Source organism: Larus michahellis, chromosome 7, assembly GCF_964199755.1.
Source record: "Larus michahellis chromosome 7, bLarMic1.1, whole genome shotgun sequence".
Taxonomy (NCBI): domain Eukaryota; kingdom Metazoa; phylum Chordata; class Aves; order Charadriiformes; family Laridae; genus Larus; species Larus michahellis.
The window spans coordinates 36,778,527-36,920,015 of NC_133902.1; the positions used below are offsets into that span (position 1 = coordinate 36,778,527).

Here is a 141,489-nt window from a genome sequence, read left to right on the forward strand (position 1 = left end):
GAGGGGACAGCAAAGGGCTACCAAGATGATTAGGGGACTGGAACATCTCTCTTATGAAGAAAGGCTGAGGGACTTGGGTCTTTTTTAGTCTGGAAAAAAGATGACTGAGGGGGGATCTTATCAACACTTATAAATACTGAAAGGGTGGGTGTCAGGAGGATGGGGCCAGGCTCTTTTCAGTGGTGCCCAGTGACAGGACAACAGGTAACGGGCACAAACTTGAACAAAGGAAGTTCCACCTAAACATGAGGAGGAACTTCTTTCCTTTGAGGGTGGCAGAGCACTGGAACAGGCTGCCCAGGGAGGTGGTGGAGTCTCCATCTCTGGAGACATTCCAAACACTCCTGGATGCGTTCCTGCATCACCTGCTCTGGGTGACCCTGCTCTGGCAGGGGGTTGGACTGGATGATCTCTAGAGGTCCCTTCCAACCCCAACCATTCTGTGATTCTGTATAGGACTGTACTGACGGGCCAGGCAGGGGCAGCCCCAGGGGCAGGCTTGGTGGTGGCAGCGTCAGCACAGTTCCCAGCCCGGTGAGCGGGCGGTGTTGGCCCTTCCTTGCCAGCTCCCTGAAGATGGGCAGCAGCCTGGCTTGCTCCTGTGCCCCGGGGGAACCTGCCCTCCAGCCCCAGTGAGGGCTGCCACCCTCCCCAGGCCAGAGACACCTCCATGGGACCAGCACATGGAGCCTCGGTAGGGGCAGGATGGGGGGAAGTTTATAAAAAAAGATTAAAAAAGCAAAAAACCCATGTGAGTCAAAGCAACCAACATCAAGAGCAATGGCAGGATATGCGTGGCAGGGGAAAGGTTTGTTATCTGCAACTTGAAGGCAGCTCCTTCCCCAGGGAATAGTCCTACTTTGTCCAGTTCAGTCTTTCTCTCCTAGAGACAGAAGTTGCCGCTGGAGGCATGAGGGTAATCTGGCAGCACTTCTGCCTGGGAGTGCGGCTGGCAGGGGAGAGTCGGGCTCCCCCCCAGCACTGGGCGGTCTTCAGGGAGTCCGATGGGAGCGCTGGGCAAAACACAGCTGCTTTCGGGCTAGAAGAGAGAGAAAACAGAGCATTGAGGCATTTCGCAGTGCTTTACTAGTACTGATGGGTCTGGTGCCCAGAGGAGGCTGGCACGTCTGCTGCTGCTCTACCACTGCTGATGGTAGAGGGCTTTAGCAGTGACCCCATACACATCCCCACACCTTCCCCAAGGTCCTCTTCGCAAATGCTGACATGTCACTTCATTGACAAGAGGCTGAAAGTGCACAGAGGGCAAGTGCCTATAACCTCAGCTGGCACTAATTTTCACCTACTGACCTGCTAATTGACCTTTGCAGAACCTGACCTGGTTATGACAGCCCTGCAGCTCATTCATGAAACTGATCTGTAAATCGTGGGCACCTGGACTGCATCTGAAGCAAGCACCTGGGTCTTGCACCCTTGCTGCACTCCTCCTGGCAAGCCAAAGACCCCCCAGCCACATGAGGTGGCCACCAAGTTCTAGAAATATGTTGTTCTTCGCTGGTCCTACAAGGTCTCAAACCCATAGGCAAGACCAGAGTCAAGCTCTTCAACAGAGCTAGAAGGTACCTGGTGTATCGAGTTGGAGGAGATGGAGAATGGGAGGACCTGAGTGCACAGTATGGCCTTCAAGAAGAAGCAGAAGATGCTTTGACAACATCTGTTGGCCCCAAAAGTTAACAGAGACCCCTGTGAAAGAGCAGGGCAGCCTTCCAGTAGTAGATGTCCAGCAGCAAGGAACAAGCTACCTAGGGCACAGTACTCACTAGGGCAGAGCTAGGTAAGCAGGGAGGTAAGACAGACCACTCAGACATCTCACCCTGCCTGGTGGTGCCACAGGCTGGGGAAGCATCGCTGCAGAGACGGGCTCTGCCAGGACCTAGACCAGCTCTCCACACTATTACCCCCAGACCGGAAAGCTCACGGCCCTTACAGACATGGCATCTGCATCAGGGAGAGGGGAAACAGCCAGGCAGCCTTCACTCCCTATGCCCTCCCTAAGCAGCCCCGGTTTGGGCTGTTGGTCCCAATCCCAGGGGAGTCACTTGTGAGAACAGCCCTCAAGGGTGCTGTGACGTTACTCAGATCCAGTGCTGGAGACCTCGCCTTGCAATGCTGGATGGCTAGCAGCAGGTGGATGGGCTCTCGACAGGGGTTGTGCACAGGCCAGGGAATGCTTTCACACAAGGGGAAGACCCTGTGGAACAGAAGATCTTCATCTCACATGCTTTGTACTACCCATCAAAGCTTACCAGTGCATGGCTGGAATTACTCCCTGTACAGAAGTGTCAATTTAACAAACCACATGGAAATCAGTCTCAGGGACAACCACGTTCTAAAGGGAAGAACCCATACTCTGGTCTTTTGTTCTTCAATTCTTGGTGCAAAGAAAAGCCCTTAAAGTCTTCCTTTCTGGCCATGCACCAGCTAGAGCAAGTTGATTCCTGTGTACCGACCAGACAGTGTGTGCCTCCCTGTGCTGAGACCCCCCCAGGAAACACCAGCACAGAAAATACTGAGCATGAGAGGGGAGAAAGGCCCTTACCCTGTGCCTGCTCTCCTGGCTTAGTGTGGAGGCGAATGTCCCGTAGGAGTTCTCGGGAATCTCCAACGGATTGCCGATGCTCCCAAAAGGCCCCACAGCTGAGCTTGGAAAAGGGTACTGGGGCATGGAGGGAAGAGGGCTCAGCTGCTTATTGGGATTAAGCTGGTATGAGGAGGAGGGGAAAAAGCTGGAGCATGGAGCCATCTCTTCCTGGGCCGCCCTGCTGCCCGCAGTTTCCATGCTACGTAATCTGTTCAGGTTAAAGCGCACTGTTGCCATGCTGGGCCCTGGATCCAAGCAGCCCTGGTACTGGGAGATCAAATCTTGGCTGGTGACATAAAAACCAGGCTGAGCTGGGGACCCCAGGAGTGGGGAAACATAGTCCTGCCATGGGCTGGGGCTGCTGCTAGGAAGAAGGTGTGGAGTGGAGTCAGGGCTGTGGCTGCACAACCCATTCATTGGCAAGTGATGGTGTTTCGGCTGGCGAGGTGGTCGCACGCAGCCCTGGCACTGGGAGAAGGGCTGGTGAGCATCTTCTTGGGTGGGATGCATTGCCAGCAAGTCACCTTTCAGCTGCTGAGCCCTATGTGGCTCCTGTGGGCAAGGGACTCCTGGGGGTGACCCAGGAACCTTGTCGCACGGGGTGCCCCGTGCTGGCTGGAGGAAATGGAGCGGACCTTCCTCCCCATCTGGCCTCCACTGCAAGCCATCAGACGGCTCTTCCTCCTCGGTCGGCTCTGGCAGCAGTGGCAGCAGCTGCCCCAGTGCAGCGTGGAGGGGCTGTTCCCACAGCAGAGCAGGGGGCTGGCCTGGGGCAATGCTGGGCTGCACCACCTGCTGGGGCAGGTACTGCGAGACCTCATCCTTGACGTGGGCCTGGTACATAGGGGTGCCACCACATGTGCTTGGGGATGTGCCTGGCCGGAGACAGACCTGTTGTCCTCCGTCATGCTTGTTCACCAGAGTGGCGTGAATGTAGGAGAGAATATCATTGCTGGTGAGGCTGTCGTTCAGGGATGGGCTGCGGTCAGGGTCCATATTGACCATCACCATTTTCTCATCCAGCAGCAGGAGCTCCAGGTCTTCGGCGTTCAACCCCAGGCCCTCCAGCGCACTGAAGAGCTCGTTGTTGGAACAGCTCTCATCACTCTTAATTGAGAGTGAATCCAGGGTGGCCAAGAGAGGGTCCTCCTGCTGCAGATCCACCAGCTCCTCTTTGAGGCTGTCCCCACTTGAGGAAACAGAAGCAGTGCCCATATTCCAGGCATCTCCTCCTGCACCCAGCAAGGACACATCCTCTACGTGGTCCACGAAACTGCCGCTGAAGGAGCAGTTAGGTGCAGGAGCTGGATGGGAGACGTACACTGTCTTGTCCTGTTGCATCATGGCACCCAGCAGAGAACTCGGGTCAACACCATTCTTCTGGGAGCATCCTCTGTGGCTGTGGAAGGTCTTCTTGGACTTGCTGGCTTTCCCTTTGCTCTGGAAAGGGTCAGGGAAGCCTGGGAGAGAGTAAGCACTTTTGTATAAGAGCGCCTCTCCTGTAGCAAAGGTAAAGGGAAGATGCATGGACCGTTTCCGAAGGTGCTCTCCTCCTTCTTCATCTCTGCAGGGCAGGAAGAGGAGACTGCAGCTTGCAAGTGCACAAACACACTCCATAAAGTGCTTCTGCAGTGGATAATTGTGATTCCTGCAAGCCAAAGCCCCCTTACTACCACCAGCATGCATCTATCAATCAGAACCACACGTATATACATTTACATGTGCATTTACATACAAATACACACACATACATATTTTTCCATATACACGTATAAACCCACACATCTGTAGCATAACCAAGAGGGTACTTAAAATGCAAAGGGTAGCAGAGCTCTGACAGACAGAACTCACACCTTTGCCCCGCTCATCTATGCTGCAGCCACCCCTTACGATGGGGATATCTGGCTGCTGCTGTATGGCAGCCACATTTGAGGTCCTTGTTGTTCCTGCACCTGCATGTCCCTACAGCTGCTAGAGAGCAGCCACCAGTCTCCCCAGTGGAAGCCTAGAGCAGTGCCCAGGACACCGGGGCAGGTATGTGTGCTGCAGGGCACTGCTTGGCGTTCTCCCTTATTGGCAGGGTGGCCTTGCAGAGGGGGATGTGGCTGAACAGCATCACTGCACAGTATCCTATGGCTGCTCCTTCAAAAGGCACAAGAAGCAATGATGAATTGAACATGCTGCCCTGCTTGGGGTGTCCCTGAGCCCACACCAATGGAAAAAGCCAGCCTGTCCCTACCCCAGCCTGGGCTGACACAGATGGCACTTACACGAGGGGTCTCTGCGTGACAATGATGTACTCAGGCTTGCCGTTCTTGTAGACAAGCCGCGCGTTGGCCTGCACCCACTTCCAGCGGTTCTCCTTTGTTAGCAGGCGGAAGACCGTCAGGCCACTCTCACCCGTCTTCATCACTGCCGGGAGGAAGCACGCGTGCCGAGGGCTGTCAGCATGTCACTAGAGGCAGGGCTGCCTCCAGTGACGCTGCCATTTCCAGCTAGGATAAGCAGGTGGCATCACAGCAGTAGCATGGCTGGCACACGCAAGGGACACCATCCCAACTAAATACCCCTCACTACACACCACCCCAAGCTCCCTGCAGTGAGAAGTGCTTCACAGCAAGACATAAAGTAAAGCATCCTATGGGGAAAGAGCTGCCAGGCTTGACATGGCAGCCAATGGAGCTGCCTATAGCCCAGCCCACTCATCAGCCTCAGAGGTGGGCACGAGGGTCCACGGAGGGGACTCTTACTCCTGACGTGGTTCTCAGCACAGTACAGCATGTCGGCAGCGTGGACGAACTGGTAGCCGGTGCCACACACCCGCAGCTCCGCCTCGGTGTAGCCCAAAACAATCTTCCCCCTGTGGGAGACCGAGAATGCACCAAGCTCAGAGTCAGAGCCAAGATGGGACATCACCCGGGCAGGGTATGGTCCAGCATGCTGGAAGCCCACAGCATCACCCCTCAAATCAGCTCTGCTGCTTACTTGGCATCGCACGCCAAGGGGGTGAAGTCCAGCTTGTGCTTTGTCCTAAAGATCATGTTCTTGGTTCGGATCTGCAGGATGGATGGGGGCTGCAAGGGGGTGGAGATAGCGAAGAGAGCGAGCTGGGGTGGCAGTGCAGACCCGTCTTCAGACCTTTTGTTCTGCCCATGAAGGAATTTCAGCCTGCCTTGAAGGTTTAAAGCCTGGGAAGAGAAGAAAAGCTCAGCGTCACACAGAAAACTGGGTGCAGAGAGAAGAGAAGGAGGAAAGCTCTGTGGAAGGCAAGCCACCTCACTGCAGGTTGATGCAAATAATCCCTTGCAACTTGTCCCTTGCAATTCCAGTGCTACCTACTAAAACAAGACGGAGGATCAAAGTGATGCACTGCTGAGCTCCCTGCAGCCACAGCCCACTGCCTCCTCCCCCTGCAGCCACTCGCTGCCAGCCGGGGGCTCCGACACGTGGCAGCTGTAGGACCCAGCACATGCTGGGTTACATCAGGATGCATCAGGGCATCGCACAATGCACAGGCTGCTTTGCATCTTAACTGAGCTCTATCACAGCCCCAGCAGGGATGGTAGTGTTGCTGCTAAACAACAGACAACCAGGACTTCATATTGAGTTTCCAAACTGGAGCAGGATGAGAGAGAGATAAACAGCATTGTTACACCCGTAGGGTGACGGTAAGAACCCCATTAACTTGCAGCAGAGAGGAGGAGGGATGAATACCACCTACTTGGTCTTAAGAGGTGCCTTTAACACAAAAACCTGGCAAAAGCACTTTTGTTCAAGATTCGGCATCTCTGAAAAGAGAGGAAAAAAACCCACACGAAGAGGTTGTAGGTACAGACCAAACCTATGAAAAACAGCTGTCATGGTTTCAGCTGGGGTGGAGTTAACTTTCTTACTAACAGCTGGCATAGTGCTATGTTTTGGATTTAGGACAAGAATAATGTTGATAACACACTAATGTTTTTAATTGTTGCTAAGCAGTTAAGGCATTGTCTGCTCCTCACACCGCCCTGACAGCAAGTAGGCTGGGAGTGCACAAAAAGCTGGGAGGAGACACGGTCAGGACAGCTGACCCCAACTGACCAAAGGAAGGGATATTCCATACCATATGACGTCATGCTCAGCATATAAAGCTGGGAGAAGAAGGAGGAAGGTGGGATGACATTTGGACTTAGGGCGTTTGTCTTCCCAAGTAACCATTACACATAATGGACCTGTGCTTTCCTGGAGATGGCTGACACCTGCCTGCCCATGGGAAGTGGTGAATTAATTTCTTGTTTTGCTTCGCTTGCGTGTGCGGCTTTTGCTTTACTTTTTAATCTGTCTTTATCTCAACCCATGAGTCTTCCTTATCTTTCCTGACTCTTTTTCCCATCCCACTGGCAGAGGGGGAGAAGTGAGCGAGCAGCTGCGTGGTCCTAGTTGCCGGCTGGGGTTAAACCATGACAACAGCAGAAATACCTCCTTGTTGAGACAGGCAGGTGCTGCACATGGCAGAAAGGAGTGCTGGGTCCTTCAAGGCCAACTAATGTGCTCCAGCAGTGGCACGGACCCCTCGGGATGAGCCTGCATCCCTCCTGCTATGGAGGTTGCAGTGTGGGTCTGTACTCACCAGGAAGCCGGAAGAATTATCCAGGAGGCAGCGAAAGCGGCACACAAAACTCCTTTCCAGAAAGAAGGAGTTTTCTGGGGGCAGCTGATCTGGGTTGTAGGCGACAGCAGAAGAACTGAGACTCTTCCCCCCTGTAGGAGAGAGGGACTAGGAAAGAAGCAAGCAAGGATGCCTAGCAAGGGTTGGAGGTCCCAAGAAAGGGCTGGAGGTCCCCAGGATCGGGGACTGTGTCAGTTTGCAGAGCACATCAACAGAAACTCAGGGAAAGCCACAATGTTTGGATGAAGTTATAGCTTGAGCCACAAGGACACAAGCCCCATGCAAGCGATGGCAGGGAGCTGGGCTCCCCAGCATACATGGGGAGCTACACAGCTCGTGCCTACCAGGATGCCTGGCTCCCAGCCTGCGTTTACCTTCTGCAGAAGGCTCACCCTCAGGAACATGGGGTGGGCTGAGGGCCCAGTGAAGGTTGCGCCTGAATTCCTGTTGGTCCTCAGTGTGAATCAGCTCAAAGACGCTCTGGTGCATGACATCTGTCTAGAGGAAAAAAGCAATGCGTGAGCTCTGTGGCCTGCCCCCAAGGCACCAGTTTTCCCATCCCACCTGGAAACAGCCTGTCACAGCCCCAGTTGGCCACATCTCACCCAGTTTCCCTGGTGCTCAGCTAGGTCCCTGGCTGAATGAGGTCTGACACCTTCCATCAGAGCTGATGCTGGTGGGAACAGACAGCACATCTGGCTCTAAGGACCCCTTGCTCATGTTGGGCCAGACCTCTCCCCCTCCCCATCCTAAAAAGCCACTAACATCAGCAATACAGCTCCCCTCTGACAAGCTCGTCCCCATAACATGACATCCTTCAAAATCCTAGTGCTGACTTATAGGGTTTTTGGAACAAAACAGCAGCCAAGCTACCCCAGCCCTACACTGTTACCGAGAGAACAGGGCACATGGTCTGGGACTTGCTCCCTCTGCCCAGGTGGACAGTCCTTATCTACCCCGGATGCTGGGGAAAGCCAGCTGTGCAGGAGAAACACCGAACCACAGTAACTAAAACCCTCTAGGTAAGACCCACCTCCCTGTAAATCTGACCTAGTGCCTTCCAGGTTACTTGGGTGCTCAGATAACAACAAAGCATTGGAGCCGTATGGGATTTGCTAGGGGTCACCTAGAGGAGTGGGTGCCCAAAGGCACACGGGGCAGAGAACCGCAGACATCTCACCATGGCATTACACAATGGGGGAACAAACCTCGTAACCTGTCAACATAGCTGATGGAAAGCATCTGTGGGCTAGTGATGTTGCTTTAACACCTCCCCATAACCACGTCTGGCAACATGGGGTCCAAATTCACAAGACCAAGGAAAAGCCCCATGCAGTCCCTGTGAGACCCTGTGATCCCTTGCAGAGATTCCTCCTCGCAGGGAACTTGCGGCTATTCTCCACCACCAAGGAAAAATCCACTCTGCAAACCCACCACAGTGAGTCAGCGGTGTCCCACCAACCTGATGAAATCCCAGATAGTCCTGAATTGTATGTGAGGAGTAAAATATCAGTCCTTCCGACGTCACCACCAGCACGAAGCCGTTGAGTGCCTAGGGGAGAGACGAGATCGGCAGGTGCCTGCCACATTCACATCACACTTTTCTAGCTGGATGGCGAGTTTCATTGTGTTCTGACACTGGTCACCCGAGTCCTGGCTGGTCCCAGCTAGCACGCAGCTGAGCCGCTGCCCCACCAAGAGAAAGGTGTGGGAGAGGAGACAAAGCATGGGGAAACCTGGAAGGAAAAGAAGCTCTTCCCAGTGGCGCCTCTCTGTTGCAACACTGGGTTTGGCCCTGGCTCTTACCAAATCCACCAATACCCTGTTCAAGCAACAACTTGGCTTCATACCCTTCCTTCAGGATGGGAACAGCACCAGAGACCTCCATTCTGGCAATTGCCTCTATGCACGTACCTTGCCACGGTGTCAGAGCACGCGCAGCTAAAACAGGTTTCTCGCAGACCTCAGGAGTCTGCTCTACCTAGCAGAGGTCAAGGTCTGCAACTCATTCTCAGATTATCCTCCACTCTGCTTCGCTTGGGCAAATGAAGTCTGGAGGGATAAAAACAGGGATCAACGTCTCAAGAAGACGACTCATCAAGAAAACAGACGGTACCTTATGCTGGGTTTCTCTGAGGTAGCACAGCTCTTTCGTACAGCTGCCCAAGTGTACCCTAATCCAAACTGATGGAAAACTTCACTTCCATCCTGAAAGCAGTTGCTCAGACTCAGATTTGGACATTTATACTATTTGCTATGCAAAGAGCAACTAAAAATCTCAGAACAGCTTGTGGAAGGAAACTGGACACCACCCGTAAGTGGTCCATTCTGGTATTCTGGCGGAAACAAGCCTTTCTGACAACCTTGGATCGAAACTGCGTTTCACATCAGCTGCATGTAATGTTGACCTGTGTTTATCCAGGTGGCTCTGCTCATGTAGTTCCCACCCTCTCCGCAGCCCAGGAGGGTCCTGAAAGCTGTGTGTGACCTGGGACAATGTGGGGCTGGAAAAACTGGGGGACATTCAGTGCAGAGCAAATTCACCACAGATCACTGTGTGATGCCAGTGTTGGCTGAGCATTCCCTGCTGTTTCTTGGCCCACGTGCATGGGGATACTCCTGCGGGTTTGGGAGAAATGTAGCCAGCTCCCAGCCTCGTTCATGTCCCACATGTCCTCCCCAGGTGCCAGAGGAGAGGCCTGGAGAAGGACTGTGGTGTGCCGGTGGGGGCTGCACACAGGCAAGGACCAAGGGACCAGCCTGGAGGTTGTGTCTTCACTGCTCGCTCCGTTGTGTCACCATCAAGGTGGCAAACCCAGTGCTGCAAAGTGCCTTACCCAATGAAAATGGGAAAGGTGAAAGCTAAAGCATAAGAGTTTGGGTTTTGAAACTATGGCAAAAAAGTCTAATTTCTGAAAATCCATTTTCTTCCAAAGCAGGAGGGAGGACAGGCTGAGCCTGGGCCCTGGATTTGGTGGAAAACGGCAGAATCACTGATTGACTTCAGAGTACCTTTTCCTTTTGGCAAATAAATGATTAACCCCCAACACACAACTGGCAACAACCTGCTGCAAGAAACTCATCCAACCTGCACAGTGCTGTCCTTCCAAAGCACCATATGAGCGAAAGGACTGAGCATCAGTGTTTGCGGCGTAAAGGGGTGTCCGCAGCCACCCGTGCCAGGGATGTACACGTTAGGCACGAGACACTCCCAGCCACACTCCTCTTCTTCTGGAGCTCTCTCTCTGCATGGTGTACGGATTAACACAAGGCAAACACTCCATCCTGGAGCACATGCTCATTTGTGCACACCTTCCACCCAAACAGCCTGAACGCCGTGCTCTGTTTTGACAAAACAAACACTCAAGCTGCTTCGCCCATGCACGCTCCAAGTACTAAGCCCTCCCCGCAGAAAATAGCAAGTGCAGCCATCAATCTGAAGTTTCCAATGTATTTTTAATGCTACACAACTTACATATTTTACAGTTCACTGGCTCTTCCATTCTCTTCTCAGGCCCCAGGACTGCGAAGTCAACATCCAAGGGAGCATTGTTTTGCCAGGCAGGAATGGGCTCAGTTGATCAGAGCCTCCATCTTCCTCAAAGGGGCCTACTTCTTCCAGCTTAACAAATTTAGGAGGTGGTTGGTGTTTTCTCTGACCCAGCAGCCCAAGGGCCAGCAGGACAGGACGTGCGAGAAAGGACCAGGGTGCTGGCTGACAGTGTCCTTTGCACCTAGAGATCCACGAAGACTGGAAGACGCAGAGGAGCTTCCCTGCCAGTTTGTGAGTGCAGCTGCTGTCCCAGGAGCCCTGACTTTTAATCCCGGCTCTCTGGCACCAGACAGGAGTGGATGCATGTGAAAGCATTGCTAATACAGGCACTGGCAGCATCCAGGGGAGCCCCGCAAAGCCCCCCTAAGTGCCACAGAGCCCTGTGCTTTGAAGACCATGTCACCACCTTGCCAGGGCTGGGAGCAGGCCCCTGGGAGTCTCCCCCTGACCCCGAGTGGCAGGTAGGCATCACTGCATGAATCAGTTTCCCCAGCTCTAAATAGATCCCTATAGACTTCCAGTCTTCAAGCCCATGGTGCTCCCTTAAGAGCAAAGGCCATGAAAACCCAAGAAAACAACCAGTTTAGCTCTCCAGAAGCCGAACAGCTTTCAGAGCCATAACAGCACCCTTTGGCCGCCCCTCCCTTAAGGGCAACAGGTCCCTATGGGGACACTCCTGACAGCTTGAAGCAGGAGCCCTCCAGAAGGCAGGGGTCCTCCTGCAGCGTGGACCCCAGAAGCCCTGTGTCTGTCCAAGGCCAAAACCATCCTGTACCACTAACCTGGCTGCAGGCAGGGAAGCCACAGTAGCCAGGACTGACCTGCTTCTCCCACTTCATCATGTATAGACATCAGGATTAATTAGGGTCTAGCATGTAGTCTCAGCCAAGTCCAGCTATTGTTGCTGCCAACTCCTGTTTCATTGTCCAGGTCAGTGTTTCTCCCCCCTCTCCTTCCCTTTATTCTGGGCACAAATGCTCTCTCTATTTACTGGGGTTGATCTCAGTGTGTGGGAATCTGCCACAGAGGTTAATTAGTGCTGCCAAGTGCACTTTAACCCTTTGAGCAGCTTCAGAGGCATCGCTTCGCTGTGGCAGCGGCAAGGGACATCCTGTAGCACTCTGTCCTTCCCCAGCTGCACTGACCAGCAGGCTGATTTAATACCCTGTAGCCAGTGACGTGTACCTGCATCGCTGGGCACCTGGGCAGAGGTGGTCCACCCTGGTCTCAGCCTTCCTAAGGCTTGGCGCCTTTAGAGGGCTTTTCATGCTTAACCCCTGTTTAAGATACCTCCCTCTGCTGAGATTGCTGCTGGAGAGAGCCTTGGTAGAAAAGGACAGGCCAAAAAAGTAAAGCTGGAAAATCAGAAGAGGGGAAGGGAAGAATCAGGGTGGACCAAGAGACGAGACAAAGGAAGTTTGGACATCAAAGGTGACAGACCAGGTGGAAGCAGTTTTTTAAACACGTAGGAGCATTTCTTTGTGGCACGCAGGCAGGTTGTGAGCCCCTGCTGTGTCCAGGATCATACAGACGGGCCCCTGGAAGAGCCAAACATAAAGCCACATTGTTTAACACCCAGCGTGGTACCTCTACAAGGATGACATCAAATTGATGAGCAGGACATCAATTCCCGGCAAGCCCTGCTGAGCACGGTTTTGTTACATCTGCAGCAGAAAACCCTCAGTTTTTTGGTTATTAACCACCTTGGCTTTAGCATTTCTCTCCCTAGACACCGAGATGCGACAATAATTATACTTACTGCTAAGAGCTTAGCGAGCCTTTGGCAAGGAGCTGGGGGTGACCAGCATGCTTGCCCCACTCTGGATGACAGCCAGGCAGGGGACAGTGCTGCAGCTCATGCTTTCGGTGCCAGGTGGGGAAGGAAGAGGAGACCCATGTCCTCATAGGACCTTGTGCTGACGGAGCCTGACCTCTTCCTATTCACCATGCGTGGTTTGGAGACAGGAGGTCATCTCCCAGCATCTCTGAACAAACCATGAAAGCAGAAGCCTCAGCCCAGCCATGCTGCAGCATCACCAGTGTTGCCTCCAGCATCAAAGGAGCCAACTATATGCCTCTCGCAGAGTTCCCAGGATACATCCATGTACCGTGTGCATATGGGCTGAGCATATGGCCCATCAGCACCTATCGATGTACTTGGTGTCAAACATCACTGCCTGAAAAACAGGGAAGACTTCCATGACATTTTCTCCTCTGTTTTCACCAGTGTTTGGACAACATCCCTGAGTTGGGACCAGTGTGCCCATGTTGAAAACCACACTCAAAATGTCTTGCTCTGCTTGGCTCCCGTGTCAGACCTATGGCGCTTTTTACACATGAGGGCAGAGAAGCAGAAGAGCTGAATCTCTGTAGTCAGAAGTTTGGCACTGCTTCCAGTGAGATGGAGGGGGTTCTGACACCCAAACGATTTACAGGTGGCAATTTTCTCCAGGAAGGATGGGAAAAGGAAAGGAGAAGCGACACAATTTCTGCCTCAGAGACCTGAAGAGGTCTTGAACCTCTGCTCAGTCAGAAGCACTACGAGCTACACTACGTGAAATCACTGCTTCACCAAAACAGCCTGCAATCAATAACATAACAGCCTGCAATCAGTAACGCGACCGCCTGCTCTGTGGGTAAAATTCAAAGGAGCTGCAAAGGGTACAGGAGGAAAAATCCCTTGAAGGCATCTGCCAGGGATAGGTGGCCAGCAAGGAGCACTAACCTGTAGGAGCAGCTCACCCTCTGGTATAGCTGCCGAGCCGGGAGCTGGTCCATTGCTGCAGTCTCCATCCTTCTCCGCCTCTTTGGCACCATGATTCTTTAGAGCAACTGCATGAAGCAAAGGGAAAGGACTTCAGTGCTGCAGTAACACGGGCAAGTCACCACCATGAATGTCCAAAATACGGACCTGGCTGCAAAGCTGGACAATGCACTGCCAGGGGAAGCTGTGATGTACCCTTTGCTTCACCCCTCAAAAGAGTTGATTTTAACAGGACATTTTTCATTCACTCAATACCCTCAACTACTTTCTTTTTTTTCCTTCTCCTTTTCTTCCCCTCCCAGACCTTTAACAACTAATATCCTCTACTTCCTTTTCCCCCTGACCTTTAACAACCTACAAATAAAGAGCAGTTAAAGCCAGGGATCAGACAGGCACCAGCAGAATAACTATGAGGTCCTGCGTTTTTCAGCAAGTACCTGCAACCAGTAGCACAAAAGGACACGTTTAGTGATTCTCACCAGCTGTCAATCTCTCTTATCATTTAGCAACAGCAACGATGCAGGTCCCCATTTGTGTCCCGATGTGGACACAGGGTCACAATGCCTCACACTACTTCTTGCAAACAGCCAGCGCCAGCCCTCGGTGCCACACCACGCGCTCCCCACTGGCTCCTGGGGCATGGCAGCAGCTCTCTTCTTGCCAGGGGGGTCACTGCACCCAGTGTTTCTTTGCAATGCTGAACAGGTCGGCTCGTGCGTGCTCCGACTTTGAGAAGGTCAGACAACCAACAGCAGCAAAAGTCTTCCCTATGCGAAAGGCATTGCAGCAAACCCCACGCTCTTCTAGGATAAGGAACATGCCATTTTGAAGGATACAATCTGGATAGTCCAGTCGATGATGTCTCATTAGAGTTCAGCAACATAGCGGGTTTGTTCAATCAAATTAAGCTCACAGTGGGAGAAAAACAACATGGAAAAACGCACACATGGATACAGATGCAGACACCCGAGATTGCAGGCAACCTAACAGTGATCAATACACAATAAACACGGATGAGGAAACCTGCCACTCAGTTTAACTAAAAGATTTGCCTGTAAATTTTGTTCTCTCCCTGAGAGAACAAATCCCAGTGATATTTTAGGGTGGATAATACATAAAGAGTAAGATGACAACAGGCCTGTGCATGGCAGGCCTGTCCAGGAGACAGGGGAGAATATAGCAAAGCCGTGAAGCTTCTTGCAAGCGAGGACAGAAGGCGGCATTTGGCTGTCATTAGACCAGCTGCTCCCTCCAGTACTCGCGAGGAAAGGTGTGATGCACCAGCAGCAGCTACCACTGCAGCCTGCCCTTGTTCCTGCTCAGAGAGAGCAAAAGCTCTTTTGGAATTGCTTTTCCCGGCTCCTGGGCTACATGTGTCAAGGAGCTGCCATGCTTAGATGTGATGGAAGCATCAAGTGGACCCTGGAAGTAATTTAACACCCCATATAGCTATCAGCGGGAGCGAAGCCACAAGCCGAAACAGAGCAGCAAGTCAGAAGGCACAAGGTACTAGGCACCAGCACATAAAAAAAAGCCAGGCTCTGTAACATTTGGCTCCCCTTGTGCTTTGCCAAAGCAGCTGCTGAAACTCGGCTCCTCCATCCATGTGGAGCAGATCCTTAAGGACCTCAGTGCCTGCGTGCAGAAGCTCATGGGTGAGCAGTTTCCCAGCTGCTGTGAAAGGTGGATGCTCCAGGTGCATCTCTGAGCCTTCCAGGACCATGAGGTCTGAAGCCGAACCCAGCAGTGCCTGTATTCACAGGGCAGCCACGAGCAGAGGGGCTTGTTTGGGCTCCAAAGTGGAGTCCCCCCATCTGTCAGCATCTCTCTGCAAGCACGTAGCAAAAGCATGCTGTCCCCTGCAGACCTGCTCTCTTCCACTGGCAGGGCTCACCTTCCATCCCAAAGTCCTCTGAATTCTCCATGGGCATTTGCCAAGCATCGGCTCATAGGCAGGTGGGAGCAAGGAAGGATGCTGTGGTCTGCAGAACCTTACTGGGATGCACATGAGGCTCTGGGGACAAAATACACTTCCACCAGACACAGGACCATCCCAAAGATCGACTCCGCTCCATAACAAAATGCAAAGCTTGTCCTGGTTCTAATATGGCTTTTAACGAAAAGAAAAAAAACTGATACAGCAGCAAAACCCCTACTTCTGGGAGGTCTGGGAAATTCCCCTCAGGCTCAGCCTGCACGGATTATTTCAGGAGCTATTTGAGCACCGCAGGGCTGACAGCCCAGGATTAAGTTTATGGCGCGTGTTTGTACAACAGTGGGTCAGTCACGAGCGTGCTGGGGTGGACACGCACATGCTGCCATGTCCCAGCTCCTCCCTGAAGGCCACCCCGCTGTGAGCGCTGCTGCCCAGGACTGCCTGGGGTCCCCCGCCTGGGTCAGAGCCCAAGGAGGCTGCACAAAGTCCCGGGCACAGGCAGGGCATCGGGTAGAGCAGCATGCAAGCACAGCAGCCCCATCGCCCAGGCAAGGTCCTGTGGTGTGGATGGAGCAGGTTCCTGGCAGCGCCCTTCCAGCAACTTGCTTTTCTGGGAGCAAAACGTAGGAGCTATGAATTATTAAAGGTCTTCAGTCCTCCTCTGCTAGCTTCCAGACTGCTGCACTGGAGGTGCAAGATAAAAATAAACCTGCACGATAGAAGAGCAGCTAAAGGGTGCTGCCCTCTACTCAGAGGTCTGATGTAATGGTTTGATATTTCCCCGTAAAAGGAAAAATTGATCACAACTGCTGCCTAAAAATAGACTTTGCTGTCAGCATGTGGACTGCTCATAAGCTGTGGGGCCAGAGAAAAACAAGTTAAAATCAGAGTATGGCCCACTGTCCTCCACACAGATGCCTGCCACCAAACCCAGCCTGCTCCTGCAAACAGGATCGACCCACCGGGGCTGAGGGGCTGCTCTCATGTAAACCAGAATCCCCGTGGGGGTTTTCCTGTGACCTTCACCAAACAGCATGTTTTCCATCCAAGCCATCTAAGGAACCCCGAAGATGACCTGCTCTTGTCTGCAGACATCTCAGGCTGGCCTCCTGCCTGGTGTCCCCCAGCTTTGTCTCTCCATAAATAGTCCTGTGCAGCCCCTCGGGTCAGCAATTCAGCAGAACTGTCACAGCGCATCAGCCCGACAGAGCGGAGATGAGCCGGAGAGCCGCTGCAGCGTCCTCCCTGCCGCGCGGCATCCTCCCCTCCTGCCCGGCTACCCGGGGGAAGGGACAGGCAGGAACTGAGCAAGCTCAGCACTGGGGAAAAAGGTGGCCTTCTCAACACAGCAGCTGCCTTCATGTTGGGCAGGGAGACAAGGTGCAGTCTTCACCCTCACAGTGTGACCGGTGACAGGCATTTACAAGGGGGGAAGTTAAAAAAAATACCACAAAAACAACCAAAGAGAGAAGTGGTTTTTCCTGGGCTCCCTCACTCTGGCCACCAGCATCACCTTTGCTGCTGGCAGCTGTGGAAGGAGGAAGGTGAGGAGAGAGAGAAGCTGGTCACCTGAAAGCAGCAAGGCTTGCACATTTTTCCTGTTTTTTCTTCAAAGAAAAAAACCCAAAACTTCTGCCAGGACCTGCAGGTTATTTTGCCACAAAAACCCTTTTAGTGAAGACAAAGAAAATCTCTATCCCCGCCTGGCCCCATCTCTGAGGAAGGAGATGTTTCTTTGACACCATGCTGCTTGCACCTGCCTCCCCACAGGAGGAGGATGGTTTCTGCCCTATGGAGGTCCTCACACACAGGTGCCCATGTTGCTCACCAGGTCTTTGCTGCCTGGCCCTGTGCTCTCACCCCCCGGGAGCAGGAGGGCTGGGGGGGGACAATGGGGGTGGGTTTCCTCCCTCCATCTCCAGGACAGCACTTCCCTCAGGACCCAGCCTGGGAAGCTATTTCACGTGACGCTGAAGGGACACCTTGCCGACTACCAGGTTTGCCAGTGAACTCCTGAACCTGCCAGGGCTTTGTAGCCCCGAGAAATCTCTGCACCAACAAGCGGGTATTAACATTTTTGAGAGGATATCTCCCAGCCTCCTTCCCTCCACACAGAAAAACCTCTAAGTGGGAGCAGGATTTCCCTTCAGCTGCAGACTGCAAAGGAGGAAAATGAGACGACTTGGTCCCAAACCTGCTCCAGGCATTGATGCAGGACAAGCATCAGAAGGAAACCCAACCACTTCGTGGTTCTTCAAGAGCAGCAAGGGGTCATGTCTCCCCACTACTGCATTTAAAGGAGACAAGAAAACACCAAACCCAGCTGCAAGTGATGGCAGGAACCTCTATCTGCATGGCAGAGTAGGTCTCGGGGGGGGAGAGAGAAGAGGGGTTTTGGTAATGGTGCTCCCTGCACGCATTTTGCCGTAGGGCTCAATGCCCCCGTGCGTATCAGTCACTCTCCAGGGGAAGATGAGATTGGTTGATTTACTTATTAATGAAATTGCCTTCTATCTACCTCTTTCTTCCTGTCATTTGCGGCAATTCCCTGAAAAGCAGGTCTTCCACTCACACAGCAGTAAAAACCTTACTGTGAGAGGTCTCCAGATCTTCCTTTTCCACCCACCTCTCTTGCTCCGAGACACTCATGAGCAGAGGGACCTGCAGCTCTGCTACTTGGTACACACACCCTCACATTAAATAACTCCTCAAAATTGTTTTCCTGCACTTTATTACAAAGAAGAAAAAAAAATTGGAGATTTAGGAAAACACTCTTCAAGTTGCTTTTGAATAAACTGAGGTTGTTTCATTTTCAATCTAAACTTCTAATCAAGAAGAGTCATTTAAACAGAAAAGCGGTTTTCCCCCCAAGTAAGAATGGTATTTTCCTTTTAAAAATAAGTAAATAAAGGGTTTCCCCCACCATAAGAAGAGTTTTGCTGATGAGCTCACACAGGTGGCAGGTAGGAGGCAGGTGATGCTGGCCAAAACCCACTAGCAGTGTGGCGGTAGGGGACTTCCCTTCCCCACCGCAGTGGCCTCAGGTTGCCCATATCAAACATCACCCACCTCTGGTGATAAGAATTCCAGTGAGAATTCTGCAGCTCTCCAGTGAAACCAGCATAAGAGCTTTTACTTCCACTGGTGGGAGCCCCACAGGTGACACAGCCACAGCTCAGCAGGAGCACGCAGTGCAGAGAACAGCAGCGGGATGCTAAGGGAGAAAAATTTGGCCCAAATGCCCTCCCGATTGCCACGCTCAAACTAGTGGAAAGCTAAATCGCTGTTGTGAAGGCAGGCGAAGGACTGCCATCTCCCCCCGCCTTCTCCAAATGCACCTCTGTTGTCAGCAAGCCAAATCCGATCGTTGCTCTGACATTTAATCCACATGTTTTACAGCAAGCTTACACATCAACTATTTTGAGAAGCAAAGAACAGGAACATGCACTTAGTAAAGTATATCCCATTCTAGGATATTTTTTTTTTAATTGTCCAGCATGAACTGATCTCTTCCTAGCCAATGCAAAATTATTCCACTGCCTCACACAAGTAAGACTTAGCGAATTTCGCCAGCAGCTCCTCTGATACAGAGTATTTGAAATGCATCAGAAGGAAAGCGCATCATGGAAATGGTGAGAGAAGCAGGCAGAGATTTGCTGAAACCAGGCAGCAGAGCCATCTCCTCCCTGACCTGCCAAACCATCAGTTCATCTCTCACCACTGAGCTGTACAGAGCCCATTTTCTAGCAACTGGCAAGTAAATACTTCCCGAATTTCCCTTTGCTTATTCATAATGGATGCTATGGTTTTACTTACCATTTCATAAAACCTGCCACAGCTGCCTGTCGACACAAATTTCGTTAAATGGATGAATTATTTATCCCTTGCCTAAATGGTACGGATACAGCACCTTCCGTGAGCACGTATGGTGAATAATGGATGCCCTGTTAAAAGATCTAATTGCACTTCTAAAAGCAAGGACGCTTCGACTACGCGTAGCTTTCTCTTGTGTCACCAAAGGCACTTAGGTCTCAAATGGAGAAGCACGTGCAGAGGTTTAAACGAGGACAAAGAGGACAAGGACCGGCCAGGCTTTCCCTTTTTCTTGCAGCATCGACAGCAGTTTGAACCCTCCCGCTCCCTCCAGGAGCTTTAGGTGTGCGTCATCCCAGCTCAAAACCTTAACCTGGAGTTTCTTGCCAGCTCTGCTCCCATCTTTTCATTTGAAGGAGCCTTGAGACACCCCGTCTGCTCATAGGCAGCAGAGCAGGCAGCCGCCCAGAGCCCCGTGTAAACCACGGGGACCTCCAACAGTTTCCTACAAGCTACTCCCATGAGACCCAGGGAGAAATACTTGGCGATGAAAGCATGCAACAGGAAAACTGCCTACCTAAGGGAAGTCACAAGACTTTCCCAGCTTAAATTGCTCCTCCAAGGCCAGCTCATTACCTAGGCAATTAAGAACGCAGGGTGATCACAGGACTAGGCTTTATTTCCTTAAACCATCTCTTAGGCTTTACTGCTACAGCTATTTGCAGTACGTGGCCCAACAGCCCATAAGGAGGGAGAGTAGATGAAGTGAATAAATACGCAACATCAGTCATCTCAAAACAACCACACATCAATAAATGCACGTCCCAATCTCACACCTTCACCCCTAAGCAGAGGTTTTTGGGGCACAGTTATATGGTCTATAACAACTCTATAATTTAAAGTACTTTTCCAGTCTTACCCGACTGCAAGGGAGCAGCTTAGGCACTTTTGGAGCCATCAAAGCTCTAGCAGTAATTGTCTGGGTTCATACCAGAGTTAAAGGGTTAGCCTCAGCCCCGAGGCTGCACATCGATCCTGCAGATGCCACCTGAGATTTTAAGAGGACTCCAGGAAAACTCCCAAACCCTCAACACCCGCAGGAGAATTATTTTTTAAAAAAACACGTGGGAGAGGCAAACTGCTTGGGACACAGCAGGTCAGTCATTGGGCCCAACAATTGCCCTGCATTCCCAGAAGTGCCGCCTCCTCCCAGCTCCAGTTTGAGGAACAGCTGGAAAAGCTGTGCTGCCTCATAGCCCTCTGAAACAGCACAAGCCCATGAAAGCCAACCGAGAACAGTTCAGGTGACCACTGAGTCCTGGTAAAGTCCCTGTGTGCAGGCACCTGGGAACAGAGCCACCCGTGCACAGGCCCGTGACAGGCACAGGACCCCCTGGGGACACCAAGCTGACCCCCAAGGGCAGCTTGGATGACTTTCCCACCATGCTGCAGGAGCAAGCTGCAAGAGATACTTCTCTGAACTGAGCTCTTGACTATTTTGAGGTCTGCCAATTGACTTCCTGTCAGGCCTTAAAGTGGACCAAGCAACACAGATGTTACCCAACAGCTACGTGACAAGGCGCCTTTGAGGCATCTTCCTTTTTGCTAACAAATCACCATGCAGGCCAAGAGCCAGCAACAAACCTACCCCTGGAGCATCTTCCCTTCTTCTCTCCCTGCTTCCAGAGGGCGAGGGAGGCAGAAGAAACAGAGACCCTCCCACAAGCCAGCAGCATTTGACAGGCCCTAGCGTCAAGGGGAGGGATGAGGAGGGATTAGAGGGGAGCAGCCAGCCAGGCACTGCTGGGTTAAGCTGCCGTTGCTCATTTGGTACGACGTGCCATGCAGACCCCAGCACGGTGGCACTGGCCGCCCAACAGCAGGAGAGGGAGAGGTGGATGGCAGCAGCAAGGCTTCTTGGTGTCTTGGCTTTGCTACACTGCTCTGAGGACAGTAATCAGCATGGAGGGGAGAGGGAAGGGGGCTTCTGGGCTCTCGGGAGATGCAGACCACTGTGCCTGGCTTCTCAGCTCCAGCAGCAGCAGCCTTGCAGCATGCTCCCACCCCTACTGAGCCATGTGTGCTGAAAAAGCCTCCTGCAGAGCAGGGAGGAAGGCTAAGATGGTGAATGAGAATTAAAAATATTTGTCTCACCAAGGGGGAATAAAGAAATAAGACATTTGGAGAGACTGTTGTAGAAGAAAAGAGACCTGTAGAAGAAAGGAGAAGGTAGAAGCCCTTAAGTCAACTCACATGGATGTTTGGATAGAACCCTTGATTTGGAAGCCAACTTCAGCTCCTTTCGGTCCTCCTGGTCCAGGCTAACGGTGTTTTACCCAGCAGGATGGGATGTGGGGCGGGCAGGGCTGAGCTCCTCACTGGAGTCCACCTCCCTGGTGGGACATCTCTCCCAACATCTTAGGTCCTCCCGTGGCCCTGCTCCCCCATGTAAGTTCATCTTTGTCATGGTAACCAGCATTCCTGCAGACAGAAAGCATTTGTATACGCTTTGAGCTGCAAAGCCAGGCAACAGGGTAAAAGAGAGGCACCTGGGCATCTCGCAGAGGACAGCAGTGCTGCACCATCACAAGAGAAGCCTCTTCCACCCCACCACAGATCAAACCTGGCACACTGGGGTGTGCTTGCCAGTGGTGCTGCTGGCTGCCCACCATCCTCGTTGGCCCTGCACCGTGCCACAGGAAAATCTGCTGTCATGGAGAGGACACTCTGCAATCCCAAGGCACTTTGCTGCCTTGTGTCCTGAGGGCCAAATGGTCCTTCAGTTGATAGAAATCAGAGAGAACCTCCTGTCTGATATCAGGACACCTGGCCACCCAACTTGCAGCCCAATGCTTGTCTAAACAGTGTTGTATCACATTGCTGTACTAGGCAAAAAGCAGTGCCACCTCCTTCCAGGAGGAGACCACAGCCAAGAGCTGTCACGGCTATGAACGCTCCTTCTCCAGAGATGCCAAACACACAGGGCAAACTCCTGGCAGTGAACTGCTTCCCAGCTTTGTTAAACTGGAAATATTTGCCAGACTGCAAAAAAGGAAGAGAATTAGTAGACAGACAGACACACAGATGCTCTTGTCCTTTGGAAGAAGACAATCTGGCATCGGGGGCTTCACAGCAGAGACACCCAACCCCATATTTGGCACATGCTGTGAAGGAAATGTTTGTTTAGATTAATAACCCTGCTTAACAAAGGCGATGTTTGATGGTCTCTAAACCACTCCAAAGATTAAAGAACAAAACACTGAATGACCTTAAATCCTCTGATTTCTATCACCTAACTGCAGGCCTAAAATCATGCTCCCAAACAAGCAGAAAGGGAGCAGGGACAGTCTCAATTTAGGCCATATAAAATATAAAAACACTCATGCATGAAGGAAAAACATGTCTTTTTAGAAACCAAAGACCTGCTGGCAATACCTCCCTAAACCAACGTTCAAAACCCCACTGTTCACATAAAAGCACATGCAGATGCTTCTTGCATGCGGTATCTCTGCCACCTCCCACAGCTAAACAGCAGGTTTGCTTCCACCGCACAGTTCGGTCCATCCACCCTGACCTGTGCAGACGGACCACCGCAATGTAAACACAGGGACGTGTTTAACGAGAGCTGTGAAGCTTGCTCTGCATTTTGAAGAATTTATGATGGGGCTAGAAGATGACTGGGAGCTCAAAACAGAATGAAAGAAGCTCCCACAGATTTTACCAATGACGAAGATCTAGAACCCACGTGGGTTATGCCTGTACAAATTTCCCCATACACAAGCTATGCATAAAGCAAGATGCTGAAACAAAATTAAAAAACAATTAATTTTCAAATAGCCAGGAGGAGGAGACATACAATGAATTATTTAAGAGGGGGCTGCAGAAACAGCAGCTGGCATAAACCTGCTGGGTGAGCTGATGTCGGTGATCATGCTTACCACCTGAGACCTGCTCCAGGAGGATGCGCTGCAAAGATGTTTCTCCTCATAAGGCATGGCAGCATGCTCTAGTTTCCACCCTTGCTTTTCCTTGGTCCTCTTTCAGGGACAGCTCAAGCAGGGACACACTCGAGTTGGGGACAGGCCAGGTCCTACTTTTTCCCCAGTCAATACCAGGGTTTGCACTGCCTGTTTCCGAGCTGCCTTCTGACAGCTCTGGGACGGGCTGGATGCTCTCAATAAACACAAAAAGACCCCAGACCATTTGTGTTTTCTGATCCAATGTCATACAGGACCTGTCAGCCTCCTCGGGATCCCGTCTCACATATCCAAGGATGCTGAGTGGGAGTCGGAGCACACAAGCTCCCCCAGCTCAGCAGCCAGCAGGCAGGCAGACCCCAGCTGCCCGTCCTAACCCTGTTCCCTGACAGATCGAGGGAAAAACAACCCCTAAACGTGCAGACAAATGAAAATAAAAAATAAAAAAAAATAATGCAAGGGAGTAATAAGCAAATTATTCTGAACAGCAGTCTTCCAAAGTTGAACTTAACCCTCAGCTCCAGCACAACTCATCAGAGAGCAACATCACTCTGGCACTTGCACTTAAAGTCACTTAAAATAATTTGATTTCGTAGATGGGCTTGCCCAGAGCTCCTTGTAAAGATATTTTTTTTTTTTTCAGCTGCAGAAGAGACTCAAGGAGGTCTGCAATCACTATTTGCATCTAAAAGGATGAGGCTTTCCTCGTTCCGTCCCACACCTGAGTTACCGTGACCTGCCTTAAACCAGACAGATGTGGGTACCATCCCGTAGCTTCAGACACACTGATGTGCTCAGTGGCTGGGAAGTTGGCCCCATGAAATGGAACCAGATGGAATAACAGGAAGAAAAAAAAAAAAAAAAAGAATCTCAGAACGGGATTTCCTAGTTCCTCACAATGCAAAACCAAAGCAACCCACCATGCCGGGGATGGAGGAACATCAAACCCCAGGACGCACGGCCCTAGCAGGATGCTCGCAGGGCAGGGGGCCCATCCCCCCAAGTCACCTTGTGCTCACTGTTCCCCAGCCAAGCTTGTGGCATCCTGGCACGGCCACCCTGGAAAGGACAACAAGCCCCAGAGCAACGCCTGGTGTGACGCTTCTCAACAAGACCAGCCATTTCAAAGCCACCATTTTAAGGAATTGCTACCACCCCTCTGTTTTATAAATTCTTGCAGCAGCGAAATTTAAACTATTAATGTTTCAGGGGAGGAGAGAGGCCTGCACTGCGCCACAGACTTCTGCCCCGTGCAAGAACAAGCGTGCTTCAGAGATGCCAGCACCACAATGGTCCTCCTCTGCCTCAGAGCATCGTCACAGACGATGAGTTCCGGGCAACATCTTCAGCGTTGCAAAGGCTGATGCAGCAGAACTCCATCCTGGGGCAAAAACAGTGTGGAAAACACAACGAGTACAGTCAAAAAAATTGTCCTGACTCCGCAAGGCAAATAACTCCTCTCTAAGGCCATTCATTTTTCATTTCACCACTTGCCAATCCTACAAGCAGCGTTTAAAAGAGAATGAAAAAAGGAAAAAAAAAAAAAAAAAGGCATTCAATATATTCAATGATTTGGAATTGAAGAGAGATTGTCGTGTTTCTGAAGTCATATGCAGCATTCTCAAGTCACTGCTGTTTCACCAGGAAAATCCAGGGCTGCCTAAATACCCTCCTGTGGGCTCCTATTAGTTACGAGGATTATAGCCCAGTGGAATGCAGACATGCCTTTAACACGGTCTATTTTAAAAGGCTCCCAAATAAATTGTAACCGCATCACAGGCAATTATTATTCATCGTCAGCAGCCCGAGTATTTCTCCAGTCTATTATAACAGGGAAAAAAAAAAAAAGTCACTTGCACCCTGAAACTTTCCGACGGGGCTGCACAATACACCGCTCCCCTTGCAGCTGTGCCTTGCCAAAGCCTCAGCCCGGGATCACGCAGAAACCCTCCAGCCTAAACATCAATTTTCTACTTCAGCGGAACCCACAAACAAGATCAGCTTCATCTCTCCACATCCCTCGAACTCCGAACAAGCGGGAGCTCTGCTTTCGCCCAGGTACCGTGCACCTGAAGCCTTACGGCTTGAGATTGCAAAGCATGAAAATGCGGTGTTAAAAAGGGGGGGGGGGGAGCACTTTTAGGGGGGAAAAGGGGAAAAAAGAGAGGGATGCTCGGGCCGGCGGTGCCCCTTACCGCTGCAGAAGCTCTTGGCGCGGAGGTAGCCGGCGCTGAGGCGCAGGACCGAGAGCTTGTCCAGCCCGGCCACCACCTCCTCGGGGAAGGGCAGCAGCCCGGCCAGCCGCTCCAGCTCCCGGTTCAGCCGCTCCCGGTGCCGCTTGGAAGGATTGGAGCTGCCGCCTTCGGCCGGCCCCGGCCTCACCCTGCCGGGCAGAGCCGCGTTACCGGACGCCTCGTGTCACGTCCCCGCTCCCTCCCCGGGACACCTCCCCTCTCCCCCCCGACGCCTCCACTCACGCCCGGGGCACCGGCTTCCTCCGCCTGCGACCCGCGTACATGGCCGGGCCGGTGGGCAGCGCTCAGCGCATCCCCCGCCAGCCGCCGCCGCGCAACCCGCAGCCTCCCCGCGGGCAGAGGGAGATGGAACGGGGACGACCCCGCCCCGGGAGAGGAGGGGCCGGGGATCGGAGGGGGAGAGATGATGGGGAGGGGCGGGAGCGGGGGGCTGAGGGGTGTAGGGGGATTTGAGGTGTGAAATGGGATTGGGAGGTGAGAGGGAGATGTGGGGATGATGGCTGGTGGACTGGGGTGGGGGAGGATGATGGGGGAACGAGAGGCTGAGAGAGCCGGGGTTGTTCAGCCTGGAGAAGAGAAGGCTCCAGGGAGACCTTATAGCCCCCTTCCAGTACCTACAGGGGAGATGGGGAGGGACACTTTATCAGGAGTGTAATGATAGGACGAGGGGTAATGGTTTCAAACTAAAAGAGGGGAGATTTAGATTGGAGATTAGGAAGAAATTCTTTACTGTGAGGGTGGTGAGGCACTGGAACAGGTTGCCCAGAGAAGCTGTGGATGCCCCATCCCTGGAGGTGTTCAAGACCCAGCTGGATGGGGCTTTGAGCAGCCTGGTCTGATGGGAGGTGTCCCTGCCCATGGCAGGGGCTTGGAACTAGATGATCTTTAAGGTCCCTTCCAACCCAAAGCATTCTGTGATTCTATGAACGGGGGTGATGGTGTGTGGATGGGGAGGAGCAGGGATGGAGGGGGCTGATGGGGGGAAGTGGAGGTAATGACAGCTGGATGGGAGTGAAAGGGAGATGGGGGTTATGGGGACAATGATAGGTGGATGGGAGGGAGGTGGGGTTGTGGGGGCAATGACAGGGGGTGGGGTGAGCAGGGATGTAGGGGGATTGGGAGGTGAGGGGGGGTCATGAGAGATAGATGGGGGGTGAGGGGAGGAAATGGGGCAGTGAGCCCCACCACCCAAATGGCTGAGGGGTGTGAGCACTTGTGTCACCACAGTCATGTTGTCACGCCAGGATGACTGTGAGCGTGACCATGTGCATGTCAATGTGCGTGCCACTGTGAGGGGGTGTGTGTGTGAGGCCATGCATGGCAGTGACACCCAGGAAGCTGCGTGTGTACATCAGCATCAAACGCAACTGTGCCTGTGAGCCCCACCACTGCAGAGGGTGGTTGGGGGTGAAATATGGGGACAATGTCACACCTTGCTGCTGTGCGTGTCCATAGTGGTTGGGGACAGTGAGAAAAAGTGTCACTCACCCACCCTGGGTTAGGCACACACAGCTGCATGCTCACCTGGAGGCAAAGGGTGTGTACATGCACCAGCCATCATCCCCCCAGCCCTGTCCTTCATAAAACGCTCCACCAAGTCACATACGGGGACAGGGCCAGGCACCAGGCAAGGTCAGAGCACAAACACACAGGGCAGCAACCTGTGTTTTCATTGCCTGTAACATCAGGGGGTGTCCATATGGCTACATTCCTCCCCAACATCGCCCTGCACAAGGCAAAGCACAGCCCTTCACCATCTGTGGTCCCAGCCCTGTGTCTCCCTGGGCGCAGGAGAAGGAGGGGGGAGCTGGGACTGTCTGACTCCTTCAGCCAAAGCCCAGAGAAATCACACCTGGGGCTAAGCTGAAAACAGGCTTTTTCAAATACTTGCTCAGTCAAGAGGGAAATGGAGACACCATGTCAGGTCAAAACAAACCATCACCACTATACAAAGCAAATCGCCTTTTAATACATAACCAAAGGCAGGGGGTGAGTTTCAGGACATCTTTCTCTCCTCAGCATCATCCATCTGCCAACAGCAATACAAAGAAATCACAAAGCGTAAAATGAGACACTACCAGGAAAATAGACGCTACATGCACATACACAAGGTATAAAGAGAAAAGACACAAGTAACACAGCACCAGGGGTCTGTCTCGGCCCCAACCAGCAGAGCCTGGTGGGGTACCCCCTCCCCAAGGTAGGGCTGCAAGCCCTCGGGACCCCCTGGCTTGGGCCATGCACTGCTTTACATCATCTTACAGGTGCCAGGACAGCAAAGGCTGGTGAGCAGAATCCATCCTGCTGCTTTTTTGGGTCCGCTGATTTGTAAGGCTCCCCATCGCAGCCAGTGAGCTCTTCGCCCCATCCTAGATGCTCCTCCAGGCCACTTCAGAGGGGTCCAGCCTGTTTCCAGCATCGCTCTGCTCCCAGACTGCAGCCAGGAGCTCAAGCCTTCCTGAGCCCCATCCTGCCCTGTCAGCAGCCCCAGGAGCCCGGGTACAGCAAGGCAAAGCAGGACACAAAGAGACCCAAGGAGATGAGGCCACTCCACACCAGGACACGTTGCAGGCCTGCTGCTGCGCTAGCCCTGCACTAATTACCCAATTTTACTTACTTGGCTTAACACTGGTGTGAGAGGCAGATGTGATGCTCAGGGAGACAGGTGCAAGGGGAGAATGATGTGGAGGTCCCCAACCACTCTGACCAAGCTGGCTTGCCACATCTGGTCTTGAATCAAACCCTTTCTCCCCCCACATTGCTTTTTCTATCAGTTTTCCCTGATGGATCTGGGAGAATTTGCACTGTAGCGGGGAAAAAAAAAAATTCACACCGTAGTTTAAGAAATACAAAAGAAAGTGAATTCAAAGTGGTTTTGCTGGTCTCCAGGAGTTTAAAGAGCACAAAGTTGATCTGAAGGCAGACAGCAGTCCCTGCATCGCTTCCCTTTATTTCTCACTGCTTGGGCAAAACCACGCTGTACTGAGCAACTGCAGGAGTAAACCCCATTGTTCCTCCATCCGATGGCACTGGCGAGCACAGGACAGCAAGGCAAGGACAAGCCCATGAAAAAGCCAAGGGGAGCTTGGCTGGACCTTCCCCACACTGCTGTAAGGGAAGGTTACAGCCTGGTACCCGCCTCTCCCAAACTCCCTGGAAAAGCTGCTGAGGAGCCCAAAATCCCAAGCTGCCTCTGCTCTCACCAACTCCACCTCCCATGGAGACCCTTCAAATGCTGCTGAGCTTCTCAAAGTGCTTGGTAACACCACCTTTTTCAAAGGAACTGGGGCTTGGGAGGAGGAAAGGAGATGGAGAGCACAGGAGAGAGGGAGCAAGGAGCAGAGCAAAGGGGCTCAGGCAGGCTAAGATGATACAGGGGACCAAACAGCAACATGACAAGGGTGGTCCACACACAGGTGATGAGGAGACCATGCAGCATCAAGAAACTGCAATTCAGTGCTGTGGTGCCTGTAAGTCCAGCAGGTGTGTCTGCAAGAGGGTGCCAGGAAAGCATGGACTGGTGAGCAGGGGGTCTTTCAGGGAGATGCAGCCCTGCCAGCAGGGAGGTTTGTCAGACTTCTCATGGGAAAACAAAAAACACTTCATCCTAGGCCGCCTGAAGCTCTGCTAGGGCACCTCATCTCAGGCACTGGAAGACAAAATCCTGAGTGAGCAGGAAGCATGGGGCACCACTCACAGGTGTGCACAGCCAGCAGAGCTTGTAATTGCTGGTGGCTTTTCAAGGTGTGGCTCCTAGTTCACAGTGAGGCTTCAAAACAGGCTGCCCCCAACCGATGCTGTGCTGGCACCTTCTCAGCATCCTCCCTTGCTCCATCCGTGGCAGCCGGTATAGCCCTCAGGTCCTGCAGCCCTCGCACCTCACCTTGAGCTGGACCTCACAGGCACAGAGCGGCTGTCTGCCTACAAAGGATGCCGATGGGAAGCCAGGACCCTGCTCAGAGGAGGGGGGCACTCCTGCAGCCACCTTCGCAGGGAGAGCTGATGAGCATCTTGAACCCGAGCCCTGTGAGGAACATGAAGCTCCAGGGTGACTCTCATCAGGGCAAGGTGAAGCACCCAGCTGCTGGGGAAGGGATGTTTTAGAGGCATCCCTCAGAAAGGCACTCTCATGTCCAAAGACGTTATGTCTGTGCTGGGACTCAGGCAGCAACACATGGTCCATCTGGTGGGCGCTGGGACTTGTGCCGGACCCCAACAAGAGCCCGCTGTGTTGTGCCAGACCTGCCCCACCGAATCTCCGAGGAGCTGCCCCAGATCGCAGGAGCCATGGCTGGTGCTGCATGAACCACTTGTCCTGCTCCCCTTCCCAAGAAAAGCTGGGCTCTGGGGGGAGTATTGGGGACTGTTTGGGGCAGCCACCATCCCCTGGCAGCTGGCTGACTCCTAAAGGTGCTGAGGCTCGCGCAGGGAGAGCAACCTCCTCACTGTGGAAGTCCCCAGCCCCAGAGAACAAGGACTCATGGAAGCTCTGTGCAGGACAAGGGGCAGGTTGGGATGGCAGGAGCCATAGCCCAGGCCCCAGGGGACACTCAGGGCTGCCACTCAGCAGAGTTTGTGACTCCAGGTGCGTTCCTGTTGCTTCCAGCTGTTTTGGAGCTGTGGCCATCCAAGTCTCTGACAGGCAACATCCAGGAGAAGCACTGTGACCCAAAGCATTGGCTGGGTTTGCCTGGACTGGGACATTGTGCCACCGAGTCACTAGCGCGTTGGAGTGCAATGGAGGTGGGCAGCTTGAGCTCACCAGCTCACACTCGGGCTGGCTCTGATCATCCAGAATAGTGTTATCTACAGGAGCAGAGGTGGTAACTTCTCTTTGAAGCACTTGTCCCAGGTTTGACAGCTGAAGTGCTGCAGAGTGCTTGCTGCTCAAGCCTGGGAAATCCAGAACAGTTCCCCCGACCAGCCCAGCTGAGTTAGCCGGGACCTGCTGTTTTGGTGGAGCAGAGTTGACCTCAGATGTAACAGAGACTCGAGAGACCGCAGCATCTTGGCCTTGTGCACCAGGTGCCTGGGGCTGTGGAAGGGCTTGAAACACCGAATTAGTTGCCCAGCAGTGTTGGAAGTGAGCCACAGCACTGTTTTCCTCATTACGGGGTGATGCACTGCAGCGTGGGAAGTCCATGCTCTTCCCAGCATCCTCCCTGAGGAGCATCTGCTCCGCATAGGAGGTCATCTCAGTGCCTGGCCTCTCACCAACCTCCTGAGCTGATGGCTCTTGCTCTGCACCCAGGCTGAGCAGAGCCTCCTCCCACTGCTGCAGCTCTGCATTGTCCATGTTGAGGCTCTGGAGGTTCTGGCAGATGTTTCCATCCACCTCACTCTTCTCAAAGAGGGTATTGATAACAACCAGAAGGGAGTTGCTGTCCTCCTTGGCATCACCAACTTCCTCACGATGGCTCAGTCCATCAGGCTCAGTGATGAGATCTGGCAAGGAGAACTGAGGCGTGTTATCAGCGTGGGAGATGTATATGGATGCATCCTGCTTCATCATGGCCCCAAGAAGAGAGTTGGGGTCTACTGAGCACTGGTTGGAGTGGGAGTTTGCTTGTGTCTGCAACTCCTCCTTAGCCTGGAAGGAATCCAGGAACTCAGGAAGGTCATTCCCGTATAAGACTGCTTCCCCTGTGGCAAAGCTAAAAGGCAGCTGCAGGTTTCTCTTCCGCAGATGTTCCTCCCCTTCTTCATTCCTTCAGGGTGGAGGGAAAAAGAGATGGAAACAGCACGAGCACCTTCTCTGGGCCAGACAAAACCACCCTCCCAATAGTGAGACAGGAGCTCACAGCCCTGCCCTGGCTTTTCTGAGGAAAGAGGTGCTGGATTGGGCTGGCTGTGATGCTGCTGGTGGAGGACCGGGGCTCTGGGGAGCCCATGGGGAGGTCTGCATGGCTCAGGGAAGGGCAGCATGTCCAGAGCTCACCCCAGGCAGCATTAAGTGTGTCTGCAACCACCTTCTCAGAGCTGTTTTGCTCATCCCCCCTGCTACAGGAGGGCAGGTGCTGCCAAGTGCCAGCCATGCAACCCAACCACCCTTTCCCCCGCATGCCCCAAGCAACCCCAGGGCCACGTGTGCCGAGAGCAGGCAAATGCAACCGGAGACCCAGCGATACTCACGACAGGGCTCGCTGCTGGGCAATGATGCAGTCGGGCTTGCCCCCTTTGTACACCAGCCGCGCGTTGGCCTGCACCCACACCCAGCCGCCCTTCTTGGTCAGCAGCCGGAAAACCGTTAGCCCGCTCTCCCCCGTCTTCATCACTGGGGCAGGGAGAGAAGAGAGATGGCATCGACATGGTCACTCTGCCGGGAGCAGATAAATAGCACGGGCAAGATGCCATGATGTGGCGCATCCCCTTGTGCTCATGCTACAGGGGCAGAAGAGGCAGAACGCAGCCAGCACACAATGCCACATGCCATGCTGTCCCCCTGCCCACTCCCCAAGCGGGTATCACCCAGGAGGGAAGAGCCTTTATCACAGCTGCTCCAGACCCGGACATTTGGCCCAAACAGCAACAGTACTGGCATGGCCAGAGCTGTACTGGTGAGCTGCAAGGGCCCCCACGAACGCACACACCCTGATCGCCCCTCCCCCCCCGAACTCACTTTTCACATGGTTCTCCGCACAGTACATCATGTCAGCCGCGTGCACAAACTGGTACCCGGACCCCCTCCGGCACAGCTCTGTTTCTGTGTACCCCAGGACAACCTTCCCCCTGGAAACAGTGCAGAAACCCAGTGACACCAGGGATGGATACCCAGTTGCAGCCTACCAGCCAGACGTGACCCCCTGCCCAGCGCCCAGGCGGTTAGCCAGTCTCCCACTTTGGGTGGCGCAACTCTCCATCCTGGGTCAAGCTGCATTCCCTTTTCCACAAAACCCCATGCAGGGTTTCTGGGCTAAAACATGGGAGCCAAGAAGTGCTGGTGCCCAGTTCAATCTGCTCCCCATGTTACTGGAGGGCTGCAGAAATGCTCAGCAGTGGATGGACAAAAGCATCAGACAACATGCCACAGGAGTTGGGTCAGAAGTGCCCTGCTCCCATGGGCTCTGGCTTTCTGTCCAGCACCTGCAGCCATGGATTTTGCCACAGGGAAGGCAGGAGATGCCCTACCGCGAATCACAGGCCATGGGAGTGAAATCTAGCTTGTGCTTTGTCTGGAAGATCAGCGTCTTGGTCCGAAGCTCCAGGATGGAGAGCGGCTGGAGGGGAGTTGCGATGGCAAAGAGAGCCAGCAGGGACCTGTCTGATGCCTTCTTCTGCTGCCCATAAAGGAATTTCAAGCGCCCGCGGAAATTCAAGGCCTTAGAGGGGATTAGAAAATGTGCATGTGAAGCAAATAGGGTGATGGGAACCAGCTGTGCTCCCACCCCTACGGGACACAAGTGGCCCCAAGGGAACACACTGGGAGCAAAGGGGTGTCCTGGTGCAAGGGTGCATTACCAGAAATCCTGAGGAGTTATCCAGCAAGCAGCGGAAGCGGCAGGTGAAGCTCCTCTCCATGCAGGAGGGTTTCTTGGGGCAGAGGTGCTGGGGGCTGGATGTGATGCTGCATCCAGCCAGCTGTGGCTGGCCAGCAGGAAGGGCTGGGAAACCAAAGGGAAAATGAAGCTTTCCAAGCTGCACACCTCGAGCTCATGGCCTTGCAGACCTGCTCCTGCTGGAGACTTTGCTGCTCAAGTCAACCTGTGGTCTTCACAAGATGGGTAAGACCTTGCCATGGGTAATTATCAGTTCATGATAGTTTCTGGTCCCCTTGCCTCCCGGACAAGAGCAAGACAACAAGCCGCCCCCACTGAAATAAATAGGATTTCAAACACTGAAAAGTAAGAAGGTTTGGGGGAAGTGTCCCTATCCCTCCAGCACAGAGAAAGACAGCATGTCACTGCTGTTGGCTGCTTCTGGTGACAGGTAGCCATGCCATCCCCTGGGATGGTTGTGAGTCCCAGGGGGGAGGCTATGGGATGCTCCTCAGCACAGGGCTGTGCATGGTGGTTATGTATACCACCAGGAGGGTTGCCCAGCACTGGGTGGCCATGCAGAGGTGGCTGGCTGCTCCCCAGGGATCACCACCGGGGACTACCCTGGCACTCACCATGGGCAGCATGCTGGGTGCTGGCAGCTGCTCCGTGCAGCTGGCGGCGGAAGGCGTCTCTGTCATCCATGTGGATCAGCTCGTACACGCTCTGGTAGATGAGATCCGACTGGAATGACACAAGGGGAGAAGAGCGTCACCCCCTGCCCAGCCTGGCAGAGGCATCTGGAGGAAGACATGGCAGAAGGCTGTCATTTGTGGGTACTAAAAGCACAGCGATTGAGTGTAAACAACAGGAAAAAACCATCTGGCTTTGTGTGACACGTGGAGAGCAAGGACCAGGAACTGGCTGCTTTTAGGAAGGACGGCTCAGTAAGGAGGGAAAGGGAGCAGAGAGTGGGTCTGCCTAGGGAGCAGCTCAGAGGTTTCCAGAAGCAATAGAAATGGCAGTGTCCAAGTAACCCTGGCTGCTCAGGACTGTCAACACCACCTGTTTCCCCAGTGTCATCTGGTGATAGCTAAGCAGCTTTCCCCCCTGTTCCCTACACCCGCAAGGCTGAGATTCTCCTGGTGTGAAATGGCCCTTCCAAGGAAGTTCCACACTGGCTCTGGCTCCTGATCCTTAACCGCAATTCATGGGAAATCCTGAAACTCCAGCACCCTCCCGTGCTATGGGAGGCCCTGCTCTTTGGGAAGCCTTGGTCCCCATTTGTGGGGTGAACACTGCATCATTTGCCTGACACGTCTTAACTTCAGTATCTCCTTTTGACCAAATTCAGACGAAACACCAGAAAAGCTGTGGGCTGTCAGAGGGGAATTCATTTGTGGGGTACAAATTGCTGGTCTGCAACAGCACGCAAGATCTCTCTCTTGTGTGGCCACCCCTAGCCCTCAGCAAATAAGCAGTTTTGTTTCTTCCACAGGATCAATGTAAAAAAGAATTTCAGGTTGATCAAAACATTTTGAGCAAACCAAACTAATTTTTTTTCCCCCCAGACTTATGCAGGGGGATTTGCTGTTTTAAAAAAAGGGGCTTGTAGGTTTTTCTTAAATGCAAGTCCATGGGAATCTGTATCCCAGTGCAAACCATCTTCCTTCAGTGAGCCACCAGGAAAACCAGACATGCTGATGCTGGTCTGTGAGGTTGGCCACACAGCAGATGTCCTCACATCACCTGTCTCACAACACAGTCCTCTTCTTCTATGGCCACGTCTTAGACCAACCTTTCCCACCCTGGTCCTGCATGCTGTGGTGGTCAGCATGAACCTGCCAGGCCCATGGGCAGCTCAGGCCACCAGCTGCCATGTCCCTGCCCTCGTAAACACACCAGAACCTCCTGCTTAACCAGACATACGGGTACTTTGAGAAGACCACTCCCTGCCTCTGACAACTGTTTTGACTTGGGGCATCAGCCCATGAGGATCCTTCTACAGCATGCTGGGAAAGGGTGCAAAGAGAAGACAAAGAAGAAAACACAGTTTCCGCAGGCACACCAGGAACCCATACAAAGAAATGGGTTTAGCAGCCTCACAACCCTCCTGTTGACTCAGTCCTTCAGCCAAAGGAGCTGGACATCAGAGGAACTGGAGGTAACAGGGTGTATGTAGGAAGAGATCTGCTCTTCCTTGGCATCCCATGTAACCCACAGGACTTCAGGGCACTGACACTGCTCGCCAGCAAGATAAGCTCAGCCCTCTGTAAGTGAGAGCCTATGCGCCCAGCAGCACGATACGAGAAAAATCTCACATCCCTCTTACACACACAGACAAGAGGATACAGAGCCTGCCATTGCTCAGCTTTCATCTCTCCTTACTAAAGCCACAAGCATGCTTGTTGGCTTTCACAGCCTGCAAAGGACATGACTCATTTGAAAACACACATCAACAATGACCCAAGGGAGCTGAGAGCAGAGAAAAGAAAGCCCTGGTATGGCCACGAGCACCTCCTTCCCGGGCCTGGACTGCAACCACCTGCTTACAGCCAGAAACAAGTGATACCCACCTGATGAAAGCCCAGGTAGTCCTGCACAGTAGGGGAGATGTAGAAGATGTAGCCATCTCCAGTCACAGTGATGATAAATCCGTTGAGTGCCTGAAAGCACAAGTTGAACCCAGAGTTACTCTGCCTAGCTCAAATCCAGCTACTGAAAGACAAACTTCTCCAGGTGTTTCTTCAGCATTCAGGGATGGGAAGGGACCTTCTTTGTCAACAAAGATCCCACAAAAAAGGAAAGCACCTTGTGACCACATGAGGCTTTTAACCTTGGTTAGTTGGGGAGGGGTCCCTCACTGTTACCATGAACAATGATCAAAGGCGGACTGACAATGTTTTCTAGAACCACTGTAGAAGTCTTCTCACAGCAGGGCACCTCCTGCATCAGAAGGAACCAACAAAGGAGAGGTTTCGGGAGGACGTGCTATGCTCTTCTAGGGCTTTTCTTCTGGCAGACCTGATTTCCTCTAACAAACCTGCCTACAACTTCAACAACAAGCAGCAAGAGGCAGCGCAGAGGGAAGAAGCGCCTTGAGCCACGCAGGAGAGCCTGGTGACTCCAGGAGGAGCATAGCTTTGGTTCAAGTATAATGACGCCTTCAGAGATGGTAACCAAACTGCAGTCAGTCACTGACCTGACATATTTATCCACTCTTTCCTTTTAAGGATGACCTCCAAATACACTTTGGGCCCTGTTCTTCACCCTGAGTTCTACAGTTAGGGGGTTATACAAGCTTATTTCTGCATTTCTGTATGTCTTCTCACCAGAATTTCTCCAATCATCCCCCCAAACTTGCTTTTTAATCCTTAGCACCTGAGGACTACCGGGATATGTCTGTCCCTCAGATCCCTGCTCTCAGCTCCAAAGGTATGTGAACACTCACCACGAAGTAAGACCAAACTCAGCCACTGCTATCATTCAAAGATGGGAGTGGAGCTAAAAACAACACCCACCTTAAAAGCAAAAGAGGTGGAAAAACCTGGAAAGTCAGATCCCAGATTTGTGAAGGCCCTGACATCACATCTGTGACACCTGATGTGATACCCGATGTGACAGCCCTTGGTCCTTATAAGCGTGCAGGACTCTTCGACACATCTTCGAGGAGGTGACAGCATCCTCTTCTCATCCGTCTCCCATTACCCAGGACCACAACCTCTTCCCATCTGATTTTGTTCTTGTTCCTGACAAACATTTCAAGAGTCCCCGTTGCTCTTGAGACATTTGTCAGGAACAAACTCCATTCCCCCTCAAATACATCCTGGCATTGAATTGCCACTATAAGACACCATACTGGGAAAATTACTCTTCTCTTGCTGATGTTCTAGTTGACAAGATAAAAAAGAAAAAGAAGAAAACCACCAGATCTCGATACCATCATCTTTGTGCTCATACAATCTTCCAACTTCTTGCTTTGCACTCTGCAATTAGATACGTATGGTTTGCAGCTAAATCCATACCAAACTGTTAGCTCCTTGCCTGAAAAGACCAAACCCATGCCAAATTAGAGAAACTATTCAAAAAAACAGATCGTAGGTAGGGTGGCAGGAGGGGAGCTCATGCACCAAATGAATACCCAGAAAAAGAGGCAAGGTGAAGATCCATGAAAGCACTGCACTAGATAGTAATTCCTGCCTCCTGCTCTTGTCTGTAATAGTTTTAATTTATTAGTGAATGAAAGGAGAGAAATTAGGAAAAGAAAACCCTAAGTGGAAGTTGGGGTTTAACCAAGGTGTGGGCAGAAGTCTCAGCGGGTCTCATAAGCATCAGGATGGGACCTGCCACAAATACAGTCTCTGCCCTCGCTGCCCAGCTGGGCCACGCTGAGCTGCCCTTGCAGGGAAACACGGAGACATGCCGTTTGCGTGACACCAGGCTGGAGAGAAGGGTCCGGCTGCTCCTTTAGCTCCACTCACCCTCTTCCCCCATGGAAAGAGGGGGCAGGAGCAGCCGGCTGACAGAGCTCATGCACTTCCCCATTTACAGCAACACTGAGGCTTGCGTGGACTGCCTTTTTTTAGTAACTTGGGTTATTTGAAAGGCCTCTGGAATGAGCATGTTGCCTGATACTGTACAGATCCAGCTTGCAGCAGAACCGGTCCCTTTCCTTTGTGGGCTACAGGCCCCCAAGGGACCCTGAGTCAGAGTTTTCTGCAAATTACAGTATCTGACTAAAATGCTCTTTGAGGGGGGGGAAAAAACATCAGGCAGCTCAGCTGGGGGATTTCTGTCACATTAACACCTCCTAAGATCTCCAGATGCCTTCAATCACCCATGGTTGCCAATGCTCTGGTGGCTCAACAAATTGCCATCATATGGTCCAGCTCAAACCCCCAGAGAGCACTTGGGAGCAGCTCCATCATGGAACTGGGGCAACCACTGGCTCCCCTCCTGGCTATCACATTATTCCAGCTGTTCCTGCGTGACTATCACACTTGCAGCCAGCTGAGACTGCTCCTGGGAGTGAAGGCCACATGGGACACTCCATGTGGTCCAGGCTTCATTGCCAGAAGTCACACTGGGCTCCCAGGAGTCACAGCCTCAGAAAAATCCACTGCAGGAGGGGGCTCTTGCCAGGGGCTCTGCTCGCACCCGCCTGCCTGTCCATAACAGCTGGCATTGCATGTAAGGCTGTGCAGGAGCAGGGTTGAAAGCAGAGTCAGACTTTAAGGAGAGCCAAGCATCCGTCTGCTAGTGTTTGGAGACCTGGAAGAAGGGAGAAGAGGATTCAAGGCCCAGAAAGCAGAGACACACACAATGTCAGGAACACAGCCATGGAAAGGTAAAAGGTCTCACACAGACTTGCCCTGCCACCCCAAGGAGCAGCGCGTTTTAAGTTGATGTGCCCAGATGTTTACTCAGCAACCAGCCTTTCCATCGGCCCTTTCTATCCCATTTCCTCCCAGCTTACATTTTTAAATTGCAGCCAAACAAACAGCATTCCAGCCAGCTGATTCACCAGCTCCTTCTTCTCTGAAGTTCATTGAGAGCTGTATCATTAGGTACACACTGGTCTTCCTACAAAGCAAATCTCCCACCACCCACTGATTTGGTCCACCACTGTCTTCCAAGACCCATCTTCCCTTCTTTCCTCCCCCGCAACAGCCTACAAACGGAACCCGGACTTTTTGCATCCCAGGCACGTTCCTAGGGAGCTCACTCAATGCCCCAGGTAGGGCAAACAGTTCCTGGCGGGTGTTTTATCCTGCAGCTATCACCATTCTCCTCTTAGCATTTGCTACAACACAAGGAATCCACCACCTCAGAGACTAATTGGGGATTGTTCTCTACATCACTGTACAATGCCCCTGCACCTCTTGGTTAGGATGGATGAGCTTGTGCACATTGGGTCCATGAGCTGCAGCGGGTCTCAAGGAAAAATGCCAGCTTTGGGCTCAGTGACAGCTAAGACCTGCAAGCTACGGGCACAAACATCACCTGACGCCTTTGCGAGGACACAACCACACCCCTGAGCCCTGCTCTGTTCAACGGTGGCAGATCATGGTACAGCCCCTACAGAGCCGCTGTGGTGTAACCAAAGGGGTGGTAAACAAGGGAGGAACAGTGAGGACAGGGACCCATCCCAGCCAGGCAGCGTCACCGGTCCCTGTCCCAAAGTGCAGTGTCTGCAAAGCAGCTCCTGGCAAGGCAGGGCCTCCTCTTGCTCCACAGATGGGACCACATGCCCCATATCTACTATGTGGATCAGCAGACAGGGACAAGCTGCCTGGGGGATGGTGGGAGCCAAGGGAAGACCCCGAACGATTGAGGTACGGCACGATACCTGGAGCAGCAATTCCCCCTCGGGAAACAGCTTGTCAACCTGCAGGTCCATCTGTCCACTCCCACACAGCGCTCTGGGCTGATCCAGCATGCAGTCGCCAACATCTGTAGCTGCAGCTGTGACTGAGAGGGGAAGAAATCAGCATGGAAGGGGCAAGCCAGGAGCCTCTCCCTCCTCCTCCCCACCCCAGTGCTGCTCGTGCACGGCCGCACTGTGCTACCCAATGCACGTGGACCCAGCTCAGAGGAAGATGGTACTAGTGGGAGCTGGAGCAGAGACCCTTTACAGAGCCACCTCCAACTTCTCAACACTTCCTCCGAGAGATAATACCCCCTGCTTGGTCCCATTTCTGGGAAACCTCACTTCCATCAAGGTCTGAGGCAGTGATGCAAGGGATAGAGGGGAGGTGATCATTTCTGGACCACCCAACACAGTGAGAAGTCTTCAGGTTAGGGCCTGGTAGAGCTGGAGTTGGCTTCAAGCGACCCCAGTGCCACAGTATCTGTTTTCCTGTCCTTCAGGGCTGACGAAAGACAGTCGCAAACCTTCCCAAACCACCAAAGCACCCATAATTTTTCTCTCTTCTGCCTTTGGCTGCTCAGAAGCAGATCAGAGAGTTGGTGGCCACAGCACTCCCAGTGAGCAGCTCCAGGCTCCCAGCACTCACTGCAATGACCTCCCCGGGCTGACTAACACGCTGCCTCACACTTCCTTACTAGATGCCTTCAAGACAACACCCGTGGGCACAGCCAACACGAAACCTCCTGCCCTGGTCACAGGATCTCGAGAATCATGGGACACAGAAAGCCGGTTGTTCAGGAACAGGAACGAGGACAGCAGGTCCTGAGGACATCCCCAGTGCAGTACTTCATCTCCTGGGGAATTATCCTTGGAAAAACTCAGTCCAAACAGCTTCCAACAAAAGGGCAATTTTCAAGGCAGGTTTTTTGCCAACTGGATCCAAAGGGAAAAACTCTTCCTAATTTGAGGGAAAGATAGGAAGTAAGGAAAAATCCCAAACCACCCCAGGTCTGACCACACATTTCATTTTCTCCATTGTAGAAACTCTCACCTCACCGTTGAAAGGTTTTAAAGGTCTGGTTCCCCCCCTTCCCCCCCGGTAGCACTGAGTTCAAAGCCAAAATAATTCCAAACCTAAAAAAAGTTTCACCGGGAACCTGCTGATATGAGACATTTTGTTTTTCATCAAGCCATCAATATGCAAAAGCATTTTCACTGACAGATCTGCATATTTGTATTAAAAACCAGTCTGAGGACAAAACATTGCTCACATCTATTTACCCATGGAGCCTGCGTAACAACAAGCACCCACCCACGCAGGCTTTCAGTAACCAGGCACATGGTTAGCGATAGAGAGCTGAAGGTCTTGCATAAGGTGACACAGAGAAGCCACACAGGTTTAAATAAAAGTGGAGAGGATGCTCTGAGCCTATTAAGCACAATTAGCCTCCATCTCTATTGCTGGTAGAACTGGGCTACTTCAGCCTCCCCCAAACCTTGAGTGCTTCTGGGAGATGCTCAGGCAGCAGTTGCATCTTCCGCCCTTTCCATCCTGCACCCTGACTTGCTGGAGGAAAGCCCAGCTTGTGAGCAACTCCCATGGGACATGTCTTCTCCTCCGTGACAGCTCCCCTGGGGGTCAGCTTAGCCCATGCCACAAATCCGCATTGCTCCCCGCCCCCCACGTAAGCTCACATTCCCATTTCTGCAGGGGACCATCCTCTGCATAGGTATTTCCCAAATCAGCAAGAGGTGGATCAGCTGGGCCAGGGGACACAACACCTCTGGGAAAGGTTGAGGTTCAAGGCCAGAAGAGCCATCCCTGTGCTCAGTTTGCTCACCAGTCAAGGAAATGCATGTCCCCAGGAGTTTCAAAAGGCAGGTTTGAGGCAGTCACCATACAAAAAGTCTCCTCGCACGATTGCCAAGTGATCCCCAAGGAAAAACAACCAAAGCCCATCTGGGCCATGGGTATGGCTTCAATTTGCACATGATGGAGCAGAATAGTTTCAAAATGAAACATCAATTCTCTTCTCAAACTTGAATTCTTTTGAAGGGCTGGCTTCTCTCTAAAGCGTTGAAATGAGGCAAGCTGGCAGGGGAATTCAAAGAGAAACAGAGTTCTTCCAAAATAAAGCTCCAAAAGGGCAGAGAGCATTTTGAGAGGATGCATAACCCAAGAGCACATGGTCTCCAGCTCTCTCCCAGCGTCCACCAGCAGCATCTGCAGGGAGAACTGCAAAGACATGAAACACCTATTTGCTCACTTTGTGCTTTCCAGAAAAATTATTCCTTTCAACTCTCCACCTAGCAAGAGGCTTTTAATCTCCCATCAGAGATGCTGCTTTCCCTACTCTCAAACACAGAGCGGTCCGTTTCTGCACAGCTTACCAGAAAATCCCGCAGAACCTATCTCCCATAGGACGCACTATGATGACCTGGCTTGGTGAGAAGGCCCGGAGCACAGAGAGAGGCCAGGAAACCCAAAAAGATGCTTTGCCACCAAGCATCACTGCACTAGGGTTGCAAGGTCCTAACTGCCGAGCATGGGATTGTAACTGGTGCTTCTAAATATTGATGGTGTAGAGCAGCTGGTGTTCACATCCAGCCCAGTCCTTACCATCCATAGCCAGAGGCCAAGGAGATGCTGAGGCAAGCGTGTGAGGCAAGACGCACGGTGCTCTCTCACCAAAATAATCCAGCAATGTGTGACATGAGTTCCCTTTACTTTCATCATCACTTCAACACCTGCAGCTAAGTCTTGTTCTTGCAGATGGCTTCTCTGCTTCAAGAGACAGCCACCCTGCTGGGGATGGCCAGCACTGGAGTGAGTGAGCATCCAGCAGACAGACTGGGCTGAGGTTGCTCTCAGAGGCTACTGCCATTCCTCAGTGGTCTAGATGATCTGGAGACTTCCTGTACCCATTTTTCAGGTGGTGACCCTCTTCATGTTCAAACATGTCATGACTGTGTGTCCTCCTCAAACAACAAGTGAGAAACAAAGAGTGCCTGTGGCTCTCCCCCTCCAAACAGGTCTCTGAACTCATCCTCACTCAAATTGCCAAGAACCCCAGGGACTGGGAGCAATCCCAAGAGACGCCTGAGCACATCCAGATAGAGGACTCCAGTCCATATACCCACCAGGGGTACAGAGGCTATTCCCAGTCACTTCTTGACTTGGAAAGGAAAAAAATAAATATCCTTTTAATCAAAGGGCAGAAAAAAACCCACCCCATCTGCAACACAGGTAATCTCATGGGAGGGAGGGATCTCCCCTGAAACATCCTCCATTTACTTGAGACAAGTTATTAGTCTCCGGGGAATTTCACCAGCACATAAACACACGTTCACCAGAAACAACTTGCAGAATGATCACCCCATGACAGGCAACGCTGGCTCTGTCTCCCAATGACTTGGGGTGGTGGCTTGGAGCCTTGCTCCCCTCCCACTGGCTCCCTGACCCAGCTGGGTGAAGGTGATGCAGAGAACATCTCCAGGATGTGCTGCAACTCTGGAGTGGAGCTTGCGGCAAGGTCAAGCTGGAGCCGGCACTACCAGGAGCCGGGAGGACTCACAGCCAGGGTTCTCTACCCCAGGAGAGCAGGCTACCTGATAGAGAGATGCCATCCCCTGAAACCCACTGAGAGCCCTGGGTCCCTCAGCCTGCTGAAATCATGTCTCCAAGGGGCTGATGGCTAAGATGCACTGAAAATAACTGATGGCAGGAAGAACAGAAGAGCCCTGTCTCCTATAAGGCAGGAAAAAGCAGGTGACAAGCCATATTAAAAGCTAATTCACCCCCTGTTTAAGATATTCATTGTAATGGACCCTTACACATTGAGACTCACTTCCACATGAAGCAGCTGAGACCACGAAGTTAGTAGGATTAAAAGAAATAGGTCCAATGTGTATACAAGCTGCAATACATCCACAGTAAAAGAAATAACTTTAGATACAAGGATGATACACATTTGCTGTTTGTGACTAGTTTTTTCAGACTCTTGCTATGCATCTTTGAGAATTAACAGGAATTAATGCACGATTGAAAAGACCACGACAAAAGTGGTTTCTGGACAAATTCCAGTCATTTGCTGAAGCAATTTGGTGGCCGTTTGTATTTTCAAAGTGCTGGGGTAAACTTTACACACCAATAGGCTCTAAGACAGGAGGGAAAAATCCATCTCTGTCCTGAACCCCTACACCAGCCAGAGCACTGGAGAAGGCTTTCCGCTGCTGGTGTGATCCCCACAGACTGGAAAGCTTTCATTCAAAAGGAAGCCAGGGCAGACGTCAGCCAGGATCAGTAACATTTTCAGCATTAATGAATCAGGATGTGTCCTGTTCATCCCCAAGAGCATCCCTGAGGGTTAGCTTTCTTGCCTCTGCAGGGAGGTTTTTAGGCCCTGCAACGTGGAGGAAAGACCTCAAGCACAAGAAAGGGTTGCAAAGCAATCTAATCTCTTCACTCTTTGTTCATCACATTCACAAAGGAAAACACAGCAAAGTAGCCATGGAGGCTAACACGTCCCTTGCCTCTGGCATAGTTTTGTCACTGAAAAAAAAATGTTACTGGTAAAAAAAAAAAAACCTGGAGTCAGTTCTGCTCTCATGGACAGAGTTACACTAGTGGGAGATGACAGAACTCACCCATGGCAAGCATTTCTCTTTGAACAGACTCCAGAGATGCCTGGCATCCGGGAACTAGGAACTCCCAGCTCTTCCAGCAACACCAAGCCATGCACACCGTTTTCCTCTTGGACCCAATCCCAAACTCCATCAAATTAGCACCAACCTTTGCCTCAGCCGTTTAAGAAAGGCACCGTGCCAGGCAGAGCAGGCTCATATACCATCCAAGTAAAACAGGCAAATGCCAAAACCACAGATTATAAACCTATTAGAAAAAGTCACCCAGCATTTTTCCAAGGAGCACAGAAATGCCCTGGGGAGTGCTGGCAGCCCTGAAGCCCATGCCAACCCCTCCAACCTGCCGCTGCTGCAAATGCTCCCGCGCAGTCCTGCAGGATCTTGCCTGAGGAGGGATTTAAGCTTGACTCCCTCCACTGCATCAGTTACTTCAGGTCCAGACACCTGCAGCTCTGGCCCACAGTAACAGCAAACAACAAGATGATGGATAAAAAAAAAAAGCTAATTTAATGCTGACTGCAGCGAGATTAGCCAGGGAAACCTGCTGTCAGCTGCCCCGCAGCAGAGCACTGCAGAGTCGCACAGCAGCAGAGGTGGGAAGGGAACTGGTGAGATCTCCCAGTCCAGCTCCCTGCTCGAGCAGGGTCAGCCAGAGCAGGTCTCTCAGGACCGTGAGCAGTCCCTGGCACAGATGGCAGATGGAGATCTTGGATCTAACCTTCCTAACTGCACTAGTGCAGGGACAGCAAATGTCTGAGACTGCTGGTGGGAAGCACAGACCTAGGAGGATTCATCCTACACTCCTCCATGGGCAGGTGAATGCAGACCCATCAGGACTCCAGTTGCTGGTGGCGGCAGGACCGTGCCACTGATGACATCCTTGTAGGATCCATCTCTGCACTGGGACCTACCAATGCTCAAAAGCTTGCATGCGAACAGGTTTAGGCCCTGCTGTGGAGCTAAGAGGCTGTCATCATGGCTGAAAGGTGGCTGCCAGGACCACTTGGACCTGTGCTCTTGATGAGCTCTTGCTCAGCACAGACCAAGCAGAAGATGCCACCATGGCTGTCTGGAGAGCCCTAGGTGCCCAGGGGAAAGGCTGCATCATACAAGACCTTCCCCAGGTTCATGCTAAATACGTTGCAACCATATGGTTGCAATATGGGCGCAGTATAAAAACACGTCCACATATATAAGTGTCAGCTGCAACACTGATGACTCCTCACAGCCTGTGACCTGCCACCTCTAGAGCACCTGCATGAAGAACAGCCCCTGAAGCTGGTCCCACCTGGGCAGCTCCTACCTGCAGCCATAACCACTTCTCTCCACCAAGCGAAAATACCCAATAACCTTGTAGGCATACCTCTAGGTCTCCAGCTGTGCTCGCAAAGTACCAAGCAATGCCTGCAAAGAAGACTGGCTTGCCATGTGCCAGCTGGGTCACAGCCCCTGCAGAACACTCTCCTGGTGAGGTGGAGGTTTGGCAGGAGATGAAACAGAACAAGGACACGTGTGGACCACACATTCTCAAAAAAAAAAAACCACACTTGGAAAATGGCATCTCCTGCCTCAGGCTGACACTGGGCTGGGTGTGGGCCAGTGAGTTACAGGGAGGTACCCCACTATTTGCCATTTGTTATGAGCTGGTAGTCATCTCAAGCTTTGCCAACCTCCAAAACCCTCTTGTACATGAGGGGCTTTTCCACTGGTTGTCTCTATTGCAAACCTCACCACCTGGGTGACCTTCATCTAGGAAGTGGGCATGGCAGCATGTGCCCTAAGCACGTGCTGTCCACCTTGCAGAGCATTTTAAGCCCCATTTTCTTGCTCCGCTCATCCTTGACAGAGCCACATCCGTAACCCCCAGCATCTGCTTCTTTTGTTACACAAACCCTAGGAAATGAACCCCAGCACAGATCTCCAGCTAGCTGGAGGTTTTCCAAGCCACTCAGCACTAAACAAATCCATCCAAGCTTTCATGAGATCTCACACCATACAGAGCCTAGAGCATCATGGCTGCCAGCAGCACTGTGAACATAGAGGCAAGCTTTTCTCCTTAGGCACTCAGTCTCAAAGAGACAGGGATCAGCAAAGTCACCCCAGATTTACCTGTGAGACCATCAGACATAAGCCCCTGTAGCAACCTCTGCAAATCGGTTCGCAGACCAAAGCTCAGTGCTGGTCTGGCAGTGGGGTTCAGCCATTGTTTTATATAAGTGACAAAACCTTTAAGTGCCTTTAAAGCAGGTTTTGACAGCACCAGTCGTCGTTGCCATCTACCAGTACTCAAAGGCTGGATCTGATGATCAAAGCTTGGAAGAGACCAAGCCCTGAAACTCCACTTTGCCATGTTTTATCCATATAAGTCTTAGGCAAGATTTAAACTTTCCTGATGCTGAAAACCAACTCTGACCCAGGGAACATAGAGGTGCTTCATCTAGTTCAGGAGAAGAGTGAACACATGGCTGCTCAACTACTGCAGGTCCCTATCTGAGGTATGGCCAACCACACAGGGCAAGCTGTTCCCCCAGTGGTGCATCAGCCACAAGCTGGTGACAAGTTCATGCTGCAAAGCAAAAGGGAAATCTGGACTTCTGGGTCTATTCCTCCTCCTGACTATGGGGAAGAGTCAGACCCAGGGGACATAGCCACCACTGTCCTGCTGGCACACTGCATGCATCACCCGAGGGCCACCATGGCTTGAGATACACACCTTCCATACGCCAAGCCTGAGACAGTGCTGCCTTCAGCTTCATCAGCAGTGGTTTCTGATACCGCCATGCTACTCCTAGGAGAGTGGTGCAACAAATCCTGCTGGCTTTCCTACTGTAGAACAGTTTGGCTAAAAAATGCTGAGATTTTAGCAACTGATCTCAAAATCCAGTTCCACCCGACCCCAGGGGAAGGAGCGGTTCAGGAGCTGACAAGCACAGCCAATCCACATGATTTCCCTGAACACCCAATGCCAAACTTGCATGCCAAATTTCCATTTATTTTTTTAATTTGCACAGGGAATACTGATACCAGGCAGAAGAGAGCCGTTTATCACCCACAGCACTTGCACCAGGGGACAGACAAGTTACAGCAGATGCGTGTATGCCCCAAACGAGCCCATGCAGGCATGGAGCTTCAAGAGCTTTCCTCCCAATGCCTGAAGCTTGTCATTTCCAGTAAACTGCAAGTTTTTTCTGGTTTCTCATTAAAAGTAAAGCAGATTTAAATATGATCCAGTGAGTCACTACCCTGCAACAACCCCGCAAAATGAGAGCCATGCTCGGTCTGAGAGGCAAACCGATGGAAACACCAGGAATTGGTCATTTTTTCCACGAAGAGTAGTCAACCCCCAAAATAGCACGTGATCAGAAAAGCTGTACAGCTTGTCAGAAAACACTGACCATCCTTGCTGAGCTTTCAGTCCATCCACAGAAGCTGATACCATTTCTGTCCTGCTTAGAGGAGGTCTTACAAAACATTTCTGAACCAGATCCTTCTCCACCAGTTGCTGCTTCTTCGTGGCATCTGTGTGGCAGATTTATATTGACCTGGGCCAGCATCACAAACGTCGCATGCATTTTTGTGAGCCTGATGGTTACTGCAGCCCTGTCTGCTGGTGTAAGAGGTGAGGGCTCCAGGAAAACCTGAAATTCCTGGGATATTATCAGCAAAACCTCCATGCTGGACGTACACAGGTCTCTGAAGCTGTCCAGGGAAGGCCATGTGCTGGTTTTCTTGCTCCAGGTGGCCAGGCAGCAGATCAGAATAGGATAACATGGCAGCTCCAACCAAGGGCTGCAGTTGGACAAGCTCACCCTACCTGCAAACCTAGTATGGCCAAACCAAACTTCTGGACACCAGCGCAAAGCCTGGCCAGCTCACATGACAGTGAAGTTTCCCCAATGCCTCGAGCAGGTGTTGAATGGTCTTCAGGACAGTGTAGTCCTCTCTATCTGGAGAGGAAGGTATGTGGACCCTTCCACAACCCCCAAGAAACCAGCTGAAGACCTGTCACCTCTACTGGTCTTCCTGAGATAGTTTCCAAACCAGCAAAAGTTGTATCAGGGGCAGCAGGAGGAAATACCAGTGATGCAGACACATCAGGGAGGACCAGAGGATTGTTCAGAAGAAGCATTGTCCATCTCACCTCCTACCAGTCTCTCCCCAGCCATTTGAAATAACAATAACAATAATAATAGCCAAGAAATCCACCGCCAGCAACAAAAAGCCAAACCCAGTTTGGTTTGTCTCTACTCCCAGAAGCACCACCGGGCATCAGGCTGTATGGGAGGCAAAGCAGGGAGGGAGAGCTAGCAGAAGGACACCAAATGGTGGGCAGCAGTTAATTCCTCCTGTGTTTTGCAACAATCAGTCTACCTCCTGCCCCGAAGACTTGAATATCTGCTCCAAAGACACAAAGCCAAGATGAGGCAGAGCCTTGTATACGCTTTTTGGCACACGACACATTTCTTGCAAGAACTGTCTCTAGCAGTACATGGGACGTTTACTTTTAACCTGTGACATGGGCCAGGCCAACATATGCCCAGGGTCACCCACCAGCATCCTCCTCCCTGCTGGACTGGTTATAACCACACAGACTCTATTAATGCTTTGCCTAGGAGAAAGGGCAAGTGCCCAGAACTCAATGGAAATGCTTGAAAAGAGGAACTCTATCAATATGGCACCGATTAAAGCTGCCTGGAGATGAGGCAATGGGCTTGGGCTGCCGACAGAGAGATGTCGAGGCAGCAGAGGACAGGGACGCTTGCCAGGCAATGCCACACACTCATGCTGCAGGAGAGGAGCCTGCATGAAGCAGAAAGCAGACGAGGAAGGTCATCCTCCCCCTCTGCTCAGCCCTGGTGAGGCCGTATCTGGAGTTCTGGGTCCAGTTCTAGGCTCCCCAGTTCAAGAGGGGAACTTGGGTTCAAGACAGGGAACTGCTGGAGAGGGGACAGCAAAGGGCTACCAAGATGATTAGGGGACTGGAACATCTCTCTTATGAAGAAAGGCTGAGGGATTTGGGTCTTTTCAGTCTGGAAAAAAGACAGCTGAGGGGGGGATCTTATCAACACTTATAAATACTTAAAGGGTGGGTGTCAGGAGGATGGGGCCAGGCTCTTTTCAGTGGTGCCCAGCGACAGGACAAGAGGTAACAGGCACAAACCTGAACATAGGAAGTTCCACCTAAACATGAGAAGGAACTTCTTTACTCTGAGGGTGGCAGAGCCCTGGCACAGGCTGCCCAGGGAGGTGGTGTGTCCATCTCCGGAGACATTCCAAACCCGCCTGGATGCGTTCCTGCATCACCTGCTCTGGGTGACCCTGCTCTGGCAGGGGGGTTGGACCAGATGATCTCCAGAGGTCCCTTCCAACCCCTGCCATTCTGTGTGATTCTGTGCCAGCAAAACTGAACCAGAAAGCACAGCACAAGGGCTTTCATCATCTCCCCCTGCAATGCCTGACATGATATACCATGAACAGGCTGCCATGACTTGCAGATGACAGGGGTCTTCATCAGGCAGGGCTTGAACTGAGGTAAACTTTGATGAATCGGTGGGATGATCTGAAGTCAAACAAGATGAACTTCAGGGCAGACACAGGCACAGCGAGGGGGGGCTGGAAATCAAAGGCGCAGCGGCTAAATGGGAGTAATTGGCCTGGTAGAACAGGTCTCCAAGAAGTGGACGAGGCTGCCACTGAACATGAATCCATGCAATGATGATTGCTTTTCTGAAGCAGCTCTCGTGCTGGGAAGCACATGGTGAGCACATCCAGCAGGAACTGCTCCTGCTCAGAGGCAGAAGTCCCAGCTGGAGAGCTTGGCACAGGGGTCACCTCCTGGGGACTGGCATCCCCAGCTGGAGAGCGCCCCAGGAGAGCCCCCAAGGGACAGGTTACAAACCTGGCATGGGGCAAAAGCTAAGGGAGCCAAGTTTATTTTGTCTGGAGGGGGGGGAAGATGTGATAGGAGCCTTTAAGTATAGAAAGATGCTTATGGCTTGCTGTTCTGCACATGCTCTACCTTCTCTATCATCCATTCCATCAAGCCCAAGGCACTGTAGATGAAACGCAGGCTTGTCTGGATGTCCTGACCCTGCTCCATGCCATGCCAGGCACACACACCAGTCCGTGCCTCCCCCAGCTGCCGGAGTCACCCCAGCCCTCCAGCACTGCTCCGTGGCATTTCAGCAACTGCTTTTAGAAGTGGGTTATGAAAGCAATCCTTGGCAGCCTTTCAGGCTTTATTTGCACTGTAGCCAGCAGTTCATGTGCTGCCGGCAGGCAGGGGAGCACAGTGACTCACAGGCATGGTGATTAACCCCCCAGCCAGGCTCTGCACCCATATTTTCCCTCTTAACTGCTGCATCAACCCACATACATGCTGGGCGCTGCAGAGTCCAACCCCACCGGCAAGCAGGGGCTGATCACTGCCTTTTCTTGAATGTCAGTGGAGAAAGCGATGTGGGTTAATGCTATGCTAGCACCGGCTTGGATGGAAGGACCTGTTGCATCCTCAGATCATCGCATCTTGCTGTCGTGGCATTATGCTGCTTACCCAGCTACCCACCCTGCATCTCACGGATAGGCAGGGAGAGAATCCTGTTTCCCAGGTTTGCCGCCCAAAAAGCAGACAATGGAGGAAGAGGCACTCAGCAAGCCTTGCTCTTAGTCCAACCTTGCCTTTAGGAGCCCAACAGCATACAAAGTGCATCCAATGCTATGCATGCAGCAATCACCCCCTCTCCCGTGCAAAGGCAGCCAGCACAAGACATTTCCCCTCCACAACAAGGCGCCCCTTCGCACCCCCATCATGTCCTTTGGGGTCCTGCTCCCAGGAAGGACCTCCTGGGTCACAGCCCTTCTGACCCAGCCACAGTCAGCTAGTACAAGCACAGGCTCAGCAAACCCTTCAGCAGCACTTAGAAAGATGTGCCAGAGGTGCTTGGGGAACAGCTAACACCACAAGAGAGGTCAGGCCAGCACCTGGGGTCAAGCAGTTGGCATCTCCTGGGCAAGGACGAGGGACTCTCACAGTCACAGCCACACTTGGTGGCCTGCCAGCCACCCTCAAATCCTTTGCAGAGGTAGCACAGTGATGTGATGCTCCAGCACTGCCCCGTGGATGGGAGTCAGAGGAACAGGAGGGAGCTGCTCTGTTTCCCACCCAAGAAACCAGCTCTGCTGGAGAGATCCCACCATTGCAGCACCATGTGTGAACTATAGCTTCAGGAGTAAGAGCTGAACTGTCCACAACTCCTGGGCTTGGGGAGAGGTTCCTCAGTGGGGTATGGTGTGAGCACATCAGTACAAAATTTCTGAGGGCAGCCAGCAGGTCTGTGCACCCAGTGTAGCTCAGCTGGCCTCCTCTTTGCAGTATTTTTCATGCTCATAAAGGCTCATGGATGATGTGTGGTGTGTACAAGGGATCCTTACTGCCCAAAGTCAAGGTCTGCAGAAAAACCCTGGAACCCCCAGCACGAGTATTTTCACCAGCAGTAACTATCTCAGATATACTGACTGCTGGAAAGCCAGAGGGCAATCGCTGCTGTGACCTGTGAGCAGGAGGAAGGGAGCTACATGCACATCAGGGAGAAATACATCAGAGAGACCCTGTTGCCAAGAGCAGAAGCGAAATAGCAGCAACGTCCAGCCACAGTTGCTCTCCTGCTATGGTTACTGCCCTGTACCGGGGTATCCACAGTGGCAGGGCTGTGGAGGGGCAAACGCAAGGAGATTGGCTTTCCAGGCGCATCAGCTCAACCCTCCATCCCACAAATACAAAGCGGGGTCTCTGGGTATGAGGCATCACCCTCAGTCTCCTGGGAACACTCATTAGAGAAGTATAATAGACCCACCACAGCTGAGCCCAGCAAGGCCAGGGTGGCAAGCACAGCAGTAAACCACCAATGTATGAGACACCCCTCCATAAACACACCCCCTTCCCCCTCCCCCAAGGAAGAAAGGGGAGAAAAATAAGCTAACAAGATGCCAAACCAAACAAGGGCCTCGGGAACAGCCTTGTTTCGCTTGCCAACCTCAACAAGCAGAGCAGCCCCGTGCAACATTTCCTACCCCACCTGCCCAGTAGACACAGCAGCCCACAGGTCGCAGGGATTTTTGATTTAATTTAATTATAAACTGCAGTTCAGTTACATGAGGGAAATGTTGCTGTTCAGCAAGGCACACTGTTTTATCTATTGGCCCCTTCACCACAGACTGGTGGGAACGGGACACCAGAGGGTTTTGGGACATAAAGGAGGGGTAGTACAGTTGCTAATGAGAAGTAGATGGTGAAACTTTGCAGGAGGTTTCAGCTGCTAGGCAGGCACCCAAGCTGCTCCCCCTCAACCCAAGGTGCTGTTTCTCTGCCAGAGAACCCCCACAAAAGCAACGGGGCCAGGCTCCTCTACTCCCAACACTCCCACAACCTCTCCTGAATCACTTGCCTGCCTGCTGTCCACCTCTGTGACCCAAGTTTCCAAAACCCAGCCGGGTGGTTTCACTTTCCTAAGGGTATTGCTTTTCTGAGACACCAACCACCCATAACTGACTGAGGAGTATTAGATTTGGGTGTGCAGCATCCCCCTTCCAGAGAGGACATGGATTAAAAATTGGTGTCATTGCAGGAAGAGGCCTGAGAAGTAGATATCCCTTGAAAACAGCATCTCTCAGCAGCTATTGCCAACTCCGCCACATTTCTGGAGATATGGCTCTTTCTTGCCCAGTTTTCCAGTACCTCAGCTAAAGATCTGAGGCTTTAACAAGGGTCTAATATCACAACTCATCACCATCGTGTCTTCAGGACACAGAACTCTCTATCCCAAGGCAAACGTGGCTCCGGGGGTGGGAAGTGAGCTGTGCAGTGGGAATTGACCCCAGGAACTTTTTCACCCCTCACAATACCAACACCAACACTCACCCGCCAAGTAGCTCTTCAGCTTCATGTATCCAACAGCCAATCGGAGAACAGAGAGTTTATCAAGCCTGATGCGTACATCTTCAGGGAAAGGTAGCAAGCCAGTCAGCTTGTTCAGCTCCTGGTTGAGTCTGTCTCTATGCCGCTTGGAGGGGTTGGACTTCACACCCTCAGGGGGTGGCGGTTTGGGGCTGGAAGAGGCAAAAGAGAGTTTAATCAAACTGTCCTGTCCATCAGGCTCTTTCCAAACCCAGTGTTGACTTTAGTGCAGCCACAACAGCAGTAAAACATCAGGTGGCCAAGGTAAGCCCATGCGGCAGCAAGAGCAAGCTCCAGCAAGCCCACATGGAGGAGACATGGTTATCCCAGCTGGCCTCCTTACGCAGACTCAGGCCTGATGTTCTCCAGCTGAAGTGTGGGGCCCCTTAATGTGCAGCCTGGCTGAGAGAGCTCAGCTGGATACTACAGCCTTGCTCTCATCCTTGCTTCCACCACCAAACGCTGGCAGGGAAAGGGACAGCGAGGGCAGAGACCTACAAGCCATCAGAACATCTCTTGGAGGTCTGGTTACTTTTCCACCCACACTCTGCTTTGCATACCCTTCCCCTCTTCTTCCTCATCCCATACCCTTCCTACGCAGCAGGTCTCTTCCTGGGCATGCTCCACGTGAGGTCCTCACCCATGGCAAGCACTACCTTGAGTTGCTCAGAGGATTCAGATAGCTGTTCTACTTGCTCAGGACCTTGGCAATGAGCACGCTAACTAACAGCAAGAATGGAAAGTGGGAAGGTCCAAAACCATTTGTTTATTTGAATTTATTTCAGTTAGCTTCTGAGTTTCCTCTGACTGCTCAGAGCCTGAATCCATTGCTTTGCTTAGTAATATTACAAAAAGAAACACACATGAAAGCCAATGACAGCACTTGGACAAAGAGACACTACATAGGTTGGTTTAGGAAACAGCACTTAGAAAACAGTAGATTTTAAAAATTTGTTTTCTTCTGATTTCTGATCCTTTCCGACAGGCATTTCCAACAAAAAACAATATCTGACACCAAACTTGGGCTCTGAGACCAACTCTCAGTCTGCAGGAGGAGTAGGGGCCACAAGAGCAGCTCTGGTCTGTCTTAAGCTCACATGGGGACCTGTCTCCATCAGCTGCAGTTACCACACAAGCTGCAACTTAAGTCACAGCCACAGCAGTAAGAGGTTAGTTAATGACTTCAAGTCTTGGATGTCACCTTGTCTCCTTTGATTTCTAATGCCAGTTTGAATTCTGCCTTGAAAAAAACCCCTCCAGGCCCCCACTCTGTATTTTAGATTGCATCCCCCAACATGTGACCCATACTGTTTTGATGTAATTTGTCTAACCATAAACTCCCTCTCTGCAGGCATCCTTGCTTCATAAAGCCCCTTCGGGTAACAGGATCTGCCAGTATTTAGCAGCAATTTAAGCTCTCCCCTCTATTACCACTCTCAAATCTCATCTGGCAGGACTGCTCACGTGTGTGACAAGGGAGGAAATGAGCATTAAACGAAATGCAGTGAGACACTTGTTGACTTGTCATTGCAGAGAGCTACCAAAGGGGCTTCCCAGCACAGATGGAAAATTGGAGCATTTCTCTGTAAAAGTTCATAGAATCATGAAGTTCAATCAAGAAGTTCAATCATGCTGTTTTGTAACATAAACATGAGGAGGGATATACCCTGCTTCTCAGAGAGGTCGGGTACAACTCATCACCAAACTTATCCATACAGGCGGGGCAAGGCACACTGGCACTGATGCTTTTATGTACTCCATTAGCCAGCGGCTTAAACACTTTTGAAATCACAGTCACTCATCAGGAAGGAAAAAAATTACTCTGTGTCTGATTAAAAAAAAAAAAAGATAGGTGAAGAAAATTATCCTGAGTTTCCTCAGATACCCTTTTAAGAAAAAGTCTTCTGCCCACTCACTACACAAATCTAGCCCACAAACAGCCAGAAAGAGGAGAAAAAGAGACTGGAGATGAGCAAGAAGCGCTGCTCTATATGGGAGCAGGTAAAACACAGAGGTGTAAAAGGGTCTCTTGGATAGTCTGGCCAAGCACTGACGATGCTCTGGCTGAGACACGTGGAGTGACACAGCCAGCAGCAAAGCACCAGAAGGCTAAAGGAGCACACTCCAGCATCTCTGTCCCTGTATGTCCCCAGCTGCAGCACACAGGGTGCTTCATGGCCACCCTTGAGAGGAGGGACGAGGAAGAGTAAATTGGCTCTGGTGATGCCAGGCAGCTCTTCTGGCAGCCCATTTCCATGGGCAAATGCTGCACCCTATGCCCACGAGCTCCCAGGGCCAGAGGCTCCAGCTGTAGGGATACCACAGGGAAATAGCTTCCCAGTGCTCACCACTGACAAATCTGTTCACTCTCTACCAGGCAGTTATGAATCTCCCAGGAGAGGAGCCAGGAAAACTGCCAGCCCCCATCACACACACACTTACCAAAGGAAAGGCACTGGCTTCAGCACAACCACATCATTGGCCACAGAGAATCTGCAGAGGCCAGAACTGCAGGTAACACTTCCCCCCCCCCCCCCCCCGAAACAGTGAGGCTTGGTCTAGATGTTTAAAAGCTGTTTAAATTCCCTGCCCTGAGGGCTGTTTCCCTCCATGCTGCAGGGCAAAAGCTCTGGCATCTCTGCCAGCCCCAGGCACCAAGAGAGGCTGTCCCAGGGAGCGCTGCCACCTGAACATAAACCCTGGCATTCAACGAAGCAGCTCAAGACCCACGCGACAGGCAAGGAAAAGGCAATTTACAGAGGCCTGAGCCCCCATGCTGACTGCAGGAGCCCTAAGCATAGCAGTCGTAAGAAACAGATACAGTGCAAGGCTCAGCGCAGCCGTGCCACAAAGTTCACAAAGAAGCCACTGAGAAAAGCTGCTGATCCTGGTGTGGACGAGACAGAGCAGAGCAGCAGGGAGAGCTCTGCTCCGAGCGGGGCAAAGGCTGTGCTGCTGCTGCAGTGGCGTTTTTCCCCAGCTGCCCTTTGAACAAGGATCCCAGCAGGAAGTTCACCACTTTTGCAAGCTGGCAAGTACTAAGGGTTATTACCTATTAACAACAGCTGAGGCTGCCTGGGCTGACATACTGTCTCCTAATTTTTATTTTTTTTATTTTTTTTAATAAGTAAAAAGCCCTGAGCAAACTGCAGAGGGACTAGAGAACTCCTAACCCTATCCTGCTCTCCCCACCTATCTGGCTGCGCATCCCACAGCTCCCAACCGGACCCTGCTGCAAGACCTGCCCAGTCACAGAAGAAAATAATCTCTCCTGATTCCCTGCAGTACCAGGGATCAAAGTCTCCTCTGCTACAAAAAACCCACCTTCTCCCACACCCTGAGCCACACAAATCCAGCTGAAACCTTCAGTCTGGCCACACCACCCCCACCATGGGGCTGGAATTACCACTCAAGGGTGAGCAGGAGAAAGGTTTGAGGCAGGGCAACTATGCTTGGCATCTTCGCACTTCTTTAAGACTCCCTAATGAACACCCAAGACAGGCTCTGGCTCACCTTCTCACTATAGATCCACAACGTTGGTGCTCCCTTCTTCATCCCAGGCTTGGGCTCAGCTTAGCATCTCACCATACGTTTATAACATTGAAGTTCCCTCCTCCATCCCAGGTTTAGTCTCAGCTCATCTGTCTCCCCTGAGTGACTCCCAAAAATATATATATACCTTTATTTCCTATACACCTGGTAACCTGAGGTCAACAGGCTGATGTGACTTCAGAGCAGGTATGGGGGGAGGCATGGGGGTCCCAAAGTCAGGAAACTCCAGCGACACATTGTGGAAGCATTATGAAACAGCTATTGAGCATCATGTTAATTAATTATTGAGGAATAGGAGATCTTTCAGTAAATAATAATTGCTGTACATTTGATTTGTGCAGGGACTGAAGCATAGGCCAGCCCGCAACTCAAACAAGAGGACAGCTGAGCATCTCAAACTCCCCAACCAGCTTCCTCACAGGAACACTGGGGATGCAGGACAATCATAAGTGGGATTTTTATTTTTCCTCCAGCATGCCAGAGCCTACGAAGCATTAGCTCCAATTAACCCTAATTAAAACAGAGCCGCCCGAGCATACATCTCCCTACCTCTTTTGCTTCTTCAATGCCCTCATCAGAGCAGCTTAATGCGGCTTCCCATAACCAGTTTGGCTCTCACAGACTGGTTTTCTGCCCCCCCCGCCCCGACCCACACACCTGCCTCAGCTTCCTCCACCTCCCCACCGGCTGCAAAGCTGCCGCCCCCGGCTGTTACCGGAGGAAACACCCTCCCCGGAGCACGCCCGACACCCACCCCCTTCCCCCGCTGCACCCACCTCTTCGGCACCGGCTTCTTCCTCTTCCTCCCGGCGTACATCCCGCCGGCAGCGCCGAGCACCGGGCGGGCGCGGAGCCGGCGGCGGGCGCTGGGGCAGCGGGCGGGCGCGCCCGGGGGCGGGGTTTAAGGAGGACGGCGGCGGGGCGGCCCCCGGCCCCTTCCCCGCCCCCCCGGGCACCTCGGACCGGCCCCCGGCGACGCACCGGCCGGGGAATGGTGGAGCCGAGCCCCCGGTCCCAGGGTCAGCGTGTGCGCAGGGGACAGCCGGCACCGTGCCCGGAGGGTCACCGTCCCCGTGGGCAGGGACCACCGTGCCCAGAGGGTCACCGCCCCCAGGGAGCCACCAAATCCTAGGAAACACCGTGCCCACGGGCCACCCTGCCCAGAGAGCTGCTGTGCCCCTGGGCCACCGTGCCCAAAGGGACGCTGTGCCCGGGGAGGCCACTGTGCCCCAAATGCCACTGTGCTCACAGCTCACTATGCTTATGGGCCACGGTGCTCGTTAGCCACCATGTGCAGGGGGGCACCAAGTCCTGGGATCCACCATGTCTACGGGGCACCAAGTCCTGGGATCCACCATGTCTACAGGCCACCTCTTTTTTCTGCCAAAGATGACCATTTCCAGTGCAGTTTCCATGCTCCCCTCCTGCTGCACTGCCTGCAGGATAACGTTCACCCACTGGCTCATGTTGGTGGTCTCCATACATCATGTCCCTTCTGCAGCACACCTGCCAGCCCCAGCACCTCCCAGAGCACCCAGGCCCATGTAGCCCCGGAGATGTAGTCCTACCTGACACCTGCAGCCAGAGAGGCCAGGCGGAACTGGAGGCACCTGAACTACTCTGTTTCAACATTGAGATGTTTTGCCATGCAGTCACCATGAAAAACGAAAAACTGAGCAGGAAGACGTAACAAACTCCTTCGTTGTCCCGCTGCATGGAACAAAGCTCCCCTTTTTTCCTGCGTAGGTAGCCCTGTGTGCCATGACTATGGGGCTTTGCAAGATAAGCCTCCCCACCTCCCAGAGTCTGATCTCCATGCTGGTCCCCATCCAGGAACAGCCAGCCTCTTGCATTTCCTTGTTTTTGCTCTTACACTCAAGAGCCACCTTTAGCTCTGTCTGTGAAAACAGGGGCGGCAGAGGCAGGCAACCACGAGCACAATGGACAGACTGTTAAAACAGGCACAGAGACATCACAGCTAACCATGTTTTGTTTTTTACCACAAATTGTTTGTCTTAAAAGTCAAGCCTGTTTATGTCCCAGTGGGAGGAAACCATGGTAAACCATGGGTTTTTTGATGGCTGTGTTGGTGGTATAGGCAGCTACATGCCACGGCACAGAGTGGCGGTACAGTGAGAGGCGAGAGCCCCAGGAAGACTAAAGACGAGGAAAGCAAATTTAATATTTCACCTGAGGACCTTCCTGGCCTCCAACTACTTTCAGACCAGGAGGATTCCTCAGCCAGACATGGTTCCTACATAGTTATGCTCTTCGAGGCTTCCCTTGAATCCCTGTAAATGTTTAGCACCGTTTAGCTACGAGTTGCACAGCCCAACCATCACTGCACAAAGCCCCACCTCCTCCGATCTGGTTTTGAAGCCTGGCTTCCACCACTAGTGTGGTCATTTGGATCTTTGATTGTCCTTGTTTGCCCTTCTCTTCCATCTTTTTGATCCTTGCTGAGTTGACATTTTCAGGGATAAGACGTCACTCCTGAGGGGTAAGGCTCAGCTCAGAGCCCCATGTTTTATGTGTCTGCGTGGGACTGCATATTCCCACCTACATCACTTTTACAATTACCTACACTGAACATGACCTGCTGTTTAATTGCTCTGTCCTGTAGGACCCCTTTGACCCCTTCCTGCCATCCCCCTCTGGGTGAGTAACCGTCACCAAACACAGACACCTCACCGTTCATACCCCATTTAGGACGTCGACGTCAAACAGCTGTTTCCAGCACCAATCCGGCAGAGCTTGACCTCCTGGGAACAGCTCTGTCGTTCCCACGCAGGTACAGAGGAGCATGGAGTGATGGTCCTCCAGAGTCAGCCCATCCCCTTCCCTGGTCACCCCTTCAGCATCCTGACAGCCCTACAGCCTTCGCTGCCGAGTATTTCCTCCCCTCTCCCTGGAGAGACTTGCCCGACACGCCAGCATGTTGCAGACAAGAGCTGTTAAGGATAGAAAGCCAGACCCAGACACGTATGTGTTGGGGTTTTTTTCAAATTTGCAAATTCCAGGGATAAGTTCTTGAAATGAAACTTGATTGGTTCTTGCCAAGGGGCAAAGCAGAAGCAGCTAATGGTATCCAAAATGTCCCAGGTCAGCAGAGCTGATGTCAGTTTGATGGGGAGTCTCTTAATACATGTGTTTATGACCCTGCTAGACCATACCTAGAGACCCAGTATTTAGCTTTTTAATAAGGCAGGCAAAGATCCAGCTCAGCCCTGGAAATTGCACTCCAGCGTCTCTATCAAGTGGAGAAGGGAAGCTGTGTGAGGAAGGTGTCCCAGCACCGTGGGATCCCCAGCTCTCGGGGGTCTCAGTGGCAGGCAGGGCCGTAGGAAGGCAGTTTCCAGAGCCCGTGGACACCCCAGGTTTGCAAAGTGCGCACACGGTCTCTTGTTCGGCCAAAGCCCTCCAGCCCCTCTTTGCTCCCAGTGCTGTCCTGGACCTCTCCTCCCCAGCTTCTACAAACCCCAGAGTCTTTGCAAGGCAGCTCTCCATTGCTGTCCTACACCTACTGATGGCTTTCCTCTGGGAAAAAAACACCTGATTTACCTCTTTCCGCCCACTGGGGGTGGACTTTGTGTCAGAGATGGAGCAAGACCTAGAGCAGTTTTAAGGAAACCGGCTTCGTAAGGCATCTCCTGCAAGGCAGAATCAGGCGTGGGGCACTACACGTGTTTCAAGCCTAAAAATGAGGTACCCTCTAGGGGTGTCTGCTGAATGCTGCAGGGAGGGGGCTGTAAATGTCCTACCTGAGCTCCAGGCCCCAAAATCAGGTGCCTGGAGCTGTACTGGACGAGAGGCAACAGCTATACCTGTTTTCTCCCTGCTCACCTGCCTTGGGTTGCATCATACATGGGCTCACAGAGGTCTTGGTGGGAAGGGACCTCTGTGGGTTTTCAGTCCAGCCTCCCACGTGGCGCAGGAAAGGCACGAGGCACGAGCGTCTGCGGGTTTATTCCAGTTTGCCTGTATTCATCTCTCCTGTAAACACGTGGCTGGGAATAAGTGATGTGTGAAGGGCGATAAAAGTGCCTAAACGTAATCAGGGTAGCAGAGGGACAAACCTCCACTCAGCAAAAATTGGTAGCCCTGCCTTGTCTTTGACGATACTCATCATCTCCAGCAGACAGCTGGAGGTCAAAAGTCTGTTATTGGCCTTCAGCAAGGCACTGATTTTTAACCTTCTCTGCAAGACATGGCAGAAAGGACTTCTCTTGACCAGTTCAGAAGGCATGGAGATGCTCAAGCTGAAAAGGACAAAAATAACTTGTCTCTAATATCGAAACAGGCCCGGTGTGTCACTGAGCATTTGCTGTGCTCAAGACTCAGTGCTCAGCATTCACTTCCATCCCAGCTCCCTGCCAAAGAGCAACGAGAGCTGGGGGCAGGATGCGCCACGGGTGCCCTCCCGAAAGGTGCGCCTAGGGGAGGAGATGGTGTCAGCATGGGCAGCCTCCGGTAACGGCCCCGGGCAAGATGATCTAAGGAGTATGGTTCAGCCTGGGGGAGCCTAGGAGCAGCAGGAGATGGAGGCCAAACAAGAGACAAGGCTGCACTGTAGATCCAAGGTCCATCTGGGAGACATGACTGGGCAAAAGGCTACCTGCAGCGTAGGTCCAAGGTCCACCTATGCACAGGGAGGTTAGAAAGGGACAGAGATAGGTAAAGGTACAGCCCAAGACCTAACCTTGGTGCTTGGGGCTGACAATAAATGGAGCCTACAGAGCCACAAGCAGAAAGTGAGGTTGGCCAGGGCCACTAAGACCTGCTGGTGTTTGCAGAGCCCTGGTAGATGGTCCACCAATATCCCTCATGGAGAGAGGTGTCCCTTAAGAAGTGCTGTGGGTGCCGGGGGTCACCATGGGGTCAGGGTGACACAGAGCCAGGGCAGGAACATGGCATGGGGGCTTGGACCTGGGACAGAGATGAGGAGTCACAAAGATGCCCCAGAGGCTGGATGGGGAGGGGGTGGGAGTCAATGCTGAGGAGCCCCAGGGCTGGAGGTAGTTATGGAGCACAGGGTCACAGGCAGGCAAGGCTTGGGGGAGTGAAGGGGAGCAAGATCCAGGGGCCCCACAGGGGCAAGGCCCTGCAGCATCTGAGGGCCAGGGCTCATGGTGGAGGCAACGAAATGATGAGCTGGGAGCCAAGGAGGACCCTGGCACATGCCCCACAGCCTCCGCTAGATGAGGTTCAGGACAGGGTTGAAGCACGGCCATCTCCCCGGCAGCACTAACGAGGAGCTGCCCTGCTCACCCACAGGTGATACAAGTGCCCAAGGAGAAAACAGACTGGTGTCTTATCTGACAGTTGAAACCAGGAAATAAATAGACGAAGAAATCTGATTATTGGAGACTGGTCACAGGTTAGGGAGCAGCGCCAAGCCCTGCCACGTCAGCAGAGCATTGCAGGGACTAACCCTGCAGGTGACAGCAATGGTTTTCTGCCCACCCAGCTCTTCAAGCTGTCCTGGAATGGCAGTGGACATGCTCTGCAAGGCAGCACAAGCCAGGACTAAGCCTCCACTTGCTCGCTTTTCTGCGGGAGTTTCTTTTCCAGCAAACCAAAGAAACCCCAGCCCAGGGCATGTGGTCCTAAGTACATAGGAGACACCTGGTATGGGGCACAGGTGTCTCCTCATGTCTCCTTGATCCTTCTTCTTCCTCCCCATTTATTTCAACAAGGCATTTCCAAGATCTCAAAGCTTGGTCAAGAGCTGAGCATTAGAAAGCCACAGTCTCTGATTCATTCAGAGGTTTCTCTGCTGTTTTCCACTCCTTCACCAACACTGGAGGTCAGGCTGGCTGGGCAGATGGATCTTTTCAGACACAAAGCTCTCAATGCTTCCTGAAGCAGACCGGTTTCTCCGGCGGTCCTGTTGGCAAACATGGAGCTCAAAAACAAAAAAGGAGAGGAAGCAAAACTGCCCACATGGTTTCCAGCAAGCATGCGTTGCAGCGGTACGGAGGCAGGAGCAGCGTCTACAGAGATGCTTTGAATGTGATACCTTGAGATGTCAGCAGCCATTCCGAGACTCTCCAGCGAGCCTTGGGCAAGATGGGGACTTGTTGGACCTCATAATACGGCTCCGTGGGACAAGCCATGGTGGCAGGCAGGCAGAAAACAACTTTTCTTGAGCATTACCCAGCCCCATCTTGTGGCAAGGACCAGCAAAACCTCCAAGAGCAGCAGCAAGGTTTGCCACCGCCACGTCTGCCTGCTGTGTGGGCATGAGAGTGGTTTCCTGGACGTGCCTTCTCCTGCCCTTTGTGCCTGGTTAAGGCATGCCCTCTCCTCCAGCATCCCCCATCCCAGCCGCAGGCAGGAGTGGCAGGGTTGGCCCGAGCTCTTGGCAGCTCCAGCACGTGCACGTGTCCTCAGCTGCTGTCATCTGAGCCCTGAGCCTGAGTGGGCTGCGGGGTTTGTGCGAACAGGCTGGGCACGTCTTGACTGCAGAAGCACACGTTGCTGGGTTATCACGCATATACTCTCTTTGCCACCTCATTGCGGTCTCCGTTCCTGGTCCACCTTTCATTTCTGGAGGCCACCAAGGTAGCTTACCACCTTCGCTACTGAAGGAGGCTGAGGGAGCTCTGCCACAAGCAGAGAACAACGGTGAGAAGCACCAGGGCATCCTTCTCTCTGCACAGAGCAATGGGGTCCTCTCTCCATGGTGGTTCCCCACCCCAGGCTGGGAGCCGCTGGCATCACACAAGGGATGACAAATGGTGGACCTTCACCATCCTTTTCTTTGAGAACAGCGAGAATCCATACAAGAATGGGATCACTCAAAGGTGCCAGCGTGGAAGGTGTTACACTGTCCCCAGCTAGCAATAGCTGGCAAACTCAACCCAAATCGAAGGCCCCAAGCACAGGGTGGGAAGTGGTTTAGATGGGGAACTGCAAACTGTCCCAGATCACCGGCTCCCATAGAGCTGGAGAAGGAGGTAGATATTGATTTCTACCTCTTTGGCTTTGTATATCTGGCATGGTGTGGAGAGCCAGACACAGGGGCCTTCCTTCTAACAGTCAGGCACCCACCAGTCTGGAATGGGGAGTGGTAGTCCTGCCTGCCCCGGTAAGAGAGGGGACAGGAATTGGGGTTGCCTTTGATGTCCCCGGCCAGCAGTGAGGAGGCAGGGGCAGCACACGAGCTGCATCCTTCACATCCAATTACACGGTGGCTGATGGAAAGTGACATGAGGGACACAACACGGCTGGTGTCCGCTCGCATCCTATTGCAGCCGAAGAACCAGGAAGCAGTTAATTTGCAGTGAGCCGCGGCTTGCTTTCCTAAAGCCCAAGCCCTGAACTTCCCACTCTTCCTGACTCACGGAACCAGTGAGAAGCTTTGGCATGAGACCTCCCATCCCTTTCAGCCGAGGGGTCACCGAGGACATCTGTGCAGCAGTGTCATTGTCCCACCACCAGTTCTCCTCCCAGCGCCTTGGGACTTGCCTGGGGAACAGTATTTCCCAATGTCCCGGTTTGAGCGACACAGGAGTAACTTCTCTTCTAACGCTGGGGAAAACTGCACTGTTGGAAGACTCTGGTATCTGAATTTGTGAAAATATTCACTTCATAGCCAGCTACACTCTGTGGGATTCAAGGACTCGTTTTCAAGCCTTGCCAGGTGTGGGGATGAGGAGGAGCGAGACCTGGGCACTTGACCCATGCTGGCCAACAGGGTTATTTCCTACCATGAATGTCACATTCAATATAAATCAGAAAGTTTGCTGCATAATTTGCTCTCTCCCCTGATGGCGATGATCCTGAGCACTCCTTGCCCTGGTGCCGCAGCCCTGAGCCCTTCCCTTCCTCCCGAAGCCTCAGCGCTCAGTGTCCCACATTTGCTGTCCCCTGCTGGGACTGCGCGGCTTCCTGCTGATAGAATTGGCTGACTCTAATCCTTGTATATTTTATATTAGTGTCGGGATCAATACTGGTTCGTCAGTATTATCGTTAATTATTTAGTCTTATCCTGTTAAATCTATTTATATTTCAGCCCTCATGTTTCCTTGTTTTTCCGCGATTCCCCTTCCCGGCTGGGGAGGGGTCACCGGGTGAGGGAACACCTGTCTGAAGGGCAGTAAGTTGCTGCGGGTTCTCCCAAACCATTAACGCCCTCGGAAGTGCCTTTCTCGGGCAGGGACGCCACGGTTTGGGGACACAGCGCGACAGCGGCCCCTGCCACCTCCCTGCGCGCGCTACCTGTGTGTGTCCGTCCCCCCCCGTCAGGGGGCGTGGCCTGAGCGACGGGGGCGTGGCCTGAGCGCGAGAGGCGTGGCCTACGCGACGGGGGTGTGGCCTGAGAGAAGGGGCGTGGCCTGCGCGACGGGGGCGTGACCACTCATTCCCTCATAGCCCCCCCGCAGGCTTCTTCTGTGACGTCATCACTCAGCGCCCGGCCGCTTCCGTCGCGGTGGGGCCGGCGGCGTCTCCTGGGCTCCGCCATGTCCTTGTGGCTGAGCAAGTTCGGCCCGACCGCGGCCGCCGCCGCTCGGGGCCGCTTGGGGAGCGCCGTCCTGCCGGCGGTGAGCGGGGCCGGGGAAGGGGGAGGTTCCCCGCGCCTCAGCTGTGGTTCTCTCGGCGGCGGCGGCCGCCCCTCGGCGCGGCCGGTCGGGCTCACCTTGGGGTGCCCGGGCCGCTGCGGCCTCCCCGCGGAGCTGGCGGGGGCTGTGCCGGTAGCGCCCTCTCTCTGGGCGTTAGGGGCCCCTGAGCCGGCCTCTGCTCGCCGTCTGTGCTCGGGGGGGCCTTGTCTCCGGGGAGCCTTGGGGAGGCCCCAGCGGCGGGGGGAGGGTGGGCTGGGCTCCTCCCGAGAAAGGGACATTCCCAATGGATGAAGGCAGGGGCTTTGGAGAGGAGGCGAGCTTTAAGGTAGGGGCTCAAGTAAACAGCTGAGGCCAGAGCGAGGTGACCCAGTGACCTTCAGCTTGTGAATGTGATCTTTGGCAGTGCGAGCAGAAGAATATTAAATAAAATCTGACATTTTGCTCAAAAAAACTTTAAATCTCACTATATTGCTCAAAATAAGGATTATTTAGGTTTTACCAAGGGCTCTGTGCGGCTTTGCTGAGCAGGGTTCAATAAGGTACTGCCTTCAGCTTCACAGGCCAGGTGAGTATTTCTTTCAGCCTTTGTCCAGAAAGGAGGCTGTAACTGTCCTGAGAGACAGGGAGAGAGTTTAATGTTAACATCCACTGAACAAACAAAAAACACAAGTAAAAGCCTGCTGTGAAATCTCCCTTGGGAACGCAGGGCATGTCATATGTCTGTGGCCTTCAGTAAGTCAGGGAAGTTTCAGTCATTGTTGTAGATTTAGAGCAAAGAGTTTGGGCAGAGCAGCCCTGCTTCAGGCTTTAGCCACACTGAAAATTGGTTTCATGGTTTCTGTCTTCTCAGCCTTGCATTTCATAAACAGTTTCTCAGCCCAAATACTGCTTCAGTTGCTAAGCTGAAATGGCAGTGCTAACTTTACTGTATGAAAATTCCTTGTATTAGATGTGCAAGTGCGTACCGTCTGGCATGTGCAGAAGATCTGAAAAAGCTGTACTTTAAGGATGCCTAGTTCGGCTAAGAACTGAAATAGGCTAATTTTGTTGTGTTTTCTTTCAGGCAAGAATTCATATCAGCCCTGAGCAGAACTTGCAGTATGGCTGGCTTGCTTATATGTTGGGAGACAGAGCTACAAAAAAGTTTACTGAATACAGCAAAATCTTTACGGTGGAGGGAAATTTATCTTCTGGGAAGGGGAAGCTTGCAAAACAAATAGCAGAAAAACTAGGTACATCTTTATTTTATCTATTTCTCTGATAGTTAATAGAATTTAATGGTGTAATTGTGGGTCTTGTGTAAAGAAAGATAGTTCACCAAACCAGCAATTCTTGACTGGCAAATTATTAGTTAGGCAATACTGCTGTTACATGGAAGGCTTATAGATAAGGGGAGAATAAAATGTTGGTGAGGTCTGAGATGAGGATAGGATGCTCGTCAGATCTGTAGGATGAAATTTCAGTTCTAATGAAGTCAGTTTGCTTACTGAGCTCCTAGCTCTGGTGGAGTCACTGAGCACCTTCAGAGTTAAGATTTTCCGCATGGGTGTGTGCAGAGCATCACGGTGATCAGAGGATTGGTGGCAAAATGATTCTGCTTGGAATGATAGCTCAGCTCTCGCTGGGGTGGTGAAAGGTGGCAGTATTTCAAATTAGGGTTTGTCTGCCCTTTGTGACGTGATTGACCAAAGGACTCTGTGCTGTTGTCAAGAGCTATTTAAAGTATAGCTATATATTTAAATTAGATTAATAGATGTTTACTGTAAATGAACAAGACATTATTTTCTTTGGTACTCTGTGTTGGTTTTCTTTTTTGTCAGGAATGAAATATTTCCCAGAAGCAGACATCCACTACCTAGACAGAATCACGGGAGATGGAACCCTGCTGCATGAGAAATTTAATGGTTTCTGTCACCTAGAGAGGTTTTACAATGATCCGAAATGCCCCGATGGACACTCTTACCGACTGCAAGCTTGGCTATTCGGTAACCGTGTTTTGCAGTATGCTGATGCGTTGGAGCATCTGCTGACCACAGGTTAGATTTCACAGTAAACTTCACTTATAAATTTAACTTCTGAATACGAGTTGCGAGTAGGCTGTTTTTAAATGCTTGCTGGTATCTGTGTTTTAAAATGAAAGGTTCTTAAATTGTTAAGCTCTTTTATTTTTTTCCCTCTTAATGAGTGCAGGTTAAAAGCTCATTTAGAAAAGTACCTTGCACGTTTTCTGTTAAAACAGTATCTTAAATAATTTCTAGCAAAGGAAATACATACCAGGTATCAATTTCATTACTTTTAATTTGGCAATCTTTGATGATTACTTTCAAAAAGACACTTTAAACTTACCAAGATAGCTGTGAGTTGTACAGCCTCTTAAAAAATCTCCATAGACTTAGTTCCTGATGGTGTTTTTAGTTCAATCTTTTTGATTTCATTAAATACTATTTTGTGGCGGTGTTATTATTATTTGAGTGTCTTCTGGTGAAAAAAGATTTCCTATACCAACACTGATTTACCTGTTGCTTGTACTTTCATCTTTTTTAGAAAATACTTAAGAGATGTGAATGCCAGAAAGTTTGACGCATGTTTAAATGTACTCCTTAAATATACTAATACTTAACCACTGTAGTGATAGGCACAGTAGGAGAATATATGGGTGAGACAGGCATGTTCAGTATGCGTATCCAGTACGTTTGTCCAAGCCAAAACCTTGCTCTTTTGTTTTATTTAAAAATTCTAGGAAAGCATTCAGAAAATTGACTGTAAGAGCAGTATTGTCTTTCATTTTAAATGTTGCTGCCAACAGTCTCTTTAAGCCTTGCTGACTGGAGCCTACTTTCAATTGCAGGACAAGGTGTGGTGATGGAGCGCTCTCCTTACAGCGACTTTGTGTTTCTGGATGCGATGTTTAAACAAGGCTACATTCAGAAACGATGTAAGTTACTTGCATGCAAAAGGAAGTTATTTTGCCATAATCTGTCAGAAGTGTAGCAGTCTTTGGGTACTTAAAGGGGGCCTACAGAAAAAGTGGAGAGGGACTCTTTATCAGGGAGTGTAGACGAGGGGTAACGGTTTTAAACTGAAAGAGGAGAGATTTAGATTGGATATTAGGAAGAAATTCTTTACTGTGAGGGTGGTGAGGCACTGGAACAGGTTGCCCAGAGAAGCTGTGGATGCCCCATCCCTGGAGGTGTTCAAGGCCAGGCTGGATGGAGCTTTGGGCAGCCTGGTCTGGTGGGAGGTGTCCCTGCCCATGGCAGGGGGTTGGAACTGGATGATCTTTAAGGTTCTTTCCAACTCTAACCATTGTATGATTCTGTGATTTGAAACATGGATGATAGGACAAATCTGCAACCTCAGCAGATTTGCAGGTGATGCAAAAGTGGGCAGGTAATGGTTGGGCACACCATATGTCTTTGGACCCCTGGAGAAATGGCTGGATGGTAACCTCATGAAGCTTGACAGAAGGGAATGCGAAGTCCTGCACCTCAGAAGGAACACCTGCAGGCACTGGTATATGCTGCAAGCCAACTGGCTAGAAAGTTTTGCAGGGGAGGACCAAGTTGAATGTGAGACAGCAACGTGCCCTTGTGGCAAAGGATGCCATGAACATCCCAGGTCTTGCATGAAGAGGAGTGTTGTCAGCAGGTCAAGGGAGGTGATACTAAATCTGGAGTGTTGTGCCCAGTTCTGGGCTACCGGTTGAAGAAAGACAGGGACTTACTGAAGCGAGCCTGGCAAAGGGCCATGAAGGTCACTAAGAAGCTAGAGCATCCTGTGTATGAGGAGAGGCTGAGAGCGCTGGGATTTTTTTGGCCTGGAGAAGAGAAGACTCAGGGATGCGTATAAATACTTGATGGTATTTATGTGTATAAATACTTAATGGGGAGTAGTATTGGATGGAACCAGTCTATTCTCATTGGCACCTAGTGAGAGGACAAGAGGCAAAGGGCCTCTTCTGATTCTGTGGTTTGGGGTTGTGGGCGCTGAGCTCCTGAGCAGCGCAGTGTTACTGTGCCGGTGCCTTGTGGGCAGACGCATGGAGTCTCCATCCCTTGGCTAGGAATGGAGCGGTTATGTGACATCCATAGGAGACCAGCCACAGCCGAAACATGTGCATTTACAGCTGAACAAAAGTTTAAAAGTCTGTAGAAAACAACTGTAAAGCCCAGTCATCAGCTGACACATTAGTAAGCTGCTATGGAAATTCTTGTTTCTGCCTGTTCTTGGCAAATCTGGTATTTTGGCTACTCCTGAGGTGAAGACAATTGTTTCCCTGACTGCCTTGTGTTTCTGCCATTTTGTTTGATTTGGCTTAAATTTAGGAGGTGTATGTTTCTCTTTTTAACACCTGCTGTAAGTTGCAACTTCTTGCTGAATGAGTTTGAGAGCTGGTTGTGATGAACTGTCTTACTGTTTCTGAGTTGGTGAGGCAAACAGAGCCCAGCAACCCACCATTTATATTTAATATAAAATTCCAACAACAAGCAATGGATTGTACTGAAATCCTTAAAAAGCAAACATTTTGATTTTTGAGAGGTACTGCTGCTTATTGTGGTGCCAAGCACAGTGGGCTTAAAATTTTTTCATGAACTGTTTGAATTTGAAAGCCTGGCACTATGTTTCTAGCTAAGCTGATGAGCCGTATTGAGGAAAGCTTGCACTTGAGCTATGTTTGATGGAGCCGGTGCAACTTAAATTTGAATAGATGCTTCCCCTGAACCTCTGTGGCTTCCTAATCACCAACTACTCCCCCAAAAATGCTTTAGACTATTGATGTGGTAGAAGAATCCAGTTGCGCAGACATGACCAACTCCTCTCAGATACACTTTTTTCTGTATGGGAAGGTGAGGTCCTCCAGTCCTGTCCTCCAAAGTGGAGTCTGGTGGTTGTGTTTTTGGAGAGAAGGTCTGCTGTTGCTCATGTAGAGCACGGAGCTATTGAGTAACAGTAATGCAGAATAGTCCTCCAATACAGGTGAAGAGAGAAACCGCTGGGTTGGTGACCTCTTGAAATATTTGCTTTACCTCAGCGGGATTTTGCATATGCATCGGAGGACAAGGCAAATGCCTTCCTGGTCCTTCGGCTTCCCCCCGTGGTGGGAAATAGAGTACTTCTTGCAGAATCTTCTTGAAGCATGGAACTTTTTTCCCTTGCTATGCTGTCAGCTTTGTGGTAGGACAGGGCTGTTTATTTTGCGTGCGAAACTGTGTCAGAAGGCAGCCCCAGCTAGTGGTCACCTCAAGTGACCCAAGTGCTGCAGTACCTCCCTGATATTTTGAGAGGCTGTCTCTAAACAATGGTTTCTCTAAACTTAAGTCAGAAATAAATCCCCACTTTGATCTGATTCATATATCTCAGTGCATGTACCTTTTTAGTTTAATTGTGTTTTACTTTCTGTTTCTGGAAGATTGTTAATTCTAAAAACTTCCTGAATCCTATTTGAGGAAAAACCTTACCTAAAGTTGCTGCATCAGCCAGGAAGAGGAGACTACAAATACAAATGAGGGGAATGTGATTGATTTGCAAATAGAATATGTTTACCAAATGCAGGAAAAAACACTTGAAGAAATGATTGCAGATTCATTACCTGATAAATTTATGACTTTAATGCTGTTCTTATTGTACTTGTCCTCATTTGCAACACGTGTATGTGTTCAGCTGGGCTGCCTTTAGCTTTCTGGTGTGCTTGGTTTTGGTTTTTTATACAGGTCTCGATCACTATAAGGAGATCAAAGAAGTCAGCATTTGTGAATTCCTGCAACCTCACTTGGTCATTTATATAGATGTACCCGTCCCAGAGGTGCAGAAGAGGATTCAGGAGAAAGGCAAGGTAACTTTATCTCTTGCCACCGTTACTGCCTGTTAATATCTGCTTCAGTTGTGCCCTTACGTGTGAGTCCTGTGGGGTTTCCTGCAGAATTCTGCTTCTGAAAAGCTGCTTGTCCTCTTAGGTGTAAGAACTGTGTGTTGCTGATGACTCTATGGGTATTCTGGTACGCTTGCTCTAAAAAAAGCAAAAATCAACTTTTTTTGATTGCATCAAAATGCTGTCGTTTCTGTAATGAGAAGCTCTGTAAAAATCATCTGTCCTTAAAAAAGAGCCTTTGTAGCTGTTGTTTCAGGAGTCATGTCTGGGCAATATGCTTCTTGTGGCATTCTTTAAGATTCTGTGCTGCGCAAGTGCCAAAAACCCCAACTGGCCGTCCCCTTCTCCTGCTTCCCCAGTTGACTGCTGTTTCGGATCTGTGTTGATGTTAATGTGTGGGTTGCTTGTGATCAGCAAGTTCAGTAACTTTCTGAAATTAAGAAAATTGCTGCTTGATGCTTTTGTGTTAACACGGCAAAACCACCAATTTTAAACTTAAAACCAATTTTATGTAGATATTCCATGATATATAAAAGCCAGACTAATCTAATATAAAGTTGATAAGAAATACAGTTGCATCTTATCACTAGTGCAACTGCAATCTGGTCTGAGCTCATGGTAGGTGATTCTTACCTATTGTTGATCTCTGACAGTTTTGGAACATTCTCGCTTTTGCTCTCAAAACCCTTTGAGGGTGGCATAGTTTCTCTCCAAGATGTCTTTTTCTAAGTCAAGGTACTGTTAAAAAGAAAAGAAACTTAACTTAATTATGCAGTATTGTCTTCAAATTACCTCTCATTATATTAGTGTAGTGGATTACTGGGTTATTGAAATATTCTTGTACCAGAAAAGCTATAGGCTACTTCTGTATATTGACTAATCTAAGGTTTTTGGTTTGGATTTTTTCTTCCCCCTTCTGTGATATTTGGACATGTGCTTGTAACTGTTCTCAGACGTGTTACAAGGATTAAATGATGTTTACCCTCTTCAAAGGCTAAGGGAAATAATTGTAGTTAAGTATTTAACTATGGAAACCCTGATAGATGCAAAGAAAAATTTCATTTATTATTACTAAAAAATTCTCAAATCTCTGAAATGCTTGGTGATGGCTGCTCTTCTCAAAGCATATATGTTAGTGTGCTAGGGTGAGCTAGTAGCGTTTCGTTTTACAGTTTCCTGCTCTTTTAAGAGGGAGTCTGATGATTACCGAAGAGAAGGGACTTGAGTTGTAAATGGAAGGCTGCCCTTGCTGCTTCGTGATCTGCCTGGCCAGAGTTGCTTAGTCTGCGGTTGAACGACTCTCCTCTTCTGCCCTCCGGCAGTTTAGGCCATGACTGAATGTGTGTCTGTGCTTTAATGAAATAGATACTTCTGTATAGGAAAATCATGGCTTTTTTGGTTTAGCAACTTCAGTGACAGACGCTTCTTAATGTAACTTGAGAACCTGTGAGTTCTTTGCCCTTGTGAGCAAAGAGGTAGTGTCATTTTTGAGACGTTCTGGCAGAAATTGCTGGTGCAGCTGTAGCTTCCTTGGGGCAGTGGCACTGCTGAGCACTACTGCTTGTTTGGAGATTGTACTTTTGGGAATTCTGCCTTCGTGGTGGGTGGAGTGTTTCATTAGTATTCAGTGCGCTGTTGTTGCAGGGCACTGGAAAAAGAAAAACCCTCCAATAGGCCCAGCAAGCAGACATGCAGATCCTTCTAACATAATGGGCATCTTGGATGAACGTTTCAAGCAGGAAACGTAATTAATTTTAGGATTGAACTGAAGGAACACATGGTAGATTAGAGAAATTCCTGACACTTTGCAAATGTGTCATTAAAGGACACTGTGTAGAAGATAAACTGTTTAACAGCAGGTATGATATCCATGAAACTTCAAAGAAAGATTTTGGAGTGGCTGGTTGACCATGCACTTGTCTGAAACTATGGAAATGGATGCACGTTGGCCCTCTCATTGAAAAGGCGGACTCGGACAATCTTCTGTTTTCTGGATGATTATATATAACTTCCTTGAATGTGCAAGTAGCTAGGACTGATCAGTCCTTGGAATGCTAATCTTTTTGAGGCTGTTGATGGATGGTTCTCTTAGTTTATGCAAACTCAGGGGAAATTAGGTGTTCCTGTAACAAACTGAAATAAATTGGAAGAAAGCTTTTTCACTTTCATATTCTTCTGTTTAACCTCCCTTTCCCTTTCTAGATTCCCTGACATATCAGAAGAATCTTACTCATGGCTAATCATTAAAACCGTGGACATAATAGTACAGGGCAAAGCAGTGATTAATGTAAACTGACTTGTTCCTTAGAGTACTCTAGATATTTAATGCCATCTAAGAAATTCTGAACATCCTAAATATCTCAATTCTTGAAACTTTCATTAATATTTATGTGGTTCACTTGGATGTTTGACTGCTAATACAAGAGTGAGCTCTTGGCAGATGGTATATCAGCACCTTCTGATTAGTCTGGAATCTGTGCCGGTGGGGAAAAGAAAGAAAACTAATTTCACAACATTGTTTTCTGTTTGGTTTTAGCCATATGAGAAAAAGGTGTCTCCTGCGTATCTCCAGAACATTGAGGATGCTTACAAGAAAACCTTCTTACCAGAGATCAGGTTAGCAAACCAAAATGTTTTGTCTCTTAAGTCTTTGAGTAAAAATGTGTGCAAAACCTAAAATCTCTGCCAATATAAGCAAATAAAATCATGTCATGTGAGAAATCCTCCTTGTGCTATGTGGTACAATGTTATGCCCTAATGATGGGGCATTGTGTCCATGGCATAACAACTGTATACTTATGGGTAGTTACCTCTGGCGTTTGAGAAGCCTGATGCCAGTGTTAGAATATTGGAAGATTAAAAATGAAGTCTTTTTAGGTGTGAACTTTACAAAGTAATGTTTTTTTGACTCCTTAACAGATTCAGAGTGGGTGGAGTGTTGTGCAGTTGTAAATTCATTGGATTTCATTCATTGACCTACCTAATACGTTGCAAAGCTAATGAGCCCTGATCTGCAGTGTGTTTTTTTTCATCCTGCTCTCTTGGGGCATTGCAACTTTGCTGTCGTGGAGTCAGATACAGGGAAGCATAAAGTTTTTCATATTTAAAAGAGCACTTCAGGAGCAAATCCAGGAATACAGTTTTTCTCTGCAAAAAACGAGTTCTGTCTCCCATTCTGACGGTGTTCTGTATGTGGTTGGTGTTGACACCTTTGCTTCTCTTTCTGTTAGCTTGCAACAGTGGTTGGAGTGCTTTCTTGGACTCATGTCCAAAATGCCACAGCTATAGCTTGGTGTTTGTGTCACCTGAGGAGAGTGTGATGCAATATAAGCTTTTCTCAGGCCTTTTTGGAGAGTTTAGAATTTTTCTCTCCTAAAAACTCCTTTCATTTATCATAGCTTTGGCTAGTTTCTTGGTGTTGGTATGGAGGGAGAGGAGAAAGGCTTTCAGTTAAGGGACCGTTCCCTTTTTCTAGTTCTTTTTCTCCACCTCATGAGGCATATATCTGATAGCCTTCCATGTTTGAAAAGGATTTGATGGGCTTGTTGGTGCTGGTAAATAAAGACCGCACTGTTGCCTGCTCTGGAGACTGAAGGTGTTCTCTGGGATCCTTTCTTTCTCTAGCTGGGATGCAAGAATGTGTGCACTGTAAACTTGAGATGAGACTACTATAGTTTGCCAGCTATCCCAACTTTTATAAAAGAGCTCTATCAAAAATGAAATTGTCCTAAAAATCTAAAAGTATGTGAATGTAAGCAATCCTGGTCCCTCATAAACAAATAGCTTTCTGTAAGGGGAAGCTCTCAAAGGTCACAGAGCCAGGCCTACTTTACATCAAAACAATCTGTAATTGTGCGAGGTTTGGTGTGTGCATGAAGCTGATTGAGTTTCATTTAAGTCAAAGTAGATCTTCAGGTATATTGTAGCCTGCTTGTTTCCCCTTGTTTCCTTGCTCCATCTCCCAGGGTAAATCTGGGCACTGTCAGCAATTGAACTGGATAACTTCACGTTAGGCTTGTCTTTCATACAGCGCAGAAGTTGTTGGTGTGATGTGTGGTCAGCTGCCTCCCAGTGTGTCCCTCACAGGTTAGTGGTTAGCACATGAGTCTCTGAAGGAAATGGGGGCTGAGGGTGGGAAGCCTTGGGACTGTCATCCCCCTGGGGGCAAAACTGTTTTGAATTTACTGGTGAGGAGAAAAATACTGCTGCTTCTTTGGATCAAATCGAGCTTCAGAAATACACCGTGGTGTTTAGTGAGGCTAAATCCTAGACCTGGTCCTGCTGTGATTTCAACTCTTTCCCCCTTGTCTGTGCATGGTCAGTAGGCTTGTTAAGCAAGCGCCCTCTGGTCGGTATCCTCATCAGCGGATGGGCTTGCGGTGGCTTGTCAGATCAATCTTCGTGCTTGGCTCTGAAGAAGGATGTCTCTGTCCCCGTGATGTGGGGGAGGCTGTGAATATGTGAAAGTTCAGCTTTGCACCTCTCTGGACCTCACTGATGGCTTGCATGTTGGATAAATGTACAGAAGCTTCAACCGTCTTTAACTGTTTGTTTGCTGGCTCGCAGAGTGATGCCGTGAGCTATACTCAAGCCTGGCTGTTAGTCTCCAGGCAGACTAGGAAGTGTTTGATTCCCTAACTCTTGAGGATGAGCAAAATCTGGTTCAAACAGGCTAAAAAGAGTTATTATAGGCTGTTGAACAAAATCCTACGTACTTTCCATGTTCAAGCTTCTGTTTGCTTGTTCCCTTTTCTTGAAATGGAGCAGGAAAATACTCTGTGTTGTTACTTAGCAAAATTCCTGTTACCTTGTTCCATTCAGTTGGAGCAACTTGATGCTGCCTGAGGTGGTGTTTTATAGTGAATGTTCGGCTATCTTAAAATTGGTGTTTCCTTTCTAGTCTGACGTAGTTATGAGTGACTTTTAATGTTTCTTTTGATATTGATTTGTGGGCCTGGTGCTGTGGCAGGTATTATCTCATAATTTTGAACAGCTTTTGTTTTTTGCTTGATTTTTCTTTTTGTGGAAAGTCTTCTTGGTTATTCTTTCATATCCGGTGCTGCTTCCACTGAACAGCTCTTTTCTCTTAATAAGAGCCCTAATAATCTGTAGAGTATCAAGTGATTTATCTACATTGTTAATGCAGTTGCTAGCATAAGACTCTGGTGAAGTCTGACCTCTCCCTTTGTTTACTGACAGTTGATATTGGAGCTGTGAGGAGGTGTGCGTGTTGAAGATGTGAGTAGATGTGTTAAGCTCTCACAGTAGCTCCTTTGAAAGGAGGCTGTTTACTTTCTTTCTGTGACTGAATCGCGTTAGGCTTTCTGCTTTGCTCTCAAGTTGAGAACAAACTCTTTAAGTAGTTCTGCTACTAGGAGCACCAGTTGAGTGACTGCAAGAGCTTGAGGATTTGTAGGAAAAAAGGCATTTTACAAATGAACTTTTTTACCAGAGCTGTTTTGACTGACCAGTGTTAATGCAGATGAGGAACTAGTCTGGACTGCTGCGGTTATAAGTTATTTTGATAATGTGAATACTTAAAGCAACTTAGATGGCCAACCTTAATCCCGATTAAACTTGAAAGTGGTTGTGCTAAGCCAAAACTCTGCAAATTCTTCTTCATGCTTTTCAGCTTTGTTGCATGGTGTTTGATATACCATACATAGTGAGCATCCATTCTGTTTTCTCCTAAGGTTTTGTTAGCTAAGTGAAAGGTCTTCCAGGGCAGCTGGGACAGATTTGGCAACAACTGGTAATGAGGGTGACTGTGCGTATGTAGTAGTGAAACACGTTCATATAGGAACTCCTATCATGGCTCCGCTCTGCAGGTAACTTTTCTACGAAGGCTGCTGTATGAATAAGGGAATCTTGTAACCAGCGAGGTATTACCTGTTTGAAATGTTTTTATACTTACAGACCCCGCTGCCTGTGTTGTATTGGCTCAGCTAGCTCAGTCTTAGTAAATGATGAATGAATGTATTCTTCTCTTAAAAACTACCCGCAGGTATTAATATATTTGTAGAAAGGAAGGTCTGCTGAAGTTCTGGGTTAGACTGGTTAAAAATTTCACTAGGCTTCAAATAGATTGGGAAACTGTAATTGAGGCAAATATTCCCGTTAGTGAAATGGAAACAAATTTCATAGGTGGGATTTTTTTTTTGAACTGAAACTATATAGATATCACAGGGCATTTGCCCCTTTTAAAAACAATTTTCCACTAGGAAAGGAGCAACTTGCAGGTCTGATAGGAATTCTATTGCAAGAACTCTGTAAGCATTCTAAAAAATTGTAATGATTCTCATTCTGTGTTTGTGCCATTTAACTTCACTTGTGCTTTATTTTGAAGCAGGGTGGCGAGGATGAGTAGAGCAGTTTTATCTGGGGAGTTCAATTTTTTTCTTCTTTGCAGTGAGACCAGTGAAGTTCTGCAGTACACAGCAACTGAGGCAGAGGATGTGGAGAAGGTAAGAGTTTGCTGCATATATTGACTTTTTTTTAAACTTCCAAGACGAAAATGTAAAGAGAACATGTCCTTAGTTAACTACTTAATGCATTTAGTATCTGTTGCTATGGCAAAGATCTGGGCTGGGTCTGTACTAGAGTATTTTGATGAGTGAAGTCACTTTGTCAGGAGAGTGGAAATCTCAGCCACCCCATCCCTTTTGCCAAGATACCTGCCTGGCTGAGCAAGCAAAGCCCCCCTTTAGGCCACATGATTATCACTAATAACTTTTTTTAGTCTTTTGTCCAGTGTAATTTATGCCAGGTGTTTCCATATTTAGTTTGTTTTTCCAAGCAAATCCTGGGTGAGCGGTGGAAGCAATATATCCTGAGTCCTTGCTGGACTGTGCAGTGTTTGGCTGTTAATTCAGTGTCTCTGTTTGAAGTGGCTGGTGGGATGGGCAAGGTTCTGCATAGGTCAGTTTGGGAACTAATGATGTTAACTAAGAGGTGAGTCACCCCCAGCACTCAGCTGAGACTTTGCCTACCAGTGTAAGGTCTGGCTTTTGCCGTTGTGCAGCTTCCTATGATCCAGGCTGGTGCACAGGTTCCTATGTGATAAAATACCTGTTTTCTAAAAGCTAGTCATTATTTGATGAGAGCAGAGCTGTTGTAAGCTTTGTAACCCTGGGTTATTCATCTGCATGAGTTAGCATGTGGTATCTAAACTGCAGTTTTTTTTTTTCTCCAAATGGTTTTGTCAGATGTGTTAGCCCTTAACCAACCCAGATAAATTGCATTCTCATTGCTAGAAATAAGCCATCTCTTATCTGATGGGATTAACTGCTTCCTCCTACTCAACTGTGATTTTTTTTGGAGTAGGTGTAATATATTTGCCTTAATTCAGCAAACATTCTTGCTTATGGAGTGTTACTAGTGGGATAACAGAAGCCTTTTTCTTCCCCATTGTTAACTTTTCTCTGTAGCTGCTGTCTCCTGTTGGAAAGAGCAACGAGGTTTTTGTAATTCTGGACAGGTTTGTAGTGGGCCCATTTCAGTTCTAGGGATGACAGTTACATGGTGAATCCCTCACTGGGATTGAATTCTGCAGTAGCAATAATGATCTGAGCTGAACTAAGAACATGTTTTCAGATATGTCTTGCTGACTTTAGTATTTTCATCCTCTGTGTTTCTTGTTTGAAAACTTTGATAATCCTTCTAGAGACCAGTTAATGTTCTTTCCTCTGTTAGAGGGGAAAAGAAATATGAAGCTGGTTATATTGCATTTTGCTTTAGGAAGTAGTTCCAGACCTTCACACAGCAGTATGTGATTAATTCCTAAATGAGGTGGGAAGAGAGAAGTGGCAGGGTAATTACTTTGAGATGGCAAACTTACCAGTTTGGGGAAGTGTAACAGGCTTTCCCAAATCAGATGCAAAAGGAAAACAGCATCTGGTTTGCTATACCAGCACCATGCCCCAGGTATGGCATTCAGCAAGTAGCAGACCAACTTACTGCATGTAGTTTTTGGGCAGCACTTCCATCTTGCCATGGGATGTGTCTTAGAGCTTTTCCTTGCTAAGCCTCCAAGTCAATGCTTAACTAATGATCCTTAAGCCCAGCCGTGGCATTCATAGCAAGGAAGGTTTCTGACTGCTTACTGCCTTTGTGGAGTTCTTTTGGAAAAAAAAAAAAAAAAAAATTTGAATGTTTCTTTGTGTTGCAGGAGGCAGCCTATTACTGGTGTGCTTGCTTGCTGATGGACTGGGTTTGACTGGGATCAAGTTAATTTTCTTTGCAAGAGCCCATATGGTGCTGTGTTTTAGATCTAACCAAACAGTGCTGATAATGCACTGGTATTTTAGTGGTTGCTGAGCGGTGCTTGCACAGCATCGACGCCGTCTCTTGTTTCTCACTCTGCCCCCTGAGATTAGGCTGGGGGTGCGCAAGAGGTTTGGGAGGGAACGCGTCCAGGACACCTGACCTGGACTGACCAAAGGGATGTTCCACACCACGTAATGTCATGGTTAGCAATAAAACTGGGGGAAGGTTTTTTTCCAAACTAGCGGTTGCCGAGAGCAGCCCTGGGAGCAAGGGGCTGGAAGATCTCCCGTATCCTTGAGCTTTGTTCCTGCTGTTGGAGTTGGTGATGAATCTGTTCCAGTTGAAGTCTGCAGTAAGCTCTCCTCTCCTAAGCCTGACTTTGTTCAGAGGAATGGTGTGGATTTTAGTTGTCTCTGTACATTACAATAGCCTGCACCTAGTATCCTCATGTTCCCACGTGAAAGCTTTGTGAAGCAGAAGATACTGATAAGGACTTTCCTGGTCCCAAAGATTTAATCCCCGTCAAGTGCATTGCTGTGAATTTCTAGGCCTTTTAGTTCCCTGTATGAGAATATGGTTGTACGTTCCATTTTGGGTCCTCCCCTGTCGTGGCTGGATTTCTGTCTGCTCATGGACTTGATAATAGAGGTTATCATTATTAACCAGTAGATGTGTGAGGCAGTTTGAGTTTTTACCCACAAGAAGGGCTGGTGGCTTCAGTGTGACAGCAAATAAAGTTCACTGTGAAATCACACTTCAAGGAGGAAACTGCTTCCATTTGGAGTACTGCATAATTTCTAAAATCTTTGAGGTGGTTTTGGAAGCTTCAAAAAAACCGAAGGCCATTCCCTTTGTTCTCAGATGAACTGTATTTATGCAGATAGCTACCTGCAACCTTTACCAGCTGACAATTGTGACATGTATCATTTTCAAGAAGGGGAAAAAAAATGACTGAAGGGGGTTAAACCTTCCAAACTTGTCTTAGTCCTGAAATTGCTGTTTCCAAATAGCTCTTGAATCTCTGAGGTTTCAGTCTTGTGAGTACCCCTGTGAAAAATCAAGAACGCAGCCTCCTTGTTGTCATATGCATAAAAATAAAGTATTACTGAAGTGCTAGCAGGATAGGGGTGCCCTTGCTTCTGTGGTAGATAAAGCATAGAGCAGCTGGAAGGCACTCCTTGTCGAAGTTCACACACTTGCAATCACAGTGAAGACTGCGCGTTGCAGTGAGAAGCATTCTCTGTGGCAAGAAGGATAGCATCCCAGGTAGATTATATATATTTTTTTTTTTTTAGGGACAAAAATAGTGAAATGGGAAGATGCTGAAATGAACAAAAATACCAAGGTCAGGGCGTGGATGAGAATATTGAGCAATTATAGTCAGTTTTTCAGGGTATCATCAAGGTTAACAAGATCTGAGAACCCTGGTGTTTCAAGAAAGTAACCACAGATGTTTGGCAGAAGAAATAAGAGAAAGCTGGAATGGAGGGATTATTTGCTTGTTTTCTCCCTATCCCTCTCTGAGCATGTACTGAAGTGGTCACTTCCTCCCTACATTTTTTTGTAGTAAAACCCATTGCTGGAGATTTTATTTTAATCCTGTAAATCAAGGTTTAAAGTCAGTCTAAAGCTCTTATCGCTCAAGTAGAGAGTCTACCATGCTCAGCAATCTTGTCATCACCATAAGGTCATCAGTATGCACTGATGTAGTTCTTGGTTGGACAAATCTGGACTAGAGGAAGGATTATTATTTTGAAGTCAAAGTACAAGATAGTATAATTTTCACTGTTAGATGTTATAGAGATTGGTACTCTTTCCACATCAAAGAATAAAGTTGGTTTTTTTCCCTTTCTGTTCAGAGTCAGTTTATGTTTGCAATGAAATAGTTGAAATTTGTAAATAAGGGTTGGCAGGAGGGATTTGGTTTTGGTTTGTTGGATGTTTGTTTAGAGGTGTATCCTGTTGATAGAGAGCAATGTTTAACTGTTACCTGGCTTCAATCTACAGATTATTTGCTATATGATCTGGGAGCTTAATGTTTTTTATGACCTTATAGTTATAGCTTTTGATTTCCTCATAGCAGACACACACAACTTAGAAATGGCTTGTTTCTGAAGTGTGTTTTAAAAAGATCAGTTGGGATTTAATATTGTAATTTACATTGGTTGTAGTGGCTAAAGGACGTTGTAAGTGCCGAAATGAGCTTCGTTAGGGTGTTTCAGACTGCTTTTACATGACGATAATACTGGGAATAGCAAGCTAGCTGATGTTTGTTAAAAAAATTTTTTTTAAAGCACCCTGGTCTTAGTGGGTGGTGTTAGAACCCACGGCAGGGGGGGTTAAAACTAGGTGATCTTTAAGGTCCCTTCTAACCTGAACCATTCTATGATTCTATATTAAAAAAGGGGTGGGGGTAGAAAGGAAATAACTTAAGAACTTAACCAAAATTGTTTCAGTTCCTCTGTGCTTGTGAACAGTGTTTTGTATTATGTATTGGTTTTATTCAGTGTCACCAGCCTGCATAGACTGGAGGTGGTGGTGAGGACGGGAGGCTGCCGACAGACCGGCTTTGTGCCGTGTCCTTTGTCGGTGCGGAAGTGAAAGGCTCCGGAGCTAGCCTGCATGGATTTTGCAGTTGTAGGTGCTGGATGTGGGCTGAACTCTGTAGGGTTGTAGGCTGCATTGCTCCTTGTTTCCATCTCTTGCTTGAAGAAACAACCTGCGAGGAAGGAGTTTGGGGAGAAGTCAGCCGACAGAGCTACCCGTCGGGGTTTGCTGTCTTTGTCCCCAGAAACGATACCAACAAGAACAGCATCACCTTCTGCTGCCCACCGCCCCCCAGCTCTTCCAGCAGCAGCACTCACCAGATCGCTGTGAAACAAGCCTAGAAATCGTAAGCTGTTCATATTGGCTTAGTTGCAAAGATTACGGAAAGGGACCTCATTATTGAAAACCGTTTTTTCTAAATCCTACTATGCTCTGCAGTATATTAAGACCTGATCTCTCCTAGACATTATTACAAGTTACGCTGCAATCAGGTTTAAATCATTCATTTGCTGCTAATCCCCAGGGAGTGCCAGGGTATTCCTTATAAATTAAGAAGTAGCTCTTCTAGCCTGGTCGGGAGGCTGATACCATTGTTAACGAGCTGCTGGCAGAGACATCTTCTGATACGGTAATAAGAGTGTGCAAAACTAATTTGGATACAGATTTCTTTTTCCCTGCAACATGTTTTTGTGCCCTGTTGAACTCTATTATTAGTCCTGTCATCATCGACGATGGGGAGTTTCCAAAGTTTTCCTGTGGAGTAGAGAAGTAATTGTTTTTGTATAGCTAATGGGAAGTATGGTGGAGGTTCAGCTTTTCAATCAAATAATTGAAATAAATAATGAGTATTTGAATAAGTTTCCATACACCTTTCTTCTTCTTTACATCTTTGAATGCTTATCTTGGGGAGTTGTTACAGCAGTTTGGCAGGAAGAAGCAGTTTCTAAATACAATTTTGAAAACTTCTAAATATCTGTAGTGCAGTTTTCTGTAGTGTTTTCTGAAGACTGAAATATCATTCCATCAACAGGTGGATTTCTTGACTGTTTTCTTTATATGAAAAGTAGGTTTCCTATACACTCAGCTACAGTGTCTGGTTGGCCAACCTTGCCTCTTTGTAAGAGATCAAAAAAGGTTAAAGAACATCAAAACTTGCTTGGAGTTTTAAATACGCTTTGGTGATGTCATGTCAACCCTATTTTTTTAAGTCTTTATCAGCAAAATTAGTCTTTAAGAAATATGAATGCCTCAAGGAAAATGATCATGCAGTCATATCTAAGCCATTATTTCTTACCAAAAGAACATGATACTGGTAATAGAGTGGACCTTTATAGTCAAAACTACTTTGTAATAGCACTTTTTTATTGCCTTTTAAGTGGTAATAGATAGGATTTAGTGTTTGCTATGACTGCAGGGAATAATTATAGTGGATTTAATGTAAAGAATAGAAGTGTTTCTCATTTATTATTCTATCAGTTGCTTTATTACTGCCATCTGTTTACTTGTTGTCAATGGATTGACAGTGCATCATCAGGATTTTGGTTCTGACCTCAGAGCTTTATCCTTTCCTTCTGGAAAAGGCCTCTGAAAAGTGGTGTTTGGAGCTGTAACAGTCCACTCCTTTCCAGATTGCTTCAAGGTACTATCTCCACCTCATCATGCACCTTAAGTGCATCTTTCCGACACTAGTTTGGGTTTCCTTCAGAACTAGTCAGTCATGTGTGATACCCTCAGGCTTGTTAAGCAATTACCCAGTGGACCAGCAAAGATCTGTTTTCTGACGGAGCCAGCCTGTAAATGAAGCTCAAACATGGGATTGATAAGCTTGGGGGATGCTGGAGGAGTGATTTGCTGAGCTGGTGGTACTTGTTTAAATGATTCTGGATGGAGCTGTGAGTTTTACCATTCCTTTCTGCGTGGGGTGCATGCATGGGTAGGTCTTGATGATCAATCAAACTGGGAGCCTTTGGACTTCTGTCAGTATGGCTACTTCAAGGGTGTTTGAATTTTCCAGCCTCAAACTTGCCTTGGTTTCTCTGATGTGACCCACATACAGCAAGACCAAGAGGCAATTGCCACAATTGTTCCTCAACCTGTGTCAGTCTGCCACTAAACCATTTTGAAAAAAAAAAAATAAATAAAGGCTTCCTATGTAGCACGATGGTTTTTGTTTGCAACAAAACAGGGTAAAATTTAGACTTATTTCCATTTCTTCTTTATTCTGCTTTAGAGGTGGGGTTGTACCTTCTTTGCTTCCTTTCAGCCCCAACAGCAGGTGGAGGAAGAGCGCCTTGGATCAGGGACGAATTTGAGGCACCTCTCATCTGACTTACTCCCTGCCGTCCTCTGTTTACCAAGGCTGAACACATGAGGAACTTCAGCGCTGGCTCCCACATGTTTCCCCAGTGCTTATGGCAGGGCCACGACCTCCAGAAATGTGATGATAATATGTTAGCTCTAAACATTTGCATTGTTAGTACAGATTTAGCAGTGAAGCCTTTTTTCTGGGTGCCTTCTTTAAAAATAATTGTGATTTCATTGATTTGGGGGGCGTGTTCATTGATTTTTTTTTTTTGGATGTTCTGGTCAAACCACCACTTAGTGTGTTTTTTTTTTTTGTCTTCTGTTTCCAGGTAATTGAAGATATTGAGTACCTGAAGTTTGACAAGGGGCCATGGCTGGAGCAGGATGATGTTTCTTTCCATCATTTGAGACTTTAGTAAGTATCATGTCTTCCACTAACTGAATGTTACTTAGCATCAGATCTGAGATGGTTAAAGCCTTGACTTTTTTAAGGTATGTTTATATTTGTACTCTGACTTGGTTGGTGGTTGTTATGGTTTTTTTGGTCAGAAGTCAGCAGTGTGATAGCAGACTTTGGTAATATTAGTGCTTGGCACTAATACAGTGTGGTGTTTTGCTGCTGCTAATAACTGATTAGACAAGAGACTCCAGATGTATAGATTCTGTTAATGAAGGGAAAGAACTCTCCAGGCACTTCCTAAGTGCTGTGACCTGTGGGTCTGACTTTGGGAATGTATTTTTGTGAGTACTTCTGTTCCTGGGTGATCACAAAACCCATTTCATTTTAAAACAGAGGATTTATGCAGTTGGCCTGGTGGTTTCTCTGCTGCACTGGCAGCATGATATCCTTCAGCAAAGCTTGTTGACAGAGTGGCCTTGTAGCAAGCTTTATATGTGGCACTGTTTAGATTGGCTCTGTTTAGAGCTTTTTCGTCTAAAACTAGACTAGTTTCCTATGCTGTCTGCTTTCAAATATCTTCACAGCAGTCAAGATGCTGGTTGAACAGGGTGGAAAAGGAAACAGGCAAACTTGGGTGACTGCTCAAAAAGTCCTTTTTTCCTCCTTTTCCCAGACTCCCAGTAAATAATCCTACATAGAAGCTTTAATCCTAGTTCACAGGATGAAGTATTGCAGTTCTGTCATTCTCTATAACAACAAGGGGGATTGTAAATGATAATAATCTAAGGCTGGTTTTGTTGTTGTTAAAGATCCTTGTCTGTCTTAATTGGATATGAAGAGATCAAACTCAGATAGTGGCAAGTGCCTTGCTGGAACAGAATCAGATTTGATTATAATAATTCTTTGCAAGTACTCCATGATTATCTATCCTCCAGTTCAGCTGTGGAGTGCTACTGGTGGGGCTGCATGTGTTCCCAGGTCAATGCTGAAAAGAGGTAACCCTCCAAACTCCAAAAGATAAGAACCCAAACCATTGATGTGTATGTAAAGTGAAATCAGACCTACGCTTTTATACACGTTGCAGATGAAGCATGAGAAGTGCCACTCTGAAGTCATGTTGATGAACAAAGTATTCTCTGGATAACCCTGTAGGAAGAATATATCTGTAGTTGTAAAACTATTAACAGGGATAACCTTGCACTGAAGTGAGACAAGCTTCCCATTTTGCTGGAACGTCATCTTTAGACTGAATGTGCAGGTAGTAAGTGCAGTTCAGTTACTGCATTTTTAAAAAAAAGTAAAAATTAAGAGTTATATTCTTGTCATTAATTTCAGTTTTTCTCACAGGATAATAGGAACTGGTATTTTTTAAAATTGAATATCTGCCTTTGTATTTTTGTCTTTGTTGTGACAGGCATTTGAGTTGTAAGTTAAACTGGTTTGAGGTTGTGGTTTTGTGTTTTTTTTTTTTTTTTGCAGGCTTCTGGTATTCTTTGCCTCTTAGTCTTCTGTGCTGTTACTTCAGATGCCTCCTAAAATTAGAGCTAGTGTTTCTTTTCTATGGCCCTTCTATCAAGGGATGAAGATAGATCACAGAAGAGCGGTGTTGCATGGGGTTTAAGAAAAAAGTCATGATTTGGGTGCCCTTTAAGTATCTAAGAAGAGGTTTGTTCATGTATTAAAGGATAGCATCTAGTGACTTAGACCCTGCAAAACTATCAATCAGATTTCCTTAAAAGAGAAAATACAATTAGGTTTCTTGTTTTCCCAGAGCTTCACAGTAGTACAGATATTAAGAATGGGTTATTAATTGCAGAGTGTAGGAGGGAGTTAAAGGAAAGCATACGCTTACAGAGCAGTCTATTAAGGTATTGTATGAAAATTGTACTTTGCAGCTGAAGAAGGGAATAAATTGCATTGTGAAGGATTCAATTTTTCATTGAAGCCTGGGGGAGGGTGAGAGGGTCTCCTGTACAAGGTTCTTGTCATTGTAGATAATGCAAAATAATTTCTTCTGTTGGCAGCATGTTTCAAGGTCTTGCAATGGAACAAACTGCTAATTTAAATGTTATGGTTTGAGTTTTTCTGTTTCCCCTTGCCTTCAGAATAGCATTATCAAGATAGCATTTGTATTCGGACAGATGATGAATGTGCTCAGTGTTTGCTTTGAGTCTTCATTTGGTGTTGGGGGATTCAGGCATTGATCAAATGTGGAACGACAGATCCTGTGCCGATTTTGCACTCATGCCTTGCTCAGATGAATGAGGAAATTGTGGGCAATATGTTGGGCAGCCTGGGAAGGGCACCTTTATCACGCTTTATAAAAATGCGTAGGTTTGGACATAATCTTTTCTCGTGTTAACTCCATAAGTACAGGACAGACATGAGTCTCCTGTCTCAGCTTGCACGAACTTCACTCATGAAAACATGTCAGAGTGTCAGAGGATGAATGTGTAAGGACCCAATGAACACTGCAGGGAGTCTGCTGTGTCTTCAGGGTTGGAATTGCCTCCCAGAGCATTACATGCCAAACTCGGGTGCTAGTGCATGAATGTTAAAGCTGGTGCTTTCCTCACTTTCTCCAGTGCCTAAGTAGAAAAGAACTTGTGATACCCAGCCTTCTGCAGATTTTCAGGTGTCCCATGCGTACATTAATTCTTCCTTTTGGAAAGAGTTCTTTTAGCATGTTCCTTGTGGGCTGCCTCTTCCGTATGCTGGCACAGGCTGCCCTCTCGCGGGTGTTTCTGGAAGGCTGCAGTAGGTATTTGTCTGTATTTCCATCTGCAATTGCTTCCTTCGCTGACCTCCCAGCGTTTTGCACAGCCCACTCATTCTGACTGGGCTGTCCCAGATCTGGTGCTGGCAGAGAGCAGCACGCTCTGACCGGGCCATCATCCCACTCCAGGGCTGGCTTTCCTGTTGGCACTCTTACCTCTGCCACCCTCAGCTTGTACCGGCATGTCTGGGAGAAGGCGGTTGATGGGCAGGAGTGAGGATAACTTTTTTATTGCATGTATATAGGGTGTAATGCACAGAAATGCTAGCAGGGCCTCTGACTACTTTGGTGACGTAAATAAGCTAATCAAACCAGTGAGCTGCGCCTCTGTAAAATCAGTTGCATAATGATACTTTTATCTCCCTGCCTTGCCCTCAAATATTCTCTCCTTGCCCTAACAGAGTAGTGTGGTTGTGGGACTGAGGCATGTCTTGGTAAAAGGTTAAAAACATCTATATTTGAGTGTATGCAAGCTGGAGGGATCTCCCAGAGGATGCTCTCCACTGCTTTCCTTCCTCTCCAAGCACTGTGTCCAACAGAAACCATTTTGCTGGCTTTCTGAAATGTCTCAAGGAGTTCCTATGTTGCCACTACACTGTCTCAAGCATATTTTTATCTGTGTGCTTCCCAGTGAGATTGTGTGAATGTCTACACACATTGCAGAATAAATAATGTTTTGAAAGAAGAGCTGTAGTTTGTGTAATGTTGCCTATGTTACTTTACCAGCTGGTGGGGGGAGTTTGCTGCGTTTGACTTGTTTCATCAGACAAGTCCGCGGTTAAATCTGTTACATCCTCACAGCTCCTTCAGAATTTGCTAGAGCAAAACATATTTTGTGTGGACAAATCTTTGGCTTTTTTCAGCCACCACTAATGCAATTTTAAAAAAGATAGGTATCGGCATTTGTTTTACCGTGATGAAAAGGGGATCTCTTTCTCTTTGGAAACAATCTAGCTATGAAATAGTTTGCCATGCTCATTTGTTCAGTTTTGTTCTTTAATAATTTAGTGTGCCACAAATGCTGTGTCGTAAATCCTCTAGTATTGTATTTGGCTGGACATCAGACATGTATTTTGAGGTGGTTACTGACAGACCTTGTATGTGCAGTAACTAGTAATTTCGAAGTTTTCTTAACATTTGTTTAGCTGCTTGGAGCTATTGCTAATCCCAGAGTCTGGCGCCTACTGCCCTTCTAATCGTTTTGCTCTGGTTTAATGAAATGTTGCATGCTTAGCAAAGGGAAGCAGTGTCCATGTTTGAATATCTGTCTTGTCTGGTTTCAAATAGCAGGACTAGAAGTGCTTGCAAGAGGTGTACTGGACATGTTTTTGAAACTTTTTGTCACAGAGACTCCAAAACCTTATATAAACCATCAATTGTGAAACTTCTGGCGCTATTAACTGCTTCCTTCAGCACCTTACTTCTCTGTTGCTTCAATTGAAACAGTTCTTTGTAATTTCCTCTTTGCAGTGGCTTTTTGGAGATTTGAAGAGCTGTCATTGCGCCTTCTCTTGTAGACTCGCTTTTTTTGGAAAATTCTTTTTTTCTTTCTTAGCATTTATTGTGAGTGCGTGTTGTGCACCAGGGGAGTGGCTGTTGTTCACCTTGGGCATGGCGTGCTTGTTCTGCCTGACCAAACGGTGCAGCCTGAGTCCCCTTGGCAGAAGGAGGTGTGTATGTCATTGCCCTGAAATTGCTAAGTTCTGGAGAAAATGAGTAAGGAAGAAGTAAGATGCAAAGAAAGACACATGGGGGACGCAGCCTATGTCTGTCCTGTGTTTCGGCTGAATGAGTGAGTGCAGGAGCAGAGGAGGTCAGTATGGCGATAGCTGGATGCAGGAACCATCTTTCCCACCCAGTTCAATGCGCCCGTGGCGTGAGTCGGGAGCATTTCTCCTTTCCCCTGCTGTCACAAGCATGGGCAAAATCGTGAGCATATCACACGCTCGCTGGCTCACTTGTGCGTGTTGTACCTGCCCACAGGAGGCAGAGAAGGTGGCTGCAGCAGGGACTGAGGAGCCTTGTCCAAGGGACTAAGGGCATGAATAGCAGAAGAACGAACGCCACCCACCTGCTCAGATTCAAACCTGGATTGGTGAGAAGCTGGTTTCAAGGTGTGCGAGAAAATCTTCTGTTCTCCAGTGGCTTCCACCTGCTATTTCTTAATTTACTTTCATGCAGAATTTAACTTGATATGCTTTTGTGTTGCCGGCTCTGAACCTCTTAGACCAGTGAATGCTTTTAGGTAGGAAATGTGGTTTTCTAATGGTGTGGATTGTCACTTCAATTTTTGTGACTATGCCAGCATCAGTTGTTGAGAAATCATGGCTCAGGCTACGCAAACGGGGTTTTGTTTCATTGACTAGTTTATTTTTTTTTTTTCAACCAGTCTACTTATTTACCCTATTTACCCTACCCTTATTTACCCTACCCTGCACCGTCAGCAAATGTGTTCATAAGACTTTCTAATGTTCATTGTGTTAGGCAATCTTAGAATCACAGAATGGTTTGGGTTGGAAGGGACCTTAAAGATCATCTAGTTCCACCCCCTGCCCTGGGCAGGGACACCTCCCACTAGATCAGGTTGCTCAAAGCCCCGTCCAGCCTGGCCTTGAACCCCTCCAGGGATGGGGCAGCCACAGCTTCTCTGGGCAACCTGTTCCAGTGCCTCACCACCCTCACAGTAAAGAATTTCTTCCTAATCTCCAATCTAAATCTCCCCTCTTTGAGTTTAAAACTGTTAGCCCTCGTCCTATCACTACACTCCCTGATCAAGAGTCCCTCCCCATCCTGCCTGTAGGCCCCCTTTAGGTACTGAAGTCTGGGACTTTGTTTTATACAGAGGTGGGGAAAAAAGCTAAGGTCCTGGGAACAGAAGTTCTAGAAAGTATATCCAGCTGATAGAAGAGCTGCACTAACTTCAGGACAGCTTGTAATACTTGTGTGTCTTCAGGTTTCTGCAGGTTCTCCATAAGACTTGTGTATCCTTGTTGTAAGCTGCCTGTAGGGAGAAGAGGACTTCCTCCTCTGGAGAGAGGCAGGAATGTGGCCGTCCTAATTCCTCAACACCTGCTTGTGCATGTTGTGCTGGACATAGTGCATGAAGTAGGTGTGTAATAGGTGCTTCTAGAGAAGGGATGAGCTACCCATTGCTGCAATGCACTTACTGGTGTGATTCCTGTGTAGCAATAGGAAGAGCTCTGGCTAATAGGATTATGGATGGTTGCAATAATAGTGAGCTAAAATTAGTATTAGGACCATGCATTCACTTACACGCTCTCAGTTAAGTTCGAAATGTCACATAATCTTATGGGTAGGTAAAGCATGCTCTGGGAGGTTATGCTACTGCGTGATGAGAGCTGCTTCAAGAAAATATGGTGCCATAAAATAATAAATAGTGATAATTCTGTGCTGGGGGAGAGAGAAAGCTAAGGAAACATCAAAGGTGCCTCTAAATGCTTCCTGCCAAGCAGTGAATTAGTTCTGACAAGCGAATGTGGTTTTGTGGTTAAAGATGATGTTGTGGCAGGTGTCTCTGGGTGGTGCTTTTAGTAGTCAAAGTTATTTCTTAAGGTGCAGAGCTGAAGCTGGAGGAGCCGTCTTTGGTTGCGTTATGTTTGCATTTTTGTTTTTGCTGTGCGGTGGTTTCTTTGGAGGCAGTGGTTGTGAGAGTAAAGCAGTCTTAAGAGCAGCAGGTTTTCCATCTTGGCCACTAACTGAAATGAATTGTGCCTGGGAATTGTCTTCTACAATTGCCATTTGGCTGAGATTTGTGGAGGAATTCATTAACTGCAGACTAGTTGTCCCATCTCAACTTTTACTAGATTATTGTATTTCCTTACTAATTTGTCTGTAGGATAATTTACAGTGTGCATATTAGGATACATTAGCAGAGTAGTTTACTTGTTGAAACAGTTCAATGCTCTGAGGTAAGGTCCCAAAATTTGTGATTTAGGGGGGAAAAAAATAGCTTAAAGGTGATTAACTTTGCTTTGCTCAGGGTATATACTTTATGTGTATTTAAATATTTGTAAAGAAATGCAATTCACTGAAAGAAACACAATTTGCAGAGTTTCAAGTGTTGAATGGTGGCGAGTTCAGAATTTGGTCACTGTCCATTACAAACGTATGTGTTTTTCCCCAAATACATATAGGTGGCACTGTTGGTCTGCGTATAACAACAGCATGCAGAAGGTGGCTTTCTAGCAGTTTCTCAGATGTTTTAAATTTGGGGTATTTGAAAGCGCTGGCACCATGCAATGTGGATTTTTGGTGGATCCTGATATCTGTTCTTTCAGCTGCTGCAGCAGATGTCCCTTGGTTCCCCCCAGGCAGGATGCTAGGGGCACTGTCTTGGGGAAGAGCACCACCTTACTTTAATCCTCGTGAGGGTTCATTTGTGAAAACTGATTGAACAGGAGGTATTTCAATGAGGTTGACATAGCAGGATAGGATTCAATAAAACCACTTGTTATATATACCTTGTTTATATAGGAAGGCAAAAAGCTGGAGGTGCCTTATGGAGAAGGCTCCCAGGAACGACGGACCATCTCCAGGCAGGAAAACCCTGGGAGAGAGAATGAGGGAATGGAGAAATAGGGAGAAGTTGGAGCAGGAACAAACTGGAGGCGGGAGTGGTGATGGGGAATAAGGTAGCTGTGTGAGGAAAAGGATGAATAGATAATTCATTGTAACTAGAAAATTGCCAAAACCTGTGGAAGTATTATTTAACAGCAAAGTATTCCTTTACTATTTGGTCAGACCCAGAATTGATGTTGCTGTTTTTGGGGCGGGATGTGGACTAACTGCTCCTTCTTTCTTTTCCTTTTCTTTCCCCTCAGTGTTCAGGACAAAGATGGAGTACTGGATCCTGTAGCCATCCCTCGCTTCATTCCGGAAATCACAATTGGAGGCAGTGAATATGATAAAATCTATTACGAGTATCGATCGGTAAGTAATACTGGAAGGGGAGCAGTTGTATGATAGCCAGGCAACTGTCCCTGCCAAAGGACAAGCGTGTTTGTACGTGCCTGTGTGCAGTCTGGGCATCAATCTCGTGCACAGGGGTACACGTTTCTAAGAGTAGGTTCTGGATTTTACCCACATCCCCACCTGTTTTGAAGTCCATCTTCCTCACAAGAGGAATAGTGAAGCAAATGTTTTGTTTCGTAAGCTGATTTTCTTTTTTTGATCTTTAGATGGGGACTAAAGGATAAGTGGTTTTCATTTGTTTTTGTTTCTCCTGCCCCGATTAGTCTCTGACCTCTGAAATCTAAAATAATCCTTTGAGCCAAACAAGGAAATTGGAAACCCATGGTGACTTCTCTAAAGAAGACTGCTTATAAAACGCTGAGGGAGGGGGTGTTTTTTTCTGGAGTAGGCTGAGGAGGTACGAATGTTACATTGCTTCTCCAAACTGTTGTTGCTTTAATTAGTGTGTTTCTGTATGCGGGCACACATCCAAAGCCTGTTGTGGCCCAGTGCTCTCTTACACCTCACGCAGGCTCCCACACAGTGTTTTAATTAGCTGCTTGCCTTTCTGGTTCTGGAGGCAACGGCTTCCAATTGACTTAGCACTTTGCCCTGTTGCTTATTGTTATTTAACTGGCATGGGGTCCTCTCACACCGTGTGCTGCTTTCCTAAGGCCCAGGTATTACAGATTCTCACGAGAGAAATTGTGGAATTGATGGCCATTAATACTGATTGGACAAACTGAAGTTACAGGTGATGTTATATTTTCAAGTTGGGTTGAAAACTCTGCTGCTGTGTGTGGTTTTTTTTTTAAAGCAATCACTGAAGATAATGGAAGATCTACATAAATTGTTGAAAACCATGATTTTCATAGTCGGAACACTTTATTTTTCTTGTCCTGTCAGTATACAGTCTCTTACTGAAATTAAAATGTAAGATACAGATTTGTGGACTTGTTTGGAAATTCTGAATTACCAGTGTTTTCCTTTTGAATAGTCGGTTCAGAAGTCCCTGTGATTATTCACCATAATTTGTTCCTCCTCAGCTAACTATGTTGTGGAGAGGCTCCTGGGTTCCCACTGTGCTGTCTCATTTGAGATGTAGCCTTTCCAGTTTGTAAAAGGGGCTAAAGCTAAAGGTGAGAGCAGCAGAAAGCATCTTGCTACTTCTTGAGGTTGTCTAATGGGTTTGGAAACTCACTGGTCCATCTCAGAAATTGCTATGAGGATTCTGTGCTTTTTGGTATCACATTTTTAAGTCCAAAACTTCAAGCTAAGGCTAAGGATTTTTGGAGTCCTTCACTCCGAGACATCTGTGTATGTGCAGCACATATTTCAGAAGGATCTGCTGCATGACTTGTCACCAGCATGCAACATCCATCTGTACTGACGGTGCCTTTCTTTCCGAAGATGATAGGGTTTTTCAGCTGAAATGTCACTTTGCAGTGGAGCTGGGAATTATTGAGGCTGCCTGACACACAGCTAGATGTGACCTTGGTGCTGCGTGCTAAGAACCGGGGGTAATACTTCTGAAAGCCTTTTTTTCTTGAACTGTAGAACAGCACATTCCTCTTTGTGCTGGCAAGAAACTGAGAATCCCCTGGCTCATCAAATAGCTGGCTTCCAGGAAAAATTGTGACTTGCCTTGCAGATGTAGCAAAAGGATGCTTAGGAGTAGGAATATGAATACCTGGGAAGGAAAGCTGGGTCCTTGGATTGCTCTGCTTGATGCCAGTTAGTTGACAGCAGAAGCTGAGCACTGTCAGTGCAAAAAAAAAAAAAAAAAAACATTGCCAAAATATAATCTCCCTTCTGCAGGCATGTTCTTAGGCCCTGATTCAGGAAAGTACTGTGGAAAGTGATAATATCCTTTGGAATAAGGAGGAGTTGTACATTTCATGAAGCATTCTGTTAAATTCGGGCAATACTACCTACTCTTTTTCTCTCTTCTGAATGCTTAAACACTAGTAATCCTTCAGGGCTTTATAGCAATGGTGCACAATGCAAAAGATGCTGAATTTTCCTACTTCCTGTAAGCTACTGGAAAGAGAAGCACAAAGCCAGCCCCACCTGCTGTTTTATGTTCTAAGAATCCAGTTCTTTGTGTTGAAACTTTGAAGGTCTTGAGTTTTTTCCATCCAACTTTGTTTATCAAATTAAGGTGTGAATTTCTTTGTAAGGCAAGGCTTATATTCAGAGGTAACACGGCATGAGACCAACCGGCACAGGCAGAAAAAGCGGATGAACTTCTAGCCTTACAAATCTTGGCTACAAGGTTCCTGGGTCTAAGGAGAGGGAATTGTAAACCTTGCCCGTGTTTATGCAGGGATGGTTACAGCTGTGCTACCACTTCTGCATTTGAAGACACAAAGATTTTGGGCTCACATGACTTGTAAAGACTTAATGATGGTATAATTACAGAACTTTAACTTCTCCTTGTGGGAAATACATGCTTTTAAGGTTGGTGTAATGATGTTTACCACATAAATACAATGATTTGTGTAGGGGATTTTTTTTTTTCTTAGCAATCCTATAACTAGTCATAAATCCTCGATCATACCAATAGGCAGCTAACTGCTGGGCTTTTCAGAGTTGCATGCGCACAATTCATGCTGCCTAATAATAGTGGTTTTCAGGGATTCGCAAATCCCGGGCAGAAGCTGTTTATTGTTCAAAATACTCATTAGTCAGAAGCAACCAAGAAGGAGGAGGAAACACTCTTCAGAGTCCAAGCCTTTATGTGAGCCTTTCTGCAAAATAATGAGGTAGCAACACACAGCTCTGAATACTAGAAACTAGCTTTTTTTATGTATATCCTCTGAATGTTTTCTGTAAGCATTCTTTTTGCATATGAGGAGGTGGCTTTCTGCCTCCCTCTCTTACCATAAAGTCCTCTGGCAGGGTTCAGCCGTTCTGTTCAGGCATTCATAAACTTCTAAAGATGCTGTTCTGGCAAGGGAAAAGTAACCTTTTAATCAGGTTCTGTAGATCAGAGATAAGCATGTTCGTTCTTAAGCGAAGCAACATTATTTTAGGAACTGTCAGACTAGTAAAGACTTGACTACTCTCTTAACAACTGCTGTATCTCTCTGCTTTCTTCCAACTGTGCGCAATCCCCACAGATAATGCTCCAAACTCCATGTGTGCCCTGCAAAGCTGGAGCACTTAGGCAGATGTGTTTGCAGAGAAGGCGAAAACAAATGGTTCTGTTTAATGGAATCAGTGTACTTAAATAATGTACTTATGTACTTCACACTCCCGACTGCTGTTGGCAAGTCCTGCTGAATCTCCTAGGGGTGGTGAAAAAAGGCTTATTTCACGTGCATGCTCTTTTCTGTACACATAGAAGTGCAGCTGTCTAAGATTCGTATTCAAGTCATCACCTACCTCTTTACCTCTGAAAACAAAGCTGGAGAAACTTAAAACAGTCTTTGCCACCTTTCCCTTCACTGCAGATCATACGGAAACGATTGGTATTTCGTTTATACAAACCTTGTGCTTAAAAATAGGAACAAATTAATGGGCTTGCCTATCACAAAGTGTACCAGAGCCTGGAGTCCAGTGCTTGCTGGTGTTCACTCCACGCATCAGAGTGGAGAATTCCTTTGCTAGGTGAAAGCAAAATGTTTAAAACCTAGTTGTTTTTCTCATGTCATCAGCTCTAGCAGAAAGTGTTTGTGCAAGCCCCCTCACCCTGACCCTGGTTCATGTAACCCGGCTCCTCTCTTTGTCCGGTGCCTTGCCCCAACATCTTTAAACACACGTCGAAGAAACCCTGAAGGAGATGAGGCCTATTTTCAGTAGGATCCTAAAAAGCGTGGCTTGCATCTCGTGCTGTAGGATTTGTTCGGGTGTTTTCCCCATCCCTTCTTTGGTGTGTAAGATTGCACAGTGGGAGGGGTATCCTATCCTCTTTAGAGTGTGCTGGGATTTTTTAAAGTATATGTGCTGGTATGTATATTAAAGAAAATGAACAAATGCTTGGGCATACAGATTCTGCTTCAGACAAGACAGGCCTAGGCACCTAGAAGTTCCTTTTGTACTAAGGCAATCCCATATTGAAGTGTTGTATCTCTTGTTAGTCTAATTTACACAGTTAGAAAGTCAGGGATGTGTACCTTACCCTTGAAGCAGACAATGTGTGATGAATTTTTTTGGAATAATTTATTCCACACTCTTGAACTACCTTCAAAGACGCTTCCTATCCCAATATGACTTGCAGCTCCAGTGAGTGCATGTGCCTGTGTGTAAGGCTTTCTAAGTTCAGTTTTAGATCAACTTTGTTTAGTTCATCTTTCAATCTGCAGTGTACTTTTGCTCTAGCATTGCAATGGTGTGCCACATTCTTCCCCTCCTTCCTTTACCCTCTTATTGCTTTTCCCCACCATGGCTATTTATCCCCCTTCGGCTATTTGCTGATCCTGGCACACTTCAGCCTCCATCCCTTAGCTCCTTTCCTTGATGGTTCTTGTTGTCCTCCTTCAAACCAGCTAATTGTGTGGCGTATTTTTTCTGCGGCATGTATGCCATATTCACCATGTGAGGAAAGCAGAGGCTTATTGGCAGTAGTATTAATTCTGCTTTGTCCATCCTTGTCAGTCAGCTCCGTATTAAGCAGAGACAAAATGAGTGGCTCAGACTTTTCTGTCTAACATTTAACTCATCAAGAAAGCAAATACATATGCCACTGAAAGGTAAGAGAAGGCTCTCGCTCTTCTCTTTCCCTACCCTTCTCAGTTGGTGGAAGACTGCTTTTGGAATACAGGGCCATGAGGCAAGAAAAGGTAGTAGCTGGGGATGGCTGCCTTTCTACAGCAGCTGCACCAGCTCAGCTGCCGTGTTGAGCTGCATCTTTATATCCTGCTCCTCATCCTCCTGCCCCGGGACATGGCAGTGTGTGGCTGTCGGTCCCCTGCAGTCTTGTGTAGCAGCAAGTGGAGAAAAGGCAACAGCTTGGAGGGGAGGAGAATCCCACGCTTTTCCCCCAGGCTTTTTATTACCCTCCCTTTCATAAGGATGCAACCTTAAGAGGGGGAATCCTCAAGTGTGCAATGTCTGCCATGCCTCCAGTTATTTAGGTAGTTGCAGGGAAATAGCTGTAATGCAGCAAGATTTTGAGTGGTGGGAAGGTGAGCCTGCAGCATTAGTCAACTCTCGGCCTCACAACCCAAAAATAAGAGTATTATTGCAAGAGCATGTGTTTATAATGTGAAGATCATAACTAGGTGAAAAGGGAGAAGATCAAGGGAGTGCTTTCTCCAGGTTTGGTGTGGCCCAAGTTGCGTGTGAAGTGCAGCCCTGACACTTCTTGGCAGCTGCGGTTGCGAGGGGCTGAAGGTGACTGCTGGCAAACAGAGGGCTTAGGAAGTCCTTCTGCTTTCCCATCTCCTCTGAGAGCGCGGAGCCCTCCTGGCTTACACACAAATCCCCCATTTAAAATACCCCAAACTACAAAAGAAACATTTGAGCTTTCAGGAGGCCTGAGTCTGGATCAAAACCAGAGAGTGTTTGTGTCAAAACTTGATCCGTTGATGTTTAATGTGGTGATAGCACATGGCAGGGTCCTCAGCATCTTGGCCTCTGGCTGCAGATCTTGGTTTACAAGAAAAGCTACAGGCTACTAAAAAAAACTTCTTTGACCAATTATACTTGCATGCACGGAGGACATTACCCATGCATGCATATAAGTACAACTGTGGCAATAAGCCTTATCTAAGCCATGAATTGTCTTCCCTAGTGCTCTCGCCTTTGCAGAAGTAGGGAGGTTAGGATATCTTTGTTCTCCATGTTTGTGATTGTCTCAAAGACAGCTGCTATGGTAACAATCTTCTGTTTTCTTTCTCCTGCCATTTTTTCTTGGCTTGATGAAGTTTTCATTTTTCTTCTTTAGAATCAAGGTCTCCCTTCCTAATTCTTATTTTAATGGATGTGTTTGACAGCTATAATGCGCAGCCCTGTCTGCTCTTGAGTCCAGGAAGGAATGAAAACAGACATGCAATAAATTAGAAAAGGCTCAATTTAAGGGTTTTTTTCTGCTTTATGTCTGCAAAAATATTTTTTAGCCCTTTCTAAAGTAACAAGATGTCACCTAGCTAAATATCGGTAAGACAAGAAGAACCTAAAAAATAACTAAAACCTAGGAATGATGTTGTTCCTGAAGAGTACCTGGAAAGAGGTGGGAATAGGTATGTGATCTGCTTATCTTCCTGTCTCCCCCCCCTCCTCCGCTCTTGCCAATGTATGGAGAGGGCGTGAGAAGTTTGTTCAGCCCCTTTTCTGCTTTAGAAATGTGTATCTTCTGTACCCCGCTTCCCTTGAAAAATATCACGGGCAACTGGCACGGATATCTATTCCAGATGTGGGGCGGAGAGGGACCTGAGACTATCTCCAATCTTGGTTTTGGTACTTGGGCCTGTTTTGTTTTAGATGACAAACCATGCTTTCCCAGGCACTGGGTACCTACGTAAATCAAAAAGACGGTAAAATCCTGCTGTTATTAAAGTAATCCATTTCAAACTTGAGTCTGCCACCAAGTCTTATAAAAGAAAAAGATATTTTTGTTTTGTAGGAGCACATCCTCCCTCTCCCAAACTCCTCTCAATCCCATACCCATGTAGGAATGTGATTCCCAGGGTAGACTTTTATTAAATAAATCGATAAAGCCCCAAGGAAAATAGTTCAGAAGAAAGATCTCTTGTCAGTGATTAAGAGAAGTGGAGGAAAGTTGCAAGTGAGCTGCTCCCACTCCACTCTTCTGCATCTCCTAGGAAACTTTAAATAAAAAAAAATCCATCCCTCAGAGGACAGTTTCATCGTGGTATCCTATATTGAAAAATCACGCTGTAGATCAGGAAAAGGTTTTGGCAAATCTGTAAGAAGGATACTTGGATCTGTTTATGGCTCTCCCCTGCTTTGCTTCTGCTTTTTGGGGGTAACATCCCCATGAATCTTAAACTGTGAAATAGCGTCAGTTTGAGGTGTTCAACTGTGCAGGTGTAGTGGTACAATTTTGGTTGGGATGGCATTAGTATGTGGTTTTCCTTGTTTCTTGATAGCATTTTTCTGCTGATAAGTGCCCTTGGGCATTTTAATGTAGAACTGGCATTGCTAAGACCTGCTGCTACTACCATAAGGAAAGCTGTTATAAGAGACATTTTGCATTTTACCCGTCCAGTTAGAAAAGCAAGTCTACAGTTACTATAATGCTTTATCCTTGGATATAGTTACTTGACTTTCCTGTGGTAGGTTTGCACTCTGTAGTGGATAACTGGCATTTCTAACATGTTCTTTGCTGAGGAAAAACTAAAGTAGGTTTTATTCTGCTGCTATGACAAACAGTCACTAGGGCAAGTAGGTGCTGTGGAAAAGAGCTGCAGCAAAATATTTAGCCATACTCTGTTGCTTATTTATTCTTCGCTGTCCTGCAAAAGCAAGGCTAGAAATATGCATTAGATTCTTTATGGTGCCTGGAGTCTAAGTTGCAAGGCACGTTAATTTTTACAAAATCGGATTCCTGCTTAAGCTCAGTTATGTTGTTTGAAATAAAAAATACTTGAGCTTTGAAGAAATACACTGTATCTTTCTTATGGATGCTGCTCTTTCCAAAAGATTTATACTGTCTTGTCCGTCTCTTGAATGAATGAAGAGTAGGACAACGTTCATTGAACAACTTAAGCAAATTGGAATTGTTTTAACCTCAGTTCACTAAAGCTTTGAGTACTCTGGTTAGTTGGGCTATAATGAATGTTAACAGCATTAAGAATTTTGTTTGAGTAAAGAATGGCAGGAGTCGAGCTGTAAACAAACATCTATCTATGCCAATCCTTTGGAAACCAAACCATAGACGACTTTGTGTGTGTTTGGGGGGTATTACACCTCCCTCCCCACCTTCATCTGTTCATCTAGAACATAGGAACCAAGCCCTTCCCGAATACAGCCAGTATATGAAGCTACATATTCCTAGATTATCTCTGATTTTTAGCTTTGTGCCAACAGCAAACATTGACAATAAACTTCTGGAAGTCAGGATTTCTACTGGAAAAAGCAGGAATCTTCTTTAATAGCAGTGATGGAAGGTGCTATTGTTATGCTTGTTATAAACAGCCACTAAATGAAAAGGTTTGGATATTGATGAATGAGCCCATGCTTGCGGAGTAATGACTCTGTTTTTAAGTGCTCTTTGATCAGCATTGCTCAAAACATGCTATTTATAGATCTGTTTTAGCTGTGAAGCCCTGCCATTAGTGGAAAGCAGCACAGAAATAGAAGGGGAAAAAATGGCAACTCTTTCTGCTCCTGAAAAGAAGACACTCTAAACTGATGGATGGAGACCTTCTCAGATTGTTAAAACTCTCCAGAGCTCTACCTGTACATGTTTGGTTCGAAATTATTGTGGGGAGCTCTGAAATGCAGCCGCAGTGCATAGCAAACAGCTGGCTGAAGCTGATGGTTGCTACTCTGCAGCCTATATCACTTTATAGGGCTTTTCATCATGTTTATAGTTTTGACAGACACTTCTGTGGTGGAGTTCTTAATTTAACTGATGAGATGATCTTGTTTTCATCTTCTTACTGATGTTCTTTTAAAGTTGAGCAGTTCATTCTTTTGAGCTGGCTCTGCCTTTGGGTACAGCTCATTTCATTAGTTTCATGCTCTGTGTGGTGGATTTTATCACATACTTCTTGAAATAATCCTTGCTGCCAACTTGAAGTTCTGCACAGTGTAAACGCAGCAGACTTAAGACTTGATTCTGTTTTAGCCATTTCCGTGGAGTGGAAAAAGCTGTTCCTTGGCAGTAACCTTGCAGGAGCTTGCGTTCGCCTCCTGCTGCTGGGACGCACGTGAGCTGTTGAGCTTGTCTGGTGGGATCTCTTTTTCCCTTTTCCTTGGTCAATGCTGCTTCAGTCGTAAGCTCTTGAGGGCAGAGACTTAATTCTTGTGTTGCAAAGTCTGTGCCTAGATAATTGCTGATAACGACATGACTTTTCTTACTTGTCCTGGGAAAGAGGCTCAGCTTTGGTGTGACGGCCAACTGCTTTCTCTGCCACTTGGTGCTGGACAAATCTGTTGGTGGCTCCACAGGTCTCTTTGGGCTGATGTCAGTTAAGGACCTAAGAAGGTTTAAAGGGATTTATTTGATTCTGTATGCTACTCCTTTTACTTGCCTGTTGAAATGTGGCGTTAATAATTAATCATGTGTAATAGGATGCACTACTATTATTTTTAACGCGGCCATTAAATCGCACCTTTTCTTCAGTCATACTCAAGTGTGATTTGAAGGTAACACGTGTGGAATGTTCCTGTGAATGTGTCAGCCACTTGCAAATGATGTGGCCTTGCTGATTTTTTTATTACAGTTCTCACTGGGAAACTTACTTGTAATGCACAAATCACGTGCAAAATGCAAGCCTTTTCCAAGTACTTGCTTGGTTTCCCATTGAGACACACTGAATTTTTTTCGTCAGCAGTATCCGTTAGCAATGAGTCCTTCAAGCCATTGGCTTTTGTTTGATGGCACCTTCTTGTACTGGAAGAGACAGTGAATATTCAGTCCCTCTGTGTTCTCACAGCTACTGGCAAGTTACATAGTGACATACATACAAGCTCTATGTCACTTGCCCTGTCTCCCTTCCATCATCTCTTTTCTAGGCTGGACAGTCTGCCTCTTCTCAGGGCTGGCCACTTGTTTGTGTCCCTGCCCTTGTGCTGGCTCAGCAACTGTGGGCACCACAGGCTGGGAACATCAGCTGGGCACAGTTTGGAGCACCAGCTTAACTGTTTGTTATCTCCAAAAGGAGCACATCTCACTATCTGCCCTGCATCCCCAGATGTTCCCTGGTGCTCCCACCACTCTTCTTTGCAGTGCTCTGGCTCTGACTGAGCCTCCAGAGTCACCGAAAACTATCTCAGCCAGAAGGATGAACAGCTTCTTGCTGGGCGAGTGTGTTGATGGAGCTTGTGGAACGATCCAGCAAAGCCGCGGAGCTGGCTTGGGTTGTGCAGGAAAGTGATGAGAGGCTGGGTACTGTGGGATCTCTTCTTGTTGGCATCGTGCTGTTCAGTCCATTCAGCCATGCTGTGAAATGTCGCTGCAGCACTTTTTATTTGGCCGTTTTAATCCAGGCTCCTCGTGACGTTGAACAAAGGCTTGTTCTGGCAGGAGGTGGGCATGCGAGGAGCTGGAGGGGAGGCAGAAGGCCACAAGAACAGGATTAACTCCTGTTACAGTATTTTTCCAAACGCACAATAACTGCTAAAAGATCACCAGCTTCCTTCCCTCTGGGACAGACCTACTTTGTTCCTGGTTTTGTACATTTTTTTGCTATGGACGCGACTGTAAAAAGTGAGTTTTAAAGAGGCTGTTCTCAGGAAGTCGTCTGTGTTACCTGTACCTGCTGCAGATAGTGCACAGAACATAAAATTCACATCATTCTGCTTCCTATGTAATACTGTGATATGGGATTTGTTTACTGTGCCGCCTTCTTCCCATTTTTTGGGCTATTTTGAAAGCCTGGCTGTAACATATCCCAATACTTGACTGCTTTTGCCAAGGCCCACTGAGAACGCTGGAGTATGGATGAATACTTATTATAAAATTCACTTTGATGTATTGCATGTCTTTAACCAAAGGCACATGGGGAATTTGTTTTGGACAATGAATTGAATTCTGTTGGGATTGATATTGTATCTTTTAAAGAGGGCAGATTTAGCCAGAAATGAAGCTGTAAACTGTGTTTTCCCAGAGAGCTCCTGTTGCTTTAACAATCAAGTTATCTGGGGATCTCTTGAAGTATCAAAGGGCCAATTAGGTGCTGCCTGGAGAGGACCAGGGAGAGCTGGTTTTGTGCTAGAATTAATAGGTACAGGCTGGTCACAGCAGGTCTGATGTCCTTCTTCGCTCACCACTGCAAATTTGCAGGGCAGAGATAGTAATCGTTTATTTTCATCTTGCATCTCTTTGCGCAGCGGGAGTAACTCTTAACAGGACTGCATGGTTTCTTCTGATATTTAGACAAGACATTAAAGGCAACTTTGAATGAAAAACTTTAGGAAAAACTGATCAAGAGTTGCTTGTAATGGCTTGTGACAAGGTGGGGTGGGGAATGTCTCATGAAGAAGGTAAAAGTCTTCCGTTAGCTTCATGTTTTAGGGAAAGAAGTGTCTTATTTTCTGACCTTCAAATAATAATAAAAAAAATAAAAAGAACCCCCCCTTCCTCAAAACACCAGGCTTCATCCTGGATTAATTAGCTGGTTTTTGTGGCCTGAGTGTAGATTTCATCAAGACTGGGTCTTGTTTCTCTCTGCAGGGGCAGCTCTCAAACAGGATACTCTTACAGTTTTTTGAAAGGAAAAATCATCAGGACAAGTCAGGGGTACTGTGTGAAACCAGCGTTTGTGTGGAGATGAGTGGATGATCTGTGCTTAATTATTTGTGAAGGGTGCCAGTGGATAGCTTATTTTTAAAGGAAGGGTTTTATTATAGCAACTCTGCTGGCTTCAGGCTTTCTCACAAAACTCACGTGCTTTTCCTGGTGGTTTACTTCTTGATTCCATTATTGTATCTCGAATGCTGTGTTCTGTTTCTCTTTCATTCCTGGAGATAGGAAGAAAGGGTTCTGGAGATAGACTCTGCTTTTGGAGTGACCATCTGGTGCTTCAGGTTATGGTCGGTACTTTCTGAAGGGGATTGCTCTAACACCTGAGATTCAGAGGTTGAGATGTATCTACATCTGTTTGCTCTGTAGGATCATTCAGTTCAGAGTAATTGCGAAAGCAGCTACTTTATGCACTGATCTGTCGTTGGCAGCTTTTGTTCATGTGGCTTAGTTATCTAGCGGGTACAGAGCCTGTTTTGTGTTAATTCAGGCTGAAACTGCACTAAAAATTTGTGTTGCTTTTGCGAGGCAAGTTGGTAGGAGACTATTTTGGTGACAGCATTGTCGCCACACTTGTGAAACTTCTATCACAGAAGTGTGCTTTTACAGATCTGATGCAGTCCGCTTCACCTGGAGGAGCACTTTCCTTGCCTGCAGAGAGAGCACATACGCTGCGTAAGGGGACTTTGCTATTTTAACCATACTGGCAGTCTTTCTCTTGTAGTCCTGTGTGCTGCATCTGTGATCCCTTGAAATGGCTGCTACTTAAACAGTCTCATTTCCCAAATCTTTAATGCTGAAGGTAGAATGGCCTGGCCACTAGATTCTCATGCCTGTAATGTCGCCCGAGTGCTCTCGCAATGTGGCAGTGTGCTGAGAGGGCCAGGCTTGGCTTTCCATCCCCATGCACAATCAGCACAGCTGTGAGTGTCCTCTTCCTCCTGAACTCTGTGGAAGGCTTTGGTTGTAGGATGCCCGTTTGGCCAGTTAAATGGACTACCAGGAAGGGGGTTGTGTGCTTCAGTCTCCCACGTCTTGTCACAGGCTTGGAAGTAACAGATCCTTGTCTCTAGGTCTAGGTGCAACTCCTTGAACTCCTAAATGCCAAGACTATTTAGGCTACTGCTATTCACCTCTATTTTCTCTCATCTCAGTGACAACTTGCTTTCCTGGTGAGGGTGCAGACCTGCCAGCTTTCCTAGTACATCTGATGTTCCCCTCCCAATGCTCCAGTCCATCCAGCCTTTCCATCTGCAATGTGTTTCTTGGTTCGCTAGGCTTAAACAGCTCCTTGCGTGATCCTCTTGTGACCTGTACAACCAGCCCAAGCTCTTGAGATGCTGTCAGAAGGAAAGGCTTCCCTGCTGTAGACCCCAGCCCTCTGCTATCTTGCGTACTGCAATGTGCAATGAACTGTATGGAGCGGTGACTTTGTGTGGCAGCATCATGGTTCCCCAAGTCCTGGTTTGGGAACTGTGGGTGCAGAAAGGTCAGTCAGGTGAACTTGCTTGTCCGAGGTGCCTGTGGGGAGGCTGCTCCCAGCAGTGTTAAAAGGCCTGTGCAGGAGAATTGCAGACTGAAAGGTCAGCCAGGTTCAGAGGCAGAGAGTGAAGGCTGTCGCTTAGGTCCCAGGGTACCAGTGAAATTTGGGTATGGGGCTTGAGAAACTTCAGATTTTCCAGGAGGAATGGTTTCTGGCTTTGCTTATGAAGACAGGCAGATGCTGCTTTTGCTTTAATAAAGTTAAGTTCAACTCTTGAAGGCTAAATACACAATTTCATTTGAATGGTTTAATTTAGTGTAGTAATTAACTCGGTATTTCATGCATGAAATATTTCATGTATTTAATACTGTGTTCCTATTTTGGCATGAGATTCTACTGACTGATTCAGTAATTCTTCTATGTGCTATGATTAGAGGGGTCACCTCCTATGAAAACTGGGAACCAGGGTGTGTAGGGGAGAAGAATTGGATGAATCCAGGTGGAATATGCTGTTGTGTTGACATGTTGGCCTAGTTTTTATATACGCTATGATATAGTGGTTTTTGTCCACGCCCCCAGCTGCACAGCTCACATCTTTCGGAGGGACTGATTTTTCTACAAGTGCTAATAATTATGTTGTATAAGAGTATTTTGTGTTGCACTTCTGCAGAGAATACCATGAGGTACTTCATAAAGAATCAGAAAAGTTTTCATGAAGAGTGAAAAGAGAAATATTTCTGACTGAACTTTCTGCTTTCTCTAGCTTCCTGGTCGCAATTTTAGGCAAGGCTACAATGCTGATGTTGGTGACAAGTGGATCTGGCTGAAATGAGATCTGCGTCCCCTTGGAGCCCAAACTGCAATGGACCATGGAACTTGAGTGAAGAAGATCCTGAGTTCAGCGTGCCTGCTCCCTGTCAATTGTGTAGTGCCAAGGAGTTGCAGGTTAAATAATCTTCCAGCTACAACATAAGAGAATAGACTCCTAGAAGGGAAATCACTTTGTTTTGGTTTGTTCTTCCCTGAGGAATTCAGGGTGCTTTGTCTTTGGATGTATGATGGTCAGTGTGTGATAGTGAAGTGATCTGGTGTTACAGGGGCAGACTGAAGATCAACGCTGAACTTTCTCTTCATCAAGACTGTGGCATATTATACGGAGTTGTTCTTGTTCTGCTGAATCAAGAGAAATTAAAACCTGTATCTTTCTGGCTCTCACAAAGTTAACTTCTTGCTCTGTCATGCATGGTGTTTTATTAGTTTCATTAGAGTGCACATGCTAAAAAAAACCTGTGCTTGCATCGTATTCTGAAAACCTCTTACTGGATGTGACCATCAAAGCAGGCAAGCATAAAAAAGTTCATTGAGAGAAGGAAATAAGTGTCGATCTCAATTTAAATAACAAAATGTCTGTGCTTAAAAGTATAAAAAAAAAATCAAAATAATTGCCAGCAATTGTACTCATAGCTTCTTCCTTCCAATGGCCACTATAGAACAAATGTTTGTTGGATATAAAAGACAAACATAATTATTATTTTTGCAAGTCCCTGAAAGTCCAAGTTGGAGTTCCTTTTAAAGAAATTATTCATTTGGTATTAGTTAGTCACAGAAATGAGGCACCTTGGCATTGGTTCAAGCAATGCTGTCCAGACTGAGTCCGCAGTAGTTCTGTGTTTCCAGCAAGGGGCTAACTACTTCAATCACCGAGTTAGAGTGCTGCCAGGCATTCAGGGCCATGCCTTTGAATTAAGCAGCCAAGTCTTGCCCATGCCCCTTCCCGTATCAAAACTTGTATGAAAAGACTCCCTTAACAAGAGCCTTGGGGGCCTGGTTAGATACTGAAGTAAATGAGCAGTGGGCTAGAAATGTAGTTCTCACTGATCTCTTAGCTCTTTGTTTCCGTGTTTTATGGCTTTAGAGTTTCATCTGTGGTCACAAAAGGACTGACTCTGCTTTGGTGCCACTGTGCCACACTGTGCTGATGCAGCTGGTGGCTTCACAGTGACAAGCAAGTGCTGGGGTGTAAGGCCAGCGCTGTGCCTTGGACTTCTGTGAAAATGCAGCAGAACTTGTGTAGTCAGTCCTGCAAGGCTGTGTGGTTGGTGTTATTTTTTTTTTGAACTTTACAAGATCTGTGTGTGTTTTCATCTTGCAGAGGCTGGTGTTTGGGGCACTGGACTGATGCATGTTCCAGCTCAGCAGTGTGTTTCCTAATCCCATGGCTCCCCCAGGAAGGTGTATCTTAGTGCTCTCGTGCCTGGGGACCTGCCCCTGAGCCGTGATCATCTTGTCTGCAGTGGGATCCTGAGCAATTAGCGTTAGCTTTTCTTTACCTGTCTGGAGTGCTGTCTTGAAGCAGTCAGTAATGTGCGTGGAGATGAAAAGAACATCTGTTGTGGCTTTAGGTTGCCTTTGGAGTAGTGCGGATCTGTTTTTACAGGTGTCCTCCATCTCAGTACTGCTGTGTTCTACAGGTGCTGGACTTGGCTTGGCAATGTGCATCCAACCTAGTGGTGGACCTCCTAGAAAGGCATTTTGTGCTGTGTGTAGCACTGGTGAAGCTGTTGCGTTCAACTTTGCTGTAGTGGGGCACAGAGCATTTCGGAGATCCTTCCCTGCCTGCTCCAGCAGCACACTGAGAGCTGAGCTTTGGATGTAAAGGAGTTTAATTCCAGTCAGGAAAAGCAGAGTTGGCTTGTATGGCAAGCAGTGTGGTATGACAAGATGCACGTTGAGCCTACTTCTTTATCCTGGTTTTAACTCTGCTTTAAAAGTAAAACTGCTTATAAACTAAATTTGTGAAATAACTTTCTCTCCCCGTGCTGTAGGAAGGAGCGTTACTGTGTTTTTTTTCTCTTCCCTCCTTCTCACTCCCAGTGCCTCAAAAAACATCTCTTAGCAAACCAGCTGTAAAGTTTTTTGGATTTTGAAGACTGTGCTGTGCCAGTTGGATGAATTTATCTCCAGTTCTTTATTAGATTGGAAAAGATAAAATGGCTCGAGTCCTCTCCATGCTTCTGTGTAGGTGTGCATGTGATATCATCTGCAGTCTGTCCTCTTCTGCTGAGTTCCTACTGCCTATGTGAATGCATGGCAAAGCTGGCTTCTTGCCTGCCACGTCCCGTGCTCAATTCTGCCTCCTTTACAAAGGCAGATTTCCTGGGAATGGTGGTGTTTCACTTATAGCCATTGGCCACTTTTTTATGGGCAGAACCACTGGCTTTCCCGATGTCTGCAGTTGGTTAGTCCAGTAGTCCAGTGATTAACTCTCCCTTGGGTTCACTTTTTGGTTGCACAGGAAGGGTGGAAGGAAAAAGGAGGTGGGTGGGAATGGGTCCTGCCAACCAAAATGGAGGCTTGACATGCTGCAGCCTCAGGTGAGGTTGTGAAGATTGCCTCTCGGCCTCAGGAGCCTGTGATTTCATGCCAACACCTGTCCCACTCTAAAAACTTGGCTTACTGCATTTCAGATTTGGTCTCTTAACCGTCCCCCTCTGGCCTTTGCTGTGGTTGACTGGTGCACGTTTGTGCATTCCCAATATGTCCATTAATAGCTTCCTTGTCAGCTGGGGGATAGCTGAAATGGTCCAGGGTGTGACAAGGTCACCCTGTGTACTGAAGATACCTGCATGTGTGTCAGCCTCCTCATGCTTTGTGCTTCAGCTTGAGGTATTGACTCCTCGCCTGCCCACCTTGTGCTCTTCAGCAGTGACTTTTGGCCCAGGGCTACAATTAAGAGAGCCGGTGAGTTTCTTCTTCCCCTTCCTCCTTCAAAGTGTAGCTTTCATGTTTTAATAGCAGTGAGGTTTGGATATTAACCGTGCTGCATCAGTTCGGTGGAAGAAGAGAGTATGCTGCTGCAGCGAAAGAGAGGATGTGCACTGTTGTGCCCTCACCATGAGCAAAACGAATGCCTTGTGTAGAGGAGCTTGCTGAGCAAGTGTAATTTAGGTGCACAACAAATTCCAGCTGGCTTCAAATGCTGTTTACAAAAGACTGGGCAAAATGAATCATTTGTGCAAAAGTAAATGGAAGCAACCAGAGCAGAGGGGAGGTGGGATGGCACACCATAACCTGAACGTGCTGCTCTCCAGAAATATTCCTGCTTGGGTTTAGTGTAAGCTGAGCATTTATGGAGATCCTCAGAAGCCATCTGCATTCAAGGAGGCCTTGGAGGAAAGGGGGAGGTCCAAGGGTTGGTGAAAAGGATTGACTCTTCTGTATGTTCCTGGCCTTCTGTTGACTTGCATGTGGTCTTGGGCAAGTTTCTTGGAGGTGCATGGCCCTGGGAGTTCCCATCTGGTCAAAACAGCCCATCTGAGTGTCTTGCCTCCCGTGACCCTGCTTAGCTCGTATGCAAAATGAGTGTTTTGTAAAATGCTTGTTGAAAGGTAGGATGGGCATTCAAAACTGTGTTCTCTGATGCGTTCCTCAGGGCTGAAGGGAGGCAGGGTCTAGGTTTCCCTGCCAGAAAGGTGCAGTTCTGTGGTCCCGGCTTGTCTGTCTTCTGTACTTGTGAGAAGATGCCATATCTCGATCTTGCTGCAGTGATGAGCAAGGACTTGGCCACCCAGGTGACTGCTTTCCTCCAGTTTTGGTGTCATGGGTTGAAGATACCTATCGTACTAGAGAAAGGAGCTCATGCCAGAGAGCTTTCCTGACATAGGGAAACTAATTCCCCTCATAGTCACTCTGTGAGAAGTGCTTAATTTGCTCTGACCCTTTTAACCCCGATAAGAGGGCAGCATTCTTTACATAGCTGCTGCTCTGATACCATCATTGCGTGAGCATCACAGGCGGCAGGATGGCATGAAACTTGCAGGTTCTGCTCTGGTTCCCAGCTTTTAAGTTTTTTGTTTGCCAAATACATCTTCACAGCAAGATCAAAACAAGCACGTTGTCTGCTGGTGCTGTGTAATTCCTCTGCAGGTGCTGGAGCCCAGCCTAGCTGCTTCTATCTGATGGGACCACTCCTGACTATTTGATTCCTGCCAGTGTTCTCCACCCTCCCAAACAAAACCTACAGGCACAAGTGATACCTAAATTTTACATACCTGAGAAAACTTTTGTCTCAATTAGCTTAGTGGGTACTGAGTGTCTTCAAAGGTAGCCAGGCATTGAAATCTGTGGCAGCCGCTGCGGTTCCCTCCAGGAGAGGCAGACACCACACCTCATTCCTCCACCTGCTTGTGGATCAGCAGTTCATGGAGCATGGCCTGGAGACACAATCCCAGACAGCGGTGCTGCATCTGCCGGTTGGTGTGTGGGCTTCTGCACCTACAGGAGAGTGATCCCAACCCTCAGCTGTGTCTCCACACAGAAGGTGTGAGGGAGGTGGAGGAACGTGAGTGTGAGACCAAGGAAGGATCGCTGGTGGATCTGGCTGGGTGTGGGGGTTACAGGCATGCCAAATGGGAGTGTGTTTCTCCCAGCTGTGGGCTAAAAGTTGTGGCAGAGCAAGGATTTTGGTTTCTCCGGGTTCCTTATCTCACTGCTGCAGGTGTCTTCCTTTCAGCTTTCATGGGGCTCTGGCAGAAAGTGGGGAACCAGCTCTTCGGGGGGACAGGGTTGTGCTGCGTTATGGTGCCACTCTGCATTTCACAAAACGGGATGTAAGCGTGATTTATTGAGCTACTGATGTACAAGTTTGCTCTCTTCTGGTTCTTATTCTTGCTTACAAGAAGGATGGTCCAAACCAATTATGACTTTGTATGGAAACTAATTTCCTTTTTGGGGAATGAAATTCTTACATATAAAGTTTGGAGATTTCTGTTGTGTAAAGGGAGTTGATGGAAGCAAAAAATGGATCAAAAGAGTGCTAAGGTAAAGTAGGCATGACCTGTCCACCCATGGCATGACCCATTTGCTGGCGCCTGCTGTTGTCTCTGGGTGTTTTGGGAGACAACGTTGACTTTTATCATCTTGTAAGAGATGCGTTTAGAAACTGGTGGGAGCCACTGCTGAGCAGGGTGGGATTTGCCATTGTGACAGAGACCCCATTTGCTGCTTTTGGGTTCTGGTCTCTGCCTGCTTACAGGAGAGACATGAGCCTCTGAAGGAAGACGGAGGAAGGAATTTGATATAATCCTTTGCCACTTTTATCTTTGTTGGATGTGGTTAGAACTCAGGCTCCCGTTGTCCTCAGTGGCCAAGACAGGAGTGTGGAGTCTGTGTGTCCTGGCTTTCCCTTCCCAGAAGCCCTGGCTGCTGTATAAGCTGTTTCCTACTCCCAGAATAAAGTCCTGGTTGCAACACTCAAAGCAGCAGCTGTTCCACTGGTCTGTTTGCCTTTGAGAATTGACTTTGATACCTAGACATGGTTTGATCTTCTGTTCTGAAAGAGCTGCCTGCTGCTGGGGTGGTTGCTGGGAACTGGGAGGGAGAGAGATCTTGACAGGTTATCAGCGGTTATGGCATCTTTTGGGGGATTGACTGAGGCCCAACTTACCCATGGCAGGGTAGAAGTGAGGTGCAGGGTTAATGCGGTGTTAGCTGGGTTTTGGACTTCTGGCTGATGTTGTGTGTGGTAGGACCATGGCCAAAACCACGGCACAGCTTTAATCTTCGCTCCACCCCGGATTCACTCTGCGTGCTCCCTCTGTTAATGCGGCGCTCTCTGGGAGACGAGATGGATGAGCCAGGTTTGTCCTGCCAGCTGAAATGGTCCTGGAAGTCAAGCTGGTGTGGGCAGGGGCTGCCCCTTCGAGGAGAATGAAAAACCAAACCCACCATGGTCTCCGAGAGGTCTCACAAATCCCTGCTGACTTCTCCCTAGGGTGCTTGCTCTGGGCACAAGTGAGAAAGAGAAACTGCTTCAGCTTGACAGAGAAGAAGGGATGTGAGGGACCAAACTTGAGTGAGGCATCAAAGCTGATGCCTCTAATTGCTGCTTCCTGATGATGGTCTGGGTTGTGCTAGGTTGTAAGTTGGTGATAGAGACCAACCACCAGTCCCTGGGCAGGACTAGGGAAATGAGCAGACCCTTCTGGCGGGGCATTCAGGTCAAGCATCGCTTTCAGGTGACTTTTTCCAATATATTAATTCAGAGTCGGGATCCTTGCAGCTTCCAGCAGTTCCCCATGAAGGGTCATTGGGTCAGATTGGTGCTGTGTTGCTTTCTGGGTGGTGATGGAGAGCAGTGGGGTGGAAGACTGTGTTCAGTTTTGTGGGGATGGCTTCCTGACGTGCACCGGTGTGTCTGACAGCTCTCTGCTTACTTATGTGTGCCACTACACATCTCTGAGAAGACTAGCTCCCAAATTCCATCAGCAGCTTCAGACACTGCTGCCGGTTTCACAGATAGCCCTGAGTCTTCCCCATGCAAAGTAAGGCCAGGTTGGTAAGTCCTGGGACTGCTCCCGTGTAACCTGTGTCCCTTTGGGTCGGTGACATCGGGTGAAGCACAGCCCTGCTGTTCCCAGTGCAGTGTCTGTAGTGGGAGGCAAAGGGGGCAGGCGGTGGTGGCAGGCTCTGCACCCACAGGTGCTCTCACAAGGCATTCATGCAGAAAGGCGTTTTAAGGCAAGTGGTGTGGGCTCTTCCCAGGAAATGTTTTGGTGGCTCTTTGCTTTGAGACATGGCTAGCTTGCCGCATCTCCCAGCGAGGAGCTCAGCGGGAGGGCTGCTTCCCAGCCTCCTGCAGGACTGGTTTTCTTGGGCATGGGGAGACAGAGATGGACAAAGTGACTTGCCAGGAGCCATGCAGCAAATCTGGGATTGCAGCAGACATAGAGCATTGGCCTTTGCCCGACTGGTCTCATGCTTTTCTGGCACAACTGACCCTTTTTCTTTCTTAGCCACGCTTATTGCCACCCCAGGGACTTAACATCTGTCGCCAGAGTGCCTGCAGGTCTGGTTTTCCCCTCGGTGTCTGTCTGCTTGCAGCGTTTTGGCAAGGAGGCATGTTTAACTGGACAACATATCTGCCCCCTCAGAGCTTAATATTAAGCACGTTCCACTGGCAGGAACTTTTACAAGCTGTGGAGGCGGTGAAGGGAAAATGACTTTGATACCCAGTAAACTTTTTCCCTGTGTGCTCAGACCTGGGTTGTGATACCGCTGGGTCACAAGCGGTTGCCTCACGCTGCTGTTTCATGGCACAGCTGAGTACACAAACCTGCTCGCATCCTCCCCGTCCTTCTCTTTGACTTGTTTCCCCTGCACTGTTTTATACTGCAGTGCTGGGGACATCCCAACCAGAAGATCTCTGCCAGTGCAGGGGAGCTGGGTGAGCATCTCCGCCTCTTGCAGAGCCTCCAGTATACCTGTCTTGCTGGTTTCTCATAGGATGCACAGGGCTTTCCCAGCACATCCCATTAGATGGCAATGCAGCCTGTTCCTTGGTGGAGTACTGGAGGATGATGGCAGTGAGCATGGGCCTTCAGCCTGCTTAGGGGGAGCTGCAGACTGCTGTGGGGTGAGCTGGGGCCATCAAGGCTCTGAGCATTTTGGAAGGGCGCTTTAACTCTGCACTTTTAACTCGGCTTTGGTTACTGACGCTAAGAACAACACTGGGATTTCCCACCCTCCTGGCCTTGGTGGTGCCCTGTATTATGCGGTGGCTGTGGTGATCCTTGAGTCAGCCCCTGGCCCTTGTGTGGGCTGCACAGGTTCTCTTTGCAAGTGCTTTGGCCTCCGTGTCCACAAGCCTGGTGTTCCTTGTTGCCTTATTCCACGTCATCCTCAAGCAAGACAACAGGAGAAAGTGCCCAAGTGGCATCAGGTCAAGAGGGGCACGTAGCATCTTTGGGGTGACCAGTGAGTGGGGCAGCCTTTGTTCATCTGGTTGCCAGCCCTCCGGCACTTTCCTGCCTTACAGACCCTGTCCCAGCTCGAGCTTCAGACAGGTCCATCCTTCTCAGCAGACTTTCCTGGGCCTGCAGAGAGGATGGAGGGGGACACCTGCAATGCCCTTGGCCAGGATGCTCAAGTTCTTGCTCAAAAAACGTGTGAGTAAGAGCTTGTCTGGCCAAGTGCTGACAGGCATGCCGGACTGCGGCCAGGGGACTTCCCAGGATAACTGCTGGGCCAGACAGCAGCATTACTCATGGACCACGCAGAGCATCACCTGTAATTGCCTGTGCACTGGTGTCAACGAGATGCCTGAATCTCAAACAGGAGTTGAGATCAAAGCATGGGCTGGAGGCTGCAGGGGTCCCCCCAGGGAAAGCATGAGGATCTGGGAGACCTGTCACGGGTTGGTGGTGCACTGAACACTCTGGCCACCACCCAGCTCAAAGGCTGTGCCTGGCAGGTGCCCCCACGTGCTGCCCCATGCTCTGGTCACCTCTTCTCCCAGGCTCTGGTGGGTCATGTGTCCCATTACCTGCCTCTCCCATGTTTAACTAGGATGTTAGCTGGAGATCAGAAAGCACTTTGGTCTGGATCTCAAACAGAGTAGTATTTCAGGGTAGCCCAGCCAAGGGGAGTTAAGTAATATTAAAGTGTGATATTTCATTGCTGTGTAATTAACTTCAGCTGCTTCTGAGCTGAAACAAATTACCCTCAAAGACCATTTTTTGTACCAGGGAGAACTTTGAACTGTGTTACCAGCCCTTTTGTTGTTGGGGAGGGGAGCAGCCCAGCTGGAGCAGGGAGGCTGCTCCTCCTGTCTGTGGCTGCAGCTCTGTGTGTGGTTTTTGAGGAGATAGCGGGGCCCAAACCAGCCTGCTTCCCACTGAGGGTGGGGGTGCCAGCTGTGGGTGCCCAGCCCCCAGTGTAAACAAAGACAAGAGGTTGTTAGCTGGGACCGTAATTAACCCCTAAAAGCGAGAGCCCGAGGCATGGGAAACTACCGCATCCCAGGAGAGCCTTTGGTTCCACCCTGGGTGTCTCCTCTGCTCAGATATACCCTGATGCACCCCTGGGATGTTTTTTGTGGGTGGGAAGGACTTGCTCCGTGGTCTGCTGCAGCCGGAGGGGGTGCATGCCCCATGCTGTGTGTTACCTCTGGGCCCCTGTGATCACCTCGCAGGCATTGTGCTGCTGTCCCCAGGTCTTCCCCAGCTACTGTGCACAAGTTAATCCAGGGCCATGAAACTTCACCTGACTTGTTGGGAGAGAAAATTCAGTTAAGCTGCTTTACCTTGCAGTCGTGCACGTTAGCAGGTGGCTGGCTGGTGCTGGGATTCAGCAGAGACCCGGAGTGTGGGAGCCACTGATGCCCTTTGGAGATGGGGATAACAATGGCTCAAAACACAGCTCTGCATGTCCCAGCAGGACCCCCCCTGCTGCAGCTCCCTAAATACCTTGCAGAATACACTTTTAGCACTTGTTTGCGTTCAGCTTGCATTTGCATCTTTTTATCTCCCACCAGCAGGAACCATGGCAATGGTACAGCCTGGTGTCCTGTGCAGCCCAGGCCGGGGAATGTGGCGCAGACTCCTGTGACACACAGATGGCTTGCAGCCTAGCCACTGCTGTGTTTCCAGGCAGAGGGTCTGCATGGAAGAACCCTCCCTGTCCTGGAGAAGCTGCTCTGGAAGAGCAGGAGGACTCCAGCAGCTTGTCTGGGATGCCTCAACCAGGGGCGGCTTAATTGTCTTTGAAAAATTCATGCGATCATAAAAACAAATGAAAATAGAAAGTGCTCATGCTAAGTCCTTGTTGCCCATAGGATGCAAGGCAGATGCGCTTGGAACTGGCCTGAGCGGATTAAGCTCAGCATCTAGAGGAGCTGCAGAGGTAGGGAGGGCCCCTGCCTTAGCCAAAGGAAAAAAAAAAAAAAAGGGGGGAGCAATCAAAAGGCACGGAGAGTTTTATCTGGGGCTGTGTTGTTCTCCTGAGCCTGCTCTGGGAGCTGAGGGCTGGGGAGCTGCAGCATGGGTTCCACAAGTTTGATACATGGCGTTGGCGCAGTCCTTCTGGTGGCCTCAGGGCTTGGTCCCTTGCCATTCCTGGGGGTAGCTGAGTTACCCTCATCTCTGATCGGAGGTTTGCGGCATGCTCCTGTGTCCTTGGGGAAAGGCTGGCTGTCCTCTCCGGTGCCCTGAGGAGAGGAGGAGGGAGGAATTGTGGCTGGTCTGGAGCTCTCTGCCCATCCCTAGGGCCAGCAAGGGGGTGGTCAGAGGAGTTTTAAGAGCTGCTCTGTTACTTTAAATGAAGATGGGGAATGCCAGTCCCCCATCTGGATGTGTTAAAGCATGAGAGGCAGACCTGCCCAAATTCCCAGGGAGAAAGCTGGCAGCCCACATCTGGTTGTGGCACCCTGGTCTCTCCTCCTTTTTCTCATGCAGCAGCAAGTGCTTCCCGTGCCCGGGGTGCTGGGATGGGTCAGTCCCAGTGTGGGTCCCCAGCAGCCCTGTTTATACTTGTGGATACCAGCTGCAGTGGGGTTTCCGTGCCTGGATGCGGTGTAGGAGGGCTCACAAGGAGCTTGATCTGTGGAGCTGGAGGGGAGAAGTCAAATCCACAAGCTGGGGGAATTCAGGCCAACAACTCTGCCATTGTGTTTCCAGGGCTGCGTCGTGCTGTGCTGCTCCTCCAGCCCCAGAGGAGCTGGGGGTGCACCGCAGCCTCCTTGCTGTTGGGGACATGAGATAACCGGGCTGTGCTTGGAAGTGCTGAATAACCAGGGCTGTCTAATACCTTGTGCTTCTCCAAAAGCCGGCTGTTAGTTTTAAGCCTGGGCAAGAGCAATCTGCTGAGCCTGACTTAAAAGAAGGGGGGAGGCTTTCATTTAGGCGATGCCCTCGGAGCAGTGCATGAGCCAAAGGAAAGCTTGTGCCCTGTGAATGAGGGGCTGCATGGAAATGTGAGGCAGCAACACATGGCTGAGCTGTCAAGCACATGAGTACCCCTTAGTTACCAAAAAACATCTGCCTGGGTGAAAGTGTGGGGGGGATGCATCCTGCTGGGGTGAGGAACAGGGGGAGCAATGCCTTGCTGGTTACGTCAATGCTGGGAGCTGGTGGCAGCTTTGCCGAGACATCCCTTGTTGTGACGCGGGTGCTGCTGTGGTGAAGCCGCCCTTCCCAGGGGAAGGCATTCAGTTTGCAGCCCGCTGGGGTGGCTGCAGAGCCGGCCTTAGAACCTTCAGATAGGCCAAGTGTAGTGAGTTAATGATTAGATTTATCATAAAGCAATCTAATGAGAAGCAATATAGCCAAGCGCTTTCTATTCAGTGACGCACATCCAAGTCTTAATAGAAGCTGACAGCCTGACCCTGTTACCGTGCTCTGGCCAAATAAAATCATCCTGATAGTTCCCTGGAGAAAGCAGCCATGGCTTTAATATGTCTTTTCAAAACATTTATCTGACCAGCTTAAAAAAAAAAAAAAAGAGAAAAACCAACCCCACAAACCTGCAGTGATTCAGAGCTGGTTTACATGACCTCCCCTCGCACTTGCTTATCCGGGCCCTCTGCAGTGTGGGGGCGCCAAGGGAATACAGCTTGGAAAACCTTCGCCTGCCCCGTGGCCCGGGGCTGCCTGGCAGCGCTCATGGCGGGGCGAAGGCTCCAGCAGCATCCCCCATCCTGTCCCGGAGTACCCAGAGGCTGCGGCACTGGCACCTGAGGAAAGTGTTAACGCACTGTAAGTATTAATACGGAAGCTGCAATAGTTGAAAGTATTTGGGGGCTTTTACTGGCATATTATTCCTTTGCAGGTAATGTTTTACTGCTCCAGACCTTTCCCTGCACTCTCCCTCTGCAGTTTAAAAGGGAAACAGTGTCTTTTATGACAGGTTCCTGGTGCAAGCCTCTGTCCCTCTCGCTAACTGTACTGTTATTAAAAAATCTAGGCATGTCTTAGGATCTTGTAAATCATTGCACCTCAAGCAAAAGATCAAACCCTTGATATGAAATGGGACTGGGAAGTAGGGTTGGTTTTTCCAAGCCCAAGTTTTATCCTGACTGACTCTGTACATCTTCACATGGTTTTACACCTCCTCCAGTGCTGTTTTTGATGATCAATGACACTACTGCTGTAGAGCCATTTATTGCATCAACTGCAGTAAAGGGAAAGACCAAACTAGGCCATGACCTGGAGCCGCACCTGGTGGTGCCATCCGGAGAGGCTGGGACATGGGCTGGAGCTGCAGGTGCCCTTATGCTGAGCCCAGCACCTGCATTGAATGCTGCCTGCAGCTCCTTGCAGGGCAGGTGCAGAGATGAGGAGCCAAGATCTTCCCAGCAAAGGTATGGGGATCGGGGGGGCTCAAGCTGAGTACAAATAAAACCTTCCAGGAGTGTCTGGAAGGAGCAATTCCTGGTACCCATCCTTGTGGTGGGAGTGCGGGTTGCCACTGTCACTAGCAAGGGATTCTTCTGGCTCAGCCAGGGTGGCTTCAGCTGGTACCAGGAACCTCAGGGAAAGCTGCAAGAAGTCCTCTAGCCCCCATCCAGGTTATTCCCACAACCTGTTCCCAGAAAAGGTGGTCTTTCCTTGGGAAGTCTTCTCCGGTGTGGTGCTTTGTAGGCAGAACAGCCAGAGTGACTTTTGGTGCTTGTGTGTGGTTCACTCAGTGGGCTTTCCCCATTTGTATGTAGTTTATTTTTTTGGTATGAATAACAGAAATATCCAGGGTCAGCTCAGCAGTTGTTTGATCCCACAAGTCCCTGCCCTTGGCCACATCATATGACATTGAGTTCCCCAAGGCAAATTGTGTGAAAAGACGCTTTTTTTTTTTTTTCATCACTTCTGAATTTACTGTCTCTTCATTTCTGCTGAATGCCCTGTTGTTCACAGAGTGTGAATACAAGCTCTGTCCCTGGGACTGGGATGGCCCCAACTGCTGGGCACCAGAGGACCTCAAAGGCACATTTTCTTGAATGCACTGATTTTCAGAAGAGCCCTCCAAGGCAGGGCAATTACTCTGGCTTTGTGCAACAACCTTGATCCAGGAGATGGCCCAAGAGGAAGATGGAGACAGAGGCACAGAGAAGACCCACTTGGTGGGGGGAGGGAAACCAGCCAGCTCTAGCGAGAAGAGTTCTGAACCTTTCTTTGTGTTGCTGGACTCACAAAGCAGTGACCCCATCCTTCCTCTGTGCCTGTGTGAGTGCAAGTGCTGTGAAAGCGCCTGGGAACCAGTGGCAGAGCAAGGACTGGGGATGGCGGGGCTGGACTTACACCCATTCCCTCTGCAGTCCTTTCCTCCTCTGCGGTCCAGGCTGCTTTCTCCACTTTGCTTTTCATTGTGCTGTATCTGTTCATCCAGTTGGAAATCAGCGCTCTCTGCTTACACTCCCAACCCTAAGGTCCAGCCCTGCTCCCTGGGTGTACCGCAACACCCGGCCCTGAGCAGCACCCCAGCAGAGCCCTGCGCTGTGGATGCTCCTGGGGCACACAGCTTGCTTCACACGTGCCCTGTCCCCATTCTTTGGTCACTTCATGGTTTGGTACATCCCTGTAGACCATAGCGTCCCCTCAGCGGTTCCCTGCTGTGGAGACAGCTGCCCCAGCTGAGATGCCCCATCTTGTTCAAGTGCAGATCTTGCATGTGCTCATTTCCTACAGCTTGAAGTACACCATGTCCCTTGACACCATCCCTGGGTGCTTAGCAAGAGCTGTGGCAATTACCCAAGAGGCTGAGCATCCCTGGGCTCTGCATCCCTCTGTGCTGCTGTCTGGAGGATGCCTGTACAGCTTGAGATGCACTGGGGAAGCAGCAGCTGTTCAGTAGAGGGTTTCCAGGAGGAAATCCCTTCCAGAGCCATTGCTGACTTACCTGAGCCAAAAGGGAAACCTGCCTTCTGCTAAAACAGGACCAAAGGGCCTAACTGGAGGAGTAACATACGGCTGATAAATTTTTCATCCCTTGAACTTTAACAGACACCTGGGCAGCAGGAGGAGAAACGCTCCAGCCCAGCTGTGAGGAACAGGTTGGCAGCAGGGAGGCTGGGTGACAAGCCAGGACACTGTGATGGGGACCTCCTTCCCCATCCAGGCCCTTCTAGTGCCACCAACTCAGCTGTGACTTGAAGTCTGACCAACGTACTTCAGAGACCAGATCTCTGTTGTAGTTGACCTCAGCACCTCCACAGCCCTCCCCAGACCAGCCCCCTATTCCCATGCTGGATGGAGGAGAGCAGGCACCCACCAGGGAGTATCTCGGTGAGAACCAGTCAGCCCTGAAACAAAAGAAAGGCATGGGGCAGGGCCGCGCTGTGGTGTGCGATCCACCCCACGTACCAGGAGGAGAGGGGATGGAGTGGTCACACTCTTCCCTCCCTGTGTCCCATCCCCACGTGCTAATTGCTGTGAGGGAGTTGTCTGAAGGAACAGAAATCGCCCCCAGTTTTGGAGGTGTTTCTCACCTTGGTGAAAACAAACAGGACTGATTTGTTTCTTAATTGCTTGTCCATGGGAGCTGTGAGGCTTTTTCTGCGTGGGGTGGGAGCTGGGAGTTTTACTCCGTTTGATTGTGTGCTCTGTTGCGCCAGCTTCAAAGATCTCTTTGGTTTTCCGCTCCCTTTTATGTCCCATCTCTTGAAGTTGCACTCCTGCACGAAGGCACAAACCCAGGACAGCTGAAGGGTTCCAAATGCAATTATTTTGCAGAGCGTTTCAATAAATTAGCAGCTCATTTCTTTGCCAGACAGCACTTACTTTTCAATTGGCCCAAGTCTATGCAGCCTGCGGTGTGTGTGTTGGACCTTTAGCCTTCAGGATGTCAGCTTGAGAGGTTGGGGCTGCACGTGTTTAGCTCTGGTTCAGACCTGGATGTGACTCTGCGCTGGTTTTTGCCCAGTAAAACAACGATCTGCAATTTCATCTCAGCAGGACATTTCTGCAGTTTGGATTTTGCGATGTAACGACAAGGAGTATCTCCCAGTGAGTCGTCCCTGTGAAATAGGAATGTAAAGTACCAGCACCCAGAACTACTGCTGGAGAAGAAAGGCTGGCACAAGCATCTGCAGATTTTTATTTTTTTAATAGCCTTTTATTTATTAAGCTACTTTGGAGTCTGATTCACTTGCTTTGCTCGATATTTATTAGTATTTCACCTGTCTTGAACTGGGAGCTGCAAGCACTTTGATAAATGGATTGCCTTTCCTGGAACGATGTCCCAACGTCAGCTAATCAGTATCCTCAGGGTGATTGCCAAAGTACCACTCTTGTAAATCAAGGATGGCAAGGAGAAAAACCCCGACTGCCAGCAGCGCAGGGCCTGCTTGGAGGCAGGACAGCAACCCAAGTGCTGATCTTCTCATCTTCGTGGGGTTCAGTGTTTGGATAAGGGATCGTTCCGATTGCCTGAGTTCTCCATTTAATTCAGGGCTCTCTCGGTTGTAGTTGCGTACAGTGCTGCTCTACCTCCTCAACTTTATTTGTACTCAGTAGTAGCATGGCCTGGATCAGAGACTTGCCAGAGGACTTGAGCCACGCTTCCTGCAACTGAATACTTGGTTGCAGCCGGCCATTGCATGCAGAAAAGGTGATTCCCTTTCTTTGGTAACAGAAAAAGTGCCATTAAGCAGCAGACTTGCTTGTTGTAGGATGTTGTGGGTGCCAAACAACTACACAGCTTCAAAAAAAAAAAAAAAAAAAAAAAGGGGGCTTGACTGATGTATGGCAGGAAAATCCTGCAAGGGTTGTGAGAAACCAAAGCATGGGCTCTGATCTGAGAAGTCCCTGGCCTCCTGAGTCCCCAGGGCTGGGAGCACAGGCTGGGCTCAGCCACAAGGTGGGTTGCAGGAGGGGAACGCATTACCGTTTTGGAGGTTTTCCACCTTGTGCTGCCAGCGAGCAGGCCTGGTCTTTCTGAAAGAGGGTTTGCCGCAGTTGTAGCATCACTTGCGGTGCCCAGGTGCCCACCGAGCCTGTTTGTATATGCAGTGCCTTCAGCCTGCTCCAGCCTCCTCTGCTTACTGCAGAAAGGTCCCTCACCCCTGTCCTATCACATCCCAGGCTTAAAGGACCGAGGTGCCCAAGGATCAGGTAGCAATGTCTTTGTAGGAAAGAGACTGGAAACCCCAGCTAAAGGTGACCCTGTTGTCATTGTATGAAGAGCCTCCCCAGGCTGGAGTCAAGAAAGCTTGGGATGTCTCACCAGGTGCCTCATGGGTGTCGCTGTAGCTTTTCCTGTAATGTCTCACAATCTGCTAGTAGTGTCCAATAAAGAGTCAGCTCTTTCCTCAGCCAGGGAGTCAGCCTGACTCCTCTCACCCCCTCGTCTGCTTTTCACACAACTGGCAGGAATAAGGAGCTGTACCCTGCTACTGAACTCGCTGGAGATGCATTGCTGAGGATGCCATGGGGAGTCACGAAGTGGGCAAGCAGAGCATGGGCACATACCATGTTGACTCAGAAATGCCCAGGCTGGAGCAGAAAAGGTAAGTCAAGAGCCCCAGTATTTGTGCGTGAGAGTCCCAGGACACAGTAAGGGCTGCGGCTCTGGGAGGCACAGAGCAGCACCCCCTCTTCTGCACAGTGCCATGCTCTGTTAGCATCCCGCTCAGCGCGGTGGCTGCAACCTGCCTCTGTGGCTCTGAATTTTCTGCCCTCACTTTCTCTGCTACCTGGCAATGAGACCTGGGTGCCAGGCTCTCCTTGGCCCTCCTCGATGGTCCTAGCTGTCCTCCTCTCCTTGTCTTTCCTCTTTCCCTCTCTACAAGCATTAATGATCCCTAGGAAGGCATTTGAGCAGCATCCTCTGTGCTGAGGCTTGCTGCGGCAGCTGTTCCCATGCACCTTGTACATGCTCCAAAGGCGGTGAGGTGGGTACTCCTCAGTACTTTCCTTCCTCAGTATGAGCAACCTCTGGTAGCGGAGTCTCTGGCACTGTCCGGCTGTCCTGGGGAGCAGGCATTGTCCCTCAGCATCTGAAGCCCTAGTTCTGCACGGAGAAAAAAATAATTTAGTGGCTCATCAGCTAGCTAACAGCTTGGGATGCAGATGATGCTAGACCAACTCTTAATTAGTTGCTTTCTCAGCTTCTTCGTTTGAAGATGGGTAAGGGAGAAATGTGGTATTCCCTGAAAATGCCTGTTTGTGGCAGGGAGAGGTGGCATTTTTGCAAAGGCGGTTTGGGGATATATCTATATTTAATGTCTAGATGTTGCTATGGAGAAGCTGGATGGAGGCCACCAGGAAATAGCACCTGGGTGAAAAGGGATCATGGCCGCAGGGAGACGTTCCTGTGGGGCTTCCTGCTTGCCCAGGTGGCTTGTGCTGAGCGCTGGGCTGTCCATGCAGGTGTGACACAGGCAGGTGTCACCTGCCCTGCTGCCCCTCCAGAGAGGAGGGTTGCAGATGGGGGACTGAGCAGAGAGGGTGGGCAGACAGAGGAGCTGCAAGGGGGCCTGAGCATGGGAGCAATGCCAGCAGCGAGACAGCGCTGACAAGGAGCTGTACCCATGGCTGTCCCCTCCACACGGTGAGCTTTTCTTTTTAAAAAAAAATAATAAAAAAAAAATTTGAAAAATCTTTCACTTAACAAAAATGTTTCAGGCCTTTTGGGTTCTTCCCTGGGATTAAGTCTAATGAGAAGAGACAGCGGAAGATTTATTAGTATCTGCTTGCTGATTTTGGCTTTACCTCTGTTGTGACAGAAGATCTGATGCTGTTATTCCTGAGCAAGGACTTCATGCAATGTGACTGCAGCCCTGACGGCAGAGCAGCGTTCTAACCCTTTCCCAGCTGCCTCGCAAGGTGGGCTGTGCTGGCATGGCCAGCAAAGCACTGAGAGGGGGGGAAAAATAAAGCAGCAGCAGAAACTGGGATGGAGGAAAATGTTATCTGAACCTTGACAGCATTGCCATGGTAACAGGGAACCTGCCAGCAAATGCTGCAGGCTGGCACTGCGGGCTGTGTGGCACGGTGGGCAGCGTGGCACGCTGTTATCTGGGTTGCAGAGGGCTGGTGGGAGGGAGAGGCTGTGATTTCCCCTGGGGAAGCCAGCAGGAGCCTTGGGAAGGTGCTCTGGGAGGTGATGGCAGGGTGAGAGGCAGCTCTGGGAAACGACGGTCACTTGGTCTGGCCTCCTCTGTCTCCTCTCGCCTTGCTTTGCATCCGCTGACGTGCCCACCCGGAGCCAAAGCCACAGCCCCAGCACCGCTCCCAGAGCAGCCTTGCAGCGTGGCCACCTTTCTACCCAGCTGCTGCTTGACCACAAAGGCCACAATTAGCGAGGTTAGTCATGCTGGTGGGAAGCAGCACTTCCCCTTTGTGAAAATACACCAATGCTTTAATTCCCTTAAGGAACAAAACCCAGACCTTTGTACATTGCTCATCCAAACCAAAAAAAAATCCATCGGCCTGCAGCATCCACTGGGTAAGCACCCACACCGTTTGCCCTGGCCAGAGCCATTTGCATCGCTGGCCAAAGCAGTTCCTGACCCCTTTTCCAGCTACCTGCCCACCAGGCTTTTCTTGAAGACAGAGACCCCATCCCAGAAGGGCCGTGCAGCGCGCTGGTTCTTGCCCTACTATGGCTGGGCTTCGGCTCTGAACGCAGCTCTGGGGGCCTTCGGCTTGCTGCAGCCCTCCATTGCCTTCCTGGGGCCAAACCACTCTGTGGTCTAGGAGAGGACCAGCATGAATTGCGTCCCTCGGGGCAGTGCTGTTGGGATTGGAGTGTGTTTGGCTGGAGGTATCTCTAGCAATGGGGCTAGTGCAGGCAGCGGTGTTGGCCAGGAACAACCTCACTGGCCCAGAGCTGCAGCCCCTGTGCTGAGGAGCAAGACTGCAACGAGCAATTGAGTTAACAATGCTGTGCTGTAATTAATAGCCGTGCATTTGCCCCCAACCCTGCAATGCTGTAGAGGGAGTAAGCGCCCTTTCAGACGCTGCCGTCAGTCGATTGCACGCCGTTGGGGTGGGGGTGCTCTCTTTACAGCCATGTGAGAGGCAATGTAGGAAAGACTAAGTAAAAATAAACCAGGGTAAAAATAGTCCCACGTGTGCCTGCTTTCTATAGGAAATGAGGGGAATTTTGGCATTAAGCAAAAAATTAAAGTGAAATTTACCCTCCCAGCTCACCCTATGGAAACTGGGGCCTGTGTCTGGATGGAGGAGAAGTGTTTTGGTCCAGTATAGCCCCTGGAAGATGGACTGCAAGTGGGAAACATCAGCTGAAGTGAGTGACCATCGTTGCAAGTGGGGAGCTGACTTCTGGGCTGATGTTCACAGCACAGAGCTGGGCTGCGCAAGCAGCTCCACTGCTGCAGAGCGCCTGTCTGCCCAGCTGGAGCCAGGACCTGAAGGCTGCACCACCAGGTAGTCACTTCTGTCTAAGGGGCAAAGAGAGAATCTCCAGTGAGAGCTGTCTTGGGCACCCCCCATGCAGTGCTCCCGGTCTCTGGTGTGCCCGAGAGCATCCCCGCCACTGCGAAAGGCAGCTCACAGGCCCAACCTTGGGTGCAGTTTGCTCAAGTCCTGCTGTAGCTCCAGGCAGCTGCAGGCTGAGCTTTGAAATCCAGCAAATGCTGCTCTGTCCTGAATACAGACAGAGTTATTGCTCACCTAAATAGGGCAGGGTAGAAAAAACTGCTATTAAGCTAAAAAACTGGGGTGGTTTCTCGGGAGTTTCGCAAAGGAAGATGTCTAGTCCGGATTAAAGATGTCACAGGGTAGGGACTCCATCTCAGCCCTTGCTAATTCATAAAATATGTAAGTGTACCTCTCCCCTCTGTGTTGCTTCTTTCCTCTTTTGCAATTTCTCTTAGCGGCTGCAACCTTCCTTTCTGCCCTGTCTTGTGCTTGAGCAATGCCTCTGGACTGGCCTAACTTTTTTGTATGCAAAAGGAAACATAAGGATTTATCCTTAATTGCACTAATGGGAAAAGAAAATGCTAATGGCATGATAATGGCAACATCACCCCACATAGATTTGTACATGGCACTGCTGCCTCAGGAGGCTTGGGCACCAGAGGCTGGGCTGTGGGAGCCTTTGCCTGGGCTATAGGAGGTGACAGCCGGGGCAGTGTCTGCTGCACGAGGCTCATCTCCGCGTACCGACACCAGTGAGGCATTAAAAAATAATCCAGGCTACTAAAAAAAAATCCAAGTTCCCACCCTAGATCCGCCCAGGCTAGTTGTGCCAGGGCTGCTGGTTTGCATTTTGCTTTCCCATGTGTTGTTTCCCAGGTATTTCTACTACACAGCGATCCTCCTCGGCCCAGATGGGCTGGGCAGTGGGTTGTGGGGATACCCCGGGTGTCCTCAATCACAGGCTCTTCCAGTGCGAGCTGCGGAGGGGCTCCTCTTGCCCCAGCTATGATGCAGATGCTTCCAACTTCTTCATAGGTACTTGGGTCCCACTGCAAGACTGTTTCGTGGGAATTAATCAGTTGCATTGAAGCTGGGAGAGCAGCATTGGCCTCATCATGCCACGCAGTGTAGGATAACGATGTGTTACAAGCAGAAAGCAAAGACTCACAGGGGAAGCGGTGCTTCAACCTGGGGACTGCCACCTTAGGTGGTTAGGTGCAGCTCCCAGGCACTGGGATGGAGAAATGCAATAGAAAAAGGGGGTTGCTGGGAAAGGAGGTGGATTTGGTTAATTAAACACAGTTGGAATAGATTCCACACCAGAAGTGTAACAGCTGTGCCTTGTCCCAAGCTGTGTAACTGTGGAAGGAGCCTCACATATGGCACTGGCTTTGGCTGACTGTGGAGAAGAATCATTCTCCTGTTTACTCTACCCAGTAGCTCTTGAGCAGACCTTTACCACGTGCTGAGAGCAGCAGCAGCCCCTCGGGCCAGCACCCCCCAAAGAAACTGTAAAAAATAAGTGAGACCTTGCAACAAAACAACCCCCCAAGTACCCAAGATCCCCTTCTCCTTCCTGCAAAACACTGGAGTGTAGAGCAAAGGCCAGGTGTTATGGTGAGCTGTTTTTAAGACTCTCTTGATATGCTGATTCCCACAGGACCAGGCCGCGAGGTGCCAGCTGGCTGGCTTTAGGGCAGAACACCCCTTGGGTAGAGTTTTGGTGTGGTGTTATGTGGGCTCAGGAAATCATTTCCAGCCAGCAACGGGGAGTGCCAAACACCCGTGGCGATTCCTTCAATGGCAAATGTGTGCAAGCGCAGTGCTTTGGTTAACCAGAGGTGGGAAGGAGGGGTACCTGAGAGCAGGTGAGTGCAGAGGATCCTCCTGGCTTTGTATGTGGGCAAAACTGACTCCTGGGAAGCGCGACAGTCTCTTTCTTTTCTGGCTATCCCATGAAACGGACCTTTCTCTGCTGCCTCCTTGCTCTGCCGAGGGCAGGGACAGGGCTAAAAGATTGGCCAAGACCCATCCATCCACTTGACTCTTGCTCTTTCCAAGACCTGACTTGATATCCAGTTGTGTTTGTATTTAACTCTGCAGTCTGGCGGGACAGGATCAGGCGTTTGTCCTGGTGTTGGTCCTGGGGAAGCAGATTTTGGCTTGGTGTGGTGACACCTGTGTGGTGACAGTGGGAGGCTGAGGGCTGTGTCGCAGTGGTGCAGCTGGCCATGTCGAGCTGTGTTGCAGATGAGATGCAATGGGAGGCACTGGGTCTCTCAGTCTGCAGTTATCCGCCACTGCACCAGGTAAGCATAAGGAACAAGGAACCAGCCTGGAATTTGCCACAGACGTTGGAGCTGATGAATGGCAGAAACCGAGCTATTGAAGCTCATCTGTGCCCTGTTACAGCAGAAACAGGCAGCAGTGGCAGAACCAAGAGACTTATAAGAAGTCAATTTATTACATACCTTATCTTATCCTCCCAGATCCTCTTCATTTCCTGTGTCCAAAAAGAAAGGAAAGCAAAACAAGGGGTACACGTTAACAGTGCACAACAGCAAAGTAACCTTTTCTGATGGCTTCCATGGGCTAAGTCTGGGCAAACTACTTCTCTAATTATGGCCTCTGTCTGGATTGATCCCAGACAAATTAGTAAGTGTGAAAGCCAGAAGGGACCACGATTAGATCTGGTCCTTTTGGGTGCTGCAGCCTGCAGTATATCATCTTGTTTACGGGTCATCTTGAGCTGGCCTGTGCTGACACATTCAATAGGAGCGTTTGATGGTTATGGGGACATCGTAATGGAACCAGAGATACCCTGGACTTCACTCCCTGTTTCTTACTTTTTCATCTAACTGGCAACCAGCACAGCCTGTAGAAAGCAGGGAAGAAACACTACTCAGTTACACTAGACAGGCTTCTCGTGCATGAGACATAAGCGAAGAGATCCTGAAGTCATGGTTGCCCTTCACGTGGTCCACCTGTCTGAGACCTAATGGAAGTTTATTGAACCTTATTGGAGTCTGAATTCAAGTTTTTTTTCTTCAAATCTGTTCTTTGTGGGCTTGGTTGCATTTTAGGAGCTCAATAAAAGCAATCCTTTAAACTGAAACAGAAGAAAAATGGTCATTACAACACATTCCTTTCCAGGCTGGCACATGTTAGAAATGTTCTTAATTAATAGCATGATGGGAAGAAAAACGAAAGGGAAATGTTAAAGCAAGATTGTGGACAGATGTAGAGGAGGAGCCCCATGAAGGAAGATGTCCATGAAATCTCTCCTACCACCCAGCCTCCAAATTGTTCCCAGGAGAAGACTGTGGAGCCAAGGCCTGACTAGATCAGCTTCCCTGCTGATGCAAGCTGTGGCAGGATGGGATACTTTGATGGTGCCAACATGTGAATGTAGGATGAGGAAAGGACAAGAGCAGAGAATCTTGATTTAAATGGAGAAGTTATGTGGTTCTCCTGGTGAATCTGCCAGGCTTGCCTGCCCAAGGAAAGGCATGGTTTACTTTCTGACTAAAGTTTTAGTTGCCTTTGACTGAGTGAAATGGTGTTTTGCAAAAGGAGGAAAGACAAATCACAGCATCTGCAAAGGCTCAGTACCTGCATTAGGCAACGCGGGCCAGCTGTTGTGAGATCCTGAGGTTGTGCTTGCTAAAAGGGACTTTCTAGGTTATGCTTGAGAGGCAAGGTCTGGTGAAGTCCAGACAAGTTCATCTAGAGCCAGTTAAGGCAACATCCCTCAGCACACTGACCTCTCCATGCTGTTATACAAGGCTTTTTGAGGTCCACCAGGACAACCTGTGTTTTTTAGGCTGGAAAGGTGCTCCCCATCTCTCCTTTACCTTAAGTGTGCAAATGAAGGAGAAATAGGGAAAAGACCCCCTGACATCTTCTCATTTCTGGACTTTTATTAGGACAAGCTTCCTCTCAATGCAAAAGTTTTTACATGTCGTCTTTGTTTTGTTTGCCTAGGGAGAGCACTGGCACACACTCCAGGAAATTAGCTCTTAACCAAAAGCATTTATGTAATTGGGGAGGGAGGGGGAGGTGTGTGCACACCGACTTTGGGGAAGTTCAGTCTACAAAAACAAACTTCGCTAACTACACTTGGTTCTGATTAAGGAAGATAAATCTGTCAGTGAGAGGCTAAATTTACCGACAGTGTAACCTCCTGCCCCTCGCCCCACCAGCAATGGTCAGGCTGCATTTATTTCTATTGGGAAAACTCCAGAAAGCATTGGGAGCTGAAAAACAATCCCCAGAAATGTGAAAAATGTGGAATGAAGTGGGGGCGGCAGGAGGAAGAGTATGGGGAGAGAAGATGGAGTGACCAATAGCAACATGATGGGTTTTGCTGTTTCCACAGCTGAAATAAGAAAGACCAAGGTACACGCTGAAGCCAGAGATGTTCATGCTGAAAATACAGTGAAGGGAATCCCTGTTCCCCAGCTCCTCATAGGAATTGCTATAGGTGGGATCCCTGCAATTGCAGAGCTGAAAGAGCCACGCTAAAGCTAAAAGGCAAAGAGGTGCATGTCACCAAAGTTATCTTTGTGCTGGTCTGTACCATCAAGGTGTATCTAGCCCTCTGCGGTTACCTGCCATGAGGCCAAAGCTGACTTTGGACACACAAGGCAGTGGCTGTGTTAGGCTGCTCAGAGGATGTAAGGAGAACTGGAAGGACCAGGCAGCAGCAAATCTGAAGACACAAGGTGGGTCTGCAGTTGGCTGAGTAATGGTCTAGGTCCCTGGTTATGTTAAGGTGGGAGAGAGATGATTTTTCAGTGAGAACTATGACAGCTGCTTGTGAAGGATATCTTCAGTACTGGTTACCTTCATCAGTCAGTGCCCTTTCTTACAGGGACACAAGAGCTTTTGTCACATGCCACTGGCCAGAGCAAGCTGCTTTTGGATGTATTAGCCTGCCCACTGCCACCAGATGGTCCTAGCTGTGTGTGGCTTGAGTGCCAAGGGTGCCCAATTTACTGCTGACCTAGCTGTTTCTTTTTGTTTTCTCAACAGTTTGCTCTCTTTAAAGCTTTATTTGCATCCTTTAAGGAGTTGCTTTTGGCCACACTTGGTGTTTCCTTTTGTAGTCAAAGAGAGGGATGTGTTTGGCCCTGCCAGGGAAGAGTTTTGTGAGTGGAGATTCCCACCTGCAGCAGGACTGATGAACCACAGCATGGCAATGGCACTTCTTCCCCAAAATCATGTATGCTGTGATATCCCCAGCTCACATGGAGGGAGGGCTCCTGTAACCACCTTCCTATGGGCTCACAAAGGTGCCCATCTATCTGTGCTGCCATGACAGTTGTCCCTTTGGTTAGCCTGTCAGGAAATAAGCTAGTTAACTCCTAGATGAAAGTAGCTAGGAATCAAGCTTTCTAACAGACTGATGAGGGACAAGGTGGCACCCATAGCACATGCTTCCCATCCATATGATAGCCACCACTTTATCCTCTCCAGCAGGGACAGACCTGCTAAGGATAATATTTCTAGGACACCATCACTAATGGCTCGTGGACTCCAATTGGCTGTGTGGGGGCAGTAGGAAGGATACCATGCATCCAGAGCAGTATTTCTCTTGCATGGAAGAGATGTATGCATGGTTGAGATTTGGCTGGCTACTCAAATCTGTCATTATTTTTGATTAATCAGTAAGTCACTGACATCCAGTGGCCATGAACCAGAAGACAGGCCTGCTTGGTTCAGGGTTTTAGCCCTCTGAAGCAATGCTTTTTGTGGAGGAAGTGCTGGGAAAGGGGAAAAATTTTGCTCACGTGGTCATTGGCAAACAGTCCTCTCACTTCCAAGCTTGCCCTTGGAACTGTTTGAACTGCCTAATACCTTCTGAGTTTTTGGGGGTATCAGAGCTGAGAAAACCATACTGACACTAAAAGGAAGGCTGGGCTCCTGAAGAGCCCATCACGACTTGCTGAACGACTATGGAACGTGGCTGAGTTTGATGATAACAACATAGTACTGCAACATCTAAAAAGCCACTTTTTTGTAGATTAAGCACAAGAAGCCCAAAGGAGATGTCAGAAAAAACAATGAAAAGCCAAACAACGAACTGGGGACACGTTCTCTCCAGTGCAGTGCCACTGGATTCACTGGAGCTGAGTGGCCTTCTGCCAGGTGAGGATTCGGCTCTGCTGTCAGAGCATCCCTGTGCTGCCTTGTTCTAGGAGCTTTGTCTCTCTCCAATTGTCTATGCAATCTATACAACAAGGACATGTTTTTTTTAACACACGCTGCAGCTGCCAAAATAAACCATGTCTAAGAGACAGACAAAAAAGGCATTAACAATATTGGCATGTGCTCTGGCTGCTGTATTTCCTCTGACTATCCCTAGCTGGACCTTGATAAGCTTGATTTCTTTGTCACGTAACTCTACCTCATCTTTAATGAGATTTCCACTGAAATGAGCTGGGCTGGGTTCCCGTCTGCAGGACAGTGGGGCAGCTGTACCAGTTGATGTCCTTTAAGAAGTTAGTCTAGGTTTCAGCTGCTGCCATCCATAGCAGCATGGATGGTTCAGACCCTGCCTGAAAAGGAAGGCCGCCTGGAGCTCAGAAGCTTGCAGGAACGCAGGCAGCTCTGACTCACTTGGTGCACACTGTGCCTGTCCCTTTGGGGCACTTCAAGTGCAAGGAAGAGGCAATATTCATCCCCAGCAGCAAACCTAAGGGGTGAGGCTTGTGATGACTGCTTTACACCTTGCACAACACCAGCACCCAAGGACCAAAATCCTCCCTTGAGCTTAAGCCAGAGACAGGGTTGGTTGGTGCATGTTTAACCGTCACCCACGTCCCCTGCCTAGCCCAAGTCAGAAGAAGAAGGGTGGTGTGCTTCCGTCTCCGATGGTTATAATTTATCAATACACCTGTCACCAGTTTACCTCTTAAATTTTCCCTTCTGCAATTTCATCTCCGCTTTTCATGTTCCCTATCAAACTCTCAAAACATACCAGCTTTTACTATCGGTCTTCAAATAAGCTGACTTGGGTTTCTTGTTTTTGTTTCTCACACCAAAATGCCTCTGTCCAGTTCCTCTGATTTTGCTGCTGAAGATTTTAAATGGGTTTTGGATAGATGAAGTAAATTCAGACACCGCTCCAGAAAATGTCTTGCATGCAATGGCATAGTCGGTTTTCTCTTTCTGGATGGGGAGCGCACAGATCAGTAAGGACATTCATAGGTTCCATTCTAGAGGAATCTCACGTTTGTTTTCTCTTTGGTGGGACAGCCTTTGCTGATATACAAGAAATGTTTTAGATCTGAGCTGCTGTGAGGAGAAGAGCAATGGATTGTACATCTTTTCTGCAGTTGTGTGTATATGGCTCGGTAGAGGATGGACCCAGAGCTCAGAGATGTTCTTTCCCTCAGGACATAATTTCTGCAGTGCTGTGAAGCTCAGAGGTGGTTTTGAAGTGGATCACAGAGGCCAGATTACGATTAGAGTTTGGAGAAGGAGTTTGTCATGCTTTTTGGGAGGAAGGTCTCACTTAAAATATAACAAGGAGGATATCCTGTCCCAGCCATAGGGTATTTTTGCAGAGAGGATCTAATCTGGGGTTTAGGTCTTTAGGTCGGTCTGCCTGAGACACAGGGGTGAGCCTGTGCCCTTCTGCTTCTGTATGTTTGGGGAAAGAGGGGAGGGTTTTTCTTTAAGTTAAAAAAGAGTGGGGACAATACACACGTACTTCCTTATTTCCCCAGCCTTCCTGGCATAAACACTCACATTAACACATGTGAAAATGATTTACAACCCGGCTTTTACGCACACATCTCCTCCCGGCAAGGCAAGGCAGCAGGAGGAGGGGCTGCGATTATCCCCTCCACCCCGCAGAATCGCCACTTTATGGTGAAGTCCCCCATATCCATTGCAGGGAAAAAATACAGAGAGTTTTTTAAAAAAATCATTTAGCAAAGAGGCAGGAGGAGGCGCTACGTGTGCTGATGCCGTGGGCTCGGTGTGTCGGCCTGTCCAAGGGTAGGAGGCAGGTGCAGGGCCGCGGTGGAGCTGCCTCACCCACACAAGGCCATGACAGGTAATCTCATCCCAGCCACCTCTCCTCAGGGATGCTGGCCTGAAAACTGCCCAGGGGAAATCAATATGAGGGCTGGGGCTCTGCCCTCGGCTCCCACAGTCCAAGGCCTGCTGCCTTTGGGGAGGGAGGGAGAAGATGACGGCGAGGCGTCCCTTTCTGGTGATCCTGCTTCACGGTTGTCCTCAGAGGACACAGGGAGATAGTTGTATGTCTGGGTCCTTGTGGTCACTACCATGGATGGATGCTGGGCCTGGTGATGGCGGGCCATGCAGGGGCAGTGGGTCAGGGACATGCCTGTAGCCACCTGAGGGCCAGCAGCTTTTCCTTGCTCAAGATGGCCGCCACCTCCAGTGGCATGAAGGCGCTGCCACTGCCACCATTCCTGCAGCAATGAGGAGCCACAGCCCAGCAAGCCCTTGCTGTGGCTGCCACCGCTGCGATTAAAAAAAATTAATTGTGAGGCTGTAAAAAAACCAAACCAACCCCCGCACATGCACTTATTGCAATTATCAAACAATTTTGTAGTTGATGAATATAATAGAAGGGCTTGGGAAGAATTTTAAGTTATGTTCAAGTATTCTGAATGTGTGTGAATGGGTTTTACTAGAACTGGAAGTTTTAAAATATAATTACCCCTCTCTGCTATAAGGGCCCTGCCCGTGGAGGGGCTTCCCGGAGCGGGGTGATGGCGATGCTGCTGGGACGTGCTCTCATGTTTGCTCCCTGCAGCTTGCATGGGCCTCAACATGGACTCTTCAGCTTGATGCTCTGGCTAAGCCAAAGTCTTGGGTTAAGTAGTTCAACCTCCCGCCTTAGTATTTTGGTTTTCCTTTCTTGGTATTGGTGGGACTGGGTGTGTGGTAAAACAGGTTATCCCCATTAATTAGAATGGTGCCTGGACTCCCGGCACAGGCTCCCCACGGTCAGTCCATGGTGTTCAAACCTCAAGGAGCAGCCTAGAGCTCCACAAGACTGAAGCCTTGAAAAAGTCTTTGTGGTCTAAGCTGACTGTGGGGGAGTCTGACAGGGAACAGCATCTCTTCTGGGGCAGCCAATGCCCTGAAAGGCTTCCCCCGGGCAGGCCCTGGAGCAGAGGCTTTGCTCCCATTTCTTGTGCCAGCGTAGGAAGGAAGGTACGTTGCTTGACCAGTCACCTTTCTGTAGCTTGTGGTGTGGCTTCTGTGGTCATCTCCCTCCCACTGCTCTTGAGCTGGCACTGTTCTCCACCCAAGGCATCCCTTTTAGCTTTTCCAGGATGGAAACATTGACCTGAGTGAAAAATCTCTGGGCTTGTCTGCGGACGTGCACTGGATGTAAGAGTGGATGGTCCCACGTAGCCTTGATCCAGCCACGCTGGACCTGGGATGGTGCACAGTAAGTCCTGTCTGAGCGGAGGGCTGCGGGGAGCACAGCTGCGGTCCAGCTCTCCCACCACCTTGGCTTTCTGGCATGTTTCCCTGATAAATGAGCTGCTACGTTGGGGAGCAGAGTGGGGAAGGGAAACTACTGCCCAGACCGCACACAACAGCTGTGATCTTGACATGGGCCCCCTCAAGACTGAGGCACTCTCTCTCCGTGGAGGAGAAGGTCTCGCTTGGTAGGGGATCTGCAGTCTCCTCCCGTAGACCTCAAATCCCCCAGTGTGCTGGAAGAGAGGGTGCTCTCCTGCAGCGTTTGGCTCCATGACCAGCTGCGGGTCTCTGCCCTGTGTTGGCTCTGAGACTTGGCCCTGGACTGCTCTCGTTTCGCTGCCATCTGAGTAGCTTTGCCCCTGGCAAAATGGCGCAAGGGACAGCTTGAGTCCCCAAGACCAATTTATTGACTTAACCGATGGCAGGCATCTGCTGAGAGTAATGGGCAGGTAATTTTCCATGTCCATCTTGGACTGCATATGGATAAAATTAGAGAAAAGGGAAGACTGGAAAAGAAACAGACTGTTTCTGCAGGAACAAATGAGTGTATTGAAAGGGAAGGGGTGGGAGGAGAAACTCTGCCCTTTTCCCAGCTCCCTTGCAGATTGAATAAGATGTCCAGTGCCCCGAGTACCAAATGGTCTCAATTTGCTCCTGCGTCAAATAGAGCTGGTTCTCAGTTGACTGGGGCCTTGGCAGGGCAATGAGGATGCGTTTCATAACAGCAGCTCTTGTCAAGAACAACAACAGCATCAAAAACCTGTTGAAACTGTGCTATGCTCAGAACAGAAAACACATGCAAGAGGAAAAACTCCCTCAATGAAAAAGCCAATGTAATTAGCCCTGACAAGCTTTGCAAACTGGAGGCAGCCAAGTGGTGGAAGAGGAGGGGAGAAATAACCCAATATCATCTTATAGGCAAATGTAAATGGGTCATTAGCTGTCTTCGAACAAAATGTTCCTTGGTGGGGAAAGCAAGGGGACAGGCCCTGGCTGTAGGATACACTGCAGAAAGCCTGGCAGAGCTTTCTGCGAAACAAGCTTTCTTGAGATGCTGGATGAAAGATTGCTCTGCTTTCTCCTGCTGCAAGGAGAGCTCCCAGGATTTTTGCCTTTGAGCTGGGGTTAGGGTGGCAGGGCACAGGCCCTTGGAGCTCCTGCCTGACTGGTTAGGCGAATGGCGACTGCTCTCTGAGGTGCCTAAAGTCAGCTCTGAGCCTCTCTACATCTTCTCCAGCAGTAGAAGTATTGATCTGCTCTGGCATTTCCTGAATAGATATGAATAATTGCAAGCTGAAGGTCCTCCTGCTCAGGACTTTGCTGCACTAGGTGCTGCACGATTGTGGGGGAGGATGTACAGAGTCTTCTCCTGATTTTAGAGCTCAGCTGGAGCAATGGAGTAGTGAGAGCAGTTGGTGTGAACCGACAGCAGTGGTAACAAGAGGATTGCATGCAAACCCAATGCATGCTTGTCTGGACTTTGAATCAAAACCCATGTAAATCAATAGTACCTTATCCTGTCCTGCCGCCCCTGCCACCCACAGCTCTTCCCCTCCCCAATGCAGTCTGGACAGAAGTGGTATAGCATCCAGCTACTCTTTCCACAGTCTAGCAAGGAAGAGCCTTTGGGCTTTTTAGCTCAGACTAAACTCAATCCCAGTTCCTTATGGTCTTCACAGGGAGACTGACATTTACTTTCCACATGGTTAATAAATATACCCTAGCAATGGTGGCCTTGGTGAATTTTGCTTTTGCTTGTCTTGAACCTCTCCCAGTCTCCCTTGGTAATAAATGCACGTTCAGAAATGGCTTCAAAAGGGGGAAAAACTGAAGAGATGGACTTGGTTGCTGCAGAGGTAATCAGTCTGTTTGAAACATAACTATCCTGTGTGGCCATATCAAGGCCACTCAAGCTAGTATCTGAAGCCCAATGCACTAGGAGCAGAGACATACCTAAGACTGCTGCCTCTCTGAGCTTCCAGCATCAGGATTTTTGGGGATGTCCAGGCCTAGAGGTTTCCATCAGATCCCAGTGTTTAATAGGCGTTGTTATATCTATTGTCTTCAAGTGAGAGTAATTCTTTTCGAGGTCTCTTATGGTCTGTAGACTCACACACAGTCCTGTGGCAATGAGTTCTGCTGTTTAACTGTGCTGAGAGAAAAAGATGTTTCTTTTTGCAGTGTTAAACCCATTGACTGATCCTGCTGCTGCAGGTCCCTTAGGCCTTGGACAGTATGGAATAATGACCAGTTTTTGTATCCCTTCATAGTTGTTTTTGGTTGTGACTGTCCTGTACATTTTAGCTCTTTGTCCCCTTTCTGTTCATATTTTCCCCGGACTTTTCCTGTGCATGTTGAAGAACAGCATCCTGGTAGTACTTGGTTGATCACTGTTACAAAAAACACTTATTTTTTTCACACTTTGTTTTCTACTGTCTCCTCCCTTTTGTGAGGAACTTAATTTAGTGAATTTAAAAGCCTTTGAGGGAGCTTGTCAAAAGTTATTTTGAAAATATAATGCAATATGTTGCACTTCTGCCTGCATCTTCCATTCTGCTCTCTTGTGGTTCCATCTTTCTTGGCATAAAGTACTTGTAGCAGCCAGGATTTCTCCTGAACCTCTCTTCAGATGTTGCATTTCCCACTTCAGATTTTTTTGATCCAACCTGAGCACCACTTAATGATTTTCATGTTTGGGCTCTATCAGAGCTCTTAGGTGAATTACAGCCCAGTCCTGGCAGCTGATTTTTATCATCCATACCTTGGCTTCAAACAGTTCAGGTCTCTCGTGGCATCTTTACAATGAACACAGATTGCAGTTAGCTTTTCTGTGCTGGTCTTATTTTCCTGGGTGTGTTTAACAATAAAGCATATCATGTGCAAGTATGTGATGTGAGTGGGGTGCTGGAGCACAGCTAGCAAAAGGAAGCGTTTTTCTTAAGCACTGAGTCCTCGCGTTTGGATTGTTTGTTTCTGGTCTCCCCATGGAAGATCTGAAAGTTTCAGTTTACTTGTCCCACAAGAACGGTGAAACAGCTGGATTCAGAAGATCACTACCTCCTGCTCACTCTCTCTTAATAAGTTTTTAATTGACTCATAATACTATGTATCTTACTCCGCAGTATTGTCAACAGCCTGTTCCCAAACAGCTGGCTGCATCTCTCACTCTGAGAGAACCCACAGGGTGGGAGGAGGGGAGACCTCCCCTTTGTCATTGTGCAGGAATGCTGATGGATAGTTTTATTCTTATTATAAATTTAAAATACTTCCACTTGCCTATTACAAACAAAAGATTATTTGCAGATACCAAGCGTGCATTTCTCGGCTTGACAGCAAAGACTTTACCAGTACAGACACCCTTCTGAGCCTAACTGAGAAAGTACTGAACAAATCAGTTGAAAGTTTCCTGTGTACCTGCATTAACATCCCTTTTTCAGTGGTCAGTGATGTACCTGGATGCTTCCTTACATCTGAAACTTTCTGGGAAATCTCCTGTGCTCTCCTATAGCAGACTGACACAGATAGACACTTTGCAAACTAATCCGGCCTAAAGTCTCTGCTGGAACTTTCTGAGAACATGACCTGGAAGCCCAACAGGGCTTGGCACTAGTTTGCACCTGTACGTGCAGTAGCCAGACAATGAAGCTTTCTTGTCAAGGAAAAAAACTCCTTGGTTCTTTAGTGGAACAAGAATTCCATTCCCAAGTTTCTCCATGTTATAAAAATGACTTTGTGCAAACTCAAAAACTGGCCCGGGGAGGTCCCAAGCTGATGCCATTGAGAGCAGTGGGAAGCAAACGGCTCTGCTGGCACCACAGAGGTTGTCCAGGTCATGTGCAGTCCATGTCCTACCTTGGCTGGCTGTTGGGGTTTAGTCCTTCAAAGGGCTGGGAACATCACGTTTGAGAAGAGGTGACTTAGAGCAATCTAGCGTAAATATTGATGCTGGTATATGCAATGCATTCAGGGAAATCTTTGAGTGCAGGTATCACTGTGATGGAAAGATCCTACTGCTTGTTTTGTGATCATTAATACAAGGCTGAGCATTTCTAAAAGGTCTGTAGGAAACAGGGACTCAGACCCAATGGCAGTTGAGAGGTATTTGGTGCTTAACTCAGTTAAGGTCTCTTGGGAATGCCAGCTAAACTTCTTTACATGTCCTCAGCAGAAAGGAGACTGATACGGGCACAGAGGTGCAACATGCTGGGGATGGAAGTGGGACTCTAGCTATCTGCAGTCTCTGAAACCTTCACCTGCTTTTCTGTCCAAGTCCTTGATGCTAAAAAATCTGCTTTTTAAACACAGTAGTTTAGTCCCCCCTCAGATCTTTCTCCATTTCTGGTTTTTGCCCAGTGCTAGGTTCTGTTGGACAGTGAACTGGGCTACTTGTTCTTCCTAGCTGTGTCTCTTGAAGGCTTGATTTGAGAAAGTTCCTCAGCCTTCTGTGTGGTTTGCTCCATAGCTTATCGACTGGTTTTCCCGTTCCCATCCCCAACCACTGACAGACAGCACATCCCAAGAAAAGAAAAAAAGAAAAGCAATGAAACATGAATGCTGCTGCAGCCAGGGCTCTTCTGTCAGGCAGGGAGTGTGTCAGAGCTCTGTATAGCCCAGCAGCATGACTACAAGCCCTTCTGTGTCCCTGGTGTGTGCTTCCCAGTTGTCCCAGAAACACAACACATTTGTCAGAGATTGTTTATTAGCCTCTGCTTCTGGAACGGAAGTTGTTTGCTCTGGAGAAGCCAGCAAGCTTCGTGCTCGCTGTGCACGATGAACACATGCAGAAGCCACGTCCCTTCCTGCCCTCCCAGTGATGCTCTGGTGCGCTTCTGGGGACAACAGTTCAGTGGCATGGGTTTGCAGCCCTTTAGGCAAAACTTCTTGAATAATGAATAGTCATGACAGGCCTGGTTGAAATGATAGGTGGTTTGGTTTATTGAAAACAAACAACAAACTGCACAGATATATTGACAGTGATGAGCTGCTGCTTTTAAGTGGGCTCCTTCTTAGTCTTCCGTTCCTTCTTCTCTGGAGCCTTTTAATGCCTGCAAACAGGTCTCAGTTAGTTGTTTTCAAGCTCTGCCTTGAACCATGGTGCAGTCACTGGTCTCTGTTTATCTTTCCCACCATGCTGCATCTTCTCATAGCTCATTGAAGGAGTCTTTTCCTTCCTGTGGCGCTGGTGAAATGCGGAACCACCTGTCTCTTTCTTCAAGACCATGCAGAATGAGGTGTCTGTCTTCCCCTTCTCTGGGTGGGAGGTTCAGCAGAACAGCTTTGGACGGTATGTTCAGATGGTATGCATGCTGCAGCTACAGCGTGGAATGGGTTCAGGGGAGTGATTCTAATGGACTAAAGAGACCATTGGCCAGCTTCTGGATGCTTGCTTTTTTGACCCAACCTTTTTCCTTATCTAGAGTTTAGGGTTTGTATGATATACGTACTCTAGCTTCTTGATATTGAATCCGCCTCGTTCTGATGACCACTAAGAAAAGTTCAATTTAAACCACAACAGTGATGTTTGGCTCCCAGTAAGAACCTGCCCATTCTGATCTGAGTATTAGTCCGCTGAGATTTTGCTCTAGCAGGGGAGGTTTCCATAATGCTATCCAGCTGGGCCTGCTCATACTGAGATATTGGCATGTTGCTCTTTAGGCTATGAACTTCCAGGAATTTGTAGGTGGAAATCCGACTCGTTTGCATTATCAGACCCTGGTGCTGTTGGTGGTGAATACAGAGTGTGCTGCTCAAGCTGCGCTTTGCTAGCATGGAAACCTCAAGTTTAATAACAGCTTTGGAGTCAACTGCAGAGCAGCTATTGTTCTCAGGGCTTTTTCACATATATATTACTTCAAGGTTTTCCCCTCCTTTCAGCTTAAGTACTTGGGGATAGAGGTACAAGGGAAGCAAGCTGCCAGTGCCTAATGCGTATATCTTGGAGTAGATGTATTGGTTTATTTTGTTTTAAACAGCTTATTGCAAATGTAGAGTAGCTGTGGATTTTGTGATGACTTTTGTTGGGGTTTTTTTTTGGAAACATGGGGTTATCTTCCTATTATTTTATAGTGTGCTTGCTATAAAAAAAATATTGAAGAATTTCAAAGTAGTTAGATCCAAACATGTTTTTCAGTTTTTGATCTATTAAAGTGTTAAGCAAACAGCCTGATGAGAAGGAATCTGGGATTTCCTCTGAGCTCCCTCTTGCCCGTCCCTTCTGAGACTGAAATTAAGGCAGCCCACAGTTCCATACATCAGATCCATAAGGGGATTTAGGTATCTAAGTCCTAGCTCTAAATGTAGTCTCCCAGCCTATTTCCAGAAACGTTCAGTTTTCCCAGTGTCTCATGTGCTCTTGGTTACACTTGAGTGCCCCCAGGATGTCTGATCTGGGCATCCGTACGTGCCTTCACTGAGGAACCTGGCCAGAGAGGAGTTTGGGGAGTTACGTAGTAGTGCTGTGATTCAGGTTTATGCACTCTTCTCCCTAAGAGAAGATGTCAAGATTGTTCCTTGTTCCTCTTTGGACCATAACCCCCTGAGTGTTCTGTACAGCTTTGATGTAAGGCCAAGGAGAAAGCAGAATTCAAGGTGTAAAGCGAAGTAGGTAGGGCTCCAGCTCTTTGAAGGGTGGCTGGCAAGGAGGTTTTTTGCTTGGTTTTACTGGAGGCATTTGTCAAGTAGGAGGTATTATTGCTGCTTGGGAGGGATGTCAATGAGTATTAATTTTATAGCATGTAGTTTGTGAAGTGGTTGATAGTGCCCTG

The 141,489-nt window shown here is 48.8% G+C and overlaps 3 protein-coding genes across 3 annotated transcripts; 1 reads left to right on the forward strand and 2 right to left on the reverse strand.

The window, feature by feature from the left end:
* Positions 1 to 883: 883 nt before the first annotated feature.
* On the reverse strand, positions 884 to 25,900 carry LOC141746163 (aryl hydrocarbon receptor-like). The gene is made up of 11 exons (XM_074594109.1): positions 25,768 to 25,900; positions 25,486 to 25,673; positions 13,526 to 13,632; positions 8,710 to 8,799; positions 7,622 to 7,745; positions 7,209 to 7,339; positions 5,585 to 5,787; positions 5,350 to 5,459; positions 4,870 to 5,011; positions 2,558 to 4,163; positions 884 to 1,039 (listed from the first exon to the last, which is right to left on the reverse strand). The coding sequence occupies exons 1-11, from the start codon at positions 25,806 to 25,808 to the stop codon at positions 884 to 886; spliced, it is 2,898 nt and encodes a 965-aa protein (XP_074450210.1). The 5' UTR covers positions 25,809 to 25,900.
* Positions 25,901 to 27,494: 1,594 nt separating this feature from the next.
* LOC141746608 (uncharacterized) lies at positions 27,495 to 57,403 on the reverse strand. The gene is made up of 10 exons (XM_074595450.1): positions 57,316 to 57,403; positions 52,952 to 53,139; positions 39,370 to 39,491; positions 35,597 to 35,686; positions 33,656 to 33,764; positions 33,004 to 33,146; positions 32,674 to 32,864; positions 32,165 to 32,274; positions 31,678 to 31,819; positions 27,495 to 31,253 (listed from the first exon to the last, which is right to left on the reverse strand). The coding sequence occupies exons 1-10, from the start codon at positions 57,354 to 57,356 to the stop codon at positions 29,402 to 29,404; spliced, it is 2,988 nt and encodes a 995-aa protein (XP_074451551.1). The 5' UTR covers positions 57,357 to 57,403; the 3' UTR covers positions 27,495 to 29,401.
* A 7,442-nt stretch (positions 57,404 to 64,845) lies between these two features.
* NDUFA10 (NADH:ubiquinone oxidoreductase subunit A10) lies at positions 64,846 to 106,314 on the forward strand. Its single transcript, XM_074596144.1, has 10 exons — positions 64,846 to 65,085; positions 66,167 to 66,335; positions 66,924 to 67,139; positions 67,952 to 68,038; positions 70,815 to 70,936; positions 73,509 to 73,588; positions 77,382 to 77,436; positions 84,418 to 84,503; positions 92,106 to 92,214; positions 105,859 to 106,314. The coding sequence occupies exons 1-10, from the start codon at positions 65,005 to 65,007 to the stop codon at positions 105,925 to 105,927; spliced, it is 1,074 nt and encodes a 357-aa protein (XP_074452245.1). The 5' UTR covers positions 64,846 to 65,004; the 3' UTR covers positions 105,928 to 106,314.
* The last annotated feature ends 35,175 nt before the right edge of the window (positions 106,315 to 141,489 follow it).

Bases quoted from the DNA above. Each gene is read 5' to 3' on its own strand.
- LOC141746163 (XM_074594109.1), bottom strand. From the start codon at position 25,808: ATGTACGCGGGTCGCAGGCGGAGGAAGCCGGTGCCCCGGGC. The intron at 7,340-7,621 runs GTAAACGCAGGC...TCTCTCCTACAG, and splicing joins GGGTGAGCCTTCTGCAGAAG to GGGGGAAGAGTCTCAGTTCT. The intron at 5,460-5,584 runs GTAAGCAGCAGA...GGTCTCCCACAG, and splicing joins CCCTTGGCGTGCGATGCCAA to GGGGAAGATTGTTTTGGGCT.
- LOC141746608 (XM_074595450.1), bottom strand. From the start codon at position 57,356: ATGTACGCCGGGAGGAAGAGGAAGAAGCCGGTGCCGAAGAG. The intron at 33,765-35,596 runs GTGGGTATCACT...GTGTCATTCCAG, and splicing joins ACTACCTGGGCTTTCATCAG to TCGGATCTCATCTACCAGAG. The intron at 33,147-33,655 runs GTGAGTGCCAGG...TTGGTTTCCCAG, and splicing joins CACCCAGCATGCTGCCCATG to CCCTTCCTGCTGGCCAGCCA.
- NDUFA10 (XM_074596144.1), top strand. From the start codon at position 65,005: ATGTCCTTGTGGCTGAGCAAGTTCGGCCCGACCGCGGCCGCCGCCGCT. The intron at 68,039-70,814 runs GTAAGTTACTTG...TTTTTTATACAG, and splicing joins AGGCTACATTCAGAAACGAT to GTCTCGATCACTATAAGGAG. The intron at 92,215-105,858 runs GTAAGTAATACT...TGCTTTCTCTAG, and splicing joins TCTATTACGAGTATCGATCG to CTTCCTGGTCGCAATTTTAG.